Source organism: Dromiciops gliroides, chromosome 2 (genome assembly GCF_019393635.1).
Source record: "Dromiciops gliroides isolate mDroGli1 chromosome 2, mDroGli1.pri, whole genome shotgun sequence".
Taxonomy (NCBI): Eukaryota; Metazoa; Chordata; class Mammalia; order Microbiotheria; family Microbiotheriidae; genus Dromiciops; species Dromiciops gliroides.
In genome coordinates, this window is record NC_057862.1 from 494,496,602 (window position 1) to 494,640,780 (window position 144,179).

General features: G+C 36.7%; 3 pseudogenes; 2 read left to right on the forward strand and 1 right to left on the reverse strand.

Moving 5' to 3' along the window:
* Positions 1 to 60,124: 60,124 nt before the first annotated feature.
* LOC122739182 lies at positions 60,125 to 90,795 on the forward strand (annotated as a pseudogene).
* LOC122742427 lies at positions 87,049 to 88,927 on the reverse strand (annotated as a pseudogene).
* A 27,637-nt stretch (positions 90,796 to 118,432) lies between the features above and the next one.
* LOC122740497 lies at positions 118,433 to 118,902 on the forward strand (annotated as a pseudogene).
* The last annotated feature ends 25,277 nt before the right edge of the window (positions 118,903 to 144,179 follow it).

A 144,179-nucleotide genomic window follows, 5' to 3' on the forward strand; every position in this document is an offset into this window, starting at 1 on the left:
AAGCCAAACCCTTTTACAACATTTTAGGCAAAATAACAATAATTTCTTTAAATTGTCTTTCATAATTCTTGGCCAATGTCACAAAAATCTTTTAAGGTACATTCACACACATACATACACACATGGTTGTAAACACACTCACATAAGAATAGTAACAGAGGTATCTCTAATACGTATAATTTGTTGAATTTTCCCCTTGTCTTTTCACGAACCAAGATACATTTTCTGCACCATGATTTTGTGCATTTTATAAATGGCAGATTTCATCAAGGCTGAGAATCTTGGAAAATTATATACGAAACCAAACACTTAAGTTTCTGTGCATTTGCATCTAGTTGCGTGAGTCAGTGTTTCCCTAGGGTTCTAGTCTATGCTTCTGGGATCATAGGTTTAGAACTGGAAGGGACAGCAGAAGTCAACCATTCCAAGTCCCATTTTACAGGTGAGGAAAATGGGGCCCAGAAAGACTCGGTGATTTGACCAGGGCAACATAAGTAGTAAGTATCAGGGCCAACAGGTGAAGCCAAGTTTTCTGGATCTAAAACCTAACACTATTGTCACTCCCCCAAACTGGCTCAAAAGTTTGGACTGCATATGGATTTCCATGGTCACACAGCTAGTATGTATCTGAGGCCAGATTTGAACACAGAAAGATGAGTCTTCCTGTTTCCAGGCCTGGCACTCTATCCACTGTGCCACCAAGCTTCCCTACATTCCATACTACTTCATCAAATTACTACACATTAAATCCACTTTCAAAATTTCCTTTGTTCACCTTTAAAATGTAGGCTCTAAATCAATAACAGTCTAAGGACCAAGACCTAAAATTTACTAATGTTTATTTAATGCTCTTTAAAGCTTATTAGGTGCATTTTAATATATTATATCACTTGAGTCCATCCAATGAGGTGTACAGTGTAGGTTTTCTTTTATAGAGAAGGAGGTAGGCTCAGAAAGACTAATTAAAGTTTAGAGGAAGAATAAAGGATTTTTTTTTAGGGGGGTGAGGCAATTGGGATTAAGTGGTTTGCCCAAGGTCACACAGCTAGTAAGTGTCAAGTGTCTGAGGCTGGATTTGAACTCAGGTCCTCCTGACTCCAGGGCCGGTGCTGTATCTACTGCGCCACCTAGCTGCCCCAGAACAAAGTATTTCTACTAGTATGTTGTTAAGGCTAAAATTCTAGCTAGTCTGTCTAAAATATCTAATGAGTGGTCGCCAATAAATTATAAGCTTTAGCAAGAGTTAGGCTTTTAAGCATTTATTAAGGAAAATAAGAATTTGGTAAAGAGAGAAGGAAAGGCCTACATTCATCTATCTATTAAAGGGAAAGCTCATTTCTAGCTCCACTCTCAGCCAGAGTCCCCAGGAAAGAGCCAGAGTCAGAGTGCCAGGCTCCCCCTTCTTCCTCCCACCAGCAAACATCACTTCCTGACTCCAAAGAAAAGACGCATGGTCTTGCCCTCAGAGACAATCACTTCATAGCGGAGCTTTTCTACAGTAAGTCTCCAGCAGGTGGTGTCATTCCAATTGTAACAATGTACAAAAGGTTAGAGAACACTTTATGAAAAGGTAAAAATTTAACAGAGCCATTGAGAAAATAAAAAGAACCTGGTTTTACTGATGGATACTAGATCAATAAGTATTAACAGTGTTATATGGGGGCCAATAACATTAATGGTGCAGGCTTCATGAAGGTACCAGAGAAAAACTATCTGAAGGAACTCGGAATATTTACCCTTGAAAAAGAAAACTCAGGATGACATAATCACTATTTTTCAGTATTTAAAAAGTTTGTGAAGTGGAAAAAGGATCAAACACATTCTGTTTGGCTGCCATGGACAGAATTATGACTTATGGATTGAAGGCACAAAATAATATGTTCTATCTTAGTGTTTGAAAAAAAAAGTAAAAAAAAAAATCCATGCATCCCAAACAAACCTTCACAACAATTAAGGCTTTGCAAAAATGAACTGTATTACTCTGGATTGTAGCAACTTCCCCATCACTAGAAATCACTAGGTGATAACTGGTTTGATATATATTTGAGATCTTGTCATGGAAGATGGCCTCTGGGGTGATTCAGCAATTATTTGAGTGGAAAAGACATTGAAGTAAGGGAAAATGATATGATGAGGAATAATTGGAGAGACTGAGTTTATACTTTTGGCTATAGTAGATGATTTTCCAAAGGTATAGAGGTAAAGACTAGAAAGGAGGATTGGAACAAGCTTTTCAAAAGTCTTGAATGGCAGGCTAAATAATTTTGATTTATCATTTCTCAGGAAAAGAAATACATGATAAAAGGAGAATTTTAAACCCATGAAACTGTTTCTTAACAAAGATCACTGTAATCTTTGTTTTCCATGAGCCATTAACAGGTGCCTGGAGAACAAGGAGGGGAGGAAAACAGTTAGAGAGAGAGAGAAACAGACAGACAGAGACAGAGACAGAGACAGAGGCAGAGAGACAGAGAAACAGAGAAAGCCAGAGACACAGAGACACAGAGACAGAGACACAGAGAGAGAGAGAGAGAGAGAGAGAGAGAGAGAGAGAGAGAGAGAGAGAAGCCAGAAGCTAGAAAAACTATTTTTTAAACAAATTCCTCTACATGGGGCTATACAAGATTCCTGACTGAAAGCAATTTATACACAACCTTGTGTCAATTTGTATCAGATTGAATGTTAAGAAACTTGGTGCCAGCTTTAAAATGATTATGCTTTTAAAAGTTCCCTGAAGTAAATGCATATATTAAAGACATAACTTATAAGAGTACCTGTAATCAGGAATCATTTCACACTGATCACAAAACAAGGAAAGACAGGGAGTGTGGGCATGCCTCATTGTGCCTAATTGCTATTTTGTAAATGTGCATTTGGATCCCATCAACCCGCTCCATCAGTGATAACATGGAGTTATTATGCCAAGTGGTTTTACTTACTATTTTACTAATTAAAGTGTACCAAAAATCATATATTGATAAGCAGGCAAAGAATAAGCAGTTCTGATTATGGGTATGAAAAAAGTTAGATTTTTGGAGAACTGGTAGCTGAAAAAGTTTGAAATATTTAGGATCATAGATTTAGAACTAGAAAGGACGTTCTTGGTTTAGCTCCATCATTTTACAAATAAGGAAACTGAATACCACTGAGGTTAAGTAACCTATCCAGAGTCACACGTCATAAATCATAAAAATGTAATATTTAGCTTAGGTCCTCTCATTCTTAATACCCCTTTGCTATATCATGCTGAAAGATTTGGTTTACCTCTGTCACCCATAGCTCAGAACACCCCAAGGATGATGGGTTCACATCATCTCCATTTATTTCTGGGCCCCAAACCTGAAATTTGTTATTTTCTTTCTTGGTTCTTTGCTCCAAATTCCAAGATTTACTTATGAGATGCAAAGGAAAAAGGGGGTGAAAAGTCAAAATGACTTGGGTTCAAATCCTGTTTATGAAACATATTACCTGGTGACTTTGGGCAATCCATTGGAACTTCTAAGGATCTCAGAGTTCACCCCTCATTCTATAGCTGAAGAAATTATTAAGGTCCATGTATAGCAACTGCAATGTTCTCCCTAATTCTTTTAGGGGGCACTTATGATGGGGCTTGTTGTGGGATTTTTTCCTTACTACTCAGGCAAACCATCCCATTACTCTGCCATGTGGAATTATGGGGACAAATCAACACATTTAGAAACATAGGACTCGTGTTCCTCAACAAATTTATACATACATACATACATACACACATATAATTTCCCCCAATTACATGTTAGAAACATTTAAAAAAATTTTTAAATTTTTAATTCCTAAGTCTATCTCTCCCTCCCTTTTGCCCTCTACACCCACCTCCCTTACACAGTAAGCGTATATAAGTTATAAATGCACTACATACATTTTTTGAGGTCACAGTCTGTAGTTTACTTAAACTATGTGTCTCTCCCAAGCATAACACAAAAGGGACTTAATGAATTGATGCTGCTTTTTTCCAAATTTAATCACCTGAGCAGGAATCTGGGCTCTTTAATTTATTACTTTCGTTTATGGGGTCAAGTAATTTTTCCACTCTGGGCCTCAGTTTCCTTATCAGTAAGAGAGAGCACTAGGTCTCTAAGAAGTCTTTTAGTTCTAAATACTCTGGCCTAATTTAGTATAAGGCAATGCAAAATGTACAAAATGTTTTAGCATAAAAATAGAAGTATATGTGTTAGCCTTATAACAAATATTCATCTGGCACACAGAATACTTTGAATGTGTATGTTTTTCATAAATAGTGGTTTTGTATTCATAATTGAGTGCCATAATATATCAGTTATACTGAAAAATCAAATTAATTTTCCTTTCTGGCAAAAATTAAGAAAGGGATACCAATCTCATTTAATTTAGAGTTTCCTTTTAGAGTAATAAAAATCACTGTCAATCAGCATGTATTTCCTGAATAGCTCATGTGAGCTTAGTACCATGTTAGTCATCGTGGGAGATAGCAGCCTAAGTCACTCAAGTGTATAATATAATTGCAAAAAAATTAAGCATTTTTTAATTTTCATACTTTTGTATTCAAACTCTATATAAAATGTTATATATTTTTGTTTATTGAACATACAATAACTATCCAAAGATAGTATTTGGTGACAATTATAGCAACCGTTAAATTGTTACCACAGATTTATCTCAAATGTGTCTCTTTTAATGTATTTAAATTTTATATAAATATTAAAAGAATTTTTTTCCTATTTTGAAATATGAATAAGTATAAGATAAATTTTTTTCAACCACAAGTATTTCAAAATAAAAAAAAGAGTGATTGAAAAATTGCTCCAAATAGCTAATCACAGTGATAGAAATGGACACCAAAATATCCTTGAGGTTCCATGTTAAGTTCAGCAATTTGGGAAAAAAGCATGGAATAGTCAGTCGATGTTGGAAAGGTTTGTGGAAAAGCAAAGAACATTAATATCTTTTGTTGGAGCAATGAACTAGCCCACCCATTCTGCAAAGCGATATGGAACTATGATAAAAACATGACTAAAATGGCCATGTTCTTTGACTCTATATCCAAAGATATGATTTAAAAAGATATAAAGGCAAAGTTAAAAAGTAAGGTCTCATTTAAACTAAAATATTTATACCAGCATATTTTTTATAGTTGCAAAGAAATGGAAACAAAGTGGATGCCCTTTGATTGGGGAACAGCTAAGTGGATTAAACCACATGAATGTAATTGAATATTCCTGGGATATGAGGGATGATGATTATTTAAAACAATGAAGTATTGAAATCATATTTATTTTGTATTTTATTCTCTCTCTGTATATACACACATACATATATATGCATATACATGCATGTGTGTATAGACACATATATTTATATCTAATTGTATCTCTACATATCTAACCCCAAGAATCCATTGCATCCTAAGGACACATCATATATAGTCCCTTTGCAATAAGCTATTTTAATAGCTTTTGTTACATATGTTTATTTCTTCTGCATACAACATGTACATACTTTTTCCCTTGGTGAAATATAAGGTTAGCAACCTCTCCCACCTTTATCTCTCCCCACTCTCTTGCTATACATGGGCCTAATACAGTTCTTGTCTAAATAAATGCTAGTTGATTGATTGGTTGACTATATGAAATGTGAACATCAGAGTGAAGAAAGCATGTCCAGGAAAAATAATTTCCAATAATGATAACCAAAATACATGTGGAAACACCAACAAATGTAAAGGCGAAGGTTATAAAATTATTATGAACAAGCTTGGCCCCCGAAAGAGATTTGTAAAAATATATCTGAATTTCCTTGAATAGTGGTAGGTTGAGGGCTATGGAATATTGCATATAATGCTGACTTGGTTAATAAATTAATTAGTTTTTACTGAACGTTTTATTCTGTGTTGTAAATAATGGCTTTTTGGGATAACAAAGGTACATATTAAGAAAAGAAGGTCATGTAAAAATAAAGCAATAAAATATAATGAAATGGTTAAATTATATTAAATATAATTTTAATATTCTGAGATTTTCACAATTTGACAAATTAATATTTCTTATAAAAATCATGATATTCTTTCAAAGTGATGAAAAGTGAGGTCATATTATTTGGCATCTCTTTAGACCAGAGTGTTTGAACTTTATTATGTGTCATGGACATCTATGACAATCTAGTGAAACCTAAGGACCCCTTCTCAGAATAATACTTTGAAATATATAAAATAAAATACATAGAATTATGAAGGAAGCTAATTAAGGTAAAATAATTCTAAAAAAATGAGGGTAAGGATCCCAGTTAAGAACTCCTGAATTAGATCAAGATTTTCAAAATTGATGTACAAAAGAACCCGTAAGTAAACAAGTAGTCTGATTCTCATGAAAGTTGAGGTGTCCCAAAAAGACTATATACTGTCAAGGAGAACAGAATTTTACTATATTCCTATGCACATCTTCTGATTTGAGACACAGTATTTCTGTTCTGGAATTACTTATTTTGACCAAGTCTATAGAGTTCTTCTTCATTTTCTTTCTAATAGTGAGGATAACAAGTAGCTATTTTAAAAAATTGTATAACATATATATGTATATATATATATATATATATGTGTGTGTGTGTGTGTATGTATGTGTGTGTGTGTATATATATATATATACACATATTTATCCCCACAAATCCATCAGATATATAGATATCTATATCTATAGCCATATATGTGTATATACATATATACATATACATATATACACACACACGTATAGGTTCTATGACTTCATTATGTTGGCTTATTCTTATTCCTTTAAAAAACAAAATGTATATCTTCCTTGGGATCTTTTTATTTGCTAGAAGGTATAGCTAAATTACAAAAAATTATGTCAACATACAGAAAATCATTAGTGGTCCTGTAGAATAGTGGAAAGACATTAGATTGGTACGTGAAGGGCACAGGCCTAGACCCAATTTCAAGTAACTCTACTGATTCCTAGCCAGATTTTTACTGTTCTTCAGTTGTCTCATCTATAAAACAGTTGATAGTAATTCCACTATTATGATCACTAATCATAAGTGACCATTTAGTGACATTTTTCATTGCATTTGATCTTCACAATTCTGTGAAGCAGGTGTTTTATTATCCCCATTTTACAGATGAGGAAAGGGGTCCAAAGAGAGAAAATTACTTTCCTAGGTAAAATCACACAGCTAATAAGTGCTTGTAGCGGGATTAAAACTTAAGGATTCTTCCTGACTCCTACATTATATGAACCCAGCAGTATTAGTTACTGCTCTGGATATGCTGTGAGGTGAGCATTGTATAAGCATTACAAACCTAAAGAAAAGTGAATGATGACATTGTTCTGTTGCCCTGCATGTAATAATGGCAGCATGGGGTAATGTAGAAAGCTTTCTCTTTGGAGTCAAGAAAACCTGCCTTAGAAGTCTAGCTCTAACATCTGGGCAGACCACAATCTATATGTGGCTCAGTCAGTTCCATGTTGGTGTTGGTGGTGTTCAATTGTGTCCAACTCTTTATGACCCTATTGGAGGCTTTTTTGGCAAAGATTCTGTAGTGGTTTTCCAATTCCTTTTCCAGCTCATTTGACCGATGAGAAAACTAAAGGAAATAGGGTTCAGTGATGTGCCTAGGGTTCCACAAGGAGTAAATATCTGAGGCCAGGTTTGAATTTGGATCTTCCTGACTCCAGGCCTGCTGCTCTATCACTGTATCATTTAGCTGCCCATTTAAGTCCATATAAGTCAGAGATGTGTTGGAATTTAAAGAGATTCAGAAGTTTGTCACATTGCCAATCCTCCATGCTGATGACATTATGGAACCTGTCACCAGTTTCACCAGTTTGAACCCTTTCGCAGTTAATAATTAAATATTTTAACTATCATCCTATTGGAAATGTAGTCATTTATGCTTCTAAGGTATTAATATTCTTACAATATGGAATTTATTCTGTTGAAAGATAAACTTTACAGAATGGGGAAATAGTTTCTAATTTTGAAAAAAAGACTTACAAATGGGAGAAAAATATGTATATTATACATAAGTTGATGATACCTATCAAAAGAAAAACTGAAGAACTGAAAACTGAAGTTAGTAAAGATGGACAAGCTATTTAGCTTCATAATTTACGTTGTATTTAGCTAGGATGTAATTTGGCACTTTTGCCTATACTTCCTAGCTCACCATCTACAGGATCTTTATAAATTTATTGAAAATTCTTAAATTATAGTATCATACATATAAATACATATATAATATATGCTATAACGTAATGTAATTAAATTATAAACACATCTGCCTCTGTGGTTTTATAATTTTAAGTAAGTTCTAGTATGGAAGCTCCCTTTATCAAAGCTGACTGGCAACTGGCAACTCATATGTAATTGTATATTTTTTCTGAAGCACTGAAAGAATAACTGATTTGCCCATCATCACAGTGCACCAGAGGCAGTATTTGGATCTGTTTTTCTTTTTTTTTCTGTCTCCACCATTTGCCTCATATTCATTGTACTATTCTGCTTGTCAAATGTTTATTCACAATTTGGTAAACTTATTTTCATATTCTTGGTTTGTTTTATGCAAATTCTCCCATATTTCTAAACCTAATAAGGGGTTTTAAAACGATGGCTAAAATAGAATGTTGATCATTTCCATTTCATTTTATTTTTGATTTGGACAATTACCTACTTGTTGACATCTGGATTCCATTGTCTTTATCTGCAGAGAAGCTTTTTGGAACGAATACATTTAATGTGAGCTTTTGGAAAAGGTTAAAAAATGGGCAAATTTGAGAGAATAGTAAAATCCTATTATAAAGATTACTGAAGAGAATTAAGTGGTCAACAAAGACTCTATGAAATTCTTCAGCTCTTCTAAAGTCAGGTCTTTTAGAGTATAACTTCAATATTCTGTTTCAAGTGAATTCTTAGAACACCAGATCAGAGCTATTTTGAAATTTAAGTATAAAACACATTTCAAAGCCAAAGAGATGTGACTTTTGGATTATATGAGGTGTGATTATCAAGAAATGTGTCTGATTTTTTTTTTAACAAATATATCAGAACTTGCCATCCAAATGAGAGTTGTCCTCTTTGACGTAGTTATCTTGGGAAGAGATACGTGCATTCCAGTGATGCTTTGAAAAAAAAAAAGATACTATATAAATACAACTGATAGTTCATCTTTACTTGTGTGATTCCAAATTTAGATGAAGAAAATAAATTAGAGAATATAATAGACAGAAGGGACTGCAGTGGTCATTTTAACTAATCCATTCCTGAGAAAAAAAACCCTTTATGATATTTACAATACGTACTAATTTACCCTTTAATGAAGAGAGGGAGTTGTGATTTTTTTTGATACCTTCCTCATAAGTCAGCAGCATTCTACGCTCTGAAGTTCTAAATTTTAGAAACATTTTTTCTTTCTTTAAATCAAGCCTAAATTTGTCTCTTTGCAATTTATACCCAAATTCCTAGTTCTGTTCTTGAAGGACAACTCTCATCCCTCTTCTGTGTATCAACTCTTCCAAAAATTAGCAAATTCTCTCCTATTTGTTCATGGTAGGATATCATTGTTCTCCCTAGAGTTTGATTTAATTATGGATACTGTGAAATTGTTCTGACAAAAGTCTGTAAAAACAGGTTCATAGGAAGCTTTGAAGGCCATAGTAGTTAAAAATGAAAAGGCACGACTGCAAAGCAATCAGAAACCAGGTTTGAGCTCAGGTCCTCCTGAATCCAGGGCCAGTGCTTTATCCACTGCGCCACCTAGCTGCCCCATCCAATATATTTTCCCAATCAATCATGAAAGATTAAAGCTGATTGAATTCACGAGCTGTGAAATCAAAACTGCTAGCTTTGGAGTCTGATGGCTTTGGGTTACATTCTACCTCTGTCACTTACTAATACCTTGGGCGAGCCATTCATGTTACTGAGATGTATTTTTCTCAGCAAAATGGGGGCATATTTTGGGGACTGGGCAACACCTAGGAAACATTCCAGCTCTAAAAATCCCAAGACCTCAGAATAAAATGGCAGTAGTAGATAGAGAACCTAGAAAGAGTGTGAACTTGGATCTCTCATCAGAGTGATTCATCTTGCTGCTGGGCCAGATCACTCTGAATGTTGCTTTTGGTTAGGTTAGCAGTTAAACTTTGTTTTTAAAAGCTATAGAAATGTTAAAAGTCTTCAAAAACATAAGGTAGATTATGATGGAGATAAGAACACCTTATTGTTCGAACTGGGAGCTAATGTAGCTTCCAGAATCTTCATGATGTTTTAAAATCAGGAAAACAATTTATTTAAAAAACAATGAGTAAAAAAAAAATGGGAAAAAACTATGAAAATGGCTTTATATCACTAAGTGTTTTTTTTTTAAAAAGATGTTCCCAGGACATTTTTTCCAGTCTTTCCTCCAGCTGTGTTTGGTTTTCTGCAGGTTCACTTATAATTGGATCATGGGGACAGAGGGAGGTGGGCAAGGGATTATAATATATTCACGGTCAGTTTTGTCATTCTCTTGGGGATATTTTTCTCAATGTGTACATATGTCTCAATGCAAGCCTAAAAGAATACTCGCCCCACCATGACTAGGATAGCCAACAACTTTAGCAGAAAGGAATGGACCATTGACTTTGATAGGCAATTATCTAACCAGGGCAAGGAGTAGCAGACTGTCAATTGCCCATCACATCGCCTCTTCCCTTTCAAGAAGAGATAGTTTTCCCACTGAGTTTATCACAGTGATGTAAAATATTCCCTCTGCTTGACATTTTTTCCCAGGCCTTTTGGAAATCTATCAATATAGAATATGATAGAAATATTTTCATTGTTAAGAGGCAGTTTGGTAGAATGATGGAAAGCACTGGATTTGGAGCCAAGAGCAACTTGAGTTTGAATCTCATCTCTGCCCTTGTTGCCTGCCTGTCAAGAGACAGGTGATTGTACCTTTTTATATTTCACTTTTTCCTCATCTGTAAATGAGGATAATAACACTTGCTATATTGATATATCACAGGTTTCCTATTAGGAAAGTGCTTTATAAATATGAATATCCAACAGAGATATGGGCTACTTGGACATTTCATCGTTGCCTGCATCCCCTTCCCTCTACTCCCATAGCCAGATTACTGCAGTAACTTTCTCATTTGTCTCTTCAATGTAAGTCTCTTCACACTTCTATCCACCCTTCATATCTATGCCTTAAAGTAAGTTTTCTAAAGCACAGTAGCTCCCTGTGACCTCTAGGATAAAACCTTAACTCTGCTAGGAATTGAAAGCCCTTAACAACTTGGATTCAGCCAATCTTGTTCACACACTGCTGTCTTTCATGCAAACCATACTCTAGTTAAATAGATTTTCTTGCTGCTCTTCACACTGTGTCACTGTCCAGGCTTCCCCTTTTCATCCCTTGATGGCCCTCCTTTCTCATATCTTCCTCTTAAAAGCCTGAGAAGCTTCCTTCATGGTTCAGAATAAGCTTCACCTTCTACATGATTCCCCAGCTCCTAGGCCTCCCCCTCCTAAGAGAAAGAAAATATTAGTTTTACCTTTCTATAATAGTACCTATTCCAGAATCTGAGCAAGCTAGGTGGCAGAATGGATAGAGCCTGAGTCTAGAGTCAGGAAGATCTGAGTTCAATTCTAGCCTTAGCCACATAGTAGCTGTCTGACCCTGGGCAAATAACTTAAGCTCTATTTGTCTTAATACACTGCAGAAGAATATGGCAAACCACTCTAGTATCTCTGCCAAGAAAACCCCACAGGGAGTACTGATATTGGTGTGCTATGGTCTATGGGGTCATAGAGAGTTGGACACAACTGAAATATATATATATATATATATATATATTTATTTATTTATTTATGGGCAACTAACTGGAAGAGTGAATAGAGTGCGGGGCCTGAAATCAAGACGACCTGAGTTCAAATCCAACATCAGACACTACTAGCTGTGTGACCTTTGGCAAGTCACTTAACCCTCTTTACCTCAACTTCCTCATCTGTAAAATGAGACAGAGAAGGAAATGGCAATCTACTCCAGTATCTTTGACAAGAAAACCTCAAATGGAGACACAAAGAGTCAAATGTTATTGAGAAATACAAAGCCTGACTCAGAGTAGTGACTTAATGAATACTTGTTGATTTTTTGATCATTTTCCCTTTATTAGAACATTTGGAAACTACAAGATTAGATGATGAAAGTGTTTTTGGAGCCTCAGAAAGTAAACAAATAGTTTGAAAACTAATATAAAAAGAAGTATCAGAACTCTAATGCAGCAACATAGATTATTAAACGCAGTCAGAACAAGGAAAAATATTCAATCCAACACCAAATAAAAATGTTAATCCACGGACTTGCCAGAAATACGACAGTATTCTAAAAAGCAAAATCCACACTGTATCTAAGAGGAAATGTTATTGCACTTATTTAGACTGAAGTTGTCATCCAAATAGTTGTCAAAGTTTAATGGTGGAAATTCTGATGTAGGCCATAAACAAATTTCAAATATCAGTTACTACTGCCTACATCCAACTGATTCTGCTGTATCTGGGTGCAGACAACTCAAATGCTAACCTGCTGGGGGCAGCTAGGTGGCACAGTGGATAGAGCACCAGCCCTGGAGTCAGGAGGACCTGAGTTCAAATTTGGCCTCAGACAGTTAACACTTACTAGCTGTGTGACCCTGGGCAAGTCACTTAACTCCAATTGTCTCACCAAAAGAAACAAAACAAAACAACAACAAAAAACAAAAACAAATGCTAAACTGCTGAAGACCCATTCACAAATACAAATGTGTAAAATCTTGACCAATAGGAAGAGGTTAAATTCATTTTATGTTTCTAGTTCAATGTTATCACATCATAATAGATAGAATATTGAGTTGATAGGCTATTATCCAAGTAGAACAAATAGTGATAGGCTATTAAATGTCTCTTCCTAGCGACAAGTGAATTGTTATTATTCCAATTAGTATGAGTAATGAATCCAATAAGTACTATATAAATGTTAGTTGTTGTTATGTCACATTATTAAAATTCATGCTGCATATTTCCATTAGTCCAGATCAGAAGGCAGAAACTGTCTTTTGCTTTCTTTTGCTTTTTTTTTTTGTATCCCTGGTGCTTAGCATGGTGCCTGGCACATAACAGGCATTTAATAACAACTGTATTAACTGACTGACTACATTATTTTATCTTAGAAAATTTTAGAATTCACACTGAATATTTCCATTAGCCTGCAACCAATTACCATAATTTAAGCAATTATAACTTCAAATACTGTTAATTCAAAAACTTTAGGAGATTCATTGTTAGCCCTAATTGAGACCTGGATGTAATTGCTATTTCAAGGAATTTTGTGTTATTGGTTCAAAGATAGGGGTGGGAAGGTTCCTTAGAGGCTACACAGTCCAAGCACCTTCATTTTACTGATTCCTTCATTATTTTAAGGGGTTCTACAGCTCATCAGTAGGGATGCAATCTCCATAATTGTATAGCACCACTTTTCATACCTTCTCATCTTACTCCATTCTTGTTCATATCTTCTCGTAAATCTGTCAGTAATAATTTACCAAACATGTGTGACTTTTTCTGGCCTTTGCATATTTCAAGGATATCTGTGAAGCACTTATGTTGTCCATCTGTTATCCCTCATTCTTCATTTATCACCCATCCCTCATTCTTGATCTTTGCCAAAAGTGCAAGAAGCAATTATCCCTGATTCTTGATATGAGATCAGAAGACCTGCTCTAGTTATAGCAACCCTCAATAATGCCCTATTCTATTCACTTTTTTTGGCAGTGCTAGTCATCATTGGTAATGTGCTATAGTCTACCTATGGCCACCCAGCTCCTAACTATTGCCTTTTGGGTCCCTTGTAATATTCATAGGATATAACATTTCATCAAATACTTGAAGACAGAGTTAATATCTCTCCTGAGTCTTCCCTTCTGAGGGTAACAATGGAAAAGGAATGGGTCAGGGAATAATTCCCTCAACTATTCTTTTAGGCCATGGCTCCCTGCATATCAGATTGATCTCCCTTCTATTGTTTCAGTTCTTTTGCACTTTCTTACTCTATGGCTACTGGAAAGCTTTCTTATAGAAGAGATCTTGAGTATATGCTGCCACTGCTCTTATATGATCATACAATCTTAGGTTAAATGGAATTCCAGTTGTTAACTGGTTTCAAGTTGCTGCTCTCTGTAAGAATCTCTTCAGAATTATCCCAGGAAGGTGCTGAACATCCTCTGCTTGAATATTTCTGGTGGTGGAGAATTCCCTACCATTCATTGACATCCCATTACGTTTTTTAATAGCCTGGATTGTGAGAAAAAAAATCTTCCTTATCCGGAGTCAAGATGTGATACTCTGCCACTCCCACTTCTTCCCCTCACCAAGACTGGGGAAAAGGAGGGGGCTTTTCATCCCGCCTTATGGAGGGAAGAGTGAAGGGAATTTTATTATATGTTTAAAGGTTAAGGATTGGCTGGATTTAAGTAAAGCAGACAGATAAAGCCACAGCTGAGTGTGGAGTCTAACTTTATGTAGCCAGGCCCAACATAAGAGTTTTGTTCATCCTAGAGGGAGAAGGACTCCATATCTACCTAGGGAAAATCCAGAGGAAAGAGGGAATATCTAAAGTGAAGGGGTGGGGATGTGCGAAGGCCAACAGATCATGTTTATTTAACCTCAGACTTCCATCCACAAGTTTGTTTTGGGTTGTGAGGCCATCCTCTCATATTTTTTTTTCAGTGCAATTGGGGTTAAGTGACTTGCCCAGGGTCACACAGCTAGTAAGAGTTGTCTGAGGCTGGATTTGAACTCAGGTACTCCTGAATCCAGGGCCAGCGCTCTATCCACTGTGCCACCTAGCTGCCCTCCATCCTCTCTTCTTTTGAAGCTCTTGTTCTTTCTTTTTTAGGGGCATCAGTCTATAGCTTTGGTGAAAAAAAGTCACATTTGGCAGAGTCACCAGTTGTCTTGGGTGTAGCCTAGGGTCAGGCACTCCTGATGCCCAGAGCACCACCCCAGAATGTCATCAACTGTAGATGCTGGAAGAAGGACAAAACCACTTGACCAGCATCACCTGTTACTGCAGCTAAAACTTGGTCTTGAGGTTCTAGGACCTGCCTTGCCTGGGGAGGGAGGAACAGCATAATGTATTTCTGAGCCCTTCTTCATGGGATGTTTGAATGTTTTCACAGATGGGACAGATAATATCCAGGCTTACCCTGTGTTCTCTCCTTTCCTGATGAGACCCAGCTGAGTTCCTGGTCACAAAGGCTCCCATTGCTCTTCCTCATTGCATAAAAATCTCATGCAATAATAATCTGTCAAAGAGCTACCCAGCTAAGGGCATTTTTGTTTTGTTTTAGGTCTTTTTCAACTTAGAACCTGGAGGCTTAAAGAGGAAAGAGGAGAAAATGTACTGCCAGAATCATGCCACTTCATTTTTATTTGACACTAATCAGCAAGGACCACCAAAGAGTCTGCACATTTTCTGAAGCTAATTTGGCTTTGCAATTGATCTGTTTGGAAAAGAGGTTTAAAGTCTGCCTTTTCCCTCCTGTTTTGTGGCTTGGCAAAGCAAGTTTTGCTTAGGAGCTCACAGAAAAGCAAGACCAGGACAGAGACCTCAATGCCAGGCCATGGTTTGATCCTCAGTGCCTCTCTGCTTCAACTGTGTTGGAAATTAATGAAGTTATTCTCTCTGGCTTAATGTAGGGGGATCCCCCTAATTATTGTCTGTATTACTTTGCTTCTTTGTCTGTATTGCCCGGCTTATTTGTCTATATTTCCCTACTTATTTTTCTGTATTTGTCTTTATCTCTGACATTTCATGCAGACACACATTCACACACACTTACAAAAATACACACATACACACACACACATATATACATATACTTACACATATAGGTATGCATATATACATCTATCTATCTATCATCTATCTAATATATTGATCATCATCTTTCTGTCTCATAGAACTAGGGTGGCTAGTTGGCTCAGTGGATAGAATGCCATTACTAGAATCAGGAAGACTCATCTTCTTGAGTTCAAATCTGGCCTCAGACACTTGCTAGATGTTTGATCCTGGGTAAGTCACTTAACCCTGTTTGACTCAGTTTCTTCATCTTTAAAATGAGCTGGAGAAGGAAGTGGAAAACCATTCTAGTATCTTTGCCAAGAAAATCCCAAATGGGGTCACAAAGAGTCAGACATGACTGAAATGACCAAACAACAGCAAAATCATATAGAATATATATTCATGGAATATTTTTAATAATACATATATATATATATAACATAAAACACCTGTAATTTCAAAAAAGATAGTGATGTATTTGTTCTCTCTTTCCACAGAGTTATGATTAAAAGTTTTCTCCTTGGAAATGTCAAAATGATACATATCCTTGTCTAGGACGGGCAGAGTGATATAATAAACAAAGAACTGGCTCTGGAGTAAGGAATTCAGTTTTACTCAAAAGTACTCATTTTTTCCAGGGACTGTGCTAAGTACAGGGACTACAGAGACAAATGTTAGACAGTCCCTGCACTTGAGGAGCTTACAATCTACTGGGGTAAAGCAACAAAACAAAGATAAATTCATTTAAAATATTGAAAAATTAATTTTAAAAATATATATTTGGGTAGAGTATACTAACAACTGGGAGGATAAAGAGGCATGTATTAGAGATCATAACTGAGTTTATCCTTACAGAGAATTAAGGATTCTAAGTGGTAAAGATGAAAAGAGAAAGCACTATAAACATTTGAACTGCTTCTCATACATATTAACTGTTTGACCATGAGTAAGCCATTTTGTATCTTTGTGTCTCAGGGAACTTTTTGGTGAATATCATTTGCAGGAAAATTGTCAGTCCACTTTGATAAAGCTGATTTCCACACCATGAGTTCCACATATCCTATAAAATATATAAAATGACAGATCCTGAATATGCCCTTCCCATAAATTTCATATTTATAGGAGCAAAAGATCATTGATTTTAGAACTTAAAGAGACCTTACATCTAATTCAAACCCCTTAGTTTGCCAATAAGGAAACTAAGGCCCAGAAATGTTAAAAACACTAAGTACATAGGTACTAAATAGTTCCAAAATTGAACCAAAATCTTCTTACTCTAAATCCAAAGTTTTGGGGGTTTGAGCTTATGGAACTTGATTATAGAGACATGTGATCATCAAAAAATTGATGTACTCAGAAAAATTTCATAAGTGTAGGAAAAAAATATTCCCAACAAGTGGCATGTTTGAAGACAGTGTAGTATAGTGGCAACAGCAATCCCAAGTGGTCAGCAAAACAGTTAGGAAAGCCCTACTTCATAACCTTCTCTCTATCTTTCTCTCTCTGTCTCTCTCCTTTCTTTCTCTTTCAATATAGAGATGTAATCTGAGGCATACAAATGTTTACAGTTATCTAATTTTACACAGCAAGTCAAATTAGAAGTCCAAGCACCAGAAAACCAATTGGACTTCTGATCCCTAACACACTTCTGCTTGTAAATAACATTCATTCATGAATTATGATCAGATCCTCTACATTTTGATTTTTGTCCTGAATTTCTATAAAATTTAAAAATTAATCCACAAAAATGATTTTCCTATTTCTATTTCATAACAGTTAAGTAGAATTTAAGCCCTCATCCTCAATATGGAAGGCTTTCTACAAAAAGCACAAAACAAATATGTGAATTAATTAGTTGACTTGTTGCTTAATTTGTAGCAGCTTGCATTTTAGGTTTGTAACTATTGTATTTGAAACAGTTCTGGTAAGGATTAGGAATTTAATTGTCTTGATCTTAATAAAATATTACTTTTATTAGGCTATTGAAGTCCTCAAAATAATTCAAAAATCATATTTTAAAAAACCATACTAATCAATTGACATGCATTAGTATAATTTAGTGGAATACAAATTCCTAAACTCGGAGAAAAGGAAATATTTCCTGTTAGAGTTTTGTTATAGGACTTTGGGCAAGACACTCTGCTCTTCAATTTCCTCCTTTATCAAATAAAAGTATTAGACCAGATTGAGACTCTTGACTTTCTTTGTGTCATGGAATCCTTTTCCAGTTTGGTGAAGCTTATGAATGCCTTCTCAGAATATTTTTTAATGCATAAAATACACAGGCTTACAAAGAAAATGTATTGGGTTGAAATAAAGATGATTTTCTTTCCCCCATCCAAGTTCATATAATCCCTGAAATCTACCCATATGGGTCTGGAAACCTCAATTTATTATCACATTATGCCTTTATATCTTGTTCTTTTTTCACAATTAAATCATTTAATTTTTCTTTACCCATATTAGACAAACAAGATGCAAAATATTTAAAAGCAAAAGGACAGTTTTGGAATCAAAACTTCCATCCAGACTTGCATCTGGCACATACTCACTTTGTGACTAGATGATTCCGTTCAACTTTTAGTGCCCTAGCAACTCACAAATATTGTAAATTAAAAAGGAGTGGGTGATCTCATTATCAGAGGGAGTCCATGAGCAGGGGGTATACTATACAGATTGTGTTTTTCAAATTAATAGCTATTGGTAAAGACTACAGTTTTGGCAGTGAGCATATTGTTATTTTATTAATATGCTAATACCAGTAAAGGACTGAGTACATGTCTCCCTAATTTCTCATGGTCTCAGGCTGCATCTAGTCTGGTCTAGAGAAAACAGGGAAACAGCTTCAGCATGGAAGTTAGTGTGAGCAGGAGGAAAGCCCCAAAAGACCCATTCTTTCTCTCAGAGAGGCAGCACTTGATTTCAAGGAGACCCAAGAGAATTCAGAAGACCTACCAGAACTATGCTGTCCTAAGCCAGAGAACCAAGAGCCAAGAGCCAAGAGCCGAGAGAAGGAGCTCCTGGCCTTTTCCAAGAATTTTATCCTCTTTCAATAGAGGCAGGTCATTATACATTGATCAAAGCTAATTGGTTAGCATCATTCAATTCCATTGGTTTACATGATTTGAGGGTGGTCTATCTTAAAATGAACTCTATAGATGACATCAGGGAGAAGAATGTAAAAGACCCTTGCTCAAGGCAAAGTCCAATATCTAGGTATGATTTGATCCCATCACACAGAGCTACACAAATGAGTCTATCTCCATTTCTTTTGTTCCCTTGGGTTCCTCCCAAATCAAGCAGAACAGGACTTTGTGAAGTATGTGGGAGAAAGGACTGAGAAACTGATCTCTGGGTCCCCCCAAAATCCATTATTAATCATTATTTTCTTACAAGACAAAATCATAAGTCTAGGCAAGGAGGCCAGGAGCAAGAATTATGATGAATGCAATAATTTAAAAATCTGCGAATGAAATTTTAGGAATTGCCGTCTTTCTGTTACATGTGTGACTGTTTTAAAGGGGAAAGGTAACGGAAGCATACCGATCAAATTTTTTGGTCTTAAACCACCACAGCTTAAAATCTGGGAGAATGAATTTTCTGAAATAATGGTTTGAGTTATATTTAGCCTCTCAACACTTGGATGGCAGTCTTCAGCAGCTAATGAACTCATAGGCCAGCCAGCTTGGTCATAGGGTAAATTCCCTAATGGTCCTCCTTAGGAAGCCTGCCTAAACAAACCTCTCTGAAAGAAACATCCCATTAGAAGCCAAGAGTAATGGGTCCAAAGAGTGCTATGATTTCCACTAACTGTTCAGGTCAGCAGCATTCTCGCTCATCACTGAAGCTTTTCCCTCAGTCAGCTGGAATGAGACTGTTCTAAAGAGCCCAGCAATTCGTTTTCTAGTTATTACACAATCAGTAACTTTGGAAAAAAAGGTTTCTCCTCACTTGAGTATCTTGAAAACCTTCCTGCTTTATAAATCTGTCTCGTTCATCTCCAAACAGATACAGTATATGCTTACCTTTGCATTTTCCTCTACATGTGAACTCCCTGCCACCTTCATCTGAAGAGGAAGGATAAAGAGGAAGAGAATGAGTTTCAGAAATGTACAAACCTGATAAAGTACCACTAGGGAAGCATCAAGAATGGAGCAAGGGAAATAATAGCTTTTCTGTCCTTCAGCGCCCTGTACTAATGCCTGCCACAGAGCTCCAGTATTTGAATGTGAAATAATCTGCTAGATAGAATTCCCTTGAATAAATCACAAGACTAGAAAAAGAAAGTCATTTCATAGTCATTAAAAAACATTTCTGAGTTGTTTTCCTTTTGTTTTTGGAGTAACGACTTTCATTTTGCCTGGGATGAACAGTGATGGCCCCCGAAAAACAGAATAAAGCATCTCAGCATCTACGAATTTAAAGCTGTAAGAGGTCATCTAATACAACCTGGTTTTGACCAAAAAAACAAACAAACAAAACATTCTGCAATAAGACTTGGGCTCTAATAAATGTTTATTTTTTAAAAAATTCTTTTGATAATTGTATTTCAATATAATTAGTTTCATTTGTTTCCCTAGCATTTAACCACATTATTCTGAAAAAGGGGTATAGAGGCTTCACCAAACTGCTCAAGGGGTCTGTGGTTAAAAAAGTAAGAAAATAAATAAAAGGAGCCTCTACTGTATCTATGATAAGTGCACATCAGAACTCTTAATGATAGAGGCAATGTGATACAGAAGAAAGGGTCTTGACTGAATTAAAAATATCTGGTATAAAATTCTGCCTCTGATTCCTCATACCTGTCGGTGACCTTGGCCACATTACCTCCCTGAGCCTCAGTTTTCTCATTTCTACAAAGCAAATAGGTGGATTATATTGGCATGAAAATCCCTTTCAGTTCTATATAAATGCTTTTTGTTCCTGTGAACTTTGGAAGTGCTAACTGTAGGAAGATTTTACGTGTAACAGACCAAAATCTACCTTTGCTTCTCTGCAACTTCCACACCCCTAAAGGGCTGATTGAAACAATTTCTCATCCTGTCCCTGTATAACATGAACTTCCATCATTTCACCATCTTGGTCGCCCTGCCCTGGACACATTCTAACTTGCCAATGGTCTTCCCTACATTTGACAACATTTTGAAAGAAATAGGCAATTATTAATTCTGAAAATATACATTAGACTTTAATTTGATGTCATTCATATTGATGCAGACACATGGTTATGGGGGCATGGGAGAATCGAGATGCAGAACTCTCTCCATTGATAAAGCTATAGTTTTTCAGAGATACCTAGGGCAAATGTTTTGACCAAAGTAAAATACCTTGTAAGTGTGAGAAACAAGTTTGGACTCATATTCCTGATTATCCACTGTGCCAAGTGCTTCTTTATTGATTGTTGGGAAGAATTTTCTGCAAGATAGATCAATTCGGGGGCAGCTAGATGACATAGTGGATAAAGCACCAGCCCTGGATTGAGGAGGACTCTAGTTCAAATCCAGCCTTAGACACTTGACACTTACTAGCTGTGTGACCCTGGGCAAGTCATTTAACCCTCATTGCCCTAAAAAAAGTATAGAGCAATTCAAAATGATTGTTATTAAACTATTAAAAAGAAATGCTATGCTTATTGAATTTAAATGAATTGAAGCACATCTGACATTTCTATAGCTTTCTAGAGCTTAGGAAATACTTGCCTAACAACAACCCTACCAGATAGTACAGATAAGAAAACTGCAGTTCATATTTTTAAAAATGGCATATAGGCAAATTGTATTTAAGTGGCAGAGCCAGAATTTAACCTATATTGTCATTTTCATTATTCTATAGTACCTGTCAGTATCACTGACCTGAAGGCAGAATCTTAGATATAATCTAGTATAATTTCTTCCTCCCACCCCCTCAATTATATCCTTAAATCCAGAGAGGTTAACTAGGAAATTAGGTGACAGTAGAGACTAGAGCTTGGAATCAGGAAGAACTGAGTTTGAATCCTGCCCCAAATGCCCCAAGGCAGTCAATTTCTCTAAGCCTTAATTCTCTCATCTGTAAAGTAGGGCATTGAATTTGATGGCTTCTTAGGTTCCTTTCTGCTCTAAATCTCTGAACTTATATCTTGTCTGAGGTCATAGGACAAGTTAGAGACAAGATGTGAACCCAGGGCTATTGTCTCCCATGCTAGAATACTTTTCATCAAACCAGTCTTCTCCCAGTTTATACTGATTGTTTTAAGGGTATCTTCCTTTAAAAAAAAGATAGAAAATGGAAAAGAATCATCCTTATTGCAAAGAAACAAATGGGGGGGGTGGAAATGCCAGGGAAAGTCAGCAATACCAAGCCATTATCTGAATTGCATTTGTCCTTTAATTCACTTTGCCCTCTATATGAAATTCAGCATAAAGACATCTGCCAATATCTGAAAGGCTTCTGCCTCTGCCTGAATTATGTTTTTAAATTAGACCCTAAAGCTGCCTTCTAATGCATTACTTTCATTGACTAAAGCATGCTCACAGTCCAGGACTACTCCCCTGGTATCCTTTATTTAATCAGCCTGAGAATGGTAAAGAATCATCCTCATCCTGACATAAATCTCTGCCATATCCTGCTGACTTTTACATTTCACCTCCCTGGTGATGCATGACCTCCTTGAAAGAAAATAAAACAGATAAATATTTTAGCAGGAGGGGGGAGGGGGAAGTAGCTATCTTTTTAAAGTAATCAGTGAAATGTATGCAAATCTAACTCTTTGCATCTGAGGTGGCATCCTTGTGAACCACAGGAATCACTGCTATAAACAGCTTTAGCCTTTCCTGCTAAAAGGTTACCTGAGTGATTGATATGTTTGACAAAGAAACTTAAGGTCAGGAGCAATAAAGTCCATTTATTATTTGTACCACAAGTGCAGGACAAGAAGTGAAGTACATTAAATGCTGTCTAGTTTCTCATCCTCTCCCTTTCCCCTATCCTCCACAATTGGCACTTTCAAATAATGGATAATTCTGAGCTTGGCTGATATTTCCTCCTCAAATGGGGGTTCTTGACCTTTATTTGTGTCATGAAACCCTTTGGCAATCTGCTAAAGCCTTTTCAGAACAATGTTTGTAAATGAATTAAATAAATTCAATAAGTATAAAGGAAATCAAATATGTTGAAATAGTTACCAAAACTCTAAAATGAATAAAAACAAGTTAATGGACTCTAGATTAAGAACCTTTGTCCTACGGGAAATCCTAACACTCAAACCGTCCACCAACCTCATTTGTCGCCAAGGAATCCATGAGAGAAAGAAATTTAAGATAAAAATAAAATAAACAAAAACAAAATAGAAATGAGACTTTTGAGGGAAAAATGAGATTGGTTAGACTACACATATAAATTATTAACCACATTAGGGGGTTTTGAGATAGAGGACTGGACTATTTCCTGTCTTGATCAGATATTAATTGTTCTATGATCTTGGGCAAGTCATTTCAATCTGTAGGTTTCAGTTTTTTCATCCATAAAAATGAAAAAAAAAAGACAAACAAAAACAGCTCCAAATCCCCCCTCCCAATAATGTTGAACTAGATATTCACCCAAGTTTTACAAAGATCTTTACTTGCATCAGTCCCTCAAGGTGGGTCATGTAAATATTTTTATTCCCATTTTGACAGACTGAGCCCATAGTTGAAAAGAAAGATCAGAGTGGGCTGTATTATTTTCAGGAAATTGCTAAATCCTTTGACTGAGCATGTTTCTCATAATAGCACAGCCCTATATTTTCAATACAGACATTTTACAGGTATTGCTCTATAGCCACAGGGCTTGCAGTGGCACTGCCTGAGAAGAACTAGAGATGGACATCAGACAGAGGGTAATGGAAAGGTGAATGGTGGGCATTGTTAGACTTTAATAGATGACCAATAAAAGAAGGGAAGCTAGGTGGTACAGTGGATAGAGCTACTGGCCTGGAGGCAGGAAGACTTACTTTCCTGAGTTCAAATCTGGCCTCAGACACTTAATTGCTGTGTGACCCTGGACAAGCCATCTAACTGTCTTTGCCCCAGTTTCCTCATCTGTAAAATTAGCTGGAAAAGAAAATTGCAAACCACTCCAGTATCTTTCCCAAGAAAACCCCAAATGGGGTCACAAAGAATTGGACATGAATGAAACAATTCAAAAACAATAAAGGAAGGACACCAAAAATAACAGGAGTAAGGTATGTCTGGAAAGAAGTGCATCACAGAGAGAAAAATGTCAAGAGTGAGGGATAATGGGTGGCTAACCAATGTCCTTCTCTTGTACACTTAAGAGATAGAAGAGAGCAAAGAAGGCCTCCAGTACATCAGGTGGTTCATCTGGGATGAATTTTGGGGGAGTATATATAGGAGAGCTACATAGGATGGGCAGATATCAAAGTTTGGGGATTTTCAACATGGCAGGGAACTCCCAAAGTTTGAGGTCAAAGACCCGTTTCTATATTTGACAGTTGAAATGTAATCTCAGAGAAATAAAGGTGATTTGCTCATGATTCCATGTGTCTGAGCCAGGACTTCCATGAAGGTCTTCTGCATTCTAGAGCTCTGGGTTTCTTATTATAGCACAGAGCTTTAAGGTATCTTTCCAAGTTAGGATCTAGGGTCCTTAGAATTGGGAGAGATCATAGACATCATTAAATCAAACCTCTTGAATAACAGAAAAAGGAGACTGATATAAAAAAAGGTAAAGCAAAGTAGATAATTATGATGATTAACACTCATTTTTTTAAACTGAATACGGGGGGGTGGCAGCTAGGTGACACAATGGATAAAGCATCAGCCCTGGATTCAGGAAGACCTGAGTTCAAATCTGGCCTCAGACACTTACACTTAGCTTACACTAGCTGTGTGACCCTGGGCAAGTCACTTAACTTCCATTGCCCCTCAAAAAACTAAAACAAAAACAAAACCTGAATATGTATCTTAATAATAAACATTTTTATTTAAAGTTTTGAGTTACAAATTCTATCCTTCCCTCCACCCCCCAGGTGGTAAGCAATCAGATATAGGTTATACATGTGCTGTTATGTAAAACATTCCCATATTAGTCATTTTGTACAAGAATACTCAAACAAAGGAAAGAATTAAAGAAAGTGAAAAATAGAATGCTTCTGCCTGTGTTCAATCAATATCAGTTCTTTTTCTGTAGGAAGATAGTATTCTTCATCATTAGTCCTTTGGGATTGTCTTGGATCATTGTATTGTTGAGAACTGCTAATTCATTCACAGTATAACTCATTTATGTTATACTTTCCTTATAATGACTTGTTGAAGTAAAATTATCTAGTAAATTTTGATTTTGGAGGAGGATTCAAATTCAGTTGTCCTGTGGCCACCTTACAGTGCTCCAAACACAGTGGTTTTGAGCTGTAAATTTTATAGTTCCTTCTACCTCTAATATCCTATGAATATTACACTTTAGTTTGAAGGTGTCCAATGGACCTACTAACTGACAGAAGAGTTTTTATATTTCCTTTTTGTTTTTCTAACAAGGCACAAACAAATGAGATTTTCTCTAAATGAAATAGTTTCTCTGGCTGATTTTTTAAAAGTTCAATAGGTTTTGTTCTTATTAAAATTAAAATTAATGTTATCATCATTATTCTAGTACTAGGTCCCTACTTAAATTTTTTGCTTTATAATTAATAAATGTGAATATTTCTTAAAGAAAATCTCACTTTAAAAAGATCAATGGTTTAAAATGCCTCTTATTAATGTTTTTAAAGAAATCATCCTTACTGAAGTATATTGGAATGTATTCTAAAAACAATAGGTAAAATTCATGTATTTTCATTCATTCATTCATTCCTTGAACTCTACCATATCCTGACAAGATTTGAGTGTGGTTTTCATTAAGCAATAGCATTTGAGAATTTTTTTTTCTCTCCAAATAACCAAAGCATCGGATCATCCAACTGGATTCCAACCATTTGTGGTCTCAGAGTATCTGGCTTATAAGTTGGTCATTCTATCATTCACCTTGCATGACCCTGGTGTACTTTTGTGCAATAATCTTTGTCCAGTGCATCTGCCAAAGGATTTCTTACTCTGGCTATAGCACAAATGGTCCTAGCAGACTACAGATTTTCCAAGTTTCTAACTATTCTAAGTGAAGCAAATCTGAAGGAAATGACTCCTCTATGCACCCTTCACATTCTACTTCTACTCTACCCAAGAATGTTTCTGGTGTTTAAACATGTAGCAGAAGTGGAAATAATCCACATCCATTTCCCATCCCCACTTCCTTCATTCTTCTTTCTGGCTTACACTTGAAATTGCCTTCAACCAAAAATTTTAGATCCTTGGAGTTGTTTTGGTATAAGGGCTTAATTACACTTAGGAAAATTGTAGACTTTCAAGTCATGGCTATTTGTTCTATCCTCATCCTATCAACCTCTTCAATTTCATAATACATTCATCATTAGCTCTTTCTATATGAATTGCCAAGAAAGACCCCCCCCCAAAAAAAAAAGATTCCTGCTCCCAAGGAGTTTTCAGTCAAATGTCCTAAGTTATAAGAAATATCATGCAGCTATGTAGAAAACATGATGTTTACAGGTTAAATTGAGGGGGGTAGTCTCAGAGGGGAGAAACTAGGTGTAAGGAGGACTAGGGAAGGTTTCTTACAGAAGACAGAAATTTAAATGAGACTTGAAGGAAGCTAGGAAAGCTAGGAGTTAGAAATAAAGGTGAAGAGCATTTTGGGCATAACAGGACAGTCTATAAAACCATTTGGTCAGGAGTTGAGAGTGCTGTGTGGGTACCAGTGTCACTGGATGGTAGAATATATTGAGGCAAGTAGGGTATAAGAAGACTGGAGGGCAGCTAGGTGGCACAGTGGATAAAGCACTGGTCCTGAATTCAGGAGGATCTGTAACGATTGGAATGACGCCACCTGCTGGAGACTTACTGTAGAAGAGTTCCGCCCACGAAACGAAGGTCTTTGAGGGCAAGACCAGGAGTCTTTTCTTTGGCATCAGGAAGTGACGCGGGCAAGTGGGAGGAGGAAGAAAGAGACTGGCGCTTGGTCTCGCTCTCTTTGCTGAGGACGCTGGTGGAGAGCGGGGCTAGAAATGTGCTCTCCCTTTAATAGATAGATGAATGTAGGCCTTTCTCTCTCTCTTTACCAAATTCTTATTCTCCTTAATAAATACTTAAAAGTCTAACTCTTACTAAAGCTTATAGTTTATTGGCGACCACTCATTAGATATTTTAGACAGTTTAGCTAGAATTTTAGCCCTTAACAGACCTGAGTTCAAATCTGGCCGCAGACACTTGACACTTACTAGCTGTGTGACCCTGGGCAAGTCACTTAACCCCCATTGCCTCACACAAAAACCAAAACAAACAAACAAAAAAACAACAACAACAACAAAAGAAGACTGGAAAAAAGAAGACTGGAGACAATGGAGAGCCACTGGAATTTAATGAGTAAGGAGAATGATATGGCCAGATATTATTTTGTTGTTGTTATTCAGTTATTTCAGTCATGCCCAACTCTTTGTGACCCCATTTGATGTTTTCTCAGCAAAGAAACTGGAGTGGTTTTCAATTTCCTTCTCCAACTCATTTTGCAGATGTGGAAACTGAGGCAAATAGGGTTAAGTGACTTGCCCAGGGTCGCCCATGGAGTAAGTGTCTGAGGCCAGATTTGAACTCTGAAAAATAAGTCTTCCTAACTTCAGGCCTAGCACTGTATAAACTGTGCCACCTAACTGCTCCATGCATTTTAGTAGGATCAAGTTAATAGCTGAGGATAGAGAAGGGAGAGACTTGAGGCAGGAAGACCAACAGGCTACTGCAATAGTCCAGGCATGAGGTAAACAGGGCTTGCACAAGAGTAATGGCTGATCCATTTTCTTTCCTTCCTTCTTTTCTTTCCCTCCCTCCCTTCCTTCCTTTTTTTCTTCTTTTTTCCACTTTCTTTCTAATCTATCTCCCTCTCTTTCAAGAAGGAGTCTAGATCTATGATTTCATTAATTGGTAGTGGGGAATTCCCAGTGTGTGGAAGTACATTTCATTGATACAGATTGTGACAAAGATCCTGTAATCTGTCAGTCTTAGAGACTCACATGGAGAATCTGAGAAGATAATTGGTCTCTGGGTCTGGAATTCAAAGGGAAGTGAGGGGTCATCAAGTAGTAATTTCATTTTGCAGATGAAGAAACTGAGATTTAGAGAGATTGAAATAATTTACCCTAGGTCATGCAAACCGTAAGCAGAACAGCAGGAATTTCAATCCTACTCCTCATATTCCAAATTCAGTCTTATGTTCACTATACAAACCCATGTCTCCAGAGTTTCTTGCCCATGGTCACACATTTAATATATAATGAGGCAAGACTGGAACAAAAGTCTTCTGGACTCTAAAGCTGGTGATCACTTCAGCATGCCATACTGTCTCTCACCTCATGTCATCTTTTATTTGGTCTGCAGGTCAAGTTTCATCCTCATATTTCAGAAGATGAAGAATGAAAAGTAGCCCCTAGATGAAATTTATCACCTAATGCTGAGCTTTTTTAGACTAAATTTCCTTTATTAGGGGAAGGGGCTATTTCACCAAACATTATCTGTATCCAGGCAATGTCGATCCAGGTGCCAGAAAATTGCAGGCCAGTAGGAAAATGGTGTAATCTGTGATTCCATCTGGCCCATGAATTTCCAGTGGCCTTGCTTATAGATTGTCAGAACTGTTCATTAAGTTTGTTGTGAAACCAAGGGCTTAATATCTGTAATTTGGAGGGTTCAATAGGAAGTTAAATTGAGTGAAACTATTTTTGAATGACTACTCTGGTTTCAGAGAAACAGCCGACATTGCAGCTAGGGAGAGTTACATTTTGTGGCTGTACCAGGAATTCAAAATTATTTATAGGGCTTTTCAGTGAAGAGCTTTGTTGGGCTAAGTTGAGAAACTTTCTTACAAAAGGCGGCAGTGCTGACAAAAGGAAACATTTCTCGTATAGATAGGTTATCAGCCACAACCACATTACTTTAAATGGCTCAAACAGCGAGAAGGCTGATGCCGTTTTCTGGATTTTTTTTTGTTTTTCTTTTGGGTCTTTTTTTCAGTCTGATTTGTGGTTATCTTCAATTGCACGCAGGGTGCTGCAAATGTTTTTGCATGTAATAATGTATGTTTGAATATGATTGAATGCTTGATATAAATGGGATCCCTATTACTAGGGGTCCTTTCATGATGGCTATTTATAAGCAATGCCTTAGTAATGTTATTGATAATGGAAACATTTATCCACTCGCAGTATGAAAGGGAAGCTCTCTGGGCTACAAAATATGGCATCAAAAAGCAGATGGAAATTATGACAAATGTCCTGATGCTTAAAATAAAGAGAAGTCTATGTCAGGGGCGATGCCAGAGAACCAGCTAATGTCACCACTTCAGTTTTGAAGAGGAAGTAGACAGAGGTAGATACTCATCTGGCCCTACTTATAGATAGATGAATGATATAAAGCCCACCCCCTCCTTTCCTGTCCCCATTCCCATCCCTTCAGAATCAGAATTGCTGAGAAAACCTTTATTCCACCTCATGGGGTGAGGCTTGGAAAAAACTGCTTGCTACAAGCTGAAGGATTTCAGCCTGTTAATATTGATCGAATAGCATTATTTCGAAAGCTATGAGGAATCATACCAAACATTGCTACTCCCACAATCCTATTTCATCCCTTTGTTGGTAACTTTAGTTAAATGTATAATGTTAAAGAATATTTTCTTCTCATTCAAACAGAGATGAACATTTAAATTCTAGGAGAATGTGATTTTCAGTTTGGACAACATCACTTAACATTTGTATCTCAAAATGCCCTGCCATAAATTCTAAGGAAAAAGAGTTATAGGGACAGCTAGTTGGTGCTGTAGATAGAGTCCTGGTACTGGAAAAGGAGAACCTGAGTTCAAATCTAGCCTCAGATACTTACTAGCTGTATGACCCTGGGAAAGTCAATTAACCCTGTCTACCTAAAAAAAAATAAAAAGGAGAGAGTTACAGAGTCACAGGATATCAGAATTGGAAGGGGCTTTGACATTAACTAGACCAATATATCCTTTGTGATCCATTATCATATACATGGAGAATTCAGGGTGATTTGCATACTTTTATGCATCTACAGAAGATTTCAGTGGAAATGACAATATGACCATGATGAAAATATGCTGCATTCACATGTATGCAGGTACACACACAATGTACATGCACACATGAAATGGACTGCCAGATGATAGCCATAAACTGTGATGTAGATAGACTTTATTTACTCAACATCATTTTTGCTTGGTCAGTGAGAGAGGGAGGACATTGCTAGCAAGCAGGGATTAAATTTGTGATTTGTTTTTACAGCAGGTGCCCCCTTGTATCTATAGAAAAATTCAACAAACTATCTTAATAATCCAGTATAAACTAATCAATCAGTGAAGAGGAATTTATTCTGTGATTACTATGGGCCAAATACTCTGTCAAGTGCTGGTGATAAAAGACAAAAATAAAACAATCCGTTTTCTTGGATGTTACATTCTAAATGGGGATGTAGTACATATAGAGAATATATACAAAACACATATAAGGTATCTTAGAGAGGATGGACACTAGCAGCCACTTACTATATGCAAGGCAATCTCCTGTGCACTAGCCACATAAAGATGAAAAATGGCTTAGTGCCTATCTTCAAGGACATTATGATTGAATAGGAATATACACAAACAAATATAGTATAATGCATAAGTATAATGGGCATAATATATGGGGAAAAGTGGCCAAGAGACCTGGAAAAGGGAAAGATCATCTAGGGAAGTCAGATGAATTGTCATAGAGGAAGTAAACCAAGATCTGATTTTTCAAGAAAAGAAAAGATTTTGATAAGTGGAGATGAGGAGGAAATGCATTTTTGGTTTTTTGTTGATGTAGTTGGGGTTAAGTGACTTGCCCAGGGTCACATAGCTAGTAAGTGTCCAGTGTCTGAGGCTGGATTTGAACTCAGGTCTTCCTGAATCCAGGACTGGTGCTTTATCTACTGTGCCACCTAGCTGCCCCAGGAAATACATTTTAAACAATAGAGAGATAAGTTATGGGAAAATTTTAAATTTTGTAATGTGCATTTTGTCATTTTCTTTGTGAATTTTTGTCAAGGATCTCTTCCACATTGGAAGTGTTTTTTTTTTTAAATTTACTTGTTTGTTTTTAAGTGACAGGTTAATAATATTTTATTGTTCCCAAGCAGTTATAAGAAACTTCTAAGCCATCTTTACCTCCTTGTACTGTGCCCCTTTACACTAGCTTAAGAGAGAACAGCATATCAATGTGTACATAAGCATTTGCCAGGCTCCATCTATATGCAAGCCTCTCTGCTAATGAGTTATATGGAAGTTTGCGAGATAAATAAGATCTGATCTTTTCCTTAAAGAAGCTCACATTCTAAGGTGTATGGAGACATTTACTTATTGTAACATAGCTTACAACATGTAAAAGCTAATAGACCATAGTGGAGCAAAATATTTTTGGTTGTTTTCTTCTGTATTCCAACAGCTTTACACATTGCAGAAGTGGAAAGAATCTTAGAAATCATCTAGTACAACCCACTCACTTTACTGGCAAGGAAAATGAGGCCCAGAGTTTTATTTGACCAAGATCAACCATGTAGTAAATAGAAAAAAAATGACTAAAATGTGGAATGTTTGAATTCCACATTTAGTGACCGTGCTACTATAGCATATAACCCTTGTGAAAAGTGTCATTAAGAACTAGAGAAATATAGAAAGGAACTGATGATTATTGGATGTAGTGCTCATAGTTGAAGATCTTGAATATTTTCAAGGAGGAGGGATAGGGCTAGGCAAAGAGGAAGGGAGAACCTTCCAGGAAGAAAATTGTGAACAAAGTGACAAGACCAAATGAGCATACTATTTGCAGAGGAATATTAATGATCAGACTTTATGGAGTAGAGAGTTTGTATAACAAAGCAGTTTGCAAAAGGGTAGATGAGTAGATTAGAGGTCAGATAATGACAGTTTTTGAAGGCCAGGATTAAGAGTTTGGGCTTCAGGTAATAGAAAATGGGGAGGCTGTTCATGCAGTAATTTTTAAATGTTTGGATTCAATTAAATCCATAGATATATATCTATGTGAAATCAATAATATGTCAACAAGGAAGTGTCAAACAAATGGGTGAGTCATGAGTCATGAAAATTTATTTGCTAATACAGGCCAGGTCATTGTCACCAAAAATAACAAAATGGGCATCCTTATTGTGTATGCACTTATTAATTGGTGCAGATTTTGCAAGGAAATCAAAGAAATTGTGCCACATATATCAATGCAGGTAAGGAGAATTTATCACCTACTCTATACCTATAAAGACACTATTAAAACAGTACTTATATACCTGGATATCACTATCCTTCCTAAAGTAACAGATAACAAATACCTATGTTAAAATTCAAACTCTAAAATATCCTTCAAAATTTGACAAATAAACTACTGAAGTATTATCACAGACAGAACTACTGCTCACAATAACCAAGACATAATACTGAACCTTACAAATCCATGAACAATGTGTTCCATAGATGCTGCTCTACTGAATACTTGTGGCCTCCACATTACATGGGATGAATAGCTTTCAAAATATAGAGACTTAGCAGAAGGAATAAAAGCATTTAGAAAAGGATGAAGTATACGTCATTTTATTATCTTGTCTGCTATGGGAACTGCCCCAAAGATGCCTTCCATGGTCCTACAGAACATGAGCTTGCCTTCTAGTACTTTTATCAATTAAAGAAAATAATAATGTTATTTGCCTACATAATAGTCTATCAAATAATACACATAAAAGAACAATAGTAGGAAAGGAACTTTCCTTAGGATGATTTCTCCCTGAACTCCATTAAAAGGATATAAGATAGGGGTTGCTAGGTGGCCCAGTAGATAGAGCACTGGCCCTGGAGTCAGGAGGACCTGAGTTCAAATCTGGCTTCAGACACTTGACAACTTACTAGCTGTGTGACCCTGGGCATGTCACTTAACCCCAATTGCCTCACCAAAATATAAAGAATATAAGATGAAGAAAATAAAAAGAATCTCAATAACAATAACAATAAGGATGGAGATGATGATGACAAAAGCTCATATTTATACAAAACAAAATTTAAAAAGTATTTTCTGCACAATAATTCACTTGATTTAATATGTGTTTGAAAATGGTTACATAGATATTTTTGTACCTATGTTGAGATAAGGAAACTGAAGTTATCCTTGCAAGGATACTGGAAGGCTTAGTTATTGCTAGCAGGGTCAAATAATTTGAGATTTTATAAGGGCAGGGGAAAATAGTACAATAACCCTGACCAAGGCCTCCAGATAAGACATAAAATGTCCCACTGGGTTATGTAAAAGTACAATGGGACCATTTGACAAGGAGACAACTACATGCAAACACTACCCAAAGCAATTTGAAGTTCAGTGACACATTGGCAAGAAAAGTTAGCAAGGTGGGTTGTAGGAGAGAAGAAGAAGGTAGTGCTTTCCTTGAAAATAGCAAATGCTGAAGAAACCTTCTGGTTACTTATGATATTAGCGTCACATAGATAGTGATGACAATTTTGACAGTCTAGTTCATCACTGACATTTTACTTATGTAGCATGAGCTGTAAAGACACTGACAGATAAGCCTAATTAGGTTTCTGGGTAGCCAGGGCACACTATTTTAGCACTGTATGAATGTTTCCTCCTACAAGCAATAGTCACATAAAACTGCAGCCTGCACTTATCTGAGCATCCCTGGTTCTCAAATGAAGTCTTTGAGCATATCTCGTTGGTCTGACATGGAATCTGCTGTATGTCCTATCACATATTTGGCAGTTAGAACACTTTGACTAGCCACCTCAGTCTTTAAAATTGATGAGCCTGAGATGGTCACTATCTTTTCTGCCATCTTTTTGGCTGTACTCATTGCAGAGACTCCTATTTACTGCACCCCACATGGAAGCCATGAACTAAACCAATGAGAAAGGAAGGACTTTCCATTCCTTAACCTCAGGTCCAAGAAATGAACCTGGGTATGTGTTTTTTACTTTATAACTGGAGCTCTCAACTGAAACCTCATTGTGGTGTAATGATGATTCTTTATTATTGTGCCACTAGAACCCAAGGTCTTGTATATCTAAGGTTCCTGTCTAAGATTTGAGTGTGGGTTTATTAACAGATTGTGTGACTACTATCTACAAAATCAGACTGCTATATAAATTGATGAGCTTCTCTTCACTAGAGGTTTTCAGGCAAAGTCTGGATGGCCACTTGTGAGGGCTGTTGTAGAGGGATATTGGGCCAGGTCTGAGATGAATTAATCATTTCTGAGGTTTCTTCCAAATCTGATATTTGAGGAAGCACCAGCCTGGCTAAATTCAGAGAGTTCAACTCCAGAAAATTGGATACCAGGTCTTCAGTGTTTCATTCCTTTCCAGATCACACTTGTAACAATCAAGACTTTGTCTATCATGCTCTAAAATAATCTTTACCCTGGATGTTTTACTTCAACCATGGATTTCTCACACTGGAAGTACCACTTTAAGGAAAACATGAAAGTCAGCCATATATTTATTGCTATCAAGGCTACATTTTCTCTGTGGACTTTTTCCTTCCATATCCTTTCCATCCCCTGCCCCAGCCTCCCCTGCTTTCGAGCTTCCTTTTATGTTTTGTTTTCTCCCATTGAAAGATCATAAGTTCCTTGAAGATAGGGACTGTCTTCTTTTCTGCTTGTATTTGTATTCCCAGAGCCTAACACAGAGCCTGTTACATAGTAAGTCCTTGATAAACACTTATTGACCTGACTTTCAAATTACAGATAATTATGAATTCACAGAATTAGATATTAAGAGCTGGAAACAATTTTGGAGCTCGTTTAGTCCAGGCATCTCATTTTGTAAATCAGAAAACTGAGACCAAGAGAGTCAATAAATCAATGTGCCAGCCACAGTGTTAATAAAAAGAAAGACAAAAGTTCCTGCCCTCAAGGGACTCACAGTCTGATAGGGTAAAGAAGACTCAAAGAGAAGCTGAAAGAGGGAGAGGAGGTACCCAGTTCAGGATCACGTTTAAGTACGTGGGGAGTACATTTCTTCGTCAAAAATGATGAGATGAAAATTAGGAAAACTATTAACATAATCAATCACATCAATAAGAAAACCAACCAAAATCATATGATTATCTCAATAGATGCAGAGAAAGCTTTTGACAAAATACAGCACCCATTCCTAATAAAAACACTAGAGAGTTTAGGAATAGGTGGAGCTTTCCTTAAATTAATAAACAGTATCTACCTAAAACGATCAGCAAGTATTATATGCAATGGAGATAAATTAGAGGCCTTCCCAATAAGATCAGGGGTGAAACAGGGATGTCCATTATCACCCCTATTATTTAATATTGTTCTAGAAATGTTAGCTTTAGCAATCAGAGAAGAGAAAGGAATTAAAGGAATTAGAATAGGCAAGGAAGAAACAAAACTATCACTCTTTGCATATGATATGATGGTATACTTAAGGAATCCTCGAGAATCAAGTCAAAAATTACTTGAAACAATTAACAACTTTAGCAAAGTAGCAGGATATAAAATAAATCCACATAAATCATCAGCATTTCTATACATGACCAACAAAGTCCAGCAGCAAGAGATAGAAAGAGAAATTCCATTTAAAGTAACGGTAGATAATATAAAATACTTGGCAGTCTACTTGCCAAGACAAACCCAGGAACTCTATGAACACAACTACCAAACACTCTTCACACAAATCAAATCAGATCTAAATAATTGGAAAGATATCAATTGCTCATGGATAGGCAGAGCTAATATAGTAAAAATGACAAGACTACCTAAATTAATTTACTTATTCAGTGCCATACCAATCAGACTACCTAAAGTTATTTTATAGAGCTAGAAAAAATAATAACAAAATTCATCTGGAAAAACAAAAAATCAAGAATATCCAGGGAAATAACGGAAAAAATTCACAGGAAGGTGGGTTAGTGGTACCAAACCTCGAGCTTTACTATAAAGCGGCAGTCATCAAAACTATCTGGTACTGGCTAAGAAATAGAGTGGAGGATCAATGGAATAGGCTAGGCACAGGAAACACAGTAGTAAATGACACTAGTAATGTAGTGTTTGATAAACCCAAAGACTCCAGCTCCTGGGATAGGAACTCAGTATTTAACAAAAACTGCTGGGAAAACTGGAAGATAGTATGGCAGAAATTAGGCATAGACCAACATCTTACACCTTATACTAAAAGAAGGTCAAAATGGATACATGATTTAGACATAAGAGGTGATACCATAGGTAAATTAGGAGAGAAAGGAATAGTCTACCTATCAGATCTTTGGAAAGGAAAACAGTTTATGACCAAAAAAGAGATAGAGTATATTATAAAATATAAAATGCATGATTTTGATCACATTAAATTAAAAAAATTTTGTACAAACAGAAGCAATGCATCCAAAATTAGAAGGGAGGCAGAAATCTGGGAAATAATTTTTATGGCCAGTACTTCTGATGAAGGCCTCTTTTCTAAAATATTTGGGGAACTAAATCAAATTTATAAGAATCCAAGTCATTCCCCAATTGAGAAATGCTCAAAGAATATGAACAGCCCATTTTCTGATGAAGAAACCAAAGCTATCTATTGCCATATGAAAAAATGCTCTAAATCTCTAATGATTAGAGAGATGCAAATTAAAACAACTCTGAGGTACCACCTGACACTTATCAGATTGGCTAAAATGACAAAAAAAGGAAAATAATAAATGTTGGAGAAACTGTGGAAAAATTGGAACACTAATGCATTGTTGGGGGAGCTGTGAACTGATCCAACCATTCTGGAGAGCAATTTGGAATTATGTCCAAAGGGCAATAAAGCTGTGCATACCCTTTGACTCAGCAATACCACTTTTGGTTCTTTTTCCCAAAGAAATCATGGAAAGGGGAAAGGGACCCACATATGACCCGGGGCCAGTCACTTAACCCTCATTGTCCTGCAAAAAAAAAATAATTAAAAAATAAAAGTTTAAAAGAATCAACAGCTTGGTAAAGGAGGCACAAAATACTGAAGAAACATAACACATTAAAATATAATAGGCCAAATATAAATGAAGTACAAAAGTCCAATAAAGGGAAAAATGCTATGAAAAGCTAAATTGGTCAAATGGAAAAAAATATATAGATTAGATAGAGATATAGATAGATATACATACATACCACACAAATTTACTAATGAGATCTCCTTAAAAAGTAGAATTAGCTAAATAGAAAAGCAGGTACAAAACCTCACTGAAGAAAAGAATTCTTTAAAAGTTCGAATTGAACCCACATGTACAAAAATATTTATAGCTGCTCTTTATGTGGTGGCAAGGAATTGGAAGATGATGGGATGCCCATCAACTGGGGAATGGATGGACAAGTTGTGGTATATGAATACAATGGAATACTATTGTGCATTGTGAAACGATGAGCAGGAGGAGTTCAGAGAAACCTGGAAGGTCTTGGGTGGGCTGATGATGAGTGAGATGAGCAGAACCAGAAGAACATTGTACACAGTATCATCAACATTGAGTGTTGATCTACTGTGATGGACTATATTCTTCTCACCAATGCAATGGTACAGAAGAGTTCCAGGGAACTCATGATAGAAGAGGATCTCCAAATCCAGGGGGAAAAAAGAACTGTGGAGTATAGATGCTGAATGAACTATAATATTTCTTTTGTTTTTGGTGCTGATGTTTTTCTATTTTGAGGTTTTTCGTCATTGTTCTGATTTTTCTCTTATAACATGACTAATGCAGAAATATATTTAATGTTATTATGTATATGTGTGTGTATATATATATATATATATAACCTATGTCAGATTACCTGTTGTCTAGGGGACGGGGGAAGGAGGGAGAAAAATCTGAAATTGTAAAGCTTGTATAAACAAATTTGAGAACTATCTTTACATGTAATAGGAAAAAATAAAATACTTTATTAATTAAAAAAAATTATTAGATTAGGGGCAGCTAGGTGGTGCAGTGGGTAAAGCATTGGCCCTGGATTTAAGAGGACCTGAGTTCAAATCCAGCCTCAGACACTTGACACTTACTAGCTGTGTGACCCTGGGAAAGTCACTTAACCCTCATTGCCCTGCTCCCAAAAAATGTTTAAACAAATGATGAGTTGGCTGCCCTGGTGCCCTTCTCCCATGGAGGATCTGGGAGAGAGGTTAGCTGACTTAGTTTCATGAGTACAAGATCTGGGGTTCAAATTTAAACCACATGATTCCATATTTGGCATCTGAAGAATTTTTTTTCTTTTGGCAGGGCAATGGGGTTTAAGTGACTTGCCCAGGGTCACACAGCTAGTAAGTGTTAAGTGTCTGAGGCTGGATTTGAACTCAGGTACTCCTGAATCCAGGGCCAGTGCTTTATCCACTGTACCACCTAGCTGCCCCCATCTGAAGACTTTTGACCAAGATGTAGGCTTGCACAGGAGGAGAGAGTATTCAGACTGAGGCAATCATACCGGATTATTTTTATAGCTATTGAAGAGGAGGAAATGTTGCATGGCAAAACAATTGGGATTTAGAGTCATCAAAGTTGCATGTGAATCCATTCTCCACTTCTTATATACCCTTTTGACCATAGTTATATCCCCGAACCCTTCTGTGGCTTGGTTCCTTCATCTCAGAACTGAGGGTAAAATCAGGAACAGGGAAGAACACTGGGTTTGGAATTGCTACCTGTGTCACTTCATCTCCTAAGGCCTCAATTTCCTCATTTGCATGATGAAAAGGTAGAATCGAATGGTGTTGATCCTGTGATTAGATCTGTAAAATTTCTTTTTCTCTGGATCTCCTGATCTTATGAGTAGAAATAGCATATGAAACTGGAATTAAAATGAGATGACCAAAATTTTAGCCTGAGAAGGACGAATTTGGCACATAAAACTCACTAATTCAGGCATATTTAGGGAAGGTCAAATTGAAGTAGTGATCACTCAATCATGGCTTTTTTTCAAAGAAAGGTAGGCTTATTACTTTCAAATGCTTACAATAATTAGAAGTAAACTAGCAGTTTTGCCTAGCAGAGTTCTTTTAGGTAATTGTTTTAATGATTACATAATGATGATTTATAATCAGTGTATCAATTGTTTATATGGAAATTAGTGTTTCTAAAGTGATAGAAAACAATTAGGTATTTTTTGTTTAGTAGTCCTGTGTAGACCTTGCCCTATCTGAATTACTGTGGTTTCTCAGTCTCTAAAGTTCACATTAATGAGATTTTGCTGTAGAATGGATATATCTAATCATCCTGAATTAGAGGGCTGTTGCATGGAAATGCTGCTGTGGTATCACTTTTTCCTGAAGCCTCTGAAAGAAGGTCACCATTCAAATGGGCTCCCATGCTTTAAATGAGTAGGTGGGGGGAGAGTGTATGTTTGATATTTTTTGCCCTACTACTCATACTAAATTAGCCCATTGTGCATTAATAATAAAGGATTTATTAAATGCATAATATGCACCGGAGATATAAATTAGAACATTTCCTATCCCCTACCAAGCAGCTTATATCTTGATAGCAGGATACAATATGTTTAGAAGAAATACATATCTGTTCTATATAAAAGAAAAACAGCAATTTGAGGGAAAGTACTAACAACTAGGGTAATCAAGTGAAAACTCTGAAACAGGAGTTCATAACCTGGTTTCTCTGATCCTGGAAGGAAAAAAATGTATATCTTTTTTTCAATATAATTGGCCTCCTTTGTAATTCTATTTATTTATTCATCCATCATTTAATTATTTTTATTCATACATTCATCTATTTATTTGTTTATTCACCCATCTATCCACCCATTTATCTATTTTTATTTTATTTTTTTTGCTTTTAAGAACATTATTCTGGAAAGTGTCCATGGCCATTACCAGAAGTCAAATGAGTTCATGATATACAAGCAAAAAAACTGAGCCTTTAAGGGAGTTAGGGTTCCAAGAGGTGGAAATGAAGGGGTTGAATATTTCATGGATGGGGAAAACTTGTGCAAAAAGTAAGTCACTTTTCCTAGACAATAGATTTCATGAAGGGGAGGATTTGTTCAACCACTCTAGAGAGTTAAGCTGGAGTCAGGTTCTGAATGGTTTTAAATATCATATTGAGTAATTTGTATTTTTATCTTTAGGTCTATGGGGAGCCACTGAAGGTTCTTGAGCAAGAGAAGGACAGGTTCATATCAGTAAGGTTGCTGTACAAAAGATAGACTGAAGAAGGCGGAGAATGAATGCTGGGAGAAAGCTGTCTAAAATAATCCAGGAGAGGGATGATAAGAACATATGATATGAATAGAGAGAATGAGATTGAAGAATGGCATAGATGTCAGAGATGTTGAAGAAGTAGAATTGAAAGACTTGGCAGCTAATTGGATATGTAACCTAGGTTATGGGAAGAATCAGTTACCAAGCCTTGTGGTTACATTTGCCCCATTTCTCATATAAGTCACTTATCCTCTATTTTAATGTTTAGAATTTTAGTTTTTCCAAATTACATATCACAACAAATTTTGACATCAATTTTTTAAACTTTGTATTGCAACTTCTCTTCTTTCCTCCCTCCTCACCCCACCCCCGAAGAACAAAAGCAATTCAATATAAGTTATACATGAGTGAGTAATCATGCAAAACATCTCCACATTAGCCAGGTTGTGAAAGAAAATGGACAAAAACAAAACTTCAAATTAAGGAACTATCCAAAAAATTCCTCCTTCTTTCAATCCTTGTCATCATCAATCAATCCTCATTATCAATTGGCCCTTATCAACCAGTCCTCATCTTCCTCCAACAATCAACAATCCATCACAATAATCATCATCATTCATCATAATCATCATCAATCATTGTCACCTTACATTACTCTTGCCTCTGCTTCAAAAAAGTTCACAATTACTATTGTAAACTGTTTCCCTCCATCCTATTCTCTTCCCACTTCCCATTATATTTACTCTATTTTCTGTCTTTTTATCCTATTCCTCCTCAAAAGTGTTTTTCTTCTGTATGCCCCCTGCCCTGCTCTGTCCTACCTTCTTTCACCTCTTTCTCTTTGTCCCCTTCCACTCCTACTTTCCTGCAGGGTTGGATAGATTGCTCCACCCAATTGAGTGTGTATGTTATCCCCTACTTGAGCCAACTCTGATGAGATTAAAGTCTTTGAGCTAATTCTGTTGATTGTAAGGCTCATTCACTTCCCTACTCCTCCCCCATCTCTCCCTCACTACATAAACCCTTTCCTGCTTCTTTTGTGTGATATTTCATCCCATTCTAACTCTTCTCTTTCCCCTCCCCCAGTGCATTCCTCTCCCCCTTCAATTTTACCCTAAAGATGTCATCATTGGGCAGCTAGGTGACACAGTGGACAAAGCACCTACCTTGACCCAGGAAGACCCAAGCCCAAATCCGGCCTCAAACACAAGACAGTCATCAACCCTGACCAAAAAAAGGTAAACCAAAAATAAATGCTTTACAGATATTATCCCTTTATAATAAATTCACAACTGTGCCCTTTGTCTAAATTTATTCCTATCATCTGCCCTAATACTCAGAAAGCTCTTATGATTTAGACATATCATCTTCCCATGTAGGAACGTAAACAGTTTAAACTTTTAACCTCTCTCATGATTTCTTTTTACTGTTTACCTTTTTATACTTCTCTAAGGTCTTGTATTTGAAAGTCAAATTTTCTATTCAGTTCAGGTCTTCTCATCATGAAAGTCCTCTTTTTCATTTAAGTCCCATTTTGTTCCTTGAAAAATTATACACAGTTTTCATGCATAGGTGATTTTTGGTTGTAATCCCAATTCCTTTCCCCTCCAGAATATCATATGCCATGCCCTCTAGTCCTTTAATGTAGAAGCTGATAGAGTCTGTGCAATCTTGACTGTGGCTCCACAGTATTTGAATTATTTCTTTCTGGCTGCTTACAATATTTTTCTCCTTGACCTGGGATCAACAGAATTTGGATATTATATTCCTGGATGTGTTCTTTTTGAGATCTCTTTCTGGAGGTAAACAGTGTATTCTTCAATTTCTATTTTACCTTCAGCTTCTAGAATATCAGGGCAATTTTCCCTGACAATCTCTTGGAAGATGATGTCTAAACTCTTATTTTGATTATTGTTTTCAGGTAGTCCAATAATTTTCAAATTATCTATCCTAGATCTATTTTCCAGGTCAGCATGTTTTCCAAGAAGATATTTCACATGGCCCTCTATTTTTTTTACATGCATTTGGATTTGCTTTATTGTGTCTTGGTTTCTCATAAAGTCACTAGCTTCCATTTGTTCAATCCTAATTCTTTGGAAATTATTTTCATCAGTGAGCTTTTGTATCTCTTTGTCCATTTGTTTTTTCAAGCTGTTGCCTTTTTTCTCATGTCTTTCCTGCATCACCCTCATTTCTCTTTCCATTTTTTCCTCTATCTCTCTTACTTTGTCTTCAAAGTTCTTTTTGAGCACCCCTATGGCCTGAGACCAATTCATATTTTTCTTGGAAGCTTTGAATGTAGGAACCCTAATGTTGCTTTCCTTTTCTGAGGGTGCACCTTGATCTTCCTTGTCACTAAAGAAACTTTCTATGGCCCTCAACTTTCTCTGCTTGCTCATCTTGCCTGTCTTTTATTTGACTTTTAACTCCTTCTTACAATGGGGCCCTACTTCTAAGCTACACTGTCCCAAGCTTCAGAGGGTCCCAGGTGTTTTGGTTTAAGGAAGGTTAGGTTTTTCTCTCACCTGGCCTGTTCTCTGATCTGGAGATAACCTCGGGGCAACTTGCTTAATAACCAGGCAGCAAAACTTTGTGTGCTGTGGTTGTTAGCTCTGATGAGCCTGGGCCACCCCCCTCCCAACCTGGGCCACCCCCCTCCCAACCTGGGTCTCCCACCACTTAAAATTTCTTCCTGGTCCCTGCTCGAATAAGACTACTGAATCCCACCTTAGGTCCCGAAGACGCCCCTGTATTTCCTCCCCCAACCCTGGCCAGGCATTCTGCCCTCTCACCTGACCATAAGCTTAGTTACAGAAGACACTGGTGATGCAGCTGATTAAGAGGCTCAGGAGTAAGTTTCTCTGGCACAGCCTGCCTGGAACTAGATCTGGGTCAGCATGATTGTGGGGTTGTACTGATCTCCCAGCTCAGCACAGGGGCCCCCTCCTGTTGAGCTTCTAAACTGTTTTTGGCTCAAAAATAACCTCAATCTGTCCTTTTGTGGGATCTGCTGCTCCAGGGGTTGTCTTATGGCTGTGTTTGGAGTAATTGTGTCTGGAGCTCTGAGCGTTTAATGCCGTTCCTTAGCCATCTTGGCTCTACCCCCAAGTTCCTTATCCTCTATCCCCAAAGTTATGTAACAATTGGAATGATGCTACCGGCTGGAGACTTACTGTAGAAAAGCTCTGCCATGAGGTGAAGGTCTCTGAGGGCAAGACCATGCATCTTTTCTTTGGCATCAGGAAGTGACATTTGCTTGTGGGAGGAAGAAAGGGGAGCCTGGCACTCTGACTCACTCTCTTTCGTGTGGACTCTGGCGGAGAGCAGAGCTAGGAATGCTCTCTCCCTTTAACAGATAGAGGAATCCAGGCCTTTCTCTTTTTCTTCACCAAATTCTTATTCTCCTTAATAAATGCTTAAAAGTCTAACTCTTGCTATAGCTTATAATTTATTGGCAACCACTCATTAGATTTTAGACAGACTAGCTAGAATTTTAGCCCTTTACAGCTATAACGCTACTATAAGACCTCATCATCAGCTGCCTGGACCATTTCAACAGCTTCCTTATAGGTCTTTTTTCCTCCCTCTATCCCCAAACTGATCTGTATTTCACACATTTTCCAAGATAATTTCTCTGCTTAGAAATCCTAAGTAGATTTGTTTTGTTATTGTGCTACAAGAAATGAGGAAATGGATGATTTAAAAAAGACATAAAAAGACTTACCTGAACTGATGCAGAGTGAAGGAAGCAGAAATAGAAAAATTTATACCATAACATCAGTATTATAAAAAAAAATAATCATAAAGGCTTTATGACCTAATAAAGTTAAAAACTTCCACAATGTTACCAAGTATATATTATCTCTCTCAAGGGTTTACCAACTCACTGTCTGGGTTTGGATCACTTTCTATAACCTGTTCTCACACTAGCAAATCAACATTCCTAGAGATGGGGAAATATACTTGATCTCTTCACTGTTTCTGTTTGTGAGCTCCCATCTAATGGATTTTCCATATTCATAACGCAACACACCATTCACAAAGTACTGAATCACACAATCCACACATATATAACCCACAACTTATAATAATAACTTTTTTATCTTAAAAATGACAATTTATTTAAAAATAAGATAGAAGTGATATGCAGAAACTAATGTATAAATAATAATATACATCACAATATATGGATAAGCCTGTATCTGACTCTCTTCTCAATGTACTTCATATCTCTGGTGAAGAGTAGAAACCCATTTATAGCACATATAGGAAGAAAACTTATATTCTGGGTGAATGGACTACAATCTTTGATGTTATTTTTATATTCGAGAATATTGGTACCACACAATACTACCTCTCTGCTCACTGCTTTTACTTGATCTTCACTACTCTTCAGCAAGTGAAATTATTTTCTTTATTTGAACATGTAATTTGCAAGTGCTTTCAATTTATGATCACCCTTGGGGGCAGCTAGGTGGCAAAGTGAATAGAACACTGGCCCTGTTGTCAGGAAAACCTGAATTCAAATCTCACCTCAGACACTTACTAGTTGTGTGACCCAGAGCAAGTCACCTTACCCTCATTGCCTTAAACATCTAGAGCCATCTCCAGTCATCTTAATGCATATCTTGCCACTGAACCCAGAAGGCTCTGGTAGAGAGAGTGAGGTTGCTAACCTTGCACAGCTCTTCCTCACTTTAATCCAGTTCAGTGAAAGTAATGACATCGTTCTGATGTCATGGTTCTCTTTGACAAACAATAAACAACATAATCACTCTTATAAGGGCATTTAAATGTTGTTGTATCTTTATATGAATAGGTTTTCTTTTAGCTAAAGAACTGCAAAGCTCATACATTTGGCTGTTTTGGAAGTATGTAGAACAGGACAGCCTGTTTCCTCATTTACTCATACACCAGAATTATGTCTTGTCCAATAATAATGCTGCTTACAGCAGTATGATTCAAATTTAATCTTTAACCCAGTTTACTAGGATTCCATGTCTCAATCTGCCTTTTCTTCTCAGTAAGAGGTAATAGCACAGAGGGATAAGTCCTTCACAGAAGCCTTATCTTTCTCTAAATCTAGGTGACACAGAAAAGCAATAGTTGACTCTCCCCAGCCTTCTTCCATCCACCCCCACCACCCTGCTTCAATTTTTCTCCTTAAGTTCCTATATACCATTATTTTTCTGATTTCAGTACCTTGACTGGTTGAATTAACTCAAAATCAGAAATTCACTTTACACTTAAAGAGCCACAACTTCCCAAATTACACCTATCAATCTATTTTAAATCATAAATCAGAACCTAAATGTTTGTGTGATTATTTTTTTTAAATTACCCTCTTTAGTCATAAAATAAATATAAGCAAATTTACTAACACACCAAAATGATTTATAAACTCTGTAGTCATTGACACAGTCTAAGATGTCTTTTGTGTTCTTGAAATTTTTTCCTTGCCATCATATTCCTCCAGTTCTTAATAAAAGACCATTCTATAATTCTTTATAATATTAAACTCTTTGCACTCTAGTCAGGCATATAACTATATGATTTACAATGATAATTGAAGATTTTTTTCATTTTTTTACACCATAGATCTTTTTTTCCCTCCAAAATTCTCTAATTCCCATCTAAAAGATTTGTTCCTTCATGCATATATAAGCAGTATATATTAAAAATATTTCCTACTTCTAATAGATATAAATATTTTATAACACCAACCGTATCTTATATCATTTGATAATATAAATCTCTTCCTTTATAAAAAAACACTTTCTTCCCTTTTCATTAATAAATTCTTTCTCATCAAAAAAGCTTTAAAGAGTGTACTTACATGATGAATGCTATAAGTTCTCAATAACTATTTGTGGAGTTAATTAATTAGCAAAAAAATAATAATGTCAGACCATTTATTGTCTTCATTGTTTGTCCCCTATTTATGAGAGATGTGATTAATAGGCAATGACATATAGAATTTTCTTTAAACAAGTTCAAATCCAAATTATCTTGTCATATTAGGAAACTTTATTCCAATTTCACTGAGGCTTTTTTGTACTAATCCAGGAATTTTTTATCATTTGTATAATTTTTACCATGAAAGCATTATTACATATCCCTCATGATAGTCATTGTACTAATTGCACATTGAGAAAATGGTAGATTAAGAAAATTCATTATAATAAAATTACTAGGAATTCAAATACCTTTTTCATTGAATTTGTATTTTACTCATCAGAAAAACAGTTGCACAAATTTGAAAACTAGTATTACATGCATGTGAGAGACACATTATTTATTCAGTCTACAGAAGATAGGTTTGCTTATTTATAACACTGAGTCATCTACTGAGATGGCGGGTGTTGCTTGGCAGCTTTCTGAGACTGGAAGTCTGGTTGAAGGGATTCAAATTTGAGCTATCAATATGGTTCCTCCTCCATTCTGTTTCATCATTTAGTTTCAATGTAGAGATTTAAAATAGATTCACATATGGATATAAGGGCCCCTTTTGATAATTCTTTGACCTATCTGTATAGGTCCCATATGCTAGAAATCATTGTTTCATAAATCGGGGCGGTGGGGGCTCTTTTTTATATCTATCACCTGAACTACTTTATAAACTAGGAGGAAAACACTCACATGCCTTTATTATCACTATTTTGCACCCCCAATGCTTATTTTTACACCATATTTTTCATCAGAGTTTACTCCAACTAGCTTTGGGCTCTTTTCAAATGTTAAACATATAATAAGAGCATGACAGTTTTCTGCCAGGGAGGAGATACGAAATATTTTATTAAGGATGGGCATGGTCACTCCAAAAGTGAAGCTCCCTGTATGATCAAGAAAAAAAATAGTGGCATAATTAAAATTACAGCACAATCTCTAAAGGCCACTCACTTGTAGGGGATAAGATTCATTGAAAACTAGAAATTTCAATTGTTTTGGTTAAAATCAGTCCATTTGATTAATTTTCTATAGTTAGTCAATAAATATTTATTGGAACAACAAAGACTCATCTTCCTGAGTTTGAATCTGACCTCAGACACTTACTAGCTATATGATGACAAGAAAAACAATAAAGCATTTGAAAATGCATTTGAAAAAGTGCATTAAATAACTATCATGTGCAATAAAATGTCTAGCATAGAGAGATAACATCCTCATATGATAATAATAACTAACATGCATATAGGGCTTACTACATGGCAAGCACCATTCTAAAGACTTTATAGTTTATTTCATTTGAACCTCATAACAACCCTGCAAAATAGATGCTATCATTATCCCTCTTTTTACATATGAAGAATGGGCTGCAAACTAAGGTTAAGTGACGTTTTGCCTGGGGTCACATAGTTAGTAAGTGCCTGAGGCCAAATTTGAATTCAGGTCTTCTTGAATCCAGGCCTGGCACTCTATTGCATACCAAACTGACCCTTTATATGCACACACACACACACATCCCAATACACATAGCATATGCATGTGTGTACATGTGTGTATGTACACATGTATATGTATTCATTGTATGCATGTGTATAAGTGTATTGCATGTGTTGTGTAACATATAATGTGTATATAATATATAATTTAACACACTTTATAATATATGTATTGTATAAATATATTGCAAATAAGAATATGAAAAGTATATGAGAAGAGAGTAAAGTGCTATGAGATTAGATAAGGAAAAAAATGTCTTCTAGCTGTTATATAAATGCTGTGGTAGAAGGGAGTGGTAGTGGCCAGTAGTTTATTTAAGCTATGAGACAAAATACAAATAACCAATTAGTGCTTTAAGTATTCCTCCCATGCCCTTAAAAATGTCCCTGCGTGTTTCAGTTTTCTTTTGGGGGGGCAGGTCTTACTCCATATTCTGCAAGGATGGGGTCTTCAAGAGTGAGTAAGTATAGAAAAAGCTTCCTTATCTTATCTCAAAGGATTGTGGCAAGTTAACTAATTAATGATTATGGTACTTTGGTGAAATTAGAACAGCAGCCCTTGAGATGTTCTAGTTCATTTGGTCTCAGAATATACCCTTTATGATTGTTTTTAAGACTAGATGAACAGTTTTATTGGGTTATTTGGGAATATGAGGGACCTCCAAACTCTCTGTTTTTCTATGAAATACCAAAGGAGATAAAGCAGAAACATGGAAGAATGATTTGGCTAAGGAAGCCTAATATTCAGAATCATAGGGTTTGAGTTCAGCCATAGGGCAGTAGATTGTCAGGCTTTTCTCAGTAGTAATGTTAGTGTTTATTTAGTCCTCAATCCAGGAGAAAAAGTTGTAAAAATAAGGTTGGGAAGAGCAAATGCTAACAAAAAACATATACTGTTCCTGGCCCTACTTGATCAGTAAAACATATATCAATGGAGTATTAGGTCCCAACTATTAGAGAGAAGTAAAGGGAGTTTATATAAGTCACCTTCCAATCCTTAGTGAAGTTAACTCTCCCTCAGGTCTCACTCTAGAGATAAGTAGATTATGTACCCCAAAGGGCAAGTTTGGAGTTGTGGCTAGTAAAATCAGGAAGATATCTGCATTTAATGTAAAGATTGTCTGGAAACATTTATAAAATGAGTGGTAATCACAAAGAGTGATTGACTTAAAAAAAAAAGCAGGCCAGGTGCAAATCACTTCGTTTGTTTTTTAGTAAGGGTTACCAAATTTATAATACCTTTCCAAGTTGTTGACTTTTTCCCTACCATTTTGTTGTCATTGTATTTATTATTCTAATTCTGCACACTACACTCTGTGTCATTTCAAGCTTATCTTCCTAGGCTTCTCTAAAATTATATTTTTAATAATTTTTATGATTTTTAAGAAGTATTTCAATCTGTATTCAGACATCATCAGTTCTTTCTCTGGGTATGGATAGCATTTCCATAAATGCTTTGGAGTTATCTTGAATCATTGTATTCCTGAGAATAGTTAGGTCATTCACAGCAGATCATCTTACAACATTGCTGTTATTTTATAAACAGTACATTTCACTTTGCATCAGCTCACGTAAGTCTTTTTCTGTAAGTCATGTAAGGTTTTTTTGAGAGCATTCAGATCATCATTTTTATAGTACAATAGGATTCCATAACAATCACATACCACAATTTGTGCAGCCATTCCCCAGTTGATGAGCATCCCCTCAATTTCTAGTTTTCTGCCACCAGAAAAGAGCTGCTATAAATATTTTTGTACTTACATGTCCTTTTCCTCTTTAAAATCTCTTTTGGACACAGACCTAGTAGTAGTATTGCTAGGTCAAAGGGTAGCCATGGTTTTATAGCCCTTTGGGCATAATTCCAAATTGCTCTACAGAATGGTTGAATCAGTTCACAATTCCACCAACAGTGCATTAATGTATGACAATATTTTAAGACAATATTATTTCATTGCATTCATAATTTTTTGGTCATTCTTCAATAGTAAGAAATTCCCTTGATTTCCAAGTTTTCACTAATATTAAGAGAGTTCCTATGAATATTTATGCATGAATAAGTATTATTCCTCTTTGATTTATTTGGTTATAAGCCTAGCAGTAGTATAGCCAGATAGCTGTGTCAAAGGTTATGTATAGTTTATATATATATATATATGGGGGGGGTGAATTTACACATATTTAGCAAAATTGTGTGTTTGTATATATGTATACACACATATATATAAATTGCCTTATAGTCTCACCTCTTATAATTAGGGGACAAATGAATGGTGAAGACAATAAATGGTCAAAAACTGATATTTTTTTCAAATTGCTTCCCAATACAACTGGACCAATTTACAACTTATACAACAATGAACTAAATAGCTGTTTTCCCATAACCCCATATATATATATATATATATATATATATATATATATATATGTCTGTGTGTGTATATGTATGTATATGTCTGTGTGTATATGTATGTATATGTCTGTGTATGTATGTATATGTCTGTGTATGTATATGTATGTATATGTCTGTGTATGTATATGTATGTATATGTCTGTGTATGTATGTATATGTCTGTGTATGTATGTATATATGTATCTGTGTGTGTGTGTGTATATATATATATATATATATATATATATATATATATATATATATATATATATATATATATATATAGTTTTTCCTCCTTTTCACATTTGCAAGCTCCATGGATGTGAGGTAGAACCTCAAAGTTGTTTTAATGCCCACTTCTCTCAATGATTTAGAATATTTATATGTGGTTGTCTACAGCTTGGATTTCTTCCTTTAAAAATGTCCTGTTTATATACTTTGATCAGTTATCTATTGGGTATGGGCTCCTATTTTATAAATTCAGATAATTTCCTTATATATTTTGGATGTAAAACTTTTCTTAGAGCATTTTTTGCTACAAACATTGCTACTTTTTCACTGATCTGTTTTCCTTCTAAATTTAAATACTTTAGATTTGTTTATGTAAATAAACTTAATTTTTATAATTAAAATTATATATTTTATCTTGTATGATTCTATCAATTGTTTAAGCATGAACTCTTTCCATCTTCTTAAGTCTAAAATTCTTACATTAAATACTTTTAAAAACTATTGTTTCTTTTCTCCTCTAATGTATAAGTTGGCCTTTTATACCTAGTTAATGTGTCCCTGTGGACCTTATCTTGGTATTGTGGTAAGATTATTGGAATTTGGCGGATGGATTGCGATGGGCCACACCTGGTCTATCCGGAGTGACATATGCTGCTGATGTCAGCAGGAGAAACCAGTCTCCACAGGCAGTTTTGAAGGACCTCCCCTTTTGGGGCAGGGAGAGTAAATGCTCCCTGAGGGGAGATTGGTCTCTTTCTGGAGTCACCTTCTTTCTGGTGGTGCGAGCTGCAGGAGCAGATGAGAAAGAAGTTCTTTCTTAGCAGTTTTGTCCTGCGGGCCCTGGCTGTTTCCCATTGAAGCTACGGAGCCCAGGTGGTGAGTTAACATATGAGTCCTGCTCTTTGGAATTAGCTGAACTGGAAGGGAGTTTGGGGATTGTATAGACTTAGGTTAGAGTTAGGGGGATTATTCATATTTCTTTTTCCCTATTCCCTTGTCTGTTTTTATTAATTTCACCTTTGCTGTTTATTTTATTCCCATTAATAAAACCTGATTCCTTTGTGGAAAAGAGACTGTTTGACTCCTTTCTAATTGGCCTGGGAGAAATACCTTTTGTTTGTTTATTTGTTTATTTATTTTTGCAGGGCAATGAGGGGGTTAAGTGACTAGTCACACAGTAGTGTCAAGTGTCTGAGGCCGGATTTAAATTCAGGTCCTCCTGAATCCAGGGCCTGTGCTTTATCCACTGCACCACCTAGCTGCCCTGAGAAATATCTAAAAAAGCAGTTCAGAGGGGAGGGAGCTTTGGACCTAGAGGTCCCTCATTATTTCCGGGATCCCAATATTACGATAAGCCACTTAATTAACTCTCCCTATATTAAATTGGTCCCCAACAGTATGTAATGTGAAGTTTTGCTCTATACTGAACTTCTATGAGACTGCTGCCCAGTTTTCCCAGAAGGTTTTGTCAAATTGTGAATCCTCCCCTCAGTAACTAGGGGATTTATTAAACAAGGTTCTACTGTGTTTGTTTGTTTCTGTATGTTGTGAAACAACTCTGTTCAGATATTATTTTGCTATTTCCATTTTTATTTGGTGGTTCAAATTTTGTTATTCCATGATCTTTCCTTTTTTAATATTTTATGTTAATTTCTATGTTATTTCATCATTATGTTAAGAGGGAAAAATTGTTTACTAATTTGCTAGACCAAATGATTCTTTCCTGTATTTCCTCATAGGATTCATTTTTGTTTCTTTTTGGTGTGGTTTCTTCATGGGGTTTATTTATTCAGATTTTAAGATAATAAGGGGAGCTGGGGTTGTCAACTTGCAGTAATTCTCTTTAGACATATCCAAGGGACTTTTCCTTGTCGTTATGCTACTAGATATATTCATCAGTGTCTTGAGCATAGGCATTTTGATACTATTTTTATTATTCAAAATTGTTATTTCACAAACTATTTAAGATTTTATTCATCTTTACAAGGTGATTGTTGGTTGTAAGCATCTGTCTTTTGAATTTTGGAATATTATATTCCATAATCACTTCTCATTTTTAGTTGAAGTTGTTAGGTCTTTCATGGACCTGACTGTGACCCATTAGTACTAGAACCTATTTTTGGATGCATGAAGTGTGTTTTTGTTTGTTTGTTTGTTTGTTTTTTTATATGGGAGCTCTGGGTTTTGGTTATAATATTCCTGAGGGATTATACTTTGGGGGTTTCTTTCAAGAAATCATTGGATTGGGAAGCTAGGTGGTGCAGTGGATAAAGCACTGGCCCTGGATTCAGGAGGACCTGAGTTTAAATCTGACTTGAGACACTTGACACTTACTAGCTGTGTGACCCTGGGCAAGTCACTTAACCCTCATTGCCCTGAAAAAAAAAAGTAAATGGATTATCTTCACTTTGATCTCTAATTTTATCTAATAATGTGACACATGGATACTTTTTATTTTTTCCTCAATAAATTTAAGATAAAGAAATAAATCTGAGGAATAATCCTCTAGTACATTTATTATATAGTATAAAAATTATTTCCCCTTTTTGACTATAATGTCTAACCTTTTCCTTTTTTAACCAGTTTTTTTCAGGGAGTCTAGTGATTTTTAAGTTTTCTCTACTTAATTCATTTTCTAGTTCAGTTGTTTACTCCTCTTCCTCCTCCTTCTGTCTTGATTTTGTCTTAGTATTTCTTGCTATCTCATGTAGTCACTAGTTTTATCTGAACTCTTCTAGTGTTCAGGGAGTCTATAATTTGGGTACTGCTTACCATTTTCTCATCAAAGCTACTTTTCCTCAGTCAGTCAACAAGCATTTATTAAACAAGGCACTGCCTGAAATGCTAGGGACATAAATCAAGGGGAAAGTAGAGCTAATTGCACTGAGAGCTCATGGTCTAATGGGAGAAGAAACATTCAAACATATATGTGTATGTACAAAATTAGAGAAAGTCAACAAAGGAAAGGCATTGACATAATTCTTTCTTTCAGAGCTTTTATTTATTTGAAAATTGTACTTTATTTTTTTCTGGTAGTTCATGGAGTCTTTGGAGAAAAATCCTTTTTTCCCCCTCCCATTGAGACTCAGTTTGCAGTTTCAATTGAATTAATTTCTCCTTTGCAAGGAATTTCTAGATTTGCAACATTTTTACTATTAAAATAATTATATAATTATTATTTAAATAATTAAAGGTGAGGGAAATTGGCATCTTGTTTGGTTTACTCCTATCTCCAGATTTAATTACTGAATGGGGGATTTGTGCCAAAACCAGGCTCTGTTCCTTACTGAACTTTGGGTGAATGGTCCTTTCTGCCTCGCCATCATGGGGGTTTCCAGTCTCATCTTTTCCTCCCAGGATTAGGCCCTTCATGAATTGTTGAGCTTCATTGTCCTGGATCTTCAGGGACCTCTGTGTTGAGACTGAGCAACCTGCCTGTAATTAAGCTGTAATTCTGGCCAGTAGTTCAGCTAATGGAATACAATACCCTGACAATACCCAAATGAGATAGATAGAAGAAGTAGGTCCATCTTCATTTTACAGATAAGTAAATAGAATCAGAGCATCTAAGTGAATACTAAAATGTATTGCATATTTTTTTTTTACCATAAGCATTTTATCTTGCATTGGAAGCACAGAATTTCATAATTGGACTGAACTCAGATACCATCTTTTTTTACCCATACCTGTACTGGAATCCCTTCTAGAATTTCCCTGAAGTGGTCACACAGCCTACATTTGAAAATTTACAATGACAGGAAACTCACTAGTATCATAGGTAGTTAACACATTATAACATTGTAAACTTATCATTGTTAGGATTTTCCCCCTTACACCAAGCTGAATTCTGCCATTCAAATACTAAGTAGCATAGCCTTGACTACAAACTAAGGCTCTTCATTCCAAACCTAGTGGGTTTTTCAATGACAGCACACCATACTATTTCTCATAACCAACTGAGTGAGCTGGCAATGCTGGATGCACTATACCCAGCCAAGGTGTGTGCCATGCCTCGTACGCCCTTTAATGCTATATCATGGCTTCTACCTAATGGAATATGACATAAAAAGGCAGCAGCACATCCAGGAAATGTACTGGAAAGAGAAAATGCACTTTGGATGGAGAATCTTGATTATTGCACACTAAACCTAAATCCAAAGTCAGCCCACATGACTAGAATATTCTAAACATATCCCAATTTGAATTCCAAAAGACAATGCTCCTGCCAAGTCCTTGCTTCATTCAGAGGCAATTTTCGTCCTAAAGTTGACTCTTGAGCACTGCTTGTCCTTTCAGGTCCATAACTCCTGCCCTAGGGCTTCTGTTGGTGGGGGCCTCAGAGCCTAAGTAGGCTCCAATCATGTTTCCCTCTATTCCCCAGCCATCCTGCTGACTGTTTCACGATTAACTGCCTTGGTTTTCAAATCAAGTTCAATAAAAATATTTTAAGCACTTACTTTGTATCAGGTACTAAGTGTGAGGAATTACAAATATAAGCAAAAGGAAAGACATCCCCTACCCTCAACAAGCTTACAATACAAAAAAAGGAGATGAAAAGTAATATATTAAAGATGACTTCTCTGGGTCCTTCTCAAAAACAGATATTCCAAGAGAAACTCACCAATGTTACCAGTAAGGAGCAAGGAAGATACAGAAAGACTCTGAAACATAGTGGTGAGGTACAGAGAATATCTACATTCTACATCATCTACTTTCCATTTCTGAAATCATTTTCAGGCCAGTATTGCCATTGGTACTGGAAAAGGTGTATCAGTCTGTTCCTCTTTGCATCTGCTCATTGGCTGTGCAGGTTTCCAAACTTAAATAAATCCTCCTGGCACTATATCTTTCCCATTATAGTATAAGCTCCTTAAGGACAGGGGTTGTATTTGCTTTTATATTTGTTTCCTTAGTGCTTAGTACAGTGTTTTATAATTAGTAAAGAACTAAATGCTTTTTCATTCATTCATTAAAAAATGACTTTGCTTTAGAACAGAAAAAAGAAAGTCTTTTACTGCACCATGGGAACAGAAGGTAAGGATTTTCTTCTCATTATTAGGAGTCTTGAACACCAAGATTCCTTGGCAGGGATACATGTCCCTTGTAGGGGCATTAAAATTTATTTTTTTTTATCAAATAGAGATGTTTTTAGTCTATTACTCTGTAGAATGTTTGAGGGTTTTTATAAGCTGAGCTAATATTAATTGCTTGCACCTTCTTCACTAACTAATGGAGAATGTAAATACTATCAAAAGTTACAAAGATTTAGGGAAAATGGTTGTTTTAACAAGCTGACACAAAGATGATTTGGCAATGAAGATGTTTTATTATTACTTTAAAATAGAAAACACTGTAAATAAGAATCATATATCATTTCAAAATGTGGCATAAAATAGAATAAATTTAAAAAGTCGAATTTTAATGTATATACATGTAGAAAGTGATATACTTAAGATATGTAAAGTATATATTAGCAAGGAGGGAAGAAATAGTCATACGAGTATCTAGTGAATAAATCTATTGGACAGTCTATGGCATGACTAAAGAGAATATTCATGGAAGAAAAAATTTCAAAAATACCTAATTGAAAATATGCCATCTTCTCCATAAAACTCTAAACATGGAATCAAGATAATAACAAAAATTATAGGGCTGAGGATTAAGGTAATGTAATTAATCAAGTTCAAGTGAAAAAGCTATTATAAAATCTTTGTTTTCTTGTTGGCTTTACAATAATAAAAATGATGTAATCTTGGGAAAGATAATCTTGACTTCTCTGGGCCTCAATTTCCTTACATATAAACTTAGAAGTTTGGAGTAGATGACCTCAAAGGTCCCATCCATTTTGTGAATAGTGCATGTAATAAAACCAATACCTACTCCTATGATGGCCAGGTTAGATTTCCCGTAATTGGAAATAAAACCATCCTTAAGCCTTATCTCATTCAAGTGGAAGAAGCTATTATGAAACTATACCATAATGAAGTGCATGACCATGGAAAAGAATCTTGACTTTTCTTGGCTTCAGTTTACCTGCAAACTGAGAAGTTTGATACAGATAACCTCTAGGGTTCCTCCTAGGTCTACTCTGTCACATGTCACTATAAGAACATCTATCCCATGATCACAAAGCTAATTTTTCCTCATTAATTAATGAAACCATCCTCAAGATTTGATTGGTTTTATTTGTACAAAAATATTTATTACAGCTCTTTTTGTGGTGGCAAAGAATTGAAAATCAAAAGAAAGCCCATTACTTAGGGAATCATTAAACAAACTGTGGTATATGATTTTCATGGAATATTATAGTGTTATAAGAAATGACAAATGGGACAACTTCAGGAAGACCTGGAAAGACTTATATGAACAGATGTATAGTGAAATGAGCAGAACCAGGAGAAATACCATTTGATGGAGAACTGTGAATGACTTAACTATTCTTAGTAATGCAATGATCCAAGACAATCCCAAAGGACTAATGATGAAGCATACTATCCACCTCTAAAGAAAGAACTGATTTTCATTGAACAGTCACTGAAGCATGCTGTTTTTTGCTTTCTTTCATTTTTTTCTTTTATTGACATTTTCTTATATAAAATGTGTAATATGATAATGTTTTACATAATTGCACATGGTAAAAAAAAGATTTTATTGGTCTGGGAAACTAAATAGCATAGAGTGATCAAGTCAATTGAATGATTTATAATTTTCCTTCAGTGATACTTCAGTGGATGTATGATATGGATTGAATGGTGTTTTTCTGGGGTTAAGAGGAAGAAGCTAATTTTGGTAAACACAAATGCATGACATAAGCAACAGGAAGGACTAAATTAGCATATTAATAATTTGAGGATAGCTTTCTAGTTACCGCCCCAGGTGGTAATTAGAATAATTATTTATTTTCTGATATTGCTTAGATCACATGAATTTATGATCAAAAAATATCCAACCCCTTTATGGTCCCTTTCTGGGGCCTCTTACATTTGAAACAAATCAATCAAGGAAACAAACAGACAAAAATTCTCCTGGGCTTGAGGGTTTCCATCCTTTCAGAAAGTGCCTACTGGGTGCCAGGCATTATACTAAGCACTGAGGATACAAAGAGAGGTAAAAGACAGTCCTTGCCCTTAAGAAGCTTACAATCTAACTTTTTTCCAGTTTAATTCAGCTGTTTTACAGATTCAACTAAAGACAGTGGGAGAGCTGTGTGGAGTGGACCCCAATAGTGTCATCCTTGACCTTAGCCAGGGAACTAGTGCCACCAGCTTCTTCCTGGTCTGATAGACATCACAGGTACTCAATGCGGGTCTGGTAGGGAAGGCATTGGAAGACACCAAAAGGATTGCAGCCTTCATTATAATTACCAACTGGGAATTCTAAACGTCACAATGCGAAGGAGATTGTGCCACAGTTATTAGTCATAGGAGGGTGATAAGCAGCTTGTAGCTTTGGTGGACCCATGCCATTGTGTATTGCAAAACAGCATGACTCAGTACATTTGAAACTGAAAAGCCATCCTGAAACTGGTTGTTGTGTCTTGCAGGCCATGTGCTGTATCCAAAGAGAGCATCATGGGTTGTTAAACAGAGTCTCATAGGACTCTGGACACTCAAAATATCCATAGTGAATGTTTTGTCCTAAGAAAATATGACAAAGTGAATATATTTCCCAACTGCCTACAATGTTCACCTAATAGCCCACCCCCAGCCCCTGAAAAAAAAGATTATAAGATGTCCATTTGTAACAAAGATGCAGGATATGACAAGCAAAGTGACTTGTTACTTTTCTGATCCTGGATGAGCATACCCTTAGAAAACTCTTGTTAGTTCTCTAAGAAGGAAGGTTACAGAATGTTTCCTGGCTAAGACTTTGAGAAGCCTTTAATAAATAAAGTTTAAAAAAAAAAGAAAGAAAAGGAGCCTGAATCAGGAAAAATTTGTCATCGATTCTTCCTTTCTTCTTTGAGTATAATGAAACCAGTGTAAAATGTAGGGGTGTGGGGAATTCATTGAGTAGGGTCAGCCTCAAAAGTTAGTTGAAGAAATACTTGCTTTGCCGGTATTCAATAGGTCAAGTTCACTGTTTTTGGTATCAGTAACAATGATAACGCCATGGGAGATAGGTAGATAGATAGATAGATAGAGATGTGTATATAAATATATACATACATATATATATGCAGATATACATATACATACACAGATGATAGATCGATAGATATAGATAGATAGATAGATGATAGCTTTTTCATAGGTCCTTGCTTTCTCATAGATCAATATGCCTTTTGAAAGAAGTAAACAGGGGCAGTTAGGTGGCTCAGTGGATAGAGCACCGGCCCTGGATTCAGGAGGACCTGAGTTCAAATCTGGCCTCAGACACTTAACACTAACTGTGTGACCCTGGGCAAGTCACTTAACCTCAATTGCCTCACTTAAAAAACAAGAAGTAAACAATGGGATATGGGTTTAATATAAAGAGAACACTTCTGCATGATTATTGGCATTTACAATGTGAGATGTACATCTTCAGGTATAAGCCAGATGACAGCTTACGAAGGACTTTGTAGATAGATTCCTGTATAGGAGCAGGCTGCAACAGATGGCTGCTGACATCACTTCTAACATTAAGATTCTGGGTTTCTATGATATCAGTTAGATTCATTATATACTAATATTGGAAACAGAATCTCAGAGAGCTTAATTATGTTCACCAGAGTTACAGAGCAGAGGTAGAAACTTCCTCCCAACCACCAGTATATGGATCATTTATTCCTTAGGTCTAGTAGTGCATCTTCCATATCCAAAGGATACAGGGATTACCTCCTCAGAACAATCCATTAAGTCAACCATTCTTCCTACATTAATTAAAAACCTACTGCATTCAATGCACAGGGCTAGTCACTAAAGGAAACAGAAATTTTAAAATCAAATTTGGTCTTTTCTCCAACAAAATACAGTTAACTATAATACTCAATAGTTCTTATTGAGTGAATACAAGTTTTTATTCTTACCCTTCCCTATGCTAGGCCATCATTCAGGGGAGTGAAGAAACAAATCTGTCCCATTAGAGATGTCATTTTCTTGCCTTGGTAGAATAAAAATCTCACTCAGCAGGTTTTCATCGCTAACCAAATTGCTAAATACAGAAATAAATTTGGGGAGCAGTCACTAAGGGCTGAGAAACAGAACTGTTTCTATGTTAACAAATGGCTATGAAGCGTTTTGCAAGCAAACTGTCTCAGCAACAATAAAGTATGTTTTTTCTTCTTCCAAATAGCAGGTGTAGGGAGACCTGACAGACCGGTTGGACACCCAACATGCTTGTGGCAAGTTTTCTACCCCAGTGGCTCCCCGGCAATGTTCCCATGGAGAAGGAATTACTATGTGCCTGGAGCCCTCAACAGAAATTGAGCAGGTGTGCTGGAAGTGGGCTGTCTTCTCCACCCTAGATGGACACTCCATGTTCTGCCAACTAGCTAGAGGCAGCCACACCCAGTCTCTCACAACCATGGCCCCCATTTCTGCCCTGTTCACCCCAGGCATTTGCAAGTTGGCACTAGGCCTAACCTGATATATCCTGTGTGGGGCTGTTGAGGGACCACATTATCTGGGATAGGGCTATTTGACAATAACTTGGGTCCAATTGGCACCTGCAATCTGAGTCACTGCCTTTAAGTGTTCATTAAGGAGGAAGAGCGACAATTAAATAGTGAAAAGGAAAGAATCTCTGTGAGTTCCAGCAACATAACCCTTAGGAGAAAAGGCAAAGGCATTATTAACATGGGTAGTGTTGAGAGATGAAGAAATAGTAGTTATTGTAGACCACAAGATTAACTTCCCTGAATTCCCAATGCCTGTTATCATACGGAAAATGGGTGTGCTTGTATGTGTGTCTGTGTGTATGTGTGCTTCTTTAGGACCTTTTGTTTTGTTTCCATATTTCAGGCCCTGAAAAGATATTCCCAGAACTTCAAACTAGAACTAAGGCCAGAAGCAAATGAGATAGTCATAGAAGTTTCACATTTGTGGTATGATTGATACGTTATAGGAAGGCCTGCCTATCTCTGGATCCAACTTTCCCCCTAACCAAAATGCATAGGCAGGCACACACACACACACACACACACACACACACACACACACACACACACACAGAAAACCCTCCCTCAATACCCTCCCAATGCAAAGCCAGTTCTCTTGTCCTCTGCTTCCAAAAGAATCATTATTAGAATAAATGAAAAGAGTTGGGCACATTTTCTACAAAGCCTCTCTTAGGCAGCTTAATAAAATGGAAAGAGCCCTGGACTGCAAATCAAGAGATCTGGGCTTTGATCCCAGATCTGTCACTAACTAACTATGTGGCTTTGGGCTGTGATTGTCACCTCTTTGGGTCTTGTATTGTTCATTTATAAAACCAGGAGATTGGTCTCAAAGAAAAGAAGATTGGATCTGGGGGTAGAGGACAGGGGCTCATAACCTATGTGTGTCACCCATTCCCTATATTACTTTTGAGTAAGTCAGTCTCATTGGGCTTCATATTCTTGATCTGTAAATGAGAAGGTTAGACTGGATCACCTCTGAGAACATTTCACGTCTAGACCTCTGGTCTATATCTTGTATTTATGACCCTTTCCAACATTAGAGCTCAGTTAATGGAAGACAGACATCTCATTTCCATGGAGTTGTCCTTTCAGTGTCTCCCATCAAAACTTCAACATGAATTTCTTTATGGGAAGGAAATCAGGATGTTGGAGAAACTAGAGACTAAGATATAGGAGGATATGTTTTGGTTTTGGTTTTGGGGGTGGGCAATGAGGTTAAATGACTTGCCCAAGGTCACACAGCTAGTAAGTGTCAAATGTCTGAGGCTGCATTTCAACTCAGGTCCTCCTGAATCCAGAGCTGGTGCTTTATCCACTGTGCCACCTGGCTACCCCCTTAGGAGGTTATATTGAAGGAACCTGGTAGAGTTTGGGGGTGATTGAGAGAAAAGAGTGATTAAGTGGTTATGGTAGAGAGAAGATGAATATCGGAAAGACCGTAAGGTGGAAGAGGTAATAAAATCATTGTTATTCTGCCTGGCTCCTGATGACATTATATACACTATGCTAGGATAAAAATGAAATATCTACTCTATGGCAGGCACTATCTTAAGTGCTAAGGATAGAAATAAGAAAAAGAAAGCCCCTATTTTCAAGGACCTTACAATATAATGAGGAAAGTCAATACACAAAAGGAAGTTGAAAGGTATGGGGTAAGAGTCCCAGGGGGTTCCTGCTGAGGAGGCACGATAAAGATGATGATGGATATGAAACCAAGTAGCGAAGCTAATGGCAAATGAAGAGATAACTAGCAATTTGTGTCCTATGTAAAGGAAGGCTATAGAAGAAGTGTGTTGTTTTACCCCTCAATCAGGGAGGCAGAAGCAGATGAGGGAACTAGTTCTGGAGAACTAGGGCTACTGGGTGCAAGTTGCAGAGGGTCAGTTTGGGGCTCATTCATTATTAGGGAACATATAATAATTGGAGCAGTTCCTAAGAGGAACAGACTGTTTTGAAGGCAGTTCTCCTTCTCTAGAATTCTTCAAAAGTAGAATGTATCAATATTTGTCCTATGTGAAACTTTCCCCCGATCCCTCTTAGGTGGCTGTACTTTCTCCCTCGTCAACTTCTTGTGTACTTGGATAATCACTTTTATGTTGCATTTGCCAATAGAATATCAGCTCCTTGAAATCAGAGATATAGTCTCACCTTTATCTTTGTATCTCTAGTTCTTAGTGCAGAATCTTATACACAGCAGGCTCTAAATACATTTTTGTCAAGGATTTTGAATTTGGATGTTGGGCTGGATAAATTTTGTTTTTGGAAGAGAACATGCCTGTCTTTTGGGGAAGGAGAAGAAGTTTGGGATGGAAATAACATAAGAGTAAATCCAAAGGACTCTTGTGTTTTCCATATCCAGAAATTAGTATAACCTATAAATGAGCTCTGGCTAAGTAAGCATTCTCTTTTCCCCAATCAGATTACTGTGCATTATACCGGAATTTAACACTAATTGCAACACTTTTGACAGGTAGGTAGATAATTAGATAGAGTTCTGGAGTAGGAGTCAGCAAGACCTGAGTTCAAATGCTGCCTCCAGACACTTTGTAGCTGTGTGACTCTAGGCAAGTCACTTAATCTATCCTCAATTTACTCATCTATAAAAAGAGATAATAGATCCTACCTCATGAATTAAGCAAAAGAACATGTGAAGTGCTTTACAAACATTAAATTGTTATATTGTTATAACACAACACATTGATATTATTGTGGTTTAGATCATTATAAGGACAAGTTAAAAGTGGCTGGTAGTGGCTGTTTGACAGTCACTGATAACAACATGTGACTACTACAGAAAATATCTGATTACCTCTTCTAGCATCAGCTACATCTGGAGTACCAAGTACCCTAGGGAGATGCTCTTGGAACACTCTAGTCTCATAAAGTCAGAGTCGAACCACCTGTGGGCAAGCTCCTTCCTCAGGAAGTTGAAGCCCCTCTTTATAACTCATGCATTTTTCCTCTCTAGAACCCACAGAAGCTTTACCACTTGTTCATGAAACAATCACCTTTGATCTATCACAGGGGACCCTAAAGAAGCTGGCTGATCCCCCCCAAACCCCCTAGTGTTTGTTTATGATGTTTCAGGAGGAGATGGCAGGGAAAAACAGGGGGACAAGAGTTTTGTTTGCAATCAGAATATCTGTGTTCAGTTCTTGGGTGCTACTTGCTACCTGAGTGACTGGGTATGTCATTAATACCTTCAATCCTCGGTTCCTCACTGGTAGAATGAGGATTGACTGGATGGTCCCCTTATAGTTTAAGATCTCTTCCTTTGGTCCTTCTGTGTGAATAATATCCCTTGCCCTATCCTTCCTCCCCTTACCCTATTCTAGCCCCTTGGATTAGAAAGATTATTTAAAGGCAGAAGTGGTTATAAAATGTGTGACTTTTCTTTTTTCTTTTTTTTTTTTAATTTCGCGAGGCAATTGGGGTTAAGTGACTTGCCCAGGGTCACACAATTAGTAAGTGTTAAGTGTCTGAGGCGGGTTTTGAACTCAGGTCCTGCTGACTTCAGGGCGGGTGCTCTATCCACAGCGCCAACCTAACTGCCCCTGTGACTTTTCTTAAGCCAAAAATGAAGATAAGAAGTCACACTTTTAAATAATTCTCTGGGTTTCTAGCACTCTCAGTAACTTTCTTTACTTTAAACTCAATAGAAATGAATAAACTGTGATTAGTCTTTTAAAAGAGATAGACTTGCTGATGGACCCTGGGCCAATTAAGGAAGGACAAAGAAGATGGGACATTTGCAATGGATGCCTAACTGGGTGGTGTCAATAGAAAGAAAGAGGACCAAAGCCAAATGGCATCTACAGGTTCGCTTAAAACCACTTTGGTTTCATACTGAGTACGTTTTCTGGTTGGATCGTTTAATGTTTAACAATAAAGCAGAATACAATTTTTTCTGTATCATATATTCTAAGATCTCAGCCATCAGAATGCATGACACACCAGTTGTTCTGAAATATCTTTAGGATGTCGCATCTTCACTAAACTGGCCAGATTGTTGTGGTGGGGGTGGGGTGGAATGAGGATGAGAATAACCCAGATTTCTTAGTTTGTTATGGTTTGCAAAGTGCTTTCCTCAAAATAACCTCCTGACGTAGGTACATAGTGTTGTTGCTGATGGCATTAGTGTTATCCAGATCTGTGATTCTACTGGCATAGGAAACTGCCAGTGTCAAAAGAAACTCTTATACCATGCAGATCAGCAATCGATCTGTAATTTCTGGTTTTAGAGAGTTGCCTGAGGCTCTAAGAAATTGGCTAGTAGGATTTGGAACCCAGATCCTCCTCATTTTAAGGTCAACCCTCTATACACCACAGCACATTGCTTCTTAGAGGTACTATTACCTCCATTTTGTAAATGACTAAACTGAGGCCCAGAAGGATGAAGTGACTTGCCCACAAGGAAAGGGATATAAACCTAGATCTTTAGATTTCTAAATTTAATACTAATGTAACATAGATGCTTGTTTTCCCACTACCCTTTACTCTCACTTCCCTTCTCCCTTTCTTCCCACCTTCCCACACACACCCAGAATGCCTCTGTATATTTCCATTATAGCTCAGGAAGTTTGACAGCTATCTTCAGTGAGTGAATTCTGAGTGAGAGGGGAAGATAACCTACTCCTGGAACAACTGCAGTCTGTGCTTTCTTCATTAACTTCCTCTGTTCTGATGTGCTATAGGGGAGAGAATAAAGATAACACCTCTCTGAGAAGTACTCATCTTAAAATTAAATAAACTGAGATTCAGACAGGCTGAGTGACCAAAAGGATCATAAGACATTGAATCTGAAGGAGCCTTAGACATCACCTAATTGGCCTCCCTCCTTTTGCAGTTGAAAATGTTAGGGCCAGAAAGAACATTCATCCAGCTTGTATGGAACAGACTGGGGGGTGGGGTGGGGGGGCAGCTAGGTGGCGCAGTGGATAGAGCACTGGCCCTGGAGTCAGGAGCACCTGAGTTCAAATCCAGCCTCAGACATTTAACACTTACTAGCTGTGTGACCCTGGGCAAGTCACTTAACCCCAATTGCCTCACTTAAAAAAAAAAAAAAAAGAAAAAGAAACAGAGCAGACTGGGGTGGTATGCAGACTCATTTGTTCATTCGATAAACATTTATTAAATACTTATTTTGTGTAAGATACTATAAATCTAGTATTCTGTTCATTATGCAGTTTGCGTAGATTTGTCAAAGAACACAGGCAGTAAAACCAACCTTCTCTACCTATTGATATTGGGAGATGCAAATGATAATGCACTCTAAGTGTTTTGAAGCAATAATGCGGTGTATATGTGTATGTATAAAATATGCATGTTCATATATGTATATATATACATATATAGTATTCATACATACCTTACAAAAGGTAGGTGTACCTCCCTGCATGCATATAGACATATGTGTATACATACATACACACTTTTTTTCTTCATTATGCCTGATAAGGTTACTTCCAACAGATATATCTATGATAAATCCAAGGGAAAAAATAGAATATATCAGCATGGTATATTTTGGCATCAATCTAATATGAAAATGCCACGATAAATTAAACAACTTCTGTTTCTCTTCTCCTATGGTGGGGGGAATGAGGAGCGGGGAGAAAGGAATCTTAAGCATCACAGTAAGCTGCAAGGATATTAATTATACTGAGTTCCATATTAAATGCTCTTGCATCTAAGGAGCTCATTTACTTGACAATGTTATTATTATTTGTTATTTACATGGCACTGCTGATGTAAACACTGTTTTATAAACACACACATAAAGTTTATTGCTCTTATATGAGTCTACCATATAATTATGCATTTACCTTCTAATAAGCAATGTGAGGAGCACAACTCATTCAAGCAAAAGCATTAGCATATCTCTCTCTGAGTTCCTAAAAATCTCTGGGTAGTGATAGAAGAGCATTTTTTTCCTGTTAACAGGAAAGAAATCTGAGTAAACAAGAGTCTAAGAAAAATCTATTTCTGGCTTTTAATATATATCCATATACACATACCCGCACACACACATATATTAACAAAAGAAGCGACTCTTTCTGAGAAAAGGTTTTGAATTTTTGCATTAAAGGGGATTTTTTAAGGGGGTGGGGTGATGTATCTTAGTTTTCAGTTTGCTCTTTCCCAGGACAGATCCCTCACTGTAAATTCTGCAGAAGGTGCAATATGTGGGTGTGGAGACAAACCACACAGAAAGCTATGTTTGCCATGGTTTGGTCTCAGTAAATACCACATGCCAAGTTTCTTCAAAATGATTATTTTTAAAAAAGGCCCAATGAGAAAAAAACAAAATAAATGACTGAACCTTAGATATTTGCTGCATTCTAAAGGAAAACTCTTTGATGGGGGGAGGTGAGGGAAAGCATCACATGATAGGAACCCATTGTATGCACTGGACATTTGTAAGATGAGGCTAGGGATAAGGCAAAACATGGTGTCTGTTATATTTAAGCTAGGTATGTTATGATGAATATCCACTCATCTATTCCTTGTGGTTGACTTGAAATGCTTCTTAGTTGATATGCTGGTGGAGAATCTCTAAGGGGAAACAGTCTAATCACTGAATTGTGACAACACCATTGAGGGTTTGGCACTTCATGCTCAATGTCTTCCAGAGCTTTTGAGTGCTGCTGAATGACTATTATTTTAATGTCACTATTTTATGCAGATCAATCACAAATGTGCCCAATTAGGCAGGTAAACACAAAAACCAAATCATTTATTCCAAGGTCAGCATCCAGATCTGAGCTCTGATCCTACCAGTTGGGTGATCATGGATAAGTCATTTCCACAGAAGGAGTGTGAAACAGTAAAGAGAGCACTCCATTTGGAGTCAGAAGATCTAGGTTCATATTTGACCTATGTCACTAACCACTTGGGGCAGATAGGTGGCACAGTATGTAGAATGTCTGGCTTGGAGTCTGGAAGACCTGAGCTTAAATCTAGCCTCAGACAGTTACTAGCTCTGTGACCCTAGGCAAGTCACTTAATGCTATTTGCTTCAGTTTCCTCATCTACAAATTGAGCTGGAGAAGGAAATGCCAATCTATTGCAATATCTTCACAAAAAAATCCAAATAGGATCATGAGAATTTGGACACAACTGAAAAACAACTAACACAAATAACTGCTTGTGTCACTTAGAGTAGGTCACAACTTCTCTGGTCCTGTTTCCTTATCTGTAAAATGATGCGGTTGGACCTGGTAGGCTCTGTTTTCCCTTCCTGTCATAAAGTTATGGTGCTAATGTCCTTTGATCTGTTGCCCAATGCTTCTGAGATGTAGGCTACCATGGCAAAAATTCCTTCCCTGGCCACTTAAGGGGAGATGAAAAAAATCTTATTGATATTATCTTAAGGTTTTCTTCTTCCTTACTCCTCTCCTTCCTTCTCTCTCCCTCTCTCTCTCTCTCTCTCTCTCTCTCTCTCTCTCTCTTTCTCTCTCTCCCTCCCTCTCTCCTTTCCTCCCTTCCTCCCCCCTCAATGAGACACTAATTGTAAGAAATACCTCTAGACCTAGCAGAGAAAGCTCATACAAAAGGAAGTACACTCTTGGGATTCAGCCTGATGCTCCCATGTCTGATTCACTCTGGGTCTCCATATAATTGTTAATAAACCATCCTATTTATTAGGCATATGTCCTCCCTCTGGACATTTTGTTGTTGTTCTTTAGTCATTTCAGTCATAGTCAACACTTTCTGATCCCATTTTGGGGTTTTCTTGGCAAAGATACTGCAGCGCTTTGCCATTTCATTCTCCATCTTATTTAATAGATGAGGAAACTGAGGCAAACATGGTTAAGTCATTTTCCAAGGGTCACACAGATAGTAAGTGTCTGAGGCTAGATTTAACCTCAGGGAGATGAGGCTTCCTGCCTTGAGGCTCTAGCCACTGTACCACCTAGTTTCCCATTCTGGGAAATACTTTGACTATAGTTTGTATTTAATATCCCATGTCTTTTTTGACTCTTCCCTTCACCACTCTAAAGATAATGATGTTCGCTACTTGTTATATTCCCTATCACACAGTATTTGTACTGTATTTGGTACGTAGTGATTAATAAATGCTTGTTGAGAGCTGAATAGACTGGAATTGAAGTTGCCTCCATACCAGAAATTGTCTCCTGAAAATTAAATTCCAAGAACTCTTAATAATTGCCCTCTAAAGTGAGGCACTAATCTAGTGGAAGCTAAGTAATTTATACAGTCAAAGAAGATACTAGAGCAACTGATGAGGAGAAGACAGTGGGTATTTATTGAATTAGGTCAAAAGATCATGTATTTAGTTTTGGAAAGATGTCAAACGTTAGCTATTCCAAACCCACTTTTTTATACACTAGGATCTACTGCAGTACAGAGAAATTAAGGAGATAGAGGAAGAATTTGAACCCAAGTCATCTGAATTACAAGTCATTTCTCTTCTTTTTGGTATGAGCTTTCTCTGGTAGGTCTAGAAATAATTGTTGCAATTAGTATATCATTAAAAAACCCCACCAAATCCTAAACTAAAAGATGATTTAAAATAAGATTGTGTTTCTTCTCTTTAAATTGGCAGTTCAACAGTCATGTTAGGGGTAGCTAGGTGGCTCAGTGGATAGAGCACCGGCCCTGGAGTCAGGAGGACCTGAGTTCAAATCTGGCCTCAGACACTTGACACTTACTAGCTGTGTGACCCTGGGGCAAGTCACTTAACCCCAATTGCCTCACCAAAAAACAAAAAAAAACAAAACAGAACCAAAAAAAAAAAACACCCAGTCATGTTAGATGTCTACTCTAATGCAAAGTATTGTGGTCAGTAGTAGTGATAAAAAGATACATCATAGGTCCTGCTATGAAAGAATTTATACTCTACTTGTCAGTAGTGGGCAGATATGTATACAAATGATTATGAAATAGTGGGAAGCAAAGTAAGCACATAGGAGAAGGGAGAGCCAAGGCAAAGCTTGAAATATTTGAGGAAGGAGAGATCATTGTGTGTGTGTTTGGGGGGTGGTAAATTCAGGGAAATCATCATAAAATAACTGGGGTCTGAGCAGCGCCCTGGAGGAAAAAGGGTTATCAATAGATGCAGATGAGAAGAGAGTCTATTGTAGGAATGGATAAATGCATGGTGATAAAGGAGGGATGATGAGGGGGAAGTAGATAGTAGATGGAAAGTAGTATAGTTTGCATGTTATAGAAAATACCTGAACAGGAATGTAAAGAATGTGGAACCTTGGTTGAAGCTGAGGTATGGAAGAACTTGCATGCTTTTTGGAGGCAATGGGGAACTGCTAGAAATTTGAGCAGAGGCCTAATAAGATTGTATCAGCATATTGGGAGAATTATCCAAGGTGTTCTGGAGGATTCATTGGATTCAGGGTAAATTAGCTAGAGAAGCAAACATTTTTAGGGATCTATTATGTGCCAAGAATTGTGCTAAGTACTTTTTAATAATAGGTAACATTTAATAAGAGGTAACATTTATATAACACCTACTATGTGCCAGGTACTTTATTAAGTACTTTACAATTATTATTTCATTTGATCCTCACAACAACCCTGCAAGGTAGGTGCTATTTTATCCCAATTTTATAGATGAAAACAATGAGGCAAACAGAGATTAATTGATTTGCTCTGGATCACACAGCTAGGGATCATCTGAGGCTGGATTTGAACTCAGATCATCCTGACTCCTAGCCTAGTGTTCCATCTACCACACTGCTTCATGCCACTTAGCTGTCCCACATGATTGCATTCAGCCCTCATAACAGTTCTGGGAGGTGGGTCCTATTACAATCCCCATTTTAGAGGTGAAGAAACTGAGGCAGATAGAGGTTAAATGACTTGCCTAGGGTCACACAACTAGTAAGTCTTCCTGACTCCAGACCCAGGGCTCTCTCTACTACATCACACAATCAAGGGGTGTGTGGAGCATTAAGGTGGCACAGTGGATAGAGCACTGGCCCAGAAGTCAGGAGGACCTGAGTTTAAATGTGATACGAAATACTTACTAGCTGTGTGATCCTGGGTAAGTCACTTGACCCAATTGACTTAAACATCCAGGGTCAGCTCCAGTCACCCTGATATGTATCTTGCCACTGGACCCAGATGGCTCTGGAAGAGACAGCATAGCTCTCCCTCATTTAAATCCAATTCACTGAAAGTCATGATGTCATTCTGATGTCATGGTCCTCTTTGAGAATGAAGTACAAGCCTCAACAAAATCAAGTAAGAGAAAAAAGCAGTTCAGAAGCTATGGTAACAGTTTAGGTAAGAAGAAATGTAAGCCTGAATTGCAGTGGGAGTGGAGTCAAGGAACCAGATGTGAAGGATATTGCAGGGTAGAAATGAGATAGCAAATAATTAGATGTGGGAGGTGAGGGAGAAAGAATAGTCAAAGATGACTACAGAGCTATGACTGTGAAGTTGGAAAGATTGTGGTACCATGAACAGACAGAGCAGTTAAAAAGACAACATTTAGAGAAAAAGTGAGGAATTCTCCTTTGGACACAGGGACACAGGCTGTTAATAGCAATCTGCAAAACCTTTTAGAAATCTCCTTGTTAAACCCCATTACTTTACATTTGAGGAAACTGATGCCCAGAGAGATTAATTTGGTCACACAGGGACTGATGGAGGCAGAATTCAAACCCAAATCCATTGATTCCAAATTGATAGCAATTTCTTCTGCACTACCATTTCTTTCATTTTGACTTTTTGAAATGCTAGCAGGGCTTCCGTTCAGCAGGAGGTTGGAAAAATTGGAATAGCACTCTAGGAAGGGTATAGTGGTAGATGTCTAGATTTGGGAGTCATCTACACCATGATGATTGAAGTTACAGGAGAATCTGAGATCAGCTAAAGGAAAGATATAGAAAGGGAAAAGAGATTTTGGTCCCTGGAAATTTTCAATGGCAGGCAGGAGAACCTCTGCATCAACAGCCTCCTGTGAAAAGAGAGAAGTCCTAGACAGGAAAAAAAGTGGTGGGCCAGGATTCAAGACAGTGGATGTTAGTCTCTACTCCTTGTACTAAACTATGGTCACTTAACTATGGTCAAATTCTTCACATTTCAGTTTCTTTGCTTAAAAATGAAGATAATATATTTTATTATGTACCTCAAAGTACTTCTGGGAAGAAAGTGCTTTGTAAACCCTAATTTTAGAAACATGTGCTTTTTATTATTATTTTCATCATTAGCTTCTTGTTGTGTTCGTTCACCATGGAATGGAGGTGACGCTGGATTCCTGAACTGGATGTCATTAAAGCCCACTGCAGTAGGACAGGAACTATAAGATCATATGAATATAGAGATGGAAGAGACCTCAGAGTTCATGTAGTCCAACCTCTTCATTTTACAGATAAGGAAAGAGAGGTCCAGAGTTAAAGTGCCACAGACACTAAGTGTCAGAGCCTGGATCTAAAATCAGAACGATTTTTGATCATGTGTATCTGACGCTTCATGACTCCATTTGGCATTTTCTCGGCAAAGATACTGGAGTAGTTCTCCAGCTCATTTTACAGATGAAGAAACTGAGGCAAACAAGGTTAAGTGACTTGCCAAGGGTCACACAGCTATTAAGTGTTTGAAGCCAGATTTGAGCTCAGGAAGACTCATCTTCCTGATTCCAGACTCAACCTTCTATCCACTTCACCACCGGGCTGCCATCAGGAATAGGGTCACAAATTCTGTTCTCTTTCTGTTGTGCTAGACTGCCTCTCTTGTATTATATGAAATTCCATTTATTCCAGACCCTACACAATGTAGGTACCTCTAATATGTTGGTAGACAACATTGTAGGGTGTTTTTCCTTTTATTAAAAAAAGAGCCAAATTTAGATCCAGATTTCTTCTTTGTTTCATCAGTGAGGATTTTTGGCTGGTTTGTCTTTTGTCTAGGGAAGGATAGTGCATGACCTCTGTGTTATTCAGGATCCATGGAGCCCGTGGTACTAAGTTACTTTGTAAACTTGACTTCCAGGTGCATGCCCTCTTGGATACATGCCCCTAGGCCAAGACAATGGCAGGTTGTAACTGTTGGTTGCCTGTTGAAGAGGCTTTGGGAGAGAAAGATTGCCTGGAGGACTCTGTGGGGAGTCTTCTCACTGGCATGTAAGTGGCTTATTGCATCACCCTCCATGGCTTAGAAGAGAATGTTGAAGCTGACAATTGTAACGGAAAACATGATTGCATTTGGGTTCAAATCCCAGCTCTTGTGCTTAGGCTGCTATAGTTCTATATTCTTTGATAGAATCAGAATATTTAGAAAGGAAAGGGATCATCTAATCCAATCCCTTTCCTTTTATAAATGAGAAAGCTTAGGCCTGGCAAGGAGGTGGTGACCAATCCAAGGTCACATAGTTACAAAGTGACAGCCAGGATTTAACCCCTCCAGCCCCAGTCCTCTCTTTCTGGGGTCTAGATGCCAGTACTTAAGCCATCATCTGACCCAGTGACAACCTCAGTCTTTTTTCCCTGCTGTAGCTCCTCTTTCTGGATGGTTTAAACATAAGGCACCAAATGTCTCCATCAGAGAAACCCTGAGCAGAGAAATTCCTTCAAATTTTCCCGATAACATCACTTTGCCCATCACAAGGTCTGAATGGCTTTTCATTCCCATAAGTCACAGTTACGGTGTAATAAAATGTCTGAGTCAACTTTCCTGCCTTACTTAGCAAGTGCATCGTAGTGGGCATAATTGAATTTTGGTTTAATGATTCAGGATCTTATGGGGCCTCAGGGTCATTTGGCACATCAATTTTCATTGTCCAGAACGGAGCATCAAGACCCAGATGGGGAAGGTGATCAAACTGAGTCTCTACTGACTCTAAACTGTGCAGTAATACCTCTCTGGATTAGAATTCAGTTACCAGGCTTTCTCCAGTAATCTGAGCATATGCAAGCACAAAGGAGGATTTACAAACAAAGCCTGAGCATTGAAAACAGAGGTCACAAAGTCCAGCATGTGCTGTACTGTGAGAAGAGCCCCTCGGGTCCACACTTGGGCAGGCTCACTCTTGAGTTATGGAAAGTCCTAATGAGATAGGCAGGCTTATCAAGTTCCCAAGTCCATAGGATATTCTAAGCACACATTAGGAGACAGAGGGTGTTGCCAGAGGCCAGCTCACCAACACCTGCACAGCTAAATAGTTGGCAGTGTGACAGCTTGGGAAGATAAAGAAAAACTATGAAGAGTCTATGGAAGAAGTCAAAGTGTATAGGAGTCTAAGATTGTTCAGGGTACAGGCAAATATTTCAATATTATCCAATAAATCTTGAGAGGATGTCTGCATGCCTAACCTAATTATTGTTGTTGTTAATTATAATCATTATAATAACTACTAATAATCACTCATATGTCTATAACATTTTAAGTTTTAGGGAGCTCTATTAATGGAGAGAGTAGGAAGAAAGGTAGGAAATAAATATTTGCTAGGTGCCTATTATGTGCTGGGCACATTCCTGAAAGCTTTAAGAATGTTATCTTATTTGATCCTCATAACAACACTGAGAGGTACATAAAATTATTATCCCTACTTTATAGTTGAAGAGACTGAGGAAGACAGAGGTAAGTGACTTGCCTAGGGTCACACAGCTAGTAAGTATCAGGTCATATTTTAAATCATGTCTTCCTGACTCCAGGACAAGGGATCTATTCATGGTACCACCTAGCTACCTCATTAGTGGACCATGGCTAGAATAAAACCAAATAGAATATTTGCACACTCTATACACCAGGAAGGACAAATCTGAGCATGTTCACAACAACCTGATGAGTATTCTAGTGAAAGTGTCATCAGCTTTATTTTATATAAAATAAGTCACTGAGGCTCAGCAACTAGATGGATCAGTGTGTATAATGCTGGCTCTGGAGTCATCTTCCTGAGTCCAAATCTGGCCTCAGACACTTACTAGCTGTGCATCCTTTGGTAGGTCACTTAACACTATTTGCCTCACTTTCTCCATCTTTAAAACGAGGTGGTGAAGGAAATGGCAAACCACTCCAGTACCTTTGCCAAGAACATCTGAAATTGGGGTCACAAAGTGTCAGAACAACAACAACAAACACTGAGACTCAGGTGAAATGTCTTGCCTATGACTTCATAGCTCATAAGCACCAAATAAAGTGATATTATATTAACCACTTTATGATTAAGATATTTTTCATATATCTCAGAAAGCCTTCTTTATCAAAATGGATCCCAGCACAGATTTATTGCTGGAAAGGACCTCAGAGACCATCTAATCCAACTCTCCCACTTTACAGATGAGAAGATTGAGCCCAAAGGGAAGATGTGGTGAGCTCAGAACTTTTATTTGAACTCATTTCCTCTGATCTCAAATGTAATTTTATTTTAATTGTACTGAATTGCTTTTGCCAGTTAAGATTGTCTGATTATTAGTCCCTAAAAATGCAGATAACTATCCTCCTAAAAAAAAAAGAAAGGAAAGGAAAAAAAAGCTACCCCAGAACAAAAACATTTTCACAAGGGATCCATATAGCTAAAGTTTTCTAAAATTCTTCATTAAAAATAATCTATGTCATCTGCTTAGATGGATGCATTCCCTTCATTTTGCAAAGTAAAAACACAGAAGTAAAATCCACTAAACTGTTATACTGGTTAACCAATGTCTTACCATGCAGTCAAACAAATGCTGGAGAACATTATTCTCACTGGTATCCCAGCTGAAATACTTTCATTCTTTCAGTTCTGAGTGTCCCATATTTGGAAGGACAGTAACAAGATGTAAAATGTCTAAAGGAGAGAAACCAGGATGGCAAGAGAACTGGAGTCAATCCCATTTGAGGACTAATTGAAGGACTGGGTATGTTTAACCTAGAGTGTAGAAGACTTAGGGTGGGAAGAGAAGGGAGCTATGTTCTCCTGTTGTTTTTCTTTCATTCTTGAAGAGGACAATGACATCAGGGTAATGTCATGACTTGAAGTGAATTGGGCTTAAATGAGGGAGGGCTGTGCAAGGACACCTGCCTCACTCCTCCAGAGCCCTCTGGGTCCAGCGGTAAGATATACATCAGGATGACTGGAGATGACCCCAGATATTTGAGACAATAAGGGTTAAGTGACTTGGCTGGGGTCACACAGCTAGTAAGTGTCAAGTGTCTGAGACCAGATTTGAACTTAGATCCTCCTGACTCAAGGACCAGTGCTCTACTCCCTGTGTTACCTAGCTGCCCTGGGAGATATGCTCAAGTATTTAAAAGATTATCTCATAGAAGAGAGATTAGAATTTTTCTGCTCTACTCCAAAAGGTTTAATTAAGAGAAATGAGTCAAGAGAAGGTGTCACACTATCTTCTAAGATCTAGAGAGAGATTTTAGCTTGACATAAGTCAGGTGATGCCCTATCAGAGTTGTGCAAAAAAATGAAATGGTCTGCTTCTAGATGTAGCAGGTTCTTCATCATAGGGAATTATTCAAGGGAAGAAGAGATTGTTGCTAGTTAGGGATGGATTACTTGTTGCTTGTAGAGAAGATTCCTGTTCTGGTAGGTGTGATATTGGATGTTCTCTGAAATATTTTGTTGGAACATAGATTTTTTATTTGGACAAGTAGGAATTTGAAATCAACCATCTTGAAAGAGGACAAGAACACAGAGTTATACTTCCTGTCTTGGCACTGGCAATGAATGTCCTGAATAAGATAGACGAGCCAAGGAAGTAGCCCTCTGTTGCTGAAGTCAGCACTTGTCTTATAGTCCATAGCAGTAACCAAATCATGCAAGTGTCCAGAGACCTGGGCTGTCAAACCCCAGAAGATGTATCAACAAACAATGGCATAGAAACATTGCTAAAAATGCTAATGGGGGAAAAAAGGAAGCCAGCTGCTTGACCACATCATAATTACAAAAACCTTGTGCATTCAATACTTCCATTCAGACTCGTTGGTGAAATTATATCTCATGTGGGAATTGAGAATTATTCGTATTGTAACAATCTCCTTTGTTTATCATCGCCTATTGAGAAACTTCTCTCACTTTCGACAAACCAATAAATCCCATTGATGCTGCTGAACCATGATTAGCTGTGCTGAAAGGTTTGGCAGGGGGATAAGTCACACTACCTCTTCTCCAGTATGGTTCATACCTCCCCTCTCTGACTATGCTAAAGCTTCCTTTATTCAGTGGAGTGCTCAGTACCATGAAGTATCTGCATAAGCACCAAGAGCAAAGATGCATTGGATGAACTTTCTGATGATACAGGCTCTCAGAGTATGTAAATTCCAGCTACAACCCTGACTTAGCATCCCTCTTTCCATAAGTTTAGGAATTTGAGTGTCTAGGGTAGGAGTTGAGTTGGGATATATGTTATAGGGGCTGGAATTGGTACACGAAATCTGAATTGGGGTCTTTGCTTCATCACTTAATGGATTTTAGGATTGGTCTGGAGCAAATGACAATCTTTGCGCCCCTCCCATGAGAGGAAAGTGATGTGCAGAAGGATTATGTCACTGGCATTTCTCAAGCATTTTACTATGTATGAAGTCCTGTGCTTACACTGGGGATGAAAAAGAAGCATAAATAATACCACCATATAAGAAGCCTACATTGTAATTGAGGAGACAGCATGTAAAGAAGTAGGTACATACAAGATTAATACAGAATAATTTCAAAGGTGAAAGCATTAGCAAGAGGAGGGAAGTGGTAGGGGGAAGCCAGAGAGGGGAGTCCAGGAAAGGATTTCTGCAGAAGCTGAAATTTGAGCTGAATCATGACACAAGACAGGGAAACAAAGAGGCAGCAGTGACAAGTGTATTCCAAGAATGGGGCATAGCCCTTACAAATGGATAGAAATGGCAAATGAAATTGCAAATGTGAAAAAATGCAAGTAGACAAGTAGCCAATTCTATAAAGATTTATTAAGCACTTACTAAGTACCAGGCACTGGGGATACAGAAAAGAAAAAGACAGTCCCTGCCCTCAAAGAGTTTACAATCTAATGGGGAAAGATAGTACACAAAAGGAAGCTGAAAATGAAGGAGAGAACCAAAAGATGCCTAGCAAGGGGGCCTGATGTTCTTAATATCAAAACCTAGCAGAGTCAAAGATGGATAATGGAGAGTTACCTAGATAATTTTGTGGTCTTCATAAAGGAAGGCTTTAGGGGGAGTTTATTGTTCTGCTCCTCGGCCCTCCAAACAGATGAACGAGATATGGCTGAATCATAGATTTTGTGGGGGGAAAAAAGTATAAAATTACTCATGTAGGAAGAGGTCTGTTTACAAAAATCTTTAAATTCCAAACAAACGATTTTATATATGATTCTAGAGATAATAAAGATCAACTGGAGCCTAATGAGTATGAGACTGACATGGACAGACCTAGAACCACACTTCTGATACTGTGTGACCTTAGGTAAGTCATTTACCTTCCTGAGGATTGTTTCTCCAGGTATAAAATTGGAAGGTTGTACTAGTTAGTCTCCGTGATCCTATAGAGTTCTGTATATATATTCCTCCTATATTCCTTTGTGAACATGCTACCCCAGTCACTTGTCATGATGTGTGGGTGACTCTGGGTTCTCAAAGGCTACGCATATAGAAGCCATGATCACCCATCACCTACTAGGGTGGAAAGACTTCATGTGTGGGCCTAGTGATAAACTTGTCATTCAAATACTAATTGCAAGAAAGTCAGCAACCAGGTGCCAAATATTTTGGCCATGACTGCTTAAGAAGGATAAATCCTAACATCTGAAAGGGTTCTGATCTATTTCTGTGGAGGGATTAAAAACATTGACAATATAAAATTAACTTAGATGAATTTGGGTTAGAAGTGAGTGGGAAATAACAATTTAAAAGTTATGGGGGTTCAGAGGGGAAAGAAACCAAGACTTTTTGCTGTGAGACAAGGGAAGGCTCAGGTAGGTTTTTTATAAACAACTACTATTTGAGATGGGCCTTAAAAGATAGCTATGTTCTTAACTAATAGAGAAATCATACAGACATTTTAGGAGGAGTAGAAGCGAGAGCAAGAGGTGAAAGAATGAAACCATAGAGTCTAAAGTCTCAAAGAAATCCCAAGACATTTCTGATGTTCAATCAAAGTAAATTGATTAGGGGCAGCTAGGTGGCACAGTGGATAGAGCACTGGCCCTGGATTCAAGAGAACCTGTGTTCAAATCTGGCCTCAGACATTTGACACTTACTAGCTGTGTGAGCCTGGGCAAGTCACGTAACCCTCACTGCCCCACAAAAAAACAAAACAAAACAAAACAAAACAAAAAACAAACTAAATTGATCACTGAATTGAGTACCCCAGTCCTCAAAAAGACCATGGTGAATTCCACTCAGCTAAACATCTGTCTTCTTGGCTTGGTGTAAAACCCAAAGAAACCCTTTTAGGTAGTGACTAGGGTGGTGGTGGTTTGCGTTGAAACATAAAACCAAGACTAACATGTGGGTGATATAACCACTGTCAAAGTTTTTAAACAAAACAATGACAAAATTAAGATAATGGAATGACTACTTCTTTGACTTGCAAGTTCCATTGTAGAAGTGTGTCCTTAGCCTCTTCTGTAATTGATTATCCCCTTCTTTTTTCTGAATTGTTGATATTTTTTCATTAAAATGAACAAATAAGACATGGTAATCTACTCTCAACCCTTCTGTGAGGCCTGCTCTGATCCCACTCTGCTGAGAATGTTCTCTCCCTCCTCAAGTTCTTCAACTTTCATTATCCTTGATCAACTTAATGGTATTTTGTCTAATAGTTATTTTATTATTGGGTCTGGGCTAAGAGGTAGTGAAATGTCATGAATGATATTGGGGGAGTTCAAATACAAGTTCTACCATTTACTAGCCCTGCACAAATTACGTTCTTGGGGCCTGAGTATCTTTAGCTATAAAAGGGGTTAAGTTACAGGGCTGCTCTGGAGCTTAAAGGAGATTTATGTGAAAGGGCTTTGGAACCTTCAGTCAGTATTTAAATATGAATTATTATTATTGGAGATAGGGATTGTACTTTATTTGAGCAACAAACATTTATTAAGGAACTATCATATGCTGAGGAGCCAAAGGTATTAGACTAGGTGCTGGGAATAAAAAGCTTACATTCAATTTGAATAGATGCATGTAGTTACTTTTGTATGTCCTCCTCCTCCTCCTAAACTTCCCCTTTTCATAGCTGAATTTGGTTGTTCTGTCATTTCAGTCATGTCTGACTCTTCATAATCCCATTTGGAGTTTTCTTGGCAAGGATACTAGAGTGCTTTGCCATTTCCTTCTCCAGCTCATTTTACAGATGAAGAAACTGAGACAAACAGGGTTAAATGACTTCCCAGGGTCACAAAACCAGTCAATGTCTGAGGTTAGATTTGAACTAAAGAAGATGAGTTTTCCTGACTCCAGGCCCAATACTCTTTCCACTGTGTCACTTAACTGCTCCACATTTGTGGAATTGAAATTTTGCCTGTTTATAGATCATCTAAATTGCACCATGGGATAAGCAAAGTCTTATGAACTGAAGAAGGAAGGTTTTGGATAAAACACTGGTGAGTTTGGTACCTACTTTTCTATTTCTTTGGCTTTAAAAAGCAAATATTTTAAACTGTCTTGGAATGATGTCAACGTTTTTGCCACTGGGCATCAAGCCTTCACAATCCAGGAAACAGATTTTTAAAGATGAGTTGGCTTCTCTGAATGTTGGGTCATATACAAACAGTGTCATTTTCAGTTGGTGCAGGTCAAGCCACTGTAAATAAAATTGACAAAGTGCTAAAAGGAGGAAAGATCCTGGAAGCATTTTTGAATAGCAATACATTTTGCCCTTAACTCATTCAGTCCTCATCAGTCACTCTCAAGCAATTTCTATCAGTGACCACTAAAAATGGATATTTATCTTTTATTTGCCTGGTTCATCTTTAACAGTCCAGAGAAGAAAATGTAAGATAAACAGCAGATTCCTCAGGAGAAAGACATCAAAATATCATCTCCCCTGACACTCAGACTGATGTATTAGGCTGGTCAGTAGGATAAAACAAAATATAAACAAACAAATACACAAAACAACCCCTGTTCCCCTCCTTGATTCTCTTTTCAATAATGTCAAAAGGGAAGATATGGACAAATGATGTCACCTACCACTAAGCTGGGTGGTAGAGTCCAAAAACCGCTGGAATTGGGATTGAAAAGACATGATTTTGAGAATTGGCTTCTTCACCACTGAAAACTAGTCAAATATCTTTGGCCAAGCTTCTTTGTATTTTAAGATCTGGCTTCCTTACCTGCCAAACAGGGTTATTGATACTTCTATTAGCTATTACACAAAGTTTTGTTGCTATTTTTTTTGTTGTTTCCAGAAGGGGAAAGAAAAGTGCTTTGTAAAGAGTAAAGTACTACATAAATGTAAATTATCCATGTTAACTTCAGTTTCTGCTATTCAGGGAAACTCAAAGCAATGGCTTACAATGAAACAGGATGAATTGGGAGTAGGGGAAGCAAGTATCTGGTTACTCTGATGCTACTGCTTTGAAAAGAGGCAATAAAGAACTGCTAAAAGGAAGAAAGATAATAGTTTTTGAGACACTCAGAAGTTCACAGGTGACAAAAAATCTAATAAAGCAACCAGTAGCAAAATCTATGGTTTCAAATGCCAATGTAGCCCATGTAAATTCTGAAAATCTTTACACCAATTCCAACTCTCACAGAGAAATATCAGGTGTTGGGGCAGCTAGGTGGCTCAGTGGATTAAGCACCAGCCCTGGCTTCAGGAGGATCTGAGTTCAAATCCGGCCTCAGACACTTGACAATTCCTAGCTGTGTGATTCTGGGCAAGTCACTTAACACAAATTGCCCCACAAAACAAACAAACAAACAAAAAGTTATGAGAGAAATATCAGGTGTTGGCACAAGGCTTCATTTTTAATCCCTTCCCCAGAATACTAGGGGTAGCTCTGAGAAACTAGAGGATGATTTTTCTATATAATATAATCCTCTCTCTCTCTCTCTCTCTCTCTCTCCATATATATATATATATATATATATGTATGTATGTGTATGTGTATATATATATATGTGTATGTGTATATATATGTGTGTGTGTGTGTGTATATATATATATATATATATATATATATATATATATATATATATATATATATATATATATATATAATCTCTAGAGTTTATCTGTTGAGAAACAAGTTAATCAACCAGCCTTCAGGAGATTCTAGAAAGAGGCATTTTTACTAAGGTAATGGAATAAGAGTAGTTGATATAAGATCCCACCAAGAGTGTGATATACTCTTCTGCAGATTGTGGCATATAGTTTCAAGAAAGTTCATACATATTCCAAGGAAAAGTAATCTCAAATATAGAGAGTAAATGTGACAAAGTGGTAACTAAGAGCTCTTGTTTGCTGAAAGTTCTTTTCTCTGATTTATGCGATACTTAATAAGTTCCCCTTAAGCATGAGGAATCTGGGCCTTGTCTGTCCTTGGCTTCCAATACATGAATTGCTGATAGCTGCTGCTGTCCTTGGAGAAGGGGTGTAATACTAGGATGCTGGTGAGAAGAAGGGAAATCTGAAATTCTCTTGACCTACAGAGAAGCTTGCAAGTTCCTCCTCCAGCCAATGGGAAGGTATGTGGCAGAAAAGACCTATGCCAAGGCCAGAACTGAGGCTTCTCCTTTCCCTCTCCCCAGCGTCTTCCTCAAGAATCTGAAGACTGATTTCTTCCTTGACTCAATGCCCACTGGAACTCACTGATTCTAGCTAACTCGGTGCTTTTATACAGAATGCAGAATGCAGCAAAATTTCTCATTTTTTGGATCAGACTTGTGGTCATTTCATTTTATCAAGTGGCTCTCAAAGACTTTTCACACTTAGTGTAAGGACTATGATTTATTTATGTACTGAGGTGAAATTCTTTATATCTATATACTTCTGTTTCTATCATATATGAGTATCTCCTATGTAGGAGAAGGGCAAGGGAATAAATATTTTTTATAGCACCTATGTGCCAGGCAATGGGATAAACACTTTACAAATATTCTCTTATTTGACATTCACAACAACCTTGCAAGTTAGTTCCTGTTATTATCTTCATGTTCCAGTCAAGGAAACTGAGGCAGACAAAGGTTAACTGACTTGCCCTGGATCACACAAAACTATCTGAAACCAGATAGGAATTCATGTCTTCCTGACTCCAGGCCCAGTGTTCTATCCACTGTACCATTTACCTGACTCATGTACGTGCCCTTGTCTCCTCTGACACTACAACCATTTTAATATAGGTCCCCAATACCTCACATAGGGAAGTGTTGCAATAACCTGCTGGTTGGTCTCTCTGGTCTCTCTGCTTCTCCAGTGCATCTTTTGTTCAACCATCTGACTATTCAGTAAACTCCAGTGGCTTCTTAGTACCTTCAGCTTTAAATTTAAAAATATTTTGTTTATTTTTTAAAGCCCATCATAACATAGCACCCTTCTTCGTTTCCAGTTTTCTTATATCTTATTTCCCTCCATGTCCTCTGTAATCCAAGGATACTGGACTCCACCCAACATTCCATTTCCAGACTTTGAGCATTTTCATTGGCTCTCCTCCATGCCTGGATTTCTCTCCAACTCCTGGCTTCTCTGGCTTCCTTCAAATATCAGCAAAAGTTCTACCTTCTGCAAGAAGTCTTCCACAGTTCTCCTTCATGCGCATGTCTTCCCTTGGAAAATACCCCCATTTATACTGTCTAGATCTTATTTTTCATACATAGTAACTTTTTCTCTCTCTTTTTTTCTATTTTGCGGGGCCATGGGGGTTAAGTGACTTGCCTAGGGTCACACAGCTAGTAAGTGTAACGTGTCTGAGACCAGATTCGAACTCAGGTACTCCTGAATCCAGGGCCGATGCTTTATCCACTGTGCCATCTAACTGCCCCCTCATACATAGTAACTTAAATGCTATCACTCCCATTAGACTGGCAGCTTATTGACAGCAGGACTTCATTTGTTTTCTCTGTATCTCCAATGCTTGGCATAGTGCCTAACATATAGTAAGTGCTTAATCAATTCAAGCATAATCATTGACGTTACAGGATGTGTGGAAGAAAGTGGTTTTTACTTGTTTGAGAGAAATAGTTCAGCAACTGAAGAGTTAGTTTTTCTTGTGATGTAATTAATGATTGCCCTAGCTTATGTCCTTGTGCACCTAAGTGTAATGCCAAGTCAACATTTAGTTGATATCTGATTAATGATCTACCGTATATAATTCTGTGTGTTTGCTTTTTGGATTGTCACTTAGGACAAGCAGAATTCACTCTGCCTGATTGTATCTTTGCTTAATGTTGCAGGATCTCTATTTGGTCCACCCCTCACTAAGCAGAGAACACTTCCCCAAAATTCCATTACAGTGAAAGATCTATTCTATAACTGGGAATTATATTGAGATATAGTATAGATTCAATGTCTACCAGAGGGAAGTGCCTCTCACCATTAATATGATAATCTTGGAGGAAAGGAATGGGCTTTTACTCCACATTGACCTTATTTGACTGTTCTCATATTGTTTAATTCAAGCCAGAAGAATGTCAAGGTACACACTGTTTATTCCAGAGTACATTGATGTGATGCTAGATCTACAAACAGAAAAAGCATGACCAGAATAAGAAAAGTCATTTTGACTTCATTGAAACAGAACAGAAGATTTAGAATTTTCAGAGGAAGAGAGAAGTGGTCTGTGTTCACAAGACATAAACACTTTTTTATACAGTTGGAATTTGCTGCTTCTGGAGTTGCCCAAATAATGCAATAGAATAGCTTTGTTCTTCGTGATATATCACTGTTAGATTAGCTTGGCCCCCCTCTTGCCACCAGAGGCTGTGAAAGTTGAAATGACAAGATTTATAAACAGATTGGTTATGTGGGATGAGTATGAATAAAGAATCAAAGATTACATTGATTTTTCTTTTGAACTTCAGTGACTGAGAGGACAGTAGTGTCCCAGATATTTACTGGAAAGCTAAGAATAAAGGAAGGTTTGGAAGAAAATATTATAACTTCTGTTTGGGATATGTTGAGTTTAAGATGACTACAGGAATTCAGGTTGAGATGTCCAAGAAGCAGCTGTAGTAATGGGACTGGAACTCAAGAGAGAGGTCAGGGCTGGATATATCCATTTAATATTCATCTGCATAGAGATGATAACTGAACCCATGAGAGTGGGTTCATCAACAAGTGAGATATAAAAGACAGAAGCAAAGGCCATAGATGAACATAAAATGATGAAGTCCTGTAAAAATCATGACAGGAGTGCTGCAACTCAGAATTAGCAGAGGCTGCTGAGGACCCAAAGGTCAAACAAAAAAGGCTTTATTTAGCTATATTGGATATAAGTAGCAGGATAAAAAGTGATAGAATGGCTATTGAGCAAGAATTGGATGTTTATAATTCCTGACAAAGAGCAAGTAGAGCCGATAAATTCTCATTTTGCTTGTCAGAAGAATGACCTTTGCACTATAAATGACAGAACAAAAATAGGTAACAGTGAATTAATACTCAAGACAAGTAAGTATATGGCACTAAGAGCTACTTAATTGCTTTTGATAAATTCAAGTCACCTGGCCCAGATGAATTGCACTTTTAAGTATTTAAAGATCTGGTGGGTGTGAATGAAACACAGCTAGTGAAATCTGAAAGACTGTAGGAAATAAAGTAGATACCTTAGGACTATATAAAGGTAAATTTGTTGGTTTTCTAAACTAGATAGACAACAGAGTCTGAAAAATATAGGTCACTGAGCTTGAATTTAATTTCTGGGAAAAGCCTGAAACAGATCATTAAAAAGAGGATGGAAGAAAATAAACATTTATTAAATACCTACTATGTGTCAAGAACTGTGCTGTCTTTTCAAACATTATCTCATTTGATCCTTTTTTTAATCAAGGTTACTAAACTAGTAGATGAGGAAAATTATGATTATTTAGTTTACATAGATTTTTAGCAAAGTAGTTGTTGAAGTTTTTCGTAGTTTTTTTGTGCAAAAGACTGAGAGATGTGGACTACCGAATTGTTGTTGTTGTTTGTCCTTCATTCTCAAAAACGCCATCAAAGGGGAGACCAACAATTTCTTTCCAGAAGTGTCTTCTGTGGTTTTAACGAAGATGAAAGAAATTGCCAAAGCTTACCTTGGGAAGACTGTTAGAAACACTGTAATAAAAGTATCAGCCTGATTCAATGATTCTCAGTGTCAGGCCAACAAAGATACCGAGAACATCACTGATCTCAGTGTGTGACAAATCATCAATGAGCTGGGCACTAATGCTATTACTTCTGACTTGGACAAAAAGGTTGATGCTGAGAGAAATGTGCTGATCTTTTACCTTGGAGGCAACACTTTTGATGTCTACATTCTTACCCTTGGATATGACATCTTTGAAGTCAAGTCCACCATAGGGGATACCCACTTAGGTGGGGAAGACTTTGATAACTCTATGGTCAGTTATTTAATTTTGAGTTCAGTCAAAAGCATAAGAAGGATGTCACAGAGAACAAGATAATTGTTTCCTTACTGTGCTCTGCTTGTGAACATGAAAAGCATAACCTCTCTTCCAGTACCCAGGGGAGTATTGAGATTGACTCCCTCTATGAAGGTATCAACTTTACAGCCCTTAACCTGTGCCCATTTTGAAGAGTTGAATGCTGACCTCTCTGCAACACACCAGGCCATTTAAAGAAGACTCCATTGGATGCCTAACTAGATAAATCACAGATTGTGGACATCATCTTGGTGGGTGGTTCCACTCACATTCCCAAAAGCAAAAAACAAAACAAAACAAAAAAACTTCAGTAGAATTTATCATTGACCATCAGCTTAACAAGAGTATTAATCCTGATGGTGCAGCTACCCAGGCTACCATCTTCACTAGAGATAAATATTGAAAATGTGTGTGATTTGCTTCTTTTTAATTTTTAAAAAATGTTATTCATAGTTGAATCTGAAGAATCAAAAGTTAGCATATTAGTTTAAATTCACCAAGATTACAATTTTTATTTAAAGTGTTAATAATTTATGATATAATACAAACCATATAGATGCATTTCTATTAATAGATATTCCTGAATATGTTGTTCTAAAGCAGTGAGTCTAGTCCCCAAGTATGTGGATAGTAAAAATGGAACAGATTTGTAAGTTAGGGCTGTGCTAATAGATTATGGGTTAATTTCCCTAACCCCATCGAAGATGTTTGCAAAGATCTTCCTGTTTCAAAGTGAATTTTAAAATGTCAATTCAACAGTTTCCTGGAACTGGGAAGGTGGTCAGAGGCTGGAGTTAAATGCCCTGTTCCAATGAGATCCAAGATTTAACCAAGACTTGAGTGTGGGTAAGCACAATGACTGCCTAGCAAAAGGGGCAGAACACAGAGCCCAAATTCAATGACATTTTTTATGCCTTATAAAAGTTTAGTAACCGTTGTTACACTATGGAATAATCTAACATGGAGTACATTTCTAAGGTTAAAAAAGTTAAATCAAATAAATATGCTAAAACCCCTTTCCATTGCACTAGATATGAATTTCAGTTTAGCCAGTCTAACACTGAGGCATATCTTAGCCAGACACAGGACATTCAAATAAGTACTGACAACCTCAAATTGTCCCTTCCTTCCAGAACACCCATGTATCTCCAACTCATGGCAAAAGTGAGAATGTGCTCTGGCTCTAGATTCAGGAAGACCTGAGTTTGAATCTGGACTCAGACACTTAACACTTACTAGTTGTGTGACCCTGGGCAAGTCACTTAACCCTTATTGCCCCACAAAAAAAATGAGAACATACCAACATTATTTGATCTTGAATATATGTACAGTTCTCCAGCAACACCAGGGACAACATGAGAAGGGCACTCTTTAAAAATAAATAAAATTAATTGGAGGGATAGAGTTTGGGGAGGTTTTAGTAGTTCTAACATTACTCTTCTTTTATCTTCCTCCATCCCAACCACATAGGGGTAAGACTCTACACAGATAGATGGGTAGTGATATCTCCCTAAGTCACAGAAATACCACAGAAGTATCATCCCCAGTAATAACAACAGAAATAAACCCAAAACAATATCCCCTTCTTGCTAAGGAGAATAGGAAGCCACTAGAGAGCCAAAATATCTCTAGGAACTGATGGAGAGACTTGGGACTTCCCAAAGGGAGAAATGCTGCAGTTGTAGGTTAGAGGTAAGCAGGGGGCCTGTTCTCATCTGGCTCCTTCCCAAGCCATGAGGCCTTCCAATAACTTGTCATTGTCTATTGTTGTGGAATAAGAAAACTTCATTTATGTCTTTCAAATCCCATCTCCTTAAATTTGTTCATTAACTGAAAAAATTCTGTCTTTTCCTTTGAACACTGGTACATTTCCAAAGCTGCTTCTACCATAATGGGATCAAAGCCCTTTTCACAGAACTGTGCAAGTTGCAAACATATAGTCAAGAATCTGCTCTATATTTTCTCCTTTCTTTTTCATAGCTTTCAAGACAAATTCATATAAATAGCCCATGTATCCACCATCTCCACACAATGCCACCTACTGGCAGACAGTGCTTACATGTCTGAATAGATCTGTGGACTTGAACCCTGGGGACAACTGGGGGTATTGGGCACTTGAGATATCCCTGTCTTGTGAAGCATGAACATCAGCATGGTATTTGGAGGTTATAAGTCTTCTGTACACACTGACAAAACAGACAAGGCAGGCAAGTGGGATAAGGAAGGTACTGTTGGTGTCTCCTTGCCATGGCCCAATGTAAAGCTGAAAATCCCACTCTATGGTGTCCATTGAGTTCGCTAGCATTGTTCTGGGAGCAGAGATGTAAGGAATTGGGGAATGTTACTGTGGGGGCAGGTAGTGCTGTGAAAAGTGCTTATAGGCTTTATGTTTTCTTGCTATCAAGTTTGAGGAAGGAAAGAAACAATATTTCTATCAGCAGTGTTAAGAGGGAGGGACACTTTGGAAGGCAGTGATATCTTTTCACATTCACCTAGATGTGGTAAAGTGATAAAACCACTGGGTTTGTAATGGGGCTTAAAATCCAGTGAAGCCTGTTCCAGGGATGCCTAGATATCTTGGTCCTACAACATAGACCCAGTGCCTCCTTTGGAAAAGTTATTGTCTGAAATCTGGGCCACAATAGGTCCAATTGTGCCAACACTAATGTTTCTCAGTTCCTCTTTCTCATCAATGGCGTTAAGTTCTATTTTATCAATTGGGTCCTCTTCACATTCAAAGCCATTGGGGTTGAAGTCTGCTTTTGTATGTGGTGGGCTAAAAACCTTCTGTTTTATGGCATGGCACTGCTGCTAAATACAGTATGGGATGAGAATATTGTTCTCTAAGTTGGCATGAATGGGGTTAATGATATGTGGCATTGTGGTCTGGCAGTGTGTCTGAGAAACCCATTTTTTGTCACCCAGGGCCACCCATGGAATTCACTTTAGCTTCTGCTTCGTCAGTCTTACCCTCAGCTTCCCATTGAGCTAACTGTATTTTTTTAATGGCTTCTACCCACTCTATTAGTTTTTCCCCCCGGGAAAAGTCCTATTGTATTTCTCTGACAGCTTATAAACAGTCAAGGAAATTCAAGAAGAATCCAATGAATAGATTAATGTTAGCTGGTGTTTTGAATTTGTATCTTAAATGGGACATCATCAAAGTAACTGAAAGTACTATAAAAATCTGAACACAACTTATGAGAAGTCACTTAGAATCTGAGCACCCCCAAAGACATTGAGGCTGGGAAGGTATTGATGCCAGACAGCAGCCATCTAGTCTGGGTCCCTGTAGAATTTACAGCAGCACTTAGGGAGAATGAGCTGTGTAGGCACCTACTCTGTCCTCTTACTGCTTTTGGATGTCATTCCTCTTTCCCTTGGTTTTGAAACTGCTGGTGGAATTTTAACAGCATTGTTCAAATACAATGACAACATATGTACCAAGCAAATCAGAGACCTTTACTACCTACTCAGACAACCATCCTGGTTTACTGGTATTCAGGTTTAAGAAAGTGAGAGAACAATGACAAAAGGTAACAACACTCTTGGCAAGTTTGAGCTCACAGGAACCCCACCCCCACCCCCATGGATGTTCCTCGATTGAAGTAACATTTCACATTAATGCAAATGGCTTCTTCCATGTATCTGCTGTGGATCAGACCACAGTCAAGGAGAATTAGATCACCATTACCAATGACAAAGGTCATCTGAGCAAAGAAGACATTGAGTGTGTGGTTCACTAAGCTGAGAGATACAAGACTAAAGATGAGAAGCAGAGTGATAATGTATTTTCCAAGAATTCACTTGAATCTTCTGCATTCAACATGAAAGCTACAGTAGAAGATGAGAAATTCCAAGACAAATTTGGTGGTGAAGACAAACAGAAGGTTCTTGACAAATGTAATGAAATAATCATTGGATCACAAATAATCATGGATAACAACCAGACAGCTGAGAAGAAAGAATATGATCATCAGCATAACAAATTGGAGGTCTGCAACTCCATCATTACTAAACTGTACCAGAGCATAAAGGGTGTGTCAGGAGACATGCCTGATGGGTTCCCAGGGGTTGGAACATCCCCATGTGGAGTTTCTTCCTCTGGACCCACCACTGAAGGGACTGAACTAAAAGCACAAGAAAGGGCATCACACATGGATTTCCAAATTGAAGTTCTCAAATTTTTATCCAAGGCTGGCAATTTACAAGTAACATTGATGCTATTGTGTAAGTCTGTGCATTTTCAATACTTGAATGTGTTCAGAGGTAGAGAGGTCAACAACATTGTACTGAACCACACAGCTTCTTTTTGGAGCTTTTATATACCTTAAGAGTTTAGTAAATTCATCAAATATAAATGAAGGTTTCACAATATATTCGAATTCCATCCTTTTAGGTCATTCCATTTCTATTTTGAAGTGTAGGATTGTTTAATCCATTCTAAAAGCCCTGTGGAGAAATATTTTTGTTTTATTTTTGGTTTGCTTTCAGATAGGACCTGTGATTTTATTGTTATAGGTACCATCCAGTGAGCCAATTCCCTCTACCAAAGCTAGTTGGTGCCTGCTCTACAATTTATAATCTTAGGGAGTTACCTGAGGACCTAGATATTAAATAAGGATCACATGGCCAGTATGTTTAAAGGGGTGAACTTGGAACCAGATATTCATAATTCTGAATTGGGTTCTCTATCCAGTATGCTTTATATCTTTCAGTTTATATATGAAAATTTAAATTTTGAGGCCAAAGGTCAAAACTTATCTTCCAAATGATGAAGTTAAAGTCTATAAAGTTATAGGGTAATAGATAAATGATCATCTTCATAATGCACAGATTAGATTGTCATATCTTTTGTCAGAAATTGGTCAGTATTCATTTGTTCTCTACGGGATGGTGTAATGACAAGGGTTCTAGACTCTGAATGTGGTTATAATACTCACAATGTCTATCTCACAAGGTTTCTATGGGGATCAAATTATATAAAGTATATATGTATAAAGGGGAGTTAACCACAGCTAGCCCCTTCTCCATGTCTGCAGTGGCTCAAGCACATTCTATGGAGTATCAAACCTTTGTCCTGGAAGCAACTAGGAAATCATGCACTCAGGACTTGTCACTTTCAAACAACACAGAAAAACGTGGGGTTGGAGAGGGTCAAGACAAATTTGAATTCTGTTCTCTGACTCTGTCTTTTATTTTCTCTTTAAAACGTATAATATAGGACTTGCTGGCTTTTTGTTTCTGCTTCTCTGTCTCTGTTTTTCTCTGTCTTTGTCCCTGTCTCTCTGTTTCTGTCTGTCTGTCTATTTGTGTCTCTGTGATAAAGGTTGAAGTATTCCAAAGCCCTGGCACAAATGGCCATTATTTACACAAGGCAACCCTAGCAGGGGCTTGGCTAGATGAGTTTGAGACTCAGATTTTGGCTTCTGCTTTGTGTTCCTTACCCTCACAATAGGCCCCGGGAAACAGAAATCCTAAAATATATGTATGTTTCTAGCCATGGAGGCAACCTTGTGAGTATGAGTATTCCTCATAAGCCATCTGTACTTTAGCACAGCTACTACCATACTTCTTGGAGAAAATGACCACCAGCATTCAGAAGAGAAGTCCAAGTCCTGGTCTGGCTTGCCAGAAGATATAGAACTGGTTGGAATTATTTGGCCAGTATAGATTCATTTAGATCCTACATAGAGGTGGAACACTGATTTATCTCTCTCTCACACACACACACACACACACACACACACACACACACACATACTCACACACACACACTCACAAATGTCACTGTTTTGATATTTTAAGTATCAATTTCTTACAAGAGTATAAAAACAGATACATTACTATTCCGTGTGAGTCTTTTGTATGGAGGAGATAAATGACTGTTTTTACCTGATTTCCATTGTACATTAAATAACTTTCTATTTCCTTTTTGAAAGATGCTAATCATGAGAAAAATGTAAATAGTAAGTAATTTCCCCTAGAACTCTAGTAAAAACCAAGAAATTTTGAGAAAAAAGAATATAATTCCTCTGTAAAGTACCCAGGGACCCTCAGGATTAAATCTAGGATACATACATGAGTTAAGTGCTAGAAGCTCCTTAAGAGAAAGACCATGAATTCCCTAGCTCCTCTGGGCCAAGAAGTGGTTCTGTATTCTTAGACAAGGTGACTAGCAAAATGTAAAGTGCTTCATAAGCAACAATTATTATTCAAGGATAAAATAAAGCTCCTTAGTCTGATATCCAAGTCCCTCCACAATCTGGCTCCAGTCTAACTTTTCCTATTCCCCTCATCACCTGAGGTCTTCCCTCCCCAAATACCTTTTATTTAACAACTTGGGGTTTTAACATTAATTTGTGGTGCAAAAGATAGAGTGTTGGGCCTGGAGTCAGGAAGACCTGAGTTCAAATCTAGCCTCAGACACTTCCTAGCTGGGTGACCCTGGGCAAGTCACTAACCTTTTCACCTCAGTTTCACATTTGTGAAATGGAGGTAATGATACAACCTATCTCCTAAGATTGTTGTGGGGATCAAATGAGATAACAATTATAAAGCACTTAGCATAGCATTTGATACATAATTAGTTCTATGTAAATGTTAGCTATTATTATGATTTTCATTTATCCTGTACATAAATATGTATGCATATATTATGTATTACACATGTATATATGTTACAGGCATGAATGTACAATACATATATCTGCATATGTATACTGTATACTATATGTCTATATTCACACAAATGCACACATATACATATGTGTATATGTTTTGAATTGGAAGAGACTTTAGAGCTCTAATCCAACTCTCTCATGTTCCACATAAGGAAGTTAAATGATTCTCAAGATTAATAATTAGCAGGGCTGAGATTTGAACTCAGGTCTTCAGACTCCCAAACTATCACTTTTCATTATGCAACTGATTCTAGTCCATAAATAGCTTGTAGATATAGAGCTGGAAAAGACCTGAGGGTCACCTAATCCAACCTCCTCCTTATACATATAAGTAACTAAACTCAGAGAGCTGAAGGATTGGAATCCAGTCCCTCTCATTCCAAATCTAGCATTCTTTCTTCTGCTCTCCCAGGGTCATTAGTCATTATTTAAATAATAATAATAAATTAATTTCTCCCCTTACTACCAAATAGTAGTTTAACAGAGAACAAGACAGACATGTGGGCTACAGCATGTACAGTGTCTTCAGGAACATCTGATCACGTGGGACATGGAGATGCACACTTTGCTCTGTGTTCTTCCTGGATGGGGGCCAGTGATGTCTTTGGGCCACTTGGGATGTTTTCCTTTCACAGTATAATCACTAAGTCAACACCTGCAATGACATAAGCCCATGACTCACCTGACTGAATGGAAGGTCTCTTTAGGCCCAACTGCTGTGGGTAGAGTACATCTGTGCCATCCCCATAAATGAGCCCTTCTCGCCTCAGTCAGCACCACTACTGTTTAAAATGCAGGGCCCTCCTAAGAGGGTGAGGCCCGGCAGCTGGGCAGCAGCTTGGGTGAGTCATTTTAAAAAGCCCCTCTCACAGCTGGAGAGAAAATAGCGCTGGCACTAGTGGTATCCATTATGAAATCTGAAAAGTGCTTCTCTGGGCAGGAGGAAGAAAAAGTTCACCCAGCTGTCAAGTATTTGAAATGTAAAAATCCCAGACCCAAGGGGGGAGGGGGGCAGAAGACAGAGGCCACGTCAGAGGAAATTAAGCCTCCTCTGAGGCTTGAGGAAACCGTGGGCAGATGAGTTCACTTTGAGAAATCAATAAGGCTTTCAGAAGCAGGGGGAGAGCAAACAGTTCCGGGGAGGGGAAAAAAAAAAAAAAAAACAGGAGCTTGGATGGGTCTGAGAACTGAAATGCTCCTACCAACTACCAAGTCAGCCTACAGGACAGCAAGACTCCCCAGGCCTTTGGTTTTCTCCCAAGATTGCACTCTAGAATTACAGTATTGATCTACAAGGATAAAAAGGGGAGGAGGAAATGGTGCTTCCTGAAAGTCCAGGCTGTACTTCAGCTGGACTTTTCTTTTAAAGGATAAAACAAAAATGAGAATAGATTGGTCAACTACCAGGAAATAAAGAAATGAAACATAGCTGAGAGCTATAGATATATAGATAGATGATGCTCCAGATAAGAGATTCTTAACCTCTTGTGTGTCATGGACCCCTTCTCAGAACAATGTTTTGTTTTTTTGTAATGCAGAAAATCCACAGGATAATAATTATGTTGAAATACAGTTCTTAATACATATAAACATGTGTGTGTAGATGTTTATGTCTACACATGTATAATATGTATATGTGTGGATATATCTAGGAGAGAGAGAGAGAGACAAAATAAGAGAACATGGATCCCTGTTAAGAGTCAGTGCAATAGGGGCAGCTAGGTGGCGCAGTGGATAGAGCACCGGCCCTGGATTCAGGAGGACCTGAGTTCAAATCCGGCCTCAGACACTTAACAATTACTAGCTATGTGACTCTGGGCAAGTCACTTAACACAAATTGCCTCACAGAAAAAAAAAAAAAGAGTCAGTGCAATATATGTAGTTAAACTCATAGGTAAAGGCATCAAGTAGAAAGAGTGAGATTTTCTGTAATTTACCAGAATCACTCAATGACCCTCAGAGGGACTTTTTTTTTAATCTCCAAAATGAGAAGTTTTAATCTCTAATGCTCAGGTCTCTGTTCTAAATCAGAATCACAGAATCTCAACATTAGATGTGTGGTGTACCTGAGTAAAAATACCCTTCTAACTATCTGCAGGAAAGGGTCTTCCAATCTATTCTGGAAGATGCCAAGTTAGGTGGAAGCTACCATATTCCATGTTAGGGTAATTTAAACTGTTAGGAAGTTTTCCATTAAATCAAAGTAAACTTTCTTGATTTGACCCTCACTCTTTGGGGTCAAACAAAACCATACCAACCTTTCTTCCATATGGCAGCCCCTGAATTACCTGATGGTAATGATCATGCCTTATGAAGTCTAAGCCAAATATTACTAGTTCTGTAAACTATTCCTCACATGCCAGAGTCTTTAGTCCTTTCTGTACCCTTCTCCACTCTTCTCTAAACAATAAGTTGTTGCATTGGTATTAAAACTGAGCAAATAGCAGGAACCATGTGAATTTTCTCTCCCAACAGACAAGTCTTGGAAGAAGGCAGATGGGCCAAGAAGATCCAGTCCTATTCTTCCATCAAAATACCACTTCTTTCTGAGAAGTTCCCCTGGTCTGACTGTTGCCAAGAAATCATTGTAAATCTAATCTTGATGTTAAGTGCATCTTCAAGCTTAAATAGAATTAGCATATGGGAACTGTATGTGAAAGACTATTGAAAAGGCCTAAATTTAATCAAAAATGAAATCTTAATTTGCATTTTTCTCTGAGTGGCTTCAGAAAATCCTGTGCTCCAATATATACATACATAAGACCATAATGTATATTCTTACTCATCTGTCTCTGTTTACATATTCTCAGATCTTTCCTATACCTTCACCTGCCATCCTCTCTGTTCTCCCTCCTCTTTCTCTTCTCTCTGAGAGAGATAGAGACAGATAGAGACAGAGAGAGAATAAGAAAGATAAAGAAATGAGGAAGAGGAACGGGGGAGGGAGAGGAGGAGAAGGAGGGAGAAGAGGAGGAGGGAGAGACAGAGAGAGAAAGAAAGGGGAAGGGCATGGAGGGAGTATTAAAATGATTGCTATCTTCCAATATCTATATTTAAAATCTTGATAGATCTAAGAGTCTTTTCTGTAAATTAGCAATACTGATTCCACTAAACTAGTAAATCAGTTCCCTAGAATATCTTTCTAAACTTATTTTTTTTTAAGTTAAGGTGTTGTGTAATGGAAAGAGTAGTAAATTTGGAATCAAGTCAACCAGGATCTTATGATATAATCACTGAGTCAAAGAATCATTGTCTTTATAAACTACCCTGTGTGACCTTGGGTAAGCAATGTAACCTCTCTGCATTCCCCTTCTCCTCATCTGTAAAATTAAGTGGTTGGATGAGATGACCTTTGAGGTCTATTCCTTCTCTAAATTTGATGATCCTATTATGAATTTATTTCCAACCACCAAAATTGCCCTCAGACTTAAATTTTGTTGCACTGCATTGCCATCTAGTGGTCACATTGGCTAATATCAAGGGATAATTCCCCAAGGAAACCCTAAAAAACATACCAGACACCACTCCCCCCATCCCAGCCCCCACCATCACCACCATACTTTCAATTCAGTAATGTTGTGCTAGGTTTTAAAGGAAGATTAACTGGTGACTCTCTATCTTTTCTGACATCAGGTGCTTAAGGGGCATATAGTCTAATATTACATTTACATAACATTCTTGCTTTAAATATTTATACTATTTTTTCCTATTTGATGGAAAGAAGCTCTGCCTGACAGAACTTGTTATCAACAGGAAAATGAAAATAAAGATTCCAGTATGAATCTTGGAGCTTGGATCAATTCGCCTGCTATAATCATGGTCACTTAAGACTGCAGGCACAGGCAGCAATGCCAAGAAAATATATTATGCTGAACTTGCAAGCATTTTCTGCAGATGTGCTATGTGTATGAACTGCTGGGATTGGGAAGAAGGAGACATGAAGTGTGTTTATTGCTTCAAATGAAAATACAAGATGTAATAGAAGGAATTGATCACAAATGGGAGAACTGGGGGATGTCTGTGCCTTTGTGCTCAACAGCATACAAGCAAAAGCACCTAGGACTTGGTTTCAGTAGAGGACACAACATAGTAGGAGGAAGGGAGAGGAATGCTAAAGTGGGGGCATCAGGGTAACTGGACTCAAATTCTATATCTGTCACTTGCTCCTTCTGTGACTTTGGCTAAATCACTTAACCTTTCTTGGGCCACCCCCCCACCCCATTTGTCAAACAAAGAATTTGGATTAGATGGAACCTCTCATCTACTTCTAAATCAGTGGTTTGGCTTAATTTTCTCCTTTGGCTCTAAATTGATTTATGACCTTGAATAAGATACTTTACCTTTGTAAATGGCTCTTCTCCCTTCTATAAAATGAAGATTAAGGCCTTTCTTTTCTATATCACAGGATTCTCATGAGGACCAAGTAAAATGGGTTGTCCTGTGCTTTGAAAACTACTAATGTAAAGCATTATTATGACAGTAAATCTTCATTAATTCAGATCATTCATCTGGGCTGTATGGAATTAAAGTTTACCTTGCTATTAAGAGACAATCTACCTGAACAAGACTGTATTTCTATATGTATGGGTTCTGCAAGATATTCAGTGGAGGAGGGAAGAAGGAGGAGGAAGGGGAGAGGGTAATGAGAGGAAGCCTGAAACAAATAGTTACACGCAAATGATATCTCATGACAAATAATTATCAGTTCATTAAAATAAGTTCCCCAAGGGCATATACTATGGAAACACTTCATTAAAAATAACTCCCATTGCTGTAATGTGCTAATGTTTCCAAAGCATTTCTGTCACATCAATATTGTGTAAATATTATTATTCCCATTTCACAGATGGGATAACTCCTGCTAGGAGGAAAGAAAAGACTTGACTAAGATTACACACCTGGAAAATATAGAAGCCATTCTATAGTCTTCTGGCTCTATGCCCAAACAACTCACCATGGTGCCTTTTCTGCTTAGAATCAATTACTAAACATATCTGAAACCAAGACAATTACCGGTCAATGAAAATAGTATTCTATAATATATATATAAGTTCTTTGAGGTTAGGAACCCTTTTTTTTTTGTCTTCAGCACCTAGTAGGCATTTAATCAATGCTTGTTCGTTGAATAATTGATTGATTCATATTACTTCCTCTTCTCCAACTCAGATGTTGTAAAATACAATGTTTTGGAATTATATTAAAATGAATTATATTAAAATATTATTTGATTAATAAACATAATAGTTCACACTCAAGGAAGTACAGATTGAAAAAAAAAATATTAATTCAAGTGACACCTGAGACTATGAGGAGGTTCTTATCATGAAGCACCATGATACCAAATGACACTTTGATGTAGTCACAGAGCATGAATTCAATCTTGCCTCTGTTACTTTTTACCTGGGTGAGCTAGGTCAAACTATGTGAGCTCTTTGGTCTTCATCTTCCTTACCAGGGTATTCGATGAGGGCTTCAAAATAACAGAAGGATCAAGTGATATACTTGAGATCATATGGACTTTAAATGGCAAGGCAAGAATTCCAACCCTATTCCTCTAACTCCAAATACCATGTTCTTTATAAATCACAAATCACACTTTATTGGCTGGAATGCTGGGCTAAGATCAGCAAGAAATGTAATTGGGATGCATTTAAAGTGCTATATTTAGGTCTACATCATCACAAACACCTTATGTTGTTGACAGCACAGGTATCACTATTCTCAGTTTGCAGAGGAGGAAACTGAGGTACACAGAAACTTATTAAGAATATCAGGCCATCTAGTATAATCCATAACTGCACAAGAATAAGCTCTGCAGTATGCAACAAGTGATCATCCATCTATCCTGGCTGGAAAGGCTGCTACTGAGGATTTCAGTATCTCCTAAAGCAACCTATTTCAAGCTTAGATTTCACTAACTGTTAGGAATAAACACAATTCCTATTCATATAGCACCATAAGCTGTTCCTAATACTTACATACACCATTTACTTTTATCCTCACAACCATCCTGTGATGTAATTGCTCTTATTATCCCATTTTACAGATAAAGAAAAAGAGGTGCAGAAGTTAGGCCTTGCTTAATGAAATGAAGCAATTAAGTATAAAAAGCTCTAGATGTGGTCTGAACAAGGCAAAATACAATGGCACTTCTGACCTCCCTAGTCCTGGGAACCATGCATGCCTTTTCTCATTAGCATATGTGTCTATCATATCATGTTTCTGGCTCACACTGAGTTTCTATTTCAAATGAGCCATGCAATTTCACCCTAAATCCATTTGTGGAACTTTTATTTTGAACCCAAGTATGACTTTTACATTTGTCCCAGCATTACATTTTATTTCATTAGATTCAGGCCATCAGGATTTGGAAACTCAGCTTTGTGTCATCACTGAAAAAATGAGATATAATAAGCCTTCCTTCTACAGTATGTCTTTATCCTAGTCATTGATTTTGAACAGATCCCTGGAATACTGTCCACTAAAGCTCTAAATCAGTTGATACTGGATAATTAATGATTATGTTTTGGATCAGTATACTCAACTAGTTAGTTCTGTATTGGGCTAATCATTCTATTGCAGCTAGGTGGTGCCGTGGATAAAGCACTGGCCCTGAAGTCAGCAGGACCTCAGTTCAAAACTCACCTCAGACACTAGCTGTGTGACCCTGGGCAAGTCACTTAACCCCAATTGCCTTAAACATCCAGAACCATCTCTAGTCATCCTGATATATGGCTTGCCACTGGACTGAGACAGCTCTGGAGGAGAGAGTAAGATTGTTGACCTTGTACAACCCTCCCTCACTTGAATTCAATTCACTGTAGTCATGACTTCACCTCCTGATGTCATTGTCCTCTTCATGAATGAAGGACCACCACCAATAACAAAACAATCATTCTAGAATTTTGCCCACAACTCTACCTTTATAACAAGAAAAATTTGAAAGACTGTCAAATATAGGTATTCTATAGTAGTGGTGTCAAAAAAATCAAAATGGGGGCCATTAAAACCTACATGTTTCCCTGTGGACCACATGTTGACTCAGAAAACTATATATTAATATTATCTATGAATTATTGTATTTTTATTTATTTTGTGAAATACTTCCCAATGTTATTTTAATTGAGTTTGGGCCACACTCAAGAGGGTTGTAGGCTGTATGTAGTCCATGGACCATTTTTTTGACACCTCTGCTCTATAGCATCCTCCTATTCTACTAACTTGTTATCAATGAAGGCATATTGTTTCTTTTCGATCATTACATCATTTCCAAGATATTCAATATTTAGCCTTTTAATAGCCTCCTGGGAGTTTGTCCAGAATCAAAACTGAGCTCAGTGGTCTATACTTTAGAGATAACATTTCATCTCTCTTTTTGAGAAGTAGGTTACCTTTTATCCTTCTCCAGTCCTACAGCACATATTCCATTAGTTTATATATATATATATATGTATATATATATATATAATATACACACATATATACATATATGTGTGTATGTATGTATATATGTGTGTATATATATACATATAGATAGATATAGATATATAGATATCACTAACCATTGCTAAACAATCACATTTACCACTTATTTCAACGCAACCCAGTTGATGTGGACCTGGTGACTCGAGCTTAACAAAGGAACTTTTAATATATAATTATTGATCTTGAATTTTAACTCTTTTCTAGCAATTTGGGTTCCATCATCTCTAGACCATAAGTAATTCTTCTTGACATAGAAAAGAAAATCAAAATTAGTTGAGTGTTCCTGCTTTCTCTTTGACATCCGTTATTCTCATAATTACTGAGCAGTGGTCATTTCCCTCCAATAGAGCTAAAAAACCTTTTGTCTCCACATCTGTAAATAGTGGTGAATAGAGGGAAGATTAGTTTATCTAGAGTGACATATATCTGTAGATTCTACTGGATATACAAGTCATTTGAAAAATATCAAATTGTAGCAAATATGACACAAGACAGAAAATGTCAATGTCAGAGAGTCTGTAAGAAGAGTGGCAAACTAAAAAAAATCAAGGTAGTTTTATAGAATAGTGTCATATATAAGGGTTGGGCCAATTCACACATACATTAACATTGGAGATCCCAATGGCTAAATCCCCAAAGAAGTTAGAAGATAAAAACCCAGGTCCAATATATATTAATGTGTTCATAGAACTATTGTTGTTTTTGATCTTTGTCCTTCAATATTTGAAGAGGACCAATGTCTTCATTTGTATGTGAATTGGATTTAAGTGAGACAGAGTTGCACAAAGTCATTAGCCTTACCCTCCTTTCCTGAGTCATTGAAGTCCAGTGGTAGGACAAAAGTCTAGTCTGGAGATGCCCTGGAATGCATCTTTGAAACTTGACCAAGCTTTAAGTCCTCCAACAGCACTTGCTTTAGCTGCTTTCTATGGCCACTGGAACAAATTGTTCTCATCCACCCATTCCACTGGAGAACATCTTTATATTCTTAGGGTAGACATCCCCCTAACTCATCAACAGTCTTGAAGCCCATAAATTACCCTCAATATATTTTAGCCCATCTGCAGAGAAGGTTGGTGGGGTATCGTTGCTGCACATACTACAGCTTCTTGGAGCCATAGGTGATAGTTGAATGAATCAGGTGGACGCCAAAGGTATATGAGCACCCCTGAAAAGGGCTTGGCGACCCTCATACCAGAGGTGCAAGTCCTCCCTATATACCACATAGTACTATTAATTTTGGTCATAAAGAGCTAAACAAACTAAGCATCCATCATGAATTTAGAGAATTTGAGAGTTAGGAAGGACCTTAGCAGCCATTTAGTCCAACCCATTCTTAAAAGGGATCCCTACTATAATATATCCACCTCTGCTTGAAGACCTGAAAAGTAGAAAGACTCAGGAAGTCCTGGGGAAGTCCATTCCTCTTGCAGATGACAACTATTACTGACATTAAGTTTAAATTTACCTATGCATTTTTTACTCATTGTTTCTGGTTTTGTCCATTTCCACATGGCAGCACCTCAAATACCCTACTCCCCTCCAAAGTTATTGGAGCCTTCTCTAGTCAAGCCAAACATCCTTACTTCCTTCAATTCACCATCACAGGACACTAATTCAAGGCTCTTGATCCTGAGTAATCTGTTCACAGTTTGGAAAAACACACACACACACACACACACACACACACACACACATAGATAAGATAGAGAAAGTTCAGAGGAGGACAGTCAAGACTGCTCTGATGAAGACACAGTATAGCAGGACTCTCATCCCCCCATTTCTGGAATCTGTGATTTTTTCTAAAGCAGCCCTTGGTTTTTGGCTATCACATCACACTGCTGACTCATATTGACCTTGCTGTTCACTAAAACTGCCAAATATATTTTTTCCAAAAAAATCTGTTATCTAGCCATTCCACTCCCATATTGTATTTGTGAAGTTGATTTTTAACCCATATGTAATACTTTGCATTTATTTCTTTATAATTTCATTTTATTATATCCAGGCCAATGTCTTTCCCATTCACAGTGTTTTCCCCTTCCTTTGACAAAGTCTAAATTTGCTTAACTCCTGGGAAAATTATAAAATGAATCATTGAAGAGGTAGTCAGTAAAATATTTCTAGAAAAGAAGATGGGGATTGAAAAGAATCAGAATGGTTTCATCCAGAACAAGTCAGGTCTTAGTAAATGTAATTTCCTTCTTCAAAAGTGATGGAGATCACTAGTAGATCAGAGGAATTCTACAGGTAGAGTTTACTCAGATTTTAGAAAAGGATTGGATAATGTTTGTAGAAAATATGGAGCGATATTGACTAGATGATTTAAAAAATGTTACATGAATTTGAAACTCATTGAATACCTATATTGAAAGATTAATTGTTGGGGGCAGCTAGGTGGCACAGTGGATAAATCACTGGCCCTGGATTCAGGAGGACCTGAGTTCAAATCCGACCTCTGACACAAGACACTTACTAGCTGTGTGACCCTGGGCAAGTCACATAACATTCATTGCCCTGCAAAAAACGCCCCCAAAAACAAACAAAACAACAACAACAAAAAAAAAAAAAGAAAGATTAATTGTTAATGGTTTAATATGAACTTTGCAAGTGGCCTTTAATGGAATGTCCTGCGAAAGCTATCTTTGTCCCTTAAAAAATAATGATTTTGGGGGTAGCTACATGGCGCAGTGGATAGAGCACCGGCCCTGGAGTCAGGAGGACCTGAGTTCAAATCCGGCCTCAGACACTTAACACTTACTAGCTGTGTGACCCTGGACAAGTCACTTAACCCCAATTGCCTCACTAAAAAACAAACAAAAAAACAAACAAACAAAAATAATGATTTCAGGGCAGATAGGTTGTGCAGTGGATAGAGCACCGGCCCTGGAGTCAGGAGTACCTGAGTTCAAATCCGGCCTCAGACACTTAACACACACTTGCTAGCTGTATGACCCTGGACAAATCACTTAACCCCAATTGCCTCACTAAAAAAAAATAAATAAAAAAATAATGATTTGCATAAAGGCAGAATATCAAGCTTTATAATGACAAAAAGCTATGAGGGTTAACCATGTACCAGATGGCAAGATCCAAAAAATTCTTGATACCCCCCGCCTTTTTTATTCAGCTCCCCTGCTCCTTCTCCAATAACCTTTTCCCATAACAGCTGGGGAAAAATTGAGTAAAAACTAGTGAAAAAAAGCAAGGTATGTGAATATAATAGTATTTTATTGGGCAGTAAGAAATTATAGAGATTAGCGATTCAGAGAAGTATTGGAAAATGTATATGAACTGATGCAGAGTGAAAAAAGTCAGAACAATATTCATAATGGCTACAAAAATGATACAAATAACTAAAAGAAGCAAATCTATGACTTACTAAATATGTGATATTCTTAATAATAATTTTCTAGATCCAAATAATAAATAAAAATGATGATATAATAAGATATATTAATGATAGAATAAGTGAATAACTGGTAGTCCCAAAGAATAGATAATTAATCATACCTTTCCTTTCACAGTAAAGGATGACTGGGGTGGGATATTATGTACTATGGCAAATATGGTTACTCTATTGATTGTTTTTGTTTGTTTCTTTTTTCTTGTAAAATAGGGGAGTACTTCTAGATATGAATAGAAATATAAGGCACCAATATTACACACACATATGTATGTACATATACATGCACAGAAGTATTAAAATAACATCTTTAGGAACTTTTAAAAATTAACTGTTTCAAGTTTCATTGTCAACTCTTCTTTTGTTCCTTTGAAACCATTTGTCACATATGCCAAAGCAGAAGCTTTGGCAAAAAGCTTTGGAATCATTGGACTCCATACAAGAATAGATCCCTCAGTTGATGGGCAGAAGCCCCTTGAGGAAAAGAGGGGACCCCAGAACCACACAGATGTTCCATTAAAGTGATGGATGTTAGTATACCTCAGATGGCCACATTTCATTACTATGTCCCTACACTTTATATTTAAGAACAACAAAAAAAAGGAAGAGTAAAGGAAATATTCTCAGCTTTGCAAATCATATTTTCAAGATATAAACTTTAACAAATTGTGACAATTTCATAAGCAGACAATATCGATGATATATTTCTAAGGTGCTAATTGTTCTTTTTAACATTGGGTCATCTAGCCATTTCTCCAAGTAAAACAGGTAATTCAGTGTAATAGGAATAGTAAGTATATATAGTAAGGGTAATAGGAACTTTTCCAAAGTAGAGGGGACCACAGAGATAATCAGGCCCAGCATCCAGATCCATGTAGGGATTCAATCTGCAATTTTCAGAGACTACAATGTATACTCTACTGGAATATTTGAAGCTATAGAAAGCTCAGTACTTTAGAAGACATCATATTTCATTTTTAGGAGTTCAAATTTTTAGAAATTCCTTGCTTAAATTGAGTTAATAAATTCCCTCTGATACTTTATATCCATTGGTCATAGATCTATATTCTGGTTCTACATAGAATAAGGCCTCATTTATATGATAGTCTTTCAAGTATTTGAAGACAGCTACCCTCTTCCTCCTAAGTCATAAACTCTTAGGTGGAAGGTCAACTAGTCCAACTTACGAAGAATTTTTTCTACCACATACCTAACATTTTTATTATCCAGCCTTTGATTTAAGAAATCTAGTGAAAACTAGGAATCCACTAAGTCCCAAGACAGCCCATTCTATTTCTAGATAGCTCTAATTTTTTTCTACATTGAAATTTTATTTTTTTCTCAATTACATGTAAACAAAAAAAATAACATTCATTTTTCAAAATTTTGAAGTCCCAAATCTCTTTCTCCCTCCCTTCCCTCTGGCCTCCACAGAAGGCAAGCAATTTGATATAATTTATCTATGTGATAGCTCTAATTCTTAGGAAAGTTTTACTTATTATATTAAGCCTAAATTTGCTTATCTTAAATTTCCACCCATTGCTCTTCATTTGACCTCCTGAGGTAGAAGATCTTAGTATAAAGCACTGGATAAGAAACCACCACTTTATCTGAATGGATTAACTTTATCACTGTCCTGATCCTTCTTGGGGTTTGCTTGGTCTGAAGCTTCTCTGGGTCAGCTGTGCCACCTTACCACATCTAATTATCCATAGGAACACCTCCTTAGATAACTAGCAATTAATGAAAATTTCCCCCAAATTAATTAAAATTAATGAAAATTTTCCCCAAATCAAAGAACACATAAATGCTTTCCAGAGACACATACATGTCCTGTTCACTACCTTGTCTCCAACACTAAGTTTATGACTGTATCCCCATATAAAGGGCAATGTCTCATTGATAAAAGGAGATCCATAAGTTTTATGTGACATTAAGTAGGTCATGGGTACAGTCTACAATCCAATTTTTTTAAGCTGCAAATTCTGAGTCTGAAGGGTTTTTTGTTTGTTTTGGTTTTTAACAAAGAAAATCTATCAGTAGATATTTAAATGTTATAAGGAGTTCTCAATTGGAAGGTGCCTAAAAAAGATTGAAGTGATAATTTGGAAAATGAATCCTAGAATCACAGGAGTTGAGAGATGGAAAAGATAGCTTGGATGAAGGCATAAAAATGAATAGCAAATTTTAAAGTACTACATAATTCCTAGTTATTTTTATTTTCTAAGATCACGTTGTTTTTTAGTGGCAGTCAGGGCTCGAACTCAAATCCTTGAGTTGGATTCTATGGCAGTTAAGCATTTTACTACTACCATTGTTTCCATTATGTGTTGGAATAATTAATAAATAATAATGATAAAAAATAATATCTCTATAGAACTTACTATGTGGCAGGAACTGTGCTATTATCTCCACTCTACAGATGAGAAAACTGAGGCAAACAGCGGTCAAGTGACTGTCCCAGGGCCACACTGCTAGCTAGAGTCTGAGGCTGGATTTTAAATTAGGTCTTCATGATACTAGGCATAATATTCTATCTGCTAGGTCACCTCTCTGCCTATAGAAAGGCTTTTGTTTTGTAACACTGAAATATGTTAGATATATCACTTTAGGTAAATTACAGGAAAATTCAGTGATAAGTTTCTCTGTGTTAAAGGCAAAATTATACATTTGACTATGGTTTTGAGTCATACTATGCTTTATTTTGAAGTTTAGTAGCTATTTAAAGTTTCTGATAACATTCCACAGGAACGTCCCACACCTTCATCCATCGACATAAATTATGGTTCTTACCAGAGTTGTAGAGCTTCTTTTTCATTCAATCTATTAAAATGAGGGAATATTCATTAATTTAAATTTGGCAGCTTCTATATTTAATTTTTTTCCAAAATACATAATGGAGTATAATATATTGGGAAAGTAACTTAGCAGAGATTACCCAAGGACATTTATTTATCTTTCAGTGAATTATCTATTCTAGGCAAGATTGATAAATGGATTCATTTTACACACAACACAGTTATGGCGTAGTAGAAGATTTCATAATGTCACAAAATTCAAGGTATATTCACAATGTTGAAGTAAGAAAATAACATAGGCTCTGGTTTCTCATTACTTGAAATCATCTTTTGAATGGCAATAGCTCACATTTGCAGAGGATTAAAGTTTTGTGAAAATTCCTCTCAATAACCTTGTGAAGGAGGAAGTCCAAGTTTGGTTCCTCTTGTTTTATATAGAGGTTAGCTAACTTTTCCAGAATCAGAGAAGCAAAATTCAGATCCTGTGCCTCTGAAGTAAAACATTCAATCTAAGTGAAATGGTTCTTGAGGGCATTTTCTTGACCTGAGAATCTTTTGAAGTGGTGCAGTAGATGTAGCCTGAACCCTGGAGTCAGGAAGACTTGAGTTTGAATATGACCTTAGACACTTACTAGCTGTGTGACACTGGGCAAGTCACTTAAGCCTGTTTGTCTTAATGCCTCTTCTATAAAATGAGTTAGAGAATGAAATGGCAAACTACCCCAGTATCTTCGCCAAGAAACCCCAAATGGGGTCATGACAAGTTGGATGCAACTGAAATGACTCAACAATAACAACAACAAAGAATCTTTTGTAAAACTACTTATTTGCACAGCATTACCCTCCTACCACACCCCATTCCCAAAAGTAAATCTTTTATATTCTATTTTTGCTAAGGTAGATTTTTTGCCAAACCACAAATAGAGATAATCTTTGAAGAAATAGTAAGGACTTTATTATCTCTTGATAGTTTGCACGTATATTTATGCTATTGATAGGTTAATTAATATAATATTATCTTTATTCATATATTAAGTCAATAGAGTTTAAAAGTTAACTAAGATTTTGCGAGACCCTATGTATGAATACATATACATTCAATTAATTAAGCCTCAATTTTACCATCTGTAAAATGAATATAACAATGCAATTAATACTAGTATATATTATACATTACCCATATATGATATTGTGTATTATATAAATTGTATGATTAATCATTATATATTAATTTGGTTTTCTCCTTTGTAATAAGGTTACTAATACTCTAGAAGAAGCAGGGTTCAATTACTTATGTAAAGTTAAAAGTCACCAATGAAAAGTTTTATGACTATTATGTTACTAACATAAGACAATGTAAACAATTACATATAATATGTTAATAATGCATTTTATTGATGCTTTTTCTTCAAATCAGTTATTTCAACCCTTCAAAGTATATTTAACTCATCCTTATGACAAAAAGGAACCAAAATAGTGATTATGTTTATCATTGTAGATGAGTCTGTTTTCTATTTCTGACATGAAGTGAGATGTACATTCCATTATCTGTTCTTCAGAACATTCAGTGATTTTTTTTTCATTTTTTCAGAATAAACTTTTGGCTGGGAGAGGAATCTTTGTATACATATATTTGATAAGCATCTAATTCAAGATATATAGGGAAAAATGCAAATATTTATCATTTATCAGATGAAGAGTCATTCATCAATGAATAAGTGATCAAAGGATATGAATTAACAGTTTTTATAAGCATTATAAATTATTAACCTCTATTTAAACATTGCTCTAAATAACTAAGAGGAATATAAATAAAAAAATTCTAAAATTTCACCTCATATCTTGAAAATTGGCAAAGATGATAAAGAATAATCAATCTTGGAGGACTTGTTGAAAAAGATAATATTTTATTGGTGGAGTTATCAATTTTCATAACAATTCTATAAAGCAATTTGAAATTATTATAAAATTATTAAAATTTCCATAGCTCTGGATCAAATGTTCTCAATTTCAGGCACAAACTACTACGTAAAATATTAAAAGTTTTTGTATAAATCAAAACATCCTTTGCAATTTTTTCTCTGGTAGTAAAGAACTAGCACCAGCCTTGGATTCAGGAGGACCTGAGTTCAAATCCAGCCTCAGACACTTGACACTTACTAGCTGTGTGACCCTGAGCAAGTCACTTAACCCTCATTGCCCCACACTACCTCCCCCAGAAGGAAAAATAATAAAAAATTAAAAAAAAGTAACTGGAAAGAAAATTAGTATGTATTAACTAGGCAATGGCTATGCAATTTGTGGTAAATAAAAATAATGAAACATTGCTGTGCCATAATAAACAATGAATATGAAGAATTAAGAAAAGCACATATGAGTAAATATACAAAGTAAGTAAAACAAGAAAAATAACTATATCCATAAGGACTACAACAATGTGAATAGAAAAAATTTTTAAAAGAAAGGAAAGTAAATATTACATAAATATAAAGAGTAAAATTGTCTCCAGAGAGAAGTTGAACAGATTTCTTTCTCTCCATTTTTTATAGAAGTGGAGCACTGTCTGTGAAACATTGCTCAAACTTTGTAGACTCAGTTGATAGTAAAGTTAGTTTTGCTGAGATTATTATTTTCTTCTTTTTTTTAAATTCTCTATAATGGTTTACTAGATAGGGAAGAGAGAGCAACATATTCACAAATGAAAGTCATATAAAAATGAAAGGTTTTTTTTTTTCCTTAAGGAAAACATTTATCCTACCTATACTCATAATGGAAATGCTACCACAGTTACAAAGAAAACAGAAAACTTGATAATTTAGAGTTGGCTGGGGAAAGGAACTTCTGTCCAGGAGGAAAGGGGACCTTCTTTTGGTCATTCCTTTCCTGGTGGAGTTAACAGAAGGCAAGTATCCAACTGATAGCTCACGCATGACACTTCAAGGAGACTCAGGCTGCTTAGCCTCTGTGTTCTGCCAGAAGAATACATATATATATCACATAGCAGTGGAAGGGGCAAAGCCAAACACTGTGGAGGGAAGTCTGGGGCAAGATACTTAAACTGGAAGAAAAAAGATAAATTGTAGTTGTTGACATTTCTCAATCACCTTTTGGGGGAAACCATTAACATTTGAAATTTCTCCAGGCCGTTCTATCTTCCCTTCCAAATCCAGTGACTTGGAATGAAGAGGAAATCTAGTGCATCTTATAATTTTGATCATTCATGCTCTCATAACTGTATAACCACCTCCCCATCCCTAGCACAGATCTACTGAACTGGTACAATATGATTTCTTTTCCAATGTTTGTTCTCTTTGGTGCCATTATTCTTATTTTGTAAGTATCCAAGGAACTGAGCTGTTAGGGTTTATAGGGTTAGCATTTGTTCTGCAATTTAGAGGCCAAAAGAGTTCTTTAGAGGGTTAAGTGACTTGCCCACAGTAATGCAGAAAGAATGTGCCAGAAGTAACAATAGAACCTATATCTTCCTGACATTGAGATTAGCTCTTTGCCTACCGTGCCATACTGTGACTGAATTCTAGGGATGCCACAAATGATAAGACATATCCTACTACCAAGGATCTTAAAGCCCTATAATGTTATGACAGGTCTGCAAATAACAACTGTAGTATAAATTGGAAGGTGATGAGGAGATTTCTATGGTATGGTAGAAAGAACACTGTACTTGGAAGGAAGACACCTGAGACTGTCCCATTTGTTAATTTGGTGACATTGGGAGAGTTAATTGTTCTCTCTGGGATTCAGTTTATAGATCTATAAAAAGCAGAGTTCAGAAGTAAATGCAAAGGTGAGCTTTAAATATTTCTCCATGAATCCTACAGTAGTTGAGTTGTAGTCAAGATCTATCCCAACTTTCTTATTACAGAAGAAGAAACTGAGGGAAAGGAAAATCGAATGACTTCTCCAAAGTCACCCATCACCCAGTGAAGTAACCATTACTAGAACTCAAGTCTCTTGACTTCCAGGGAAGTTCTTTTCAATCAAACATGCTGCCTCATGAGAATATGAGGAAAAAGGGAGCACTACTGTCTGGGGCTGATAAGAGAAGGCTTCCTGGAACAAACAAAACTTTGCCTGTGTTTAGAAGGTTTAGGAGGTAGTTAAAGAGAATGATATGGGAGCAAGCTCTAAAATGCTATGTTTGTAAGATGAATAAATACTATGTTTCTGTGTTAAGACCTTGTGACTTCTTATACATCCAAGGTCAAACATAAACTATTTAACATTTAAAGCCTTTCACAAACAAGTCCTTCCATGTCTTACCCATATTCTTACCATATTCGTTCCACTATTCACTGTAAAGTCTAACCATAATGGCCAACACAATCATGCCACTTCATGTCCCATCCTGTCTTTTCACTGACTGTCCCCCATGCCAAGAATCCTCTTTCTTCTTGCATTATCCTTTTAAAAGTCCTTGCTTCCTTCAGTACTCAGTTCAAATGGTATCACCATGTGTAGGAACCATTTCCCCCATCATGCAAACTCTTAGTCTTCTTTTCTAAGGTTACCTCCTATCTATCCCAATGTATCTTCTATTTATGCACACTTTGTCCCCAGAAGCTTCTTCAGTACAAGGATTAATTTTGCTTTTTCTTTGTATCCCTACTATTCAGCACAGTGCCTGACACATAATAAATGCTTAATAAACATTTACTGATTGATTGATCAATTAGAATCAAAAGCCCTTTGCCTGATCACAGCAGGAGCCAGGAGTCCAATCGGCCTCTGATTGAGGGAAAACTCAGTTATAGTGGCACTAAAAAGAGCAATGTGGTAGCTAAAGTGAAAATTATTTTTCTAGAAGTCTCCTGGAATGACAGTTAGACTGGGACAATCATATCAACAAGAACTAGCAGAAATACAAAGCAGAAAGGATATGTGTGTGTGTGTGTGTGTGTGTGTACACATATATACATATATATGTATATGTGTGTGAGAGAGTGTGTATACACACACACACACATATATATATACTTTTATGTATGTGTATGTATATATATATGTATATATATATATATATATATATATAGTGAGAGAGAGAGAGAGAGAGAGAGAGAGAGAGAGAGAGAGAGAGAGAGGAAGAGAAAGAGGGATCATCTTTTAAAAATAAAATCAGAATGTGGCGGTGAGAGGGAAAAATAGCAACAGGAAAACATGGATTAAAAGGAGAGAGGGCGACAGATAAAGAAAGAGACCTAGAGTAAGATGAATGGAGGGAGGAAGAAAAGAAGAAAAATGAGACAAGGAAGGACAGAAGGATAGAGACACTGAGAGAAGGAAAAAAGAAATGAAAGAGCCAGAGAGAGCAAAGAGATAAGGAGAGAAAAGAGGGAAAAAGGAATGACTTCAGGCATTTGGGATCGTGCTGAAAGAAACTCATAAGTAAAAGCTTCTTTTAAAATATTGGAGTTCCTCCATATGGAAAGCTTGAGGAGAAAAAGAGAAAAAAAATTAAATTAAAGCTTTTGAAAGTATATTATAGTTTTATCTCTTCAGCGCTTAGATTTCAGAAATAATATAATCCTATAGAAAATATGCTGCCAGAGTATTTTATCTCGTGGCGCCCTGACAGAAAGAAAGGGAATGATGTCAAAAAAGCTTATATAACAGTTTTGTTTTATTCATTTACATAAATCACATTTACCGTAGGTGTTTTATTCAAAATAAAGTTTGGGAAAAATAAATTGAACAGATGAACCTAAGCAAACCTGGTGATTTTTTCATGAGTAGTGTTTGATGATAAAAGCATAAAAGCATAATGTGGTATCATTTCACCAAGGCACAATATGGATCACCCATATGGAGCAGAAGTTGATAATACTGCAAAGAAGCAAAAATAAACAGAACAGATGTACTTGTAAAATCAAGTCTGCACCCACCCCTGAGTACCTGCCTCTGACTGGGGTAGCTGCTACAAAATCTCTCAGCTGGCTCTGACCCACCTTCTCACTGAAACACTAGGGAAGCTGGAGATTGTAGAATATGTCTCCTGAACCAAAACAGATTGCCATCCCCTAAAGGAGATGGAGTGAATAGACACTGTGGGAGACCACACTGGAACACGACTTGCCATCGAGCAGAATTAAGTTTGAGAAAAGTTTGTCCGGGACCCCATCCAAAGTGTGGAGAGGCAGGATACACCTTCATTCTGAGAATGTGTTACCTCTAAATTTGTCCCATAGTATGGTCCCCAAGGTGAGCATCCAGTGTAGAATCATTACAAAGAAAATCTGGTTGGTTTGTTTTTTTAATCCAGGGGGGCTGATAACATATCTATTATTACATGTGTTATAAAATATACTAGTTCCATGCATTGTCGTTGTTTGTCCTTTGTTCTCAAAAAGGACAATGATATCAGGGTGATATCATGACTTGCACTGAATTGGATTTAAGTAAGGGAGGGCTATGAAAGGTCACCAACCTCACTCTCTCCTCCAGAGCCATCTGGGTCCAGTGGCAAGACATAAATCAGGACTACTGGAGGTGGTTCCAGATATTTAAGGCAATTGGGATTAAGTAACTTGCCCAGGGTAACACAGCTATTAAATATCTGAGGTGAAATTTGAACTCAAATCCTCCCAACTTCAGGGCCAGTGCTCTATCCACTGTACAACCTAGCTGCCCCAGTCCCCTCCACTATACATTGCAAAGAGCACTGGTTTTGAAATTAGACGACTTAGATTCTAATATTACCCTTGAGTTTGGTCTTTCTGTGTCCTTGGGCAAGTCACCACCTCCCAGGGCTCAATTACCTCATAGATAAAAATAGGCAGTTGGACTAGCAGGCTTCGCTGAAGTCTTTTCCAGTTCTTGTTCTATAATTCTGTGACTGATTCCATCCAGCGGGTATGAAACAGTAGAAAGATATCAGGATTTGGATTTGGAAAACTGGGTTCAATTTCTGTCTCCGATGTTTAGTACTTATGTGACCTGAATTAAATAATCTCATTCCTCTGGGCCTCAGTAACTTCATCCATAAAATAAGTTACTTGGAGGAGGAATGAAAGAATGAAAATATTCTTGGATCTGTGCACAATGGATCTGGTATGAAACTGGGCCTATTTCTAGCTTTGTGACCCTAAACAACTTTAGTCTCTCCAACCCCCTGTTTCCTCAACTATAAAATGAGGGTATTGGACTAATCAATTTCTAAGAGCCCTTGTAGCTCTAATTTAATTATACTTTGATTAGATACTCTTAAAGGTCTCTTCAAGCTCTAATCTTATGACTATAATCTTCCCAAAAGAAAGGCTACTTGACTGAGTGCATTATAAAGACAATTCAGCTTGATGTCAGAAGACCTGGATTTGTGAGAATAAAATGAGATATTTGTGAAGAACTTTACAATCTTTAAAACAATATATGAATTGTGATGATGATGATGATACAAAATGACTTAAAAGTGTATTATGGTTTTTCAAGTTTCCCAGGATGATCACAAAATGTAGGTGACCATTAAGGTATCTTTCAGCTTTTAATATATGATATGAACTTGTGATCCTGAGTATGTATTTTGATTGTTCTATTTATATCACTAAAATATATACTCAATGGATTAAACACTATAAATTATATCAATTCAAGTTTCCTATAGCATAAAAGTGCAACCTGAAATACCATGGAAAGCACTGGGATTTTCTTTTTGGTGTGTATTTCTTTTCTTATCCTTTATCTACAATAATGGGGAGCTACATGGTACAGTAGATAGAGTGTGGGGTCTAGAGTCAAGAAGACTCATCTGCCTAAGATTAAATCTGGCATAAACACTTATTAGTTATCTGACTCTTGACAAGTCACCTAACCCTATTTGCTTCAGTTTCCTTATGTATAAAATAAACTGGAGAAGGAAATGGCAAACCACTTCAGTATCTTTGCCAAGGAAAACACCAAATGGGGTCACAGAGGCAAACACAATTGAAAAACATTTGAACACCAAAAAGTTTCTTTGTATTATAGCTCTAAATGGGTTCATGAAGAATTGGAAATGAATGAAAAATGATTAACAACAAAATCACTTATTAATGCCTTTTGACTTTTACACCACTGTTATTTCCAAATATATTACCTCCAATCTCTATACTTTCCCTCACCTCCACTCACAAAAGGGACTATTCTGGTAACAAAGAAAAACAGTTAAACAAAACCATTTAGTCTGACAGAAGAAACTGCATTCCTTACATATAGTCTCCACCTTTCAGTTGAAAGGAGAGAAGTGCATTTTGTCATCTGATATCCCATGTCAATTTGGAGCACACTGGGCATCATATTAAAATGCTTTTATTTTCACATAGTGCCAACATAGTAGTAGAAAGATAAAGTTTTTAGAGACCCAGACCAAACAAAACCTAAGTTCAATTCCTGATTCTGACAAGTCCTGATACTGGCTAGCTGATTCTGTACAAGATGTTCCAGAACCCTAGAAAAGTAATACTATAAGTATAGAATCTTTACCTATCCACAGTGATAAAAGGAGTTTGTCATCAATTATTTATAACATGAATGAAATCACAGGTCTGTACCATAGCCTTCCCCCTACTCCCATTGTTTATATTGTTCTAGTTCTATTTATTATACTATGTATTAGTTTAGATAAATGCACCATGCATTAGTTTGTATACATATTCCCATAATTGTATGATATTCTTTTATAGTTCTTATGGAGAAACAATATTCCATTATAATCATATTCCTTATTTTTTTTTCAGCCAATCCCCAAACATATCATTTCCAATTTTTGTGGTTGTTTTGCTACCACAAAAATACTGTTAAAAATATTTTCAGGTATGGGGTATTTCTTCTTTGACCTTTTGGAGTATGAGCCTATTATTATAGTATTTCTTCATTTTTAATATACTATTGTGTAATGTAAAAGCAAGAACAAACTATTAACATACATTTATTAAAAACCTATTAAATTCCAGGCACTGTGCTGGAGATACAAATGTAAAGCAGGTCATTAAGGGTAAAATTTGAGGAAGTAAACACTTGCAAGGAACCTAAGAGGAAATTTAAATCAAAAGGAAAATACTCATCTTTTCCCTAGGAAAGGCAGGTTTGTCATGATAGGATGGTCAACATCTGGAATTTATCATACATGGCCTCTGATATAATAAAGTAGCCACCCATCTGCTGCCTTCCCAAAGCAGAGAAGAATAAATAGAGTCCCGCATCCCACACACTCCAGCTGTCCCCAGCAGCCAGTGCTGTTTTTTTCCTAAAAATAAAATAAAATGAAATAACTTTCCCAATCAAGAGAGTACTTGGTTAAAAAATAATGATGAGTGTGTTAGAGGCCACTCTTTAAAGAAAGTTGAAAGTTTTATAAACAGAATATAAGAGCGGTTCTTTCATAGAGATGACTTATCTGAGGAAAGAGGGGAAAAAAAGCTGAAAAGCTTATAAATGTTTCAGTCATAGGATGAGATATGCTATTATGTTTTTCTTTCCTGAAGGAAGTAATTCTTGAGTACTATAGAGCTGTGGAGCACAGAAATGAAAAACTACAATAATAAATAAATGATAAATCCTCCTTTGGCCTCATTATTGTAAGTTCCATAAATATGTGTAAATGAAATTGGGGGGCATATCAAAAAAGTATGGACCTAGTAGTTATATACAGATTAGTAGAATAGTTTAACAAATATATTTGTTCCCTGAATCATTCCTTGAACCCTCTCCCTCCCCCACCTATCACTAGTTGTCAAGGACTTTCCCTTTCAGACAACACAAAACTATTATGTTTATACTTTTGAAATGTTTTGATTGGGTTATACCATGTATTAGTTATGTGTGATTGTTTTCACTGATTGATGAGAGTGTCCATCTTATATTAAACAATATATTTAAACCAGTTTTGAACATAGTATATGCTTTAGATAAATAGATGATAGATAGATAGATGATATGTAGATAGATAGATATTTCAATTTATTATTACTATTCAGAGATAACTGGAAAAAAATGTTAAATAATGCTTTCCCCTTAGGACTATATATTTTAGAGCAATGACTTTCAAACATGTTGCTACAGAAATTCAGGTACCATAGATATCTTAATAGCAAATTCTGGAGCCTTAATTCAATTCAAAGGAGCAAACATTTAATTTAGTGTATTGTTTTCCATCTGCTAGCCCATCACATGTGTATCTAATAATTTTCTCTTGTTACAGTCATTTAAAGTGGTAGCTATCCAGCTCTTTTTGAAGTTGCAAAGAACTGTCTACAAAATAGTGAGCAATCAATTATGGAATGGCTAACCAGATGGTAGTACATATATATGTGTGTGTATATATATATAATGGAATAATATTTTGCCATTAAGAATAATGAATATAAAAACAATATAGAAAAGCATGGAGAGATTTAAATGAACTGATGCAAAGTGAAGTAAGCATAATGAAAGAAACAAAAAACCCACAATGACTACAGCAATATAAATAATAAGACCATAAAAATATTAAACTGAATACCAAAATTAAAATGATAAAGCTTGACCAAGAAAAAGAAAAGAGAAATGCAATCTCTTTTTTTTTCAGAAGTTTGGGAATTCAGGATTTTGAATATTTTATATAATGTTATAGTTAGTTCATTTATTGGTTTGTTTTGCTAATTTTAAAAATTTTTTTTGCTTATTTGTCCTTTTTCAGGAGATGGTTTTGGAGAGTGGAAGAAACAATAGATTTAGAAATGATGGTAATATGACAAAGAAAAAAAATTAAAGTGGAAACTTCTAATTCTTTTCCCCTTTTCCTATGGTGCTATTGAATTAATTCATTCATTTTTTTCAGTCATTCATGTATACACTGATTTAGTTAATGTTTATTAAATGCCTGCTGTACACAAAGCACTGTGTCAGACACCAGGAGTCATAGGAAGTTGACAGAAGCCATGATTCCTTTCTTTATCGAGCTTACAATCAAGTAAAATACACATGTATAGACACAAACCACAATGAATCTCAAGTATCCACTTGAGAAGGATGAAATAAATATTGAGTGAGGTCTGATGGCAGAGCCAAGGCATTTGATCTATAGGGCAGGAAGGCTATAGTAAATGTCAGTAGATTCAGAATCTCTTGAATTCTGAAGCTAACGAGAAATAGCATAGTTTAGAGGGAGGCTCATGATATACTATATCATAAAGAACCAATTTAGCAGGACAAACCATATTGAAGTGTAACTAAGCAGACCTGGTTTCTAGTTTTGACTTTGGATACACACATACACACATGTAACTTAAATAGATATAACTCCAATGTCAAAGCAAGAATAAATATGTACATACATGTACATTTATATATGTATGTACATATGCATATGTGTATATACACATTTTTATTGAATATGTGTGTACATGTGTATGTGTGTACGTGTGTAAGTGTGTATATGTATGTTTGTATATAAATATATATATATATATATTTGTTTGTTTGTTTGTTTAAATAAAGCACCCAAGATATATAGAGTACATTCTTTTTCACTGGAGAAGATTCCAAGGTTAGAGAAATCATGATCATTCTCTGTATATTAGCTGCAATGAATTCAGTCTGTAAGGAAAACAAAACCTTTACTAAGTAACTATTATGTTCTAGGTACTATGCTAGGCACTAAGGGACACACACACACACACACAGAAGCAAAGATGTACATTATTCTCAAGGACCTCACATTCTAATGGGGGAGACAACAAGCAAATAAATATGTATAATTGAGCAAAATACAAGCTAAATAAAAAATAATTAAAAGAAAGAATGTGCTAGAATTAAGAGGCATTGAAGAAGACTTTCTGTATAAAATGGAGCTTTAGTTGGGGGCTAAAAAATAAAAGCAAGCCAAATAGGTGGAAATGAGAATGGAGAGAGCATTTTAGGTTTCTAGGACATCCAGAGAAAATGCCTGGCATCTGGAGATAAAGTGTCTTCTTGTGGCAAGGAGCCAGTTTCACTGGATCAAAGACTATATGGTAGGCAACAAGGTGTAAGATGATTTAAAAGCTAAAACGGGGCTAGGTTATGAAGGGATTTGAATGCCAAACAGAGGATTTTGTATTTGATCCGGGAAGTGATATTGTGCCAATTAAATTTGAGGTGGGGGGTTGACGTGATTCAATCTAATCTTTAGTGCACTCGCTTTGGTGGTTGAATGAAGGCAAGCTATTACAATAGTACAAGTGTGAGGTGATGAGTGATGAGTGATGAGTGATGACATCAGGGAAGTGTCAGTTTCAAAGCAGAAAAAAGGGATATAGAAGAGAGATGTTGCAGATATAAAATAGACAGGCCTTGGTAACAGCCTGGATACAGGGAGGGGAGGGCAATGAGAAATAGTGAGGATTTTAAGATGATTCCTAGGTTGTGAGGCTAATGTCCTGGGTGGATAGTGTTGCTCTCTATAGTAATAGGTAAGTTAGCAAGGAAGGGTTTAGGGGGAAACTAACAAGTTTTTTTTTTATGCATGTATATATATATAGTTAGCTTAAAATGCCTACTGGACATCCAGTTAAAGATGCGTACAAGTCAGTTGGAAATGTGAGATTGGAAGTAAGTAAATATTTGGGGGCAAGATAAGTAGATGTGAGACTCATTGGCATAGAAATGGTAATTAAATTCATTGGAGCCAATAAAATCACCATGTGAACTACTATAGAAAAAGAAAATGCCTTTTTTTTTTCTGCCAGCTCCGCCATATTCCAGTGAGTTGCCAAAATGATGAACACAAAAGAAAAAAGGAGAGGGACATGTTACATGTCTTCTAGGCCCTTTAGAAAACATGGTCTTGTTCTTTTGGCTATGTATATGCAAATATACAAGAAAGGTGATATTGTAGATATCAAGGGTATGGGCACGGTTCAGCAAGGAATGCCCCACAAATGTTACCATGGCAAGACTGGATGGGACTATAATGTTACTCAACATGCTGTAGGCATTGTTGTAAACAAACAGCTTAAGGGCAAGATTCTAGCCAAGAGAATTAATGTGCTTATTGAGCACATTCTAAGAGCAGAGATAGCTTCCTGAAGAGGGTAAAAGAAAATGACCAGAAGGAAGCCAAAGAAAAAGGCACCAAGTTTCAACTAAAATGTCAGCCTGATCCACCCAGAGAAGCATACTTTGTGAGGACCAATGGCAAGCAACCTGAGCTATTGGAACCAATACCCTACGAATTCATAGCATAAATGACTAAAAAACATAATAAAAAGATTCTTGGATTATGAAAAAAAAGAAAAAGAAAATGGGGTCCCACAGAGAACCCTGTCAGAAAACTATGATTAGAGCATGTAATCTGGATGAAGATCCAGCAAAAGAGACTGAGGAGGTGTGGTTTGTTAGGTAGGAGGACAACCTTGGAGAGTGGTGACCTCAAAACTTAGAAAAAAAAAAAAGATTATATAAAGGAGAATAGCTCAATCAACAATGTGAAAGGCTATAGAGAGGTCAAAGAGAATGAGACTAGGGAAAAGGTTGCTGTTTTTGGAAATTAAGAGATCACTGCTAAAAAAAAAGAAAAAAAAGAAAAAAAGAGAGAACACTGCTAACTTTGCAAGAGCAGCTTTGGCAGAATGAGGAGGTGATTTAGAACTGAGTTGAAATGGATGCCACCTAAGCTTTTAAAAACCCATGATTTTATAAACTGGTTGAATCTATATGTTATGAGGATGCTTTCACATGGAATCAGTATCAGAACTAGAAGACTCATAGATAATCTAGTCCAAATGGTATCTCTTCTATAAAATTGCTCACAAGTTATCATCCAACCTTTCCTGGTCAGTGCTGGGGAAGGAGAATAGACTTCTTCTGGGGTAGCTCAATTGAAATTCATTCCACTCTAACCATTAGAATGTTATTTTTTCTTCCCTTTCATCAACGTGAAATTTGTCCTTTGGTAACTCCCACCATCTGCTCCCAGCTATATCCTGAATAAACAGTCAGAACCTTCCTAAAAACACTTCCACTTGCCAATTCTTCAAATACTTGCAAATGATGAACTGGTCTTTACTTTACTAGCTAAAGAAATTGATAAAGTTCTTTGTTGTTTTATATGTATGTGTATTTTTGTGTCTTCCATCTACTGTTCTTCCTTTGCCCCAAGATTTTTTAATTTTACACACTTTGAATCCTAAGCTAAGAATAAAGGAATAGCACAAATAGGAAGTTGGAGGTGAATTATTTTGTCTTCATGGTGAACCTTACCTTTGTTCAGAGAATCCGTGAAAGCAAAACAACACAAAAGAGAAGAGAAATGGACTTGATACCAATGTATCTTCAGCTATATAGTCTTACTTTTTTTGTTTTTTTTTTTGTTTTTTGGGGGGTTTTTTTGTGAGGCAAATGGGGTTAAGTGACTTGCCCAGGGTCACACAGCTAGTAAGTGTCAAATATCTGAGGCCGGATTTGAACTCAGGTACTCCTGATTCCAGGGCCGGTACTCTATCCACTGTGCCATCTAGCTGCCCCTAGTCTTAATTTTTTTAAAGATATAAGGCAAAAGTATCATATTACTCCAGCATTACTAGGTATAATAATATTCAAAATAAGTAGGGGAGAAGAGATACACCAGAATCCCCAAATTTGGTGTTAGAAGTTAATAAGTGGCGCTCTTTTGAAAGTAAATAGGATAGTCATTGAGACAGGAACTCAAAAATCTCTCATAAAAAAGACTTAATGATTTAAAAATAACAATAGAATTATTTGATTATTAATTGAACTGATACCAAGTAAACCACTTATAGCCTCTAGTCTCTGCTTTGAAAGGGATGACTGTCAGCAGATGCTTAAACAAGCCACTTTCACATAAAACCTTTAGCAGTTCTGCATTAAAACCAACATAGAGGGGTAACTAGGTGGCACAGTGGATAAAGCACCGGCCCTGGATTCAGAAGTACCTGAGTTCAAATCTGGCCTCAGACGCTTGACACTTACTAGCTGTGTGACCCTGGGCAAGTCACTTAACCCCCATTGCCTTGCAAAAAAACAAAAAAACAACATAGAGGTTTGGTTATGCATTGTAGTCAGAGTGCTTAGTTCATGTTTGTGCTAAAGTATGTTAAAAATTTATCATATGCTATTAATGTATTCCCCTAGCTAGAGATAGGCAAGTGCAGTCACTAAGTGCTACCAAGGAAACTGATGATCAATTTGTAAACTAGAATGACCACTAGTCATTATGGATAAACAGTCAGGCTAGGAGACCTGAATTTGAATCTGTCATATTCAATTCCACCCTTACACAGTGTGTGATAATGGTTTTGTCATATATATATGATACATATATATATATATATATGTTTTCTTATACATAGGGATACTAGTAATTTTATAAGTACCTCAAAAGTGTTTTGGAAAAAGCAATTTGTATATCTGTAAGGACCAGGTAAATGTAAATTATTAGTATCTTAGTATTTTCACTGACTACATTTAATTCATTTCCTCCCTTTCAAATTTGGTTCTTAGGAATTATTAATTCTCCTTCCACACTATCTCTCCTATCTATCCCTACTTCTGTATTCACATGGATATCCCCTTCTACAGGCCTACATGGATTATTATAACAGACTTTTAATAAATTTTCCCTACTCTATTATCTTCTCTCTTCCATCCTTCATACTAATGCAGTCATAAGATAATGCCTCTTTCAGATGTGGATGATTTCATCATTGGAATGGACAGAAACAAGGACAGTTATAAGAGAAATGTTGAGAAAGTAGGTCACAAAGAAAAGACACTCAAAGTAAAGATGGCAAAACTATGCTGTTTCCTAACTTGTTTACTTGTGACTAATAGGAAGATTTTGAAGTTGATACAGTTATCATGTATTATCATGTATTAGGCAATTCTAATACATGGAACTGTTTAAAAACTATGAGAGAAGTGTATATTCCCTAATTGTGACTTGTCTGAAAGAAATATGCATTTTAATTCATTGGCATGAGCTAGATGTGTCATTTCATTCAAGAGACCCCTCTTGAGAAAAGTAGTATTGGTCAACCTCTCAGTGGGTTAGAAAAATTTTTTATATTTGATTCTGTGAAGATTTCTTAGAGCAGAGACCAGGAGAGACTGTCAGGTGGGTATGGGTACAGAGTGGGCCACACAATATTTGGGAAAACAGAATGTAGCTTAGGGATCAGAGAAGCCTGAGATTGGGGCTGAGTTGGTCAGAGTAGAATTTAGGGCTTAAAGAAGAGCTATGCTTGGAGTGGAGGGGAGCTTAGGACTCAGAAAATATTTGAATTTGGAATGGAGCTTAAGCATAGCTTATGACTTCAGAAAAGAAATATGATGAGCTGAGCAGAGAACCAAGAACCAAGGAGAGACTTCTGGTATCAGAGCAGACATTAGAGTGTATGCTGTTGCCTACTCCTAGGAGGTAGAAAATTTTCAGTACTAAATCAAAGGAGCAGACTTGGAAAAGCTCTGAAGATGACAGACTTAAAGTTTCTGTTTTGCTACAAGAGCTTAATGCTGCTTCAGTAGCCCAATAGAAAAGTAGCACCAACCTTCAGGATAACAGAGTGTTCTTTGAACAAAAGAGCCCCATCTATCAATGCACAGTTGCACAGGCTCTCCCTGAGGGAGACACAGAATATCAAAGCCTGAGTTTTCTCAGACACCTGTGATGCCTATACTTATGTCTCCTTTCCTTGGTTCTATAAATGTATGATTCCTCTCCTTCATAGACACTATGTATTGGTGGGAAAGCGTGTTCCAGTTTTATGAGAAAAAATGTTAGAATAGTATTATTTTGTCTGATTTGTTAAATGGATACTGGCAGGAACTCTGGAACTATACTGGTAAGAGGGGCATAACTCCCCCACAAAAGGGTAACTTTTGAAACACTGAAAGATAGTTGTAGCAAGGTGGCTCCTTCCTTGAGGAGCTCCTTAATTTCTGGTTGGGTAATCAGCCCAGCCCAGAGAGAAAGAATAGTGGTGCCATACTCACACGTGTTATAAATAGATGTGTCCTCACTATTCATCTCTTTGAAAATAACCATTGAAAATTGGAAGCCAAGTTTAAATTCCATTTCCCTTCATTCAAAGCTTTCCATAAATGCTTTTACCCTACCTTTTCATCCTTATTTCACACTACTGTCCAGCACATATTCTACCTGCAAGACAAATGTTGGTGGTTTTTATTTCTCGAATGAACCCTCTGATTTTCTGACCACATAAATGCGCATATTCTATCTTATAGCTGAAAGCCTCCTTTGTCATCTTCAGCTATTAGATTCCTACCAATCCTTTAAAGCTCAAGACAAATGCCACTTTCTGATGCCATCCTTAAATCCCTAATTATAATATTTTCCCCTTCAGAATTCACACGCAACTTTGTTTTGGGCCACCCTAATGTCAATGTCATTATTATTATGAAAATTAGTTTTCTGAGAATGTTTTATATCTTCCTAGAAGACTATGAACTCTGTGAAGGCAGAAATTATGTCTTATTTAGACTACATCTCTCCCAGTGGCAAGGAAAACAACTGTTCAAATGATACATAAATATTGGTAAACATAGCAAAATTATGATTTATTTTATACTGGTTCTATACAGCTCCTTGTAAAGGAGAGATTACTTAAGTCAGTCAACAACCATTTATTAAAAGTTCCCTATGTGCCAGACACTGTGCTAAGTACTGAGGATAAAAAGAAAGGAAAAACAGACAAAAAAACCATAGTCCCTGTCCCCAAGAAGCTCACACCCTAATAAGGAGGGAAATGCAAACAACTATATACATAAAAGACCTACACAGAATAAAGGGGAAGTAATATCAGAGGGAAGGTGGTAGAATATTATTGTCCCTACAGTACTCAGTAGGAACTAAGTAAAGATGTGTCAATTGATCATAGAGAGTGGAAAAGGAGGCAGCCAGAAGAAGCTGTTTCTTTGTTCTAAATCATTTGGTCTCCACTATTTTCATGTTTCCCAAGGAGAATAGAGACTAATGAAGAATTGTCTCAAAAAACTGAATTGTTGAATGAACAAATTGCAATATTTTGTAGATTCTTCTGCTGAAACTCTGCCTCAAAAACTAAGTCACTAATATCCTAATTCTGCACATAGCTTTGCAATTTAAAATATGCATTCACACCCATTTTCTCAATTAATCCTTAGAGAGCTTATGGAATAAAGTATAATTTTTTTTTAAATTTAATTTATTTTTATTACATTCTAAGTTTGGAACTGTATCCTTCCTCCCTCCCCACCCTAAACTAGAGGACACCATTTCTTTGTCTTTGTCTCTGTCTCTGTCTCTTTCTCTGTCTCTGTCTGTCTGTCTGTCTCAAACACACACACACACACACACACACACACACACACACACAACTATATATGCATACTTGTATTTATCAGTTTGTTCCCTGAAAGTAGATAACATCTTCCTTCATAGGTCCTTTGTAGTTGATTTTGATATTTAATAAAACTCAGAATGACTTAGTCATTCACAGTTATTCTTTAGAGAATATTGCCTTTATGGTATCCAATGTCCTCTTGTTCCTGCTCATTTCACTTTTCATTATTTAATTCAAATCTTTTCCATGTTTCTTTCTAAAACCAACCTGCTCATTATTTCTTATAGGACAGTAGTATTCCATTAAATAATATACCATATGGAATAAAGTATTATTAATCCCAGTTTGTACTTTTAAAAACTGAGTTTTATTGAGGTTAATTGATTTACCAAAGGTCATACTCCTAGTAACCAGCAGATGTGTGTTTCCATTCCAGACTTCCTTGCTCCAAGTTGAGAAATTTTTGACTTATACAATATTACCTACTATGGGATTGTGGGGGGACATACTTAGCCTTCTGACTCCTAGCAGTTAGTGGGGATAAAGAACCTTTGGGTGATAAGTACACTGTCAATCACAAAGAAGGTAAACAAAAATGGGTAGAAAGTGAGAGAGCTGACTGAATTCAAAGATAATAATACATGTGATGTTTGAATCATAGCCAGAAGCACATTGCCTTGGTCTGTATCAAGTTAAGACTTAGCAAAGCTTAGACTTCAGATGCCTTCTTGTCATCTCTGTATGCTGTCATATATTACAAAGAAATGACCCTTTACTTGTTTTAGCCATCTCCCCAAATAGTTTTGATTCTGAATTTTCTAAGTTAGTTACATTCCCACAGTGTTTTCCTTGATTCTCATGGAATATTCTAACAGGAAAAATCTGATTAGGAAACCTTATCCCTGTCCTAAAACATACAGTAACATTCAATTGTCAAAGATTTACCTAAAGGATTGACTAGTATTTAACCTTCTATAAGGAAAAGAGGAAAAGCATGATGTTATTGTCTAACTAGATCTCCATTATGCAGAGGTATGCTGGAAAATGTTTAACAATCATCTATCTGGGAAAAAAAACCACACATATAAACAATACAAGTTTAAGTTTAATTTGTGATTTGCATTTCCTTTATCACATTCTTAAGCCTAGAAATAAATACCACCCTGATTTTTAATGTTTTCCAATTTTCTGAGCTGTAAATGTTCACACTGAAAATTTAACAATTGAACCTGGGCTGACTCTAGCACACCTCTGACACCATAGCATCTTATACCATGCTTCAAGTATAATACAATCATCTAAGGTTCTAGTTTCTATCACCACATAATTGTAATGGGAAAAGGAATAAGGTCAGTTGAAACAAAGGGACTCCATGATGAACTTAGAACAGTAGTAATCTTCAGCCGTGCTCGGCTCTTTTTCCTTTGGCATATAACATGTCTGATATATAAATGGTGATGTAATGGACTGATATTCCTTAATAAATCCTTTATATGCAGATGGATCTCTTGCAAAACAAAAAATATCTTTATCTCACCCACACAACATTAAAATATAGATCAACAAATTGGGGGGGATGGGGGAGGAATCAGCTTAAAACACATGGGAAAAATCTACAAAAATAACTTCTGTATAACATGATATACTTAAAATTCAGCTATGATTGCATACAGGAGAAGGATATAGTGAGAAATTATTTCTCATGAGAATCATTGTGCTCACAAGCCAGAGTTCAAAATTCAGGTACCAACACTGATAGAAGGATCAGTGTTTATAATATTAGACCTGGCGTCAGAAATTTGTTGTTATTGAATCATTTCAGTCATATCTGACTCTTCATGACCCCATTAGGGATTTTCTTGGCAAAAATCCAGGCATGGTTTGCCATTTCCCCCTCCAGCTCACTTTACAGATGGGGAAACTGAGGTAAACAGGGTTAAGTGATTAGCTCATGATCAATCAGCAATTAAGTGTCTGAGGCTGGACTAATACTCTATCCACTATGCCACCTAGCCACCCAGGAGTCAGGAACACCCAAACCAAAATTCTGCCTCAGATACTAGCTGTGTGACCCTCAAAAAGTCCCATAACTTATGTCTGCCTCAATTTCTTCTGGTGATAATAATAGCTCTTAAACCCTAGGGTCATTATGGGATCTAAAAGAGTAATTTGATTTGATGTTATCCAAACCCCACATATTGAATCAAACCAAAAAGAATTGTGGAACTGTTGCTTAAACATGGAAGATCACATTATGAATGAATATTTTATCATCTTATTAGTGTACCAAAATACAATTTCTAACTAAGGGGACTATAGTGATAACTCTGAGAACTACCAGGAATCAGTATCTCCATTCTATAAATATGACATAGGCAGAGTTGTTAATATTGTTTCAGTATTTTATGCTTACATAATATTTTCTTTTTAAAAATAAAGTATGGAATCATTGAATATATAAATAAGCATAATATACTTGAGGAAAGTGATGGGATTATAGATTAGTAGTTGGATATAAATTTAGAGATAATCTATTGCAATCTGTTCATTTCATAGAGATGACCCAGTGAGTTTCCTTTTTTCAAGGTCATTAATGTGATATTGTGAAATATGAACTAGATTGATATCCAAGACCTAGATTCAAGGATTACTTCTGTCTCTGACTAGGTTGGTGAACATGGAAAAGTCATAATTTGTTTGATCCTCAGTTTCCACATCTGTCAGAGTGGAAATGCTTATGTCTCCCCTACCTATCTCATAGGATTGTAGTGTCATCAGTGGGCATACTCCTTCCAACAACAGAGATCACAATTTCTTTCAGTGTTTTTGGTTTCTATGCTATTTTCATGCCCTGGTTTTTTTCCCCCTAAATCCTCACTAGAAAAATTTTCTAATGTGTTGGAGGCCTTCCTCATTCTATCTTTGTACCTCAGGGATATCAATACACCACTCAGGCTCTCCATCTGTTTTCTCTCATTCTTGAATGAGATAATGTATCTAAGACATTTTGTAATCATAAATCACTGTATGAAGGTAAGCTTTTATTCATAGCGAAAAGATAACGTAGGTTCTAAAGGGAGAAAGGATACCTCCCTAATCCAAGAGGGTTTTTAGAGGAAAGAATCTCTGGGTATCATTCATCTAGACTGTCAAAAACCTTTTAATTAGTATTATGTATGGAAAAGACACCAATCTGGAGAGTCAGAAGACCTGGCCTTGAGTCGAAAAATCTAGCACTTCAAATACTGTTTGATTATGGGAAACTCACCTTACTGAAGTAAACCTCAGCTCACTCATCTGCAAAGGAAAGTCAAATTAAATTATCCCTAAATTTCCAGTGCTAATAATGTAATACCTATTATTTAAGTGTTGGGCTTGAAGCCAGGAAGACAAGTTCAAATCTAGTTTCAGGTACTTACTAGCTGTGTGACCCTAGGCAAGTCACTACTCCTCTGTCAGCCTCAGTTTCTTCAATGATAAAACAAGTTACTTAATAGCACCTATATCCCAGGGTTGATGTGAGGATGAAATGAGGTAATAAGTGTAAAGCATTTTGCATAGTGTTTGGCATATAATTACTCTATAGATCTTAGCTATTATTGTTATTGTTTTTATGTTCTCTGATTTTGAACCTGTTAATAAAAGTCAGCCTGAGAATTGTAGTACAGAAAGGTAGAAGCAGAAAGTCCTGCTTTTGACACATATTGTATCTGTGACATTAGACAAATCATTTAACCTTGAAAGTCACTGAAATCCCTTGGACAATTATCTAAGATTGTAGCTTATAGAACAATTGTTAATTCTTCTTTTTAGAGTATGTTTTCTCATTTAGTCTAAACCAATGAAATCATAGGTTTGAGGCAGGAGAAGAAGAAAGACAGAAGAAGAAAGACAGAAGAAGAAGAAGAAGAAGAAGAAGAAGAAGAAGAAGAAGAAGAAGAAGAAGAAGGAGGAGGAGGAGGAGGAGGAGGAGGAGGAGGAGGAGAAAGATGAAGAGGAAGAAGAAAGAAGCATTTCTTATAGACCTGTTTAAAGTAAATAATAATAATTATTAATAATACCTTCTGCAAAAAAAAAAGAAAAAAAATAATACCTTCTGCAGTAGTGTGAAGAGAATATATGTTTTTAATAGGGATACATAATGGTATTATTATTATTATTTGATGTGATCACAGGATTTGTAAATGGCTTATTGTTCAGTTGTTTTGATCAGGTCTGACTCTTTACAATCCCATTTGGACTTTTTTTGGTAAAGATGCTAGAGTTGTTTGTCATTTCCTTGTCTAGCTCACTTTACAGCTGAGGAAATTGAGGAAAAAAGGGTAAAGTGAATTGCCCAGGCTCACATGGCTAGTAAATGTCTGAGGCCAGATTTCAACTCAGGAAGATGAGTCTTCCTCTCTCCAGCCCCAATACTCTATCCACTGTGTCACTCTTTCCGCTGCTCCACCTAGCTGCCCATTTGGAACTGGAAACAACTTTAAAATTCATCTAATATGCTACTCCTCATCTTACAGGTGAGACTGAGAGAAAGGAAATGACTTGCCCAAGGTTACAAAGCTACTAAGTAGCAGAGGCAGGACTGAAATCTATGTGTTTTGACTCCAAATGCATTGGTCTATCCACATGATCCTTCTCAATCATAAGAGATGTGGAAGAAGGAGTGCTTAGTGACATCTCCTACTCTGTAAAGAACAAGAAATTCTTTTGAGTAATAAATTGTCATGCTGTCTGGGATAGACCGAAACAAGCAAGCTTTCACAAAGCTGTCTGAGTGGGCAGAAAAGTGGTAGATTGGCTTCATTGTGGGTAACTGTGAGGAAATGCATCTTTAGAAAACTAACCTGAACTAGTTGATAAAATCAGGATTTCTAAACCATGATCCATGAACAAAGAAGAGTACTTATGAGTCATTATTAACCATTTTCTGAAAATATTCCAAAGTGCTCATGTAAAAAAAATTAAAAATCATAATAGCAATAAAATCTGCCAACGTTATGAAAGTCACATGGATTACCAGTAATGACTTTTTAAAAGCATAATAAGAGAGCTCTATATTCTTGTGCATCATCATGGTGTCAATATTTTGTGTAATTTTGGCAATGGAATTTTAATAAAAACACAATGGAACTGGAGAAGGGGAAGACAAAGGGAAGAAAAAGGCTTCTTTATTAGAACATAGATTAAGACATTTTCTATTTGAAAAGGCAGAGGCTAAGAATGGGAAAAGATAACTCAATAGAATGGAGGCTCCTTAAGAAGCATCCCTAGGACCTAGGACAGTGCCTAATAAGAGCATAATGAATACTTGTTTCTCCATTTCTGTCTTAATTTTTCCTTCTTTCCACATCTTCTAGGATACAACCACAATGGCCTACTTGCATTTCTGCAGAAAAAACACTATATTTCCTATCTCTGTGCATTTTGCATTGGTGGTCTCCCAAATCTGGAATTCTCTGACCCATCACCTCCTCCTTAGTTTCGCTGGGTTCCTTCAAGTCTCAGCTGGAGTTACCACCTCCTTAAGGAGGCCTTTCCTGGTGCCTCTGACGACTAAGGCCTTTCTCTCTCATATTTACATTCCATTGAGTCTGTGTATGTGTTGTAGTTACGTAGCTATTTACATTTTGTGCTTGTATACTCCTTAAGGGCAGGGAATATTGTCTTGCCTTTGTATTCTCAGAGCTTTTGTTTCTATAGGGCCTGGCAAGTAGAAATGCTTGTTGATTGATTGTTTACCATCTGATATGTTTATTAAAGTATCATATTGAGAGGTGGTAAAATAAGCTCTGAAATTATAATCTAAAGATCTGAATTTGGAGTCTAAGTTCTGTCTATGAATTTGGAGTCTAAGGCTCTGTGATATCTCTAGCTTATTAGAGCTAATAATCCCTCTGGTTCTTTAATAAATTTCATTTCCTGTGTCAACTTGGATAATATGATAAGTTGAGTATTGATAATAAATTTTAAAGATTTAAAACTGGTGGGGCCACTAGATGGCGCTGTGGATAAAGCACTGGCCCTGGATTCAGGAGTACCTGAGTTCAAATTTGGACTCAGACACTTAACACTTACTAGCTGTGTGACCTTGGGCAAGTCACTTAACCCTCATTGCCCCACCAAAAAAAAAATAAAAGATTTAAAGCTGGAAAGGACTTTAAATCCCATCAAGTCTAACCCCTTCATTTTATAGATGAGGCAACTGAGGCACAGATAGGATAAATGATTGGGTTCACATAGCTAGTGTCCAAGATAGAATTTGAACTCAAGTCTTCCTGACTCCAAGGCCATTTATCTAGACATTACTCCATGGTGTCATTTAAATAAATTAATGTGGGTTTTTTTTAGATCATAAAATTCTTGTCACCATCTCCTTTATTTTCTATCCCTACCACTACAGAGTGGAAGGAATCCTCACGAAACCAATGCTGAATTTATATTTTTGTTCATTTCATAGGTTTTAGTGATCATAAATTTGAAGAATCTAGTGGAGAGTTAGGCTGTTCTTCTGAAAGAATAATATAATCTTGTACCTAACCCACACTCTATCTAGGTCTACAGACTGGTAGAAGCTGACAAATGTAGTGCTATGATGCAAGGAAATGAAGGTCATTTCTATATGAAGAAAGAGGAACTGCTCATTTGCTGGACATGTTATTGTTATTGTCTCCTATCTGTTCCCCATAGTAGTCCTTCTCCTATGCCTCACTAGGATATTGACATGAGCATAGACTCTCAAAGTATATGCTAGCAGGCCATTAGCTATGGAAGTCCCTACCAAATTGGAAAGTCTCTTAAGAAGCCAGCAAGTAAATGGATTCTATGACCAGTTCATTTCATCTCCAGGTAACCCACATGATAACTTTTTTCAACCATAGGAAATCACTGAGATCATTGATTTAACACTAAAAGAACTAAGATTTGTGCCCCAAAGTGGGAATTAACCCAACAAAACAAGGGGTCTTTAGTTGAAGATAGCATTTTGTTGTATTGGGTGAAAAGATGAAGTATACGTGTTAAGTAATTCCTTAAACAAATCATTAGTAAGCATTTATCAAATGCCTTTAGTGTTCTAATCACTATACTAGTACTAGGTTCTAAGGATATAATTATCAAATTAAGACAGTCCTCTTTCCTCAAGTAACTTACATTTTAATGGAGAATTAAAAATACATAAGGAAAGTAGTAGTCAAGGAAGTAAATTTTGGTCCAAGCATTTTCATGCCCCTTCCAGTATCAATGATAATATTAATGTAATTACTGCTCTGAGAGTAAGAATATGAGGTGGAGACCGTGGTAAGGAGGTATTCATGAAGAAAGAAGATGGCAAGACACACGTGTTACTGGACAGGTCCTGCTATCCTGGTAGACAAAGGCTCAATAGGATATATCCATCATATTGTTTTACATTTACAACTCACACACCCATTCCAAATTCTAAATGTAATTCTTGCTCACAAAAATATTTTAACAAGTTGTTTTGATTTCAAGTTTTAAATATAGAGGATGCCTCGTCCAACCCCTATTTGAAGCATGATTTTCCTTCTGAAAAGTCATCCAGTTTCTCCTTGAAGATTCCAAAAAGAAAAAAAACCCTCACTACTACCCATTTTATTGTTAGGAAGATTTGTTTTTTAGGGAGAATTTTCATATATTAATTATAAACGTGCTTTCATAAATCTTCTACACAATGTTTGTGCAGCTAGGTTCTGATTAGTGTGAATGATGTATCCCATGAAGTGATTGCATGTTTTTGAGTTTGCAATATTCAAAGTTACAATTATGTAAAGTATAATAGTTGATTCTAGCCCAGTGGAAATATGCAATTCAAATTCAAGTAATGTGACCATTTCACAGGATTCATTATTCATATTAATTGGGCCCTAACTATAGTTCAAAACTCTAGGGCCAATTAGAATAAGTCTAACCCCTTTCCCACATGCTAATGTATTCATTCAGTGCTTGAACACTTTATTGTATCCATGTGTCCTCTTCTCCAGGCATAATAAGAAATAAATAAATGAATAATAGCTAACACTTAAATAGTGCTTTAAGGTTTGTCAAGTGTCTTACATATAGTATTTCATTTGATCTTCGTGATAGATAATATCTGAGATAGATAATACTATTCCCATTTTATGGATGAGAAAACTGAGGCTAAGAGAAATTGAGTGCCTTATACAAAGTGGAATAGCTACTATGTGTCTAAGGAAGGACACAAATCAAGGACTCCCAGGGTCCAAGTCCAAGCATACTCTATCCTCTCTGCTGCCACAACTGAACATTTCCATTTCTTTTACGATCATAAATACCCTTTTCTGGGCCCCTCAGTTCTTTATATCTTCCTGAAATGCCATTTCTTGAGCTGAACACATTACTCTAGATGTATTCTCAATATTTCCTAGAAGTTAAATTATAGTCATGAAGAATCAAAGGTCAGTGAGTGCTTCATTGGCTAGCAACACTTCCCCATCCTTTTCTGAAGTTTCATCCTGGTGGGGAGCCAAACCCTCAATTCTTAAAGCCCGTGTCACCAAAATTCAAGCCCTGGCATTTACTACATTGCTAGAAAGATTTCAAATACATCCCTTTAATGGGCAATATTGCAGTTGTTTTGGATATCAGCTCATCTAAGCTTGGAAAAGCTTTTCACCAGTGTGATTATGGGGCAATTATTTTTGTTGTTGTTAGTCATAGCTGCTCTTGAAAATCATCTACCAAGTGATAGAAAGGTTGTGATAAGAATCAGGAGAGGGGGTGAATGCAACAATAAAATTATTGATCTTTGAGGTGGAAATGTAAATAAGGAAGTTCATTGCCTAAAAGGAGGTAAAGGATGGAACTTCCCTTCTTTCTGGCCTGGAGGCAGAATTAATAAGTGGTTTGACTAGGTAGGGGTTTGTCATCCTTTTCCCTGGGAAGCCAAATGGTGAAATAGATATAATACAAGATTGATAGTGAAAAAGACCTAAGTTCATATACTTTCTTGGACACTTACTAACTGTGTGACCTTGTTACACATCTGGTGGATTTAAGCTCTGTCAGCTTCAAGTTTCCCCATCTGCAACATAATAATAATAATACCAGCTACTTCACAGAGCTGTTTTAAGGTCTTATGAGATATTTGTGAAGTGCTTTGTAAAGCTTAAGTAAATCTTTCTAGACTATATAAATGTCTTATTTCTATTAGCTGAAACCATCTTCAGAAGTAGCATGCCCCTTAGGGTAACAAAAACCTCTGTGCAAACTGGGCTATGACACTTTATAGTTCCATGGTCTTGGGGAAGTCATTTCTACCACATGCAGAGCACCCTGCCAGGAACCTGGGAGAGATGGGGAAAAATATTTAGGCAAGTCACTCCTATTCTTCAAGTCTCAGTTTCTTCACCTGTAAATGAAGCACTTGTTCTAGAAGATCACAAAGTTTCACTCAGCCTTCAAATTCTATGATCCTAGATTACACAATATTAAATAACTACTGGCCACATTCTATGAGCTTGTATCCTATTTTGTGAGGAGCCCTTATGGGTGGCTCCTGGTATATGGACAAGATTAAAAACTATTTTACTACTCCATGGTAGAAATAATAAGTCTTGAGCTTCTCATGAGTTAATATTTTCATTGTGCCACATTTGTCTATTATTTTCTTGAACCTTCAATATTCATGTTACTCATATTTTTTAAAAAATATGGTTGTGATTATGAAACTAGGTTACTACTATTCAAAATCTGTCCTTGGCTCTCACTGATACTCCCTAACAGGGTTGACTCAATTACAAACTTCCTAATGTGGGTTACCATGCCCATTTGCAATTCCTGGGCTGCCTGAACCCTGAGCTGAATACTCATCCCAGCTGAAATGTATAAAAACTACTGACTAAGGCAAAAGTGGCTTTAATTTCATGGACTTATATTGTCAATGTCTCATATCTCGTTCCTCAGTGCTATTCGGGCTTCTGGATTGATGCCTTACCTTAACACCCACTCACCTACCTGTCTAATCTCAAATTGTTATCTTCCAGCATCTGACTCTAACCTAACAATCAGCTTCCAGGCACTATGTGGTTCTGGTCTATTCTTTTATTCCCATCTGTGATTTGTCTGTCCTGGTCCTAACTTCTTCCTAGCTCAATGATCTTCCATTGCCTATGGTCTGGGCACAGTTAAAAAAAAAGTCACAAGGCCATCATTAAGGACTACCACCACCCCCAACTGAAATTAAAAGGATGAATTGAGAGCTAGTTTCCAATATAAAAAGACTGTTGTGGAATAGGCTGAAGGATTTTTATTGATATCCATCAAGAGAATGGAAACTTCCAAAAGAATGGAAGCTCCTTTAGTGTAGGGGATGTTTTATTTGTTCCTTTCTTTCCCCAGAGCCTAGTACTGTGCTTGGCACATAGTACATGACTAATGAGTACTTGTTGAATTCCAAATTCAAAGAATATTTTAAAGAAAGGTGTTTGTAAACTGTTAAGTCCTATATTGATATGAGGTATTATTGATTAATTCCCCAAACTCAAAAGAGATGTAATTTATTTCATTAGTATGAGATGGTATTGTAGATATCAGTACCTTCTTGTTATAGTAAATAGTCTTTATGAGTTACTGTGGGAAAAGAAATCCTGCCCTGAAGTTAAAGTTTCTAGAGATTATCTAGAAATTATCTGAATTTAGCTTGTCTGATTCTCAAATGGCAAGTGAGAGACTTTTCTGATCTGTTCTAGAAGCATTTCCATATTATTCTCTGCTGGCATGGCTTTCAAGAGTCATGGCTGAACTTGATTGTCTACAAAAGCTTTGAAGTTACTTTCAAGACAGCTCACTCACTGTAGTTGTTAAAACTGGCAAAAGTAGAATTTAGATGACTACTTATCAAGTATGTTGTAGTGGAATTTCTTCTGGGGAAAGTTGTGGGATTTGATGGCCACTGAGGTCCCAACTAAATTTCTAGTACTCTGATTATGCTTCTAAATAGAACTATAGTGGAAGATGTTTGCCAGTAACAGGAAAAATATCCAGTTGGAGACTGTCCTGGTGTGGAGTTTCTTATATTCTTATCTAATCATTCTACTGAAATTGCAGTGTTAGTATTCAAAAAGGAATAAAGACAAGAATGGGGAATCCTAAAGAAGTCATCTCACTGTTTTTCATTGTGCACCATAAGATCTACTATGTAATACAACCCAGCTTTTGTGTTGTAGACCAGTGTATGGCCTTGAAACATGACCTGGCATGATTCAAGGCAGTAAGCAATTTCAAGGAAAACATTTGTTTCTCAAGTGGGAAAACAGCTACAAAATTATTGGCAGATGTTGAGGAGCTTCTGTGTCTGATACAAGCAGGTTATTATTAGCACTATCCAAAGCTCATCGCAAGCCACTCTGCAAAGAGTATAGCTCTGTTGAAGCTAGCATGTGACTCAAAGGGAGAAAAATATGAAGATGATGACAGATTCAAGGTTTCAGTATTTCTAAGCTTTTATTTGTTTTACATGTACTTCTTAATAGGTTAACCAATATTAACTTCTTAACAGCATACACATAAAAATTATCAAACCATCAACTATGCATATCTGTCTTTAAGGGTTTCCTTTTGGAACAAAGCTTTTGTAATCTGGTGAGCCTCCATACCCATGAAATTGTGACTATACTTCTCCCAGTCTCTGTGTCAGTATACTCTCTGAGACAGAATAGTGGGTTTGTTTTATTTGCTATTTTCTTTTTTTTTTTTAATATTTGCTATTTTCAAAAAAATGGTCATTGTCATTCAGAAACATTTTTCACTTGCAAAAGAGGGATGTATTTGAATTAGAAAATAGCTGAATTCTAAAGAATCTTAGATATCATCTATCAAAATCCCATTTTCCCACTGTAAGTGGCCCATTCTATTTTCAGAAAGTCCTCATTCTATGAAAGATTTTGCTGTTGCTATTATTGTTTTGTTTTATTTAAATTGAACCATTAGAAATTTCCTCCTGTGTGAGCTCCTTATAACAACGAATCATAGTTGAAGTCCTAATCCCTACTCATTTAAAATATATCCCATGATTTTCACCTATGTTACTAGTTTTCCCCTCTAGGACCAATGGAGTTTGCTCAGTTCTTGTTTGAGCATATAACCTTTTTAACATATGAAGATATCCATCATTCAACCCCTTCTCTTAAGTATCCTTTGCCCTAAACATCCACGGTTATGTGTAGATAGTCAATGCTACCTAAAAGAATGAACCCTTTTGAAGAAAGGATTAGATCAAGTACTAATCTGAAAGATTTAGGCTCTTGTGTCTGAGGTCAGGGAAAAACACATTGGAAATACAGGATGGAAAGGGAGCCTGTAACAATGCCTGGAAGTCACTGCAGAGTCATCAAGAACACATCAAATGAAATAGTGGTAGATATATGAGATGAAAACGTGTCCCTCAGCCATAGATATAGCCATGTCACTTCTCTTGGTGGCTCCCTATTGCCTATCAAAAATAAGAATAAAAATACTTCTGCCTGGCATTGAAGAACCTCCAAAATCTGGCATCACCCTACCTTCCAGCTTGATTTCATATATTTTCCATGGCATGGTCTTTTTTTTAATTATGAAAGTATTTTATTATTTTCCAGTTACATGTAGAGATAGTTTTGAACATTTGGGGTTTTTTCTTTGTCTTTTTTTTTATTATGCAATTGGGGTTAAGTGACTTGCCCAGGGTCACACAGCTAGTAAGTGTTAAGTGTTTGAGGCTGGATTTGAACTCAGGTCCTCCTGAATCCAGGGCTGGTGCTCTATACACTGTGCCACCTAGCTGCCCCTCAACATTTCTTTTTATAAGATTTCTACTTTCAAATTTTTCTCCTTCCCTCCTCTCTCTCCTCCCTCCCCAAGACAGCAAGTAATCTAAGTTATGTATGTACAATAACATTAATCATATTTCTGCATTAGTCATGTTATAAGAGAAGAATCAGAGCAAAAAGAAAAATTTCACAAAATAAAAACAACAGCACCAAAAACAAAAGAAATAGTATGGTTCAGTATGCATCCATATTCCACAATTCTTTTTTTTTTCTGGATTCAGAGAGAATTTTTTATCATGAGTCCTTTGGAACTATCTTGTACCGTTGTATTGCTGAGAAGAATCAAGTCTATGACAATTGGTCAACACATAATGTTGATGATACTGTGTACAATATTGTGGTTCTGCTCATCTTACTCATCATCAGTTCATGCAAGTCCTTCCAGGTTTCTCTGAACTCCTCCTGCTCATTGTTTCTTATAGCACAATAGAATTCCATTACATTCATATACCACAACTTGTCCAGCCAATCCCCAATTGATGGGCAAGCCCTCAATTTCCAATCCCTTGCCACCACAAAAAGAGCAGCTATAAATATTTTTGTATATGTGGGTCCTTTTCCATTTTTTATGATCTCTTTGGAAAAAAGACCCAATAGTGGTATTGCTGGGTCAAAGGGTATAGCCCTTTGGGCAAAATTCCAAATTGCTCTCCAGAGTGGTTGGATCAGTTCACAGCTCCACCAACAATGTATTAGTGTTCCAATTTTTCCACAGCTTCTGAAACATTTACTATTTTCCTATTTTGTCATACTAGCCAATCTGATAGGTGTCAGATGGTACCTCAGAGTTGTTTTAATTTGCATTTCTCTAATCAATAGTGATTTAGAGCATTTTTTCATAGGGCAATAGATAGCTTTGATTTCTTCATCAGAAAACTGCCTGTTCATATCCTTTGACCATTTCTCAATTGGGGAATAACTTGGATTCTTAGAAATTTGATTTACTTCCTGATATATCTTAGAACTGAGGCCTTTATCAGAAGTACTGGCTATAAAAGTAGTTTCCCAGCTTTCTGTCTCCTTTCTAATTTTGGATGCATTGCTTCTGTTTGTACAAAAACTTTTTAAATTTAATCTAATCAAAATCATCCATTTTGTGTTTCATAATATTCTTTATCTCTTGTTTGGTTATAAACTGTTCTCCTTCCTAAAGATCTGAAAGGTAAACTATTCCTTCCTCTCCTAATTTCCCTATGGTATCACCTTTTATGTCTAAAACATGTACCCATTTTGATCTTATTTTAATATTACATGTACGATGTTGGTCTATGCCTAATTTATGCCATACTCTCTTCCAGTTTTCCCAGAAGTTTTTGTCAAATACTGAGTTCCTATCCCAGAAGCTGGAGGCTTTGGGTTTATGAAAAAGTACATTACTAAAGTCATTCACTACTATGTCTCCTGTGCCTAGTCTATTCCATTGACACTCCACTCTATTTCTTTGCCAGTACCAAATACTTTTGATGACTGCATGGCATGGTCTTAATGAACTTCTGCTTCCCCATTGCTATCCTCTGGATGCTCTCTACTCTATCAAAGTTTCTTTAGTTTCAAAGCAAATGCTCTTCTGGCTACATATGTGATTATATGTTTCTTTGTTACATGCTTATTTACTTAAATTCTAAGTTTTAGTATATTAAGTAATATTTAATATGTTCTTTCTTCAAATCTCCTACTAAGGTCGTGGCATTACACTCGACTCAACAACAAAGCATGTATTTCTAATGTTATATGGCTCAAAAATCTTTCAAAATAATATCATGGTTTAGTATCATAGATTTAGAGATTGCTGGTACCTTTTTACATCATTTTCTCATTGTATAGATGAGAAAACTGAGTCTTGGAAAAGTTCAGTGCCTCATCAAAGATCTTATAGAAATTAAGTGAAAGAGTGAGGATTTAAATTCTAGTTGTCTAAAACAGATCCCGCATCCAGCCCTCTAAATTAGATCTAGTGCTCTTTCTACTACAAGTGAATCTAATGACTAAGAAAATACTAAGTTTTCTGTTTGTTTAATTTTTCCTACTCACAAGTTTATCCATGTTTACATTTATTTATTTTTATTTTATAGCAATATATGTATATACACACATACACAAATTATATATATATATATAATTTAATGAAAACACTCAGATCCACAGTTATTTCTCTGAGACATTCCAGAGTCTCCAAGTTGTCTTTCTACTGAAAATAGAAGTTAGTGTTTTATTAGTCATAGATTAATAAGACATGGTGGGTGTATTTTTTGAAGAAAAAAAATAAACAAGCAATGAGTTACTTTGTTGGGAAAATTTCAGGAATTAGAAGACAGTTAAGCTATGGCCTATTTGACTTGACTAAATGGAGCTTTAACAATTCATCTTCCATCTATTTCCTATAATATAACTGTTGGTACATTGAGAGGGACTGGAAAATGAAGGCAGATGAGAGTTCCAGGACCTACTTTGTTACATGGGCAAGTTTGTGATCATGAAACATATCTGAAATGTCAGGCCATTGCACTTTCATTTTGGCCAGGAAATTTAAAGGAGAAAAGAGAGGGGGAAAGATATGGGAAGGGTATCATGGATTGAAAAAGCGCTTTTGGTAACATTGATCCATTGGTGCTTGGAACATATCAGTTGAGTCTCTTTTCCAATTACATTTTAAACTGTGTATTCAAGAGTGTTGGGGGCTACAATGTGACCTGGAGGTTACCTATGTGACACCTCTGGTCTAGCTCATCTGCCTCATTTGATAGATGAGGAGCCTGAGGTTCCAAGAAAGGTTGATGAGGAGCCTGAGGTTCCATACAAAACATAGAAAGTAAATGGTGGAACTAGATTTGAACTGATGTCTTCTTATTCTCAATCTATGTCTCTTTTTTTGTGAGGCAATTGGGGTTAAGTGACTTGCCCAGGGTCACACAGCTAGTGTTAAGTGTCTGAGGCAAGATTTGAACTCAGGTCCTCCTGACTCCAGGCCTGTTGCTCTATCCATTGTGCCACCTAGCTGCCCCTCTATGTCTTTTTCTATCCAAGAATGGGCCCCCCAAGGACTTCTCCAGCTGAACCTTTAAGGGAAGAACTTGAATATTTTATTCATCTGTCTCCCCTCAAAGACTTCTCTCTTATCATTGATAGTCTTTCTAGAGTCATTCCCCAATGCTTAGAACACTGCAGAGACTCTGTCCAGGGACTTTTTCTTTTTTGGGTCTATGCTATCTCTTTTGGTTATCTCACTGATTCCTATGGGTTCATCTCTATGGATGATTCCCAGACTTATGTATCTCGGCCTAGTCTCTCACCTGAGCTCCAGCCTCACATCACCTATTGCCTTCTGTGAGTTGTTCCATAGGCATCTCAAATTCAAATACTTCCCTCTTTTAAATTTCCCTGGATACTTTAGAGGGTATTATGATCTCTGCCACCTAGACTTGTAATCTTGGTTTCATCCTTAGCTCTTCACTCACATCCACTCTGCATACCCAGTCTATTGCAAAATCTTGTCATTTCTGACTTCATTACAACTTTTATATATATATATATATATATATATATATATATATATATATATATATATATATATATATATATATATATATATATATATAGCTCAGTCCTTCAGTACCTCTAGCTGGAATTATTTCAATAGCTGTTTAATTATTCTCCTTACATTAAACTTTCCATACCCCAGTTCCTCCTCAACTCAGCTACCAAAATGGTTTTCCTAAAGCAAAGGTCTGACATGTCTCTCTCTTTCTCACTAAAAATCAGTGGTCTCTTTTTTTCCCCAAGTTCAAACACAAAATCCTTTGCCATGTAAAGTTCTTAACAACCTGGCCTCTTCCTACCTTTCCAATCTTAATTTTGTAACTCATGTAATCTATGGTTCAGCTACACTGGCCTATGCACTAAACTTTATTCAATCTTGTTATGGGTAGATTGTGACAGAATTGTCTAGGAACCTCTAAAAATGATTTGGAACCAGAAAAGCAGAGACCCTTTAGAGCTGTTCTGAGAATGAAACCTATTCCAGAATATCCAAGAGAAGCATCCAACAACTGTATAGACCATCTGGAATTCAAAATGTGATGATTAAATGGACATTGTGATTAGGTTACTAGCATAAAAAGAGACTTTATATTAGTTAATATTGATGATAACTATTGTATTGCTTTGTTCTTTTGTTTCATGATGTTTACGTTTAAGTTTAAATTCTCTTGGATATCTTGGTGACATGTAAATTCCCCTTCCCAAAATCTGTCCATTGTGAGCCCTGTAATTATTTTCATCTATAACCTGACATGATATTCTGATTATGAATTTATGAAAAACCTTATTGATTTGGCATGTAGATAAGTGATCCATGGTGGGAGGGAGTGGCCTGTCTACTCTTCCAAAAATCAAAAGGGAGAAAAATTGAAAGAATTGATGGGATTAGGATGGCAAGTGTTTAATTGTGGGAATTGAGTGAATTGTACTGAGTCCTTCTTATGACTCAATTCTGAAGCTCCCTTTATATTCAATTATGGGTCTAAGTCAAATTTCTGTCTTGAGAGAAAACTTCATTGCATTGTGGAAATTAGAAGAAAACCTTATTGTGTTGATTTATCATAGCGCTGTGTGGCTGGGAAACTAAACCATCTCTCAACCAAGGATGTAGGTTATTTTGTCCAGTAACCCAGTCAGATCCAAAGATATCTGATGCAAGGTGTTTTCTCACGATTGTCCATCTCAGTCAACCCATATTTCTTATCTGAAGTTGGGCCTGTACTAATCAATTAATTATTCTTTCCATGTTACTTTGATTGTTTACAAACATTTTGTGGAATGGTTTCAGATTTCAGGAAATTGCACCTGTTCACTTTCCTCCTCCCAACTTGGAAAATCTCTAATCTTTCATCCAGTTAGTAATCAGATTACCTAATGTGGTATTGTTTCCTTTTAGTTACTTTTTGTTATTCGATTATTTTTACTGCACATAAGTCTGTCTCCTCCTATATTCAAGGTCTAGGCCTAAGCTAAGGAGGTCTGTTCCCAGTTTGTTGGACAATTGGTTGATATATTCATTACTTAATTTATTGATACGGTCAAAAGAGTGAACATGTGTTTTCTCCATCATTTCCACTTTCACCTGCCACACCACCTACTTGCTGTTCCTCTCACACAATATTCTGTGTAACTCTGAACTGGCTAGTCTCCATGTCTGCACTATTTTCCTTCCTCATCCACACCTCTTAATTTCCCTGGCTTCCTTCAAGACTTAGCCTAAATCCCACCTTCTGCCTTCTGCAGTCCCCTTAACCACTAGTGCCTTGCCCTCTACCTGTCACACAGCCTATATATACATTGGATGTATCTAGTTATTTTTATGTTTGTCTCCTCTCCCCACCCTCATTAGGCAGTGAGATCCATAACAGTAAAGGATTGTTGTGCCTTTCTTTGTATTCCCATCATTTATCATGGTGTCTGGCACATAATAATCACTTAATGAATGATTGTTGACTGACTTACTGACTGATCATAGTGATTCTTTTTCCTCTCATGACTTTAATCTAGCTCATGGGGTATTTTGCACAGGCACCTGGTTGGTCTAGGCTCATGATTCATGCTTTTTCAGAGCCCACACATACAGTACGCCAAAATTGTTGAAGCAATGGTTAAAATTTAGTTCAGATTTGCCGTAGACCAGGTTTGTATTGCTCCACTTGCTAATCTCAAATTCCTAGAGAGAAAGATAGCCAGTGTTTGGCATCATACATGGCAATAATTCTCTCATAGATCCTTATGCTTAGAATTGGAGGAGACATTAGAGCTGACCTAGTCAGAACTCTTCTTTTTGTACCTGAGGAAAGTGATACTTAGATGGGCTTATAGATTTAGAGCTGAACAGGGACTCAGGGGCTAAACTCAAAAGAAATGAAGGCCACTAATGTGCTGGCTGCACATCACCTTCATTTTGTCATTTTATTTTTGCTTTATTCTGCTTATATTTATTTTGTCAGATGTTTGTCAATCACAAAAAAAAATTTAAATATTTGCCAAACATATTTTAATCTGGCTCCGCTTAGAGGGAGTGTTGACAGTGCACGTGGCCCTTTTGCATTTGGGAATATTGAGACCTAGATAGAGTGACTTGCCAGGAGAGTTTCACATGTGCTAAATAGTAACAGAATCAGGATTTGAACTCAGGTGTTCTGATCCAAAATCCTTTGTTCCTCCCACTTATCGACATTCAAGGCCTTTTTTTTTCCTGACTGCTGACTTGGGTATTAAATAATGTTTTTAAGGAAAAAATTGGATTATACATCTTTGAACCTCTACCAAGGATGAATTGATCAATCATCCAATAAGGATTTGTTGAGTATTTACTAGGTTATAGATCTTCTAATAAACACTTGGAATATATAACCATACCATATGTATGTGTGTGTGTGTGTATATATATATATATATATAATATGCATCTTATATAGATTCCAAATCCTTGAATCTTTCAAATAGCAAACAAAAGCCTTATTTTTTAAGTCAATAATCAATATCTATTGGGGCAGCTAGGCGGCGCAGTGGATAGTGCACCAGCCCTGGATTCAGATTGACCTGAGTTCAAATCCGGTCTCAGACATTTAACACTTACTAGCTGTGTGACCCTGGGCAAGTCACTTAACCCCAATTGCCTCAACAACAACAAAAAACAAACAAACAAACAAATAAATATCTATTCATTCATTTATCTATTTATTTATTTTGGGTATAGGTCCAAATGAATGCATCTGGGTTAAGTATGAGAAGCATTATGTCATGATGGATAGAGAGCTGGCCTCAGAGACAACTCTAGGCTCTAGGTTTCCTAGACCTAGGTTCTAGACCAAGTTCTGGTATGCGCTGTCTGTGTGACCCCAGGCATATAATTTAATCTCTCAGGCCCCTCTCTAAAAATATTAAGTGGCAGAAAAGTTGGTGATATGTGTTGGTGGAGTTTCCTCATCCAGGAGTTCCTTTTACCAGTGAAATCACAGGTCCATCTATTCCCTGTTCTAGGAGTTTCCTTTATATGCTTGGTATTTATTCTACTATCTCTCAGCAATTCTAGCTCTATATTATCCCCAGGAAGAAGATATCTCCCTTTCACTTCATTCTTTTTTTAATAACCCCACTCTCCACTGCTGCCTCATCAACCTCCAAAGAGAAGCACCAGAGATCATGCCTAGGAAGTGCTAAACCACTCCTCTCTACTCGCTGAGACCAGAAAGTCTCATGTTTACTCCACTCCTCCTCCGATATTCTGAAAAACACAATCCAATCAAAATGAACCATGCTACTAGAAAGGGA